We start from the raw sequence: 144179 nt of genomic DNA on the forward strand, positions 1-144179 counted from the left end.
TCAGTATTTACCCACAACACCTTTCTGAGGTCGACGTGGAGGTTTTTCACGTTTACAGCTCCAGACCCTCATCCCCTTCTGGCTGCTGGGGAACTTGGCCCTCCAAAGCCTCCTTCGGCAGCTTTCCTGCTTTGGGCTTACGGTTCCTCTTGAAGATGTTCTCCCACTTTTTCTATCACTTTTTCTTGTCTGCAGAAGAAAGATCATCCCCGGGTTCATTCAGGCTGACGTCCCTGGGCTTATCCAGGCTGATGTTTGTCAGAGAATCGGACTCAGTCAACCTGGTTCTGTTCTTCTGATTTTGCGGCCGCAATGTTGAGTGCCTTGTGTGATCTTCTTCTCTTGCATTGTGTCCTCTGGGTCACCTCGACCTATCAGCTGCTTTCTTTCCTCATCCAGAGGTTGGTCGTGTTTCAGCACAACAGCGGTTGAGTCCTTCTCATCAGGGTGGACATTCTTCATCTCAACGACCTCAGCTTTTGCTTCCACGTGCACCTCGTTTATCATTTCAGATCCTAAAATAAAAGAATGATATAGATCAGATCCCACAGTGGCTTCAGTATGTGGACGCATGTTGATCTTTTTAACTTTTATTTACCGTTATCATACTTCTTTTTGTAATTTATCTTCCGGCCGCGTCCCCAGGTTCCTCTCCTGGTCTTTTTTCTCCTGCTGTGTTCTCTGGTGATACCACCATCATCACCTTTTGCTAAATAAATCAGCTTCAGTGTCTCTTCCACTCTCCTCAGACTCAATCAGGCTGGTCTTCTCCAGGTTCTTTAGGGCTTCAGCCTCAGCCTCAGCTTCGAGCTCTCTGACAGGCAGAAGCATCTCAGCAACGTCCCCAGTTTTATCCAGGCTGGTGTTAACCAGGGCTTCAGGCTCAGCTTCGAGCTCTTTGACAGGCAGAAGCATCTCAGCATCACCCCTGGTCTTATCCAGGCTGGTGTTAACCAGGGCTTCAGGCTCAGCTTCGAGCTCTCTGACAGGCAGAAGCATCTCAGCAACATCCCCGATTTCATCCAGGCTGACATCCATGGTCTCATCCAGGCTGAACAGAGAATCGGCCTCAGAGTCAAGCTATTCCTCAGGCAGGAGCATGTCAGTATCACTCCTGGTCTCATCCAGGATGAACAGAGAATCGGCCTCAGAGTCGAGCTCTTCCTCAGGCAGGAGCATGTCAGTATTACTCCTGGTCTCATCCAGGATGACGTCTCTGGTCTCATCCAGGCTGATATTTGTCAGAGATTTGGCCTCAGCTTTAAGCTCTTTCTCAGCCAAGAGCATCTCAGTATTGCCCCTGGTCTCATCCAGGCTGGAGTGTAGCTCCAGACCCTCATCCCCTTCTGGCTGCTGGGGCACTTGGCCCTCCATTTTTCATGCTTTGGGCATACGGTTCCTCTTGAAGATATTCTTCCACTTTTTCTTTCCCTTTTTCTTGTCTGCAGAAGAAAGATCATCATCCCAGGGTTTATCCAGGCTGATATCACTGGGCTTATCCAGGGGGATGTATATCAGAGAATTGGCCCTTCTGGCTGCTGAGGCCCTCCTTCGGGCTTACGGTTCCTCTTGAAGATATTCTTCCACCTTTTCTTCCCCCTTTTCTTCTCTTTTGCCTCGTTTATGTTGGGCATCTCCGGCTCGGCCCCGGTAAAATATCGGAAACCAAGTCAACAGATGATCCATAATCGCAACTGTTCTCTTCGCTGTCTAAACACAGAATGATGAGAATGCAGCAGTGCGCTGCCTTATATACACTTCTACAGGTATGACATCAAAGTGGAATAAATAAAATAATCATTTAAAACTAATTTCTGGTTACATGTAACATTTTTCAATCAGATGAGATGCTCGCAGATTAAAAAGTTAAAGCGTGGTTTATTAAAGAAGATGATCTGTCAAGCGAGGGCTGACTGGTTGACATCATCAAATAATCGGCAATTGTATTTTGGGAAATGTCGTCCAGAAAGTAGGCAGACCCATGCTTAAAGACTGACTAGGGGAAGCAGACTAATTCTCTCAGACTAATTGTACTGTGTTTTATTTATCAGTCCAGTCTCAGTACAGAGATCAGATTCTCCAGTACTCAGCTGTATCTCCATGAGAGTGATGGATGTATGGATCCTCCCCTCTGTGGTTTAGACATGAAGATCCTTTATCTGGACCCATGTAAGAGCTCCTCACAGTTCAGTAAATATTGTGTATAGTGTGTGTGTGTGTGTGTATATATATATATATATATATATATATATATATATATATATATATATATATATATATATATATATATTGTTTATATAATTTAATATATACGGTGAGAAAAAAAGTATTTGATACACTGCCGATTTGCAAGTTTTCCCACCTACAAAGAATGGAGAGGCCTGTAATTTTTATCGTAGATACAATTCAACTGTGAGAGACAGAATCTAAAAAAACAATCCAGATAATCACATTGTATGATTTTTAAATAATTAATTTGCATTTTATTGCATTACAGAAACCTTTACAGAGGTCAGACGTTTCCTGTAGTTCTTGACCAAGTTTGCACACACTGCAGCAGGGATTTTGGCCCACTCCTCCATACAGATCTTCTCCAGATCTTTCAGGTTTCGGGGCTGTCACTGGGCAACACTGAGTTTCAGCTTCCTGCAAAGATTTTCTATTGGGTTCAGTTCTGGAGACTGGCTAGTCCACTCCAGGACCTTGAAATGCTTCTTACGGAGCCACTCCTTAGTTGCCCTGGCTGTGTGTTTCGGGTCATTGTCATGCTGGAAGACTCAGCCACGACCCATCTTTAATGCTCTTATTAAGGGAAGGAGGTTGTTGGCCAAAATCTCGCTATACATGACCCCATCCATCCTCCCTTCAATACGGTGCAGTCGTCCTGTCCCTTTTGCAGAAAAGCCCCCCCAAAGTATGATGTTTCCACCCCCATGCTTCACAGTTGGGACGGTTGTATTTATCCATCTTCTTCCTCCAAACACGGCGAGTGGAGTTGATACCAAAAAGCTCTATTTTGTTCTCATCTGATCACATGACCTTCTCCCATGCCTCCTCTGGATCATCCAGATGGTCATTGGTGATCTTCAAATGGGCCTGGACATGTGCTGGCATGAGCAGGGGGAACTTACGTGTCCTGCAGGATTTTAATCCATGGCGGCGTAGTGTGTTACTAACGGTAATCTTTGAGACTGTGGTCCCAGCTCTCTTCAGGTCATTGACCAGGTCCTCCCGTGTGGTTCTGGGCTGATTCCTGACCTTTCTTAGGATCATCCAACTGCCCCTCTTAAATCTTACCCAGCCAGAACTAGACTATCAATTATACGTAAATCAACAACAAAACAGAAATGTTCACTTTTGTTCCCTTTAGAGGACACGTTTGTTCATTTGAACGTACAAAATCTGTACATGTTTATTTTCTGCTAATATTTACTGCTTTACATCTTCTACAATAAAATATCAAGTTTCAAAACATTTGCATGTCAGATTTAATTTCTTTATTTGAGGTTTGGTAATTAAAGTGTGAATATTTGTCATGCCAATAAAGCATCAGAGATACAGAGATGTTCCTCACTTCTTTAACGTTTGGATGTTTGAGGTGTAGCATCTGGTTCTGAGACCGAGAATCTTCTCAGTTAAGGTTAAAAAACAAAATGTTGAGGCGTCCACGTCAATAATGCTGGAGTATCAGACTAATGTACTTTTTATAATGACTTTCGTCTGATCTAAATATTGCTGACAGAAAATGTTTAACTGATTGCAGAAATGTTCATCTTGCAGTACTTGTATATTAAAGCAGTATCGTGGTTTGGGTTTCACCTCATCTAACAGCTCAGCAGCTGATGCTCAGAAAAACACTCAAGTTAAAACAAATGTTTAAAATCTTCTTCCTGTCTGTTTTACTGATATAAAAATGTTCCAGTTGTGTTATTTTATCCTTGTGTACTGATTAACACCAGGGTTCTGTTCCCTTCATGGATCTACGAGCCCCTGAGCTTTGACCTGCATATTTAAAACCTGAGATGAGTAATAATGGGGTTCCTGCTGAATGTGATCTCTAGTAAAAATCTCCTCCATCACCACTACATACAACCCCAAATCAGAAAAAGTTGGGACAGTGTGGAAAAAGTCAAATAAAATAAAAACACAGAGTTTCTTACATTTACTTTGACTGTGATTTGGAAGAGATTAGCATGTTCTCCCTCTACAGTGTAGAATATCATTAAACCATTCAAGGAATCAGGAGGAATTTCAGTGAGTAAAGGTCAAGGACACAAGCTTAATCTGAACACTCGTGATCTTCCATCCCTCAGACGGCATCAAGAACCTCCACTCAACACTAGCTGATATAACCACATGGGTGAGGGATTAGTTTATCAAACCTTTATCAGCTCTACAATACAGAGTTACTGCACTAATCATACTTAAAACTTTACTGTGCAAAAAAGAAGCCTTATGTTAACCATGTCCAGAAATGGCTTCAACTTCTCTGGGCTCGGAGGCAACTAGGATGGACCATCACACAGTGGAAATGTCTTTTAAGTGGTGAAAAGGAACAGCAATATTACAAAGTGGTAAATGCTTTACTGTCCCAACTTTTTTTTGGAATGTGTTGCAGGCCTAAAATGCAGGAATGGATTTTAATGTTTATTAATAAATGAAATAAAGTTGAACAGATAAAACATGAAATATCTCAGGTTCACCCTGTCTGTCATCAAATAAAAGTCAAAGTAAATCTCTTTCTGATTTGGGGTTGTATAGAATTCAGGACATGTGGACTCTTTGTGGATTCACTAAAATGATTCACCGAGTTTCTTATTAACATTCCATTTGAATGATTATGGTTTAAAATACATTGTCCTGCATGATCATGATCAGGTGTTCACATACTTTTGGTCAAGTAGTATGTTTTTAGTTTTTCTTCATGTAAATCTTCCAAGTGTTTAGCTGACAGTTCAATGACCACAAGGTAGTATTGCACCTATGAGTGACACATTCAGAGATTTCATCATTCTAATAAAACCACAGACAAAAATGATTAAAGATCGAAGATGTTTTATAGAAGTAATTTTAAAGGATCTTCTATTGCTCTTGACTACTCAGACAGAAGTGTAATAATGAATGAAGGAGCATAAATATGTGGACGTGGAATCACCTCTGAACTTTAACTTCTGGTTTGGAGAAAATATCTAGTGTTGGTGCTACTGATGTTCTCTTTATTCACATGTATTTACTCTGAGGTCTGATCTTTCCTCCTGAAGGTGAATAAAAGAACGTGTGTATGTGTGATGACCTTCAATGCTTCATTTCTTCATGATTCCTCAGTGTTACAGCAAGAAGTGTTTATTCACATTTTTAAAGGGGTGCAACATTAATTTAAGAAGTGAAACCAGCCCCCCAACAACCAACCAAAATCAGCTAATTATAATGAGTAGAAGCTAAAGTGAGAGAACATGGGGGGTGAAAGTGAGATTTGCATGAAGACGGCTGAGTGATCTGCTTTCTCCCAGAATAGAGCAGCACTTTCACCAGATGTTCAACTTCCTTCATCCAAACTCACTGAAGCACAACACACAGCACTGAATCTCCAGCTAAAGATCTTCTCTCCTAACACTCATCATGATGATGAACTAGAAGAAAAGACCAGACAATGTCCAAAATCAAGCTTTATTTCAGCACAGCAAAACTACAGGAAGAGCAACAGGACACTGAACAGAGGAAAGACAGAAATGCAGCATTGTGTAGAACTGAAACTCCATTGTAGAAGCATGTGGAAGTGTCTCCATGTTCAGTTCTATCTGGGAGCTGCTAGCCTTCACACTGGTTCTTTCTGAATACGACGGGATGATCGACGCCACCGTGAGAGACCTTACAGCCAAACTCCTCCCCCTTTTCCCACTGTGCTTTGCTGAGGGTCAGGGTGCTGCCACGCCTCCAACTGCCCCCTTTCAGTTCTTCTGCTCCGGTCACCACCCCGTCCTCCAGCACTCTGCCGTCCACCGTCCAGCTCACCAGCGCCCCCTGTGGAGAGTAACCAGACAGCAGGCAGAGCAGCGAGGCCGATCCCTCAGACAGCTGCAGAGAGGAGGGAGGGAGCAGAGACACGGACGGCTTCACCGTGGGACCGGCTGTACAGGAGAAACAGAACAAAAAGTCCCATTTAGAAACGTTTCCACATCATTTCCTCCTTACTGCTTATTAAGCCTCCAGACTGGAAAACTTCATCTGTGTTCAATCATCAATGCAGTGCTGCTGCACACTGTTCTCACATCACTGCAGTTCAGTAGAAACATCTGCAAGCTTCTGTTAGCACAGATTCAATATCAACTCTTATTACTTTAGCATTCAACACAACTGACTGCAGCACATCCAGATGTAGCTGATTACAGAAATATTCATTGTTTAACACAAACACACAGCAGCATTCGTCTGGATTTTACATCAGCACCAGTCACTCGTACCAGTTTACACCAAACTTCATCAACCAGAGACCAGCTTTATATTTACCATCAAAAACACCTGCACATTTATTCAGTTTTTAATATTCAGAAACTGTAAGTATTTAGTAAAGGTTGAATATTTAGTAATTGTATATACAGTGGTACCTTAACTTAATGTCGTTTGGTTCTGGGCGTGGCACTGAGTTTCAAGGTATTTTTCCCATAAGGATGTTTGTGAAACCTGTTAATGTGTTTCATGGTTCTGTGGAACTGCATATATTTCATTATGTGAATATTTTATTATATATATTAAAAATAATATTATATTCCATTACCAACAAGTTATTCCTGTAGCAAATGTTGTTTACAATCACCATATTACATTTTTAGCTTCTAACTAATTCTGATCTGGAGTTATAGAAGTAAAAAGAGTCCATGTTGGTCTCCAAAAGTCTCCAAGAAGAAAAACAAGTGGATTAAATTCCTGATGTAACGACACACTGATGTAGATTTGGTCTCAATGTGAAGAAGAGAAGCTCAGGTAAGCAGCGGTTATGATTTTATGATGCTCTGTGGTTGATCTGGGTCGCGGTGCTGCTGTTTATTGTGCACTTTCCTTTTGTAATGATAGCAAAGCATTATCTTTTACATTTTCAGCATTTAGCAGACGCTTTTATCCAAAGCGAATTACACAATGAGCAATTGAGGGTTAAGGGCCTTGCTCAGGGACCCAACAGTGGCAACTTGGTGGTGGCGGGGCTTGAACCGGCAACCTTCTGTTTACTAGTCCAGTACCTTAACCACTGAGCTATCACTTATCATGATCACGGAAAGCATTAATGTGAACAAAGCGAGAGTCCCACACAGTTCGAGTTTAAAGGTACAAATTTCTCCACGAAGGGCGTCAAGTTTCAAAGATTTCAAGTTTAGGGGACGTCGAGTTACAAGGTACCACAGTATTTATTGAAGGTTAAATATTCAGTTACTGTTTATATATTGTTATTAATACTTAATTTTTCTTTTTGTTTATATGAAGATTAATAAATGATATTAAAAATAAAAATGTTTTTAATGTAGAAGAAATAAAACTACTTACTGATGCTGAGTTTGGTTCCTCCACCAAAAGTGTAGCACAGTGATACATTCCAATGAAGCCGTCGTACAAAAACCTCTGTTCCACTCCAGTGATTCCACACACACACACACACACACACACACACACACACACACACACACACACACACTACACGCTTCAGTGCTCTGTCAGTGTTTAAAGCTCTGTGAGTTCAACACTTCATGACTGAGAGCTGCTGACCAGCATCTTCACCCACATCAACCATGATCTTCATCTCCATCTTCATCTGCACACTGGCTCTCTGCACTCAAGGTAACACAATGCTTTATGTTCTACTGGTGAAGAGGCTCTGCCATGTGGAGAAGATCCACTAGATGAACTTCAAACTTCACATGGTTCTTCATGTAGTGAACGTCTTTATTCTTTTATTGTTTTCAGGATCCAGAGGTCAGGTGACTGTGACTCAGAGTCCTGCAGTAAAACATGTTGATCCAGGAGCTTCAGTCACCATCAACTGTAAAACCAGTCCTGATGTTCATCGCTGGAGTGGTGGAGAAGAAGGTATATTCTGGTATCAGCAGAAACCTGGAGAAGCTCCTAAACTCCTGATCTACTACGCTAACAGAAGAGCATCAGGTATTCCAGATCGTTTCAGTGGCAGTGGATCTGGATCTGACTTCACTCTGACCATCAGTAGAATTGAGACTGGAGATGCAGGAGATTATTACTGTCAGAGTTACCATAGTGGTTACGTCTTCACACAGTGTTATATGGTGGTACAAAAACCTGGGTGAGTGGAAGTGTACAGTAACTGCACTGCTGCAGCTGGGACCGACTGCAGGTGCTGAGGGGGAGGATGTGATACAGTACAATCATTCACTCTGTACAGGAAACACCTCACTCACTCACTACTTCTCCTAAATACAACCTTTATTATTATTAACATAATAACAACCACTTCATCCTGATCAGGGTCACAGTGGTGTAAAGCTGGTGTAGATCACAGACACATTTGTTTGCTCATTTAGTCCCAGGAGAATTTATAGCAGCCTATCCATCTTTTGCATTACAGAAGGGTGGGGAGAATGTCTAAGTACACAGAGAAAGCCAAACATAAAGAGAACATGCCAAACTGATCAAAGTACCACCATCAAGAGGTGAGAATTGAACTCAGGTTTCCACAATACCAGCTGCACCACCATACAGCTTCTATAATGAAATACTAAACATTATGTTGAAACAGGCACGAGGAAGGAAAAACCTTTTATTATTTATTCAGCTCATGTTAATTAAAGATGTTCCAACACTGAGAGGACTTGAGTTTAGAAGAACTCTTAAAAGAGAATTGAACTGACAGTAAGTTCCAAGATGAAGCAGTAAACCAGAAGATGGTTCAGTTTAATCATACTGCATACTATAGTACACACTACTATAGGATTAGTATGCAGTATGTACTGGGGCAGTAGGACATTTTGAACAGAGCTGCTGGCTTTGGTTGTGATTGGGGGTGGGTCTGGAGGTGGCAACTCTTGCATTGATTGGTGCACACCTTCATATCCAACCAATAGGATTGAACGTCACCTTATTACAGCTAACAATCAGCAGCTGGAGCTCATCTAGAAACTACTTTATCTCGATGTGCTGTTTGATTCTGTTGGTTTGTGATTCGCTGCTGAATTGAGGATCTACAAGTTACAACCACATTAAAACTAAATAAAAATAAGTCACATTCTTTTACTTTTTTAATATTTTATTTTGTTTAATAATTTTATGATGTTAGTTTTGGTCTCTACAGAGTTAGTAGTTTGGAGGTTTTACTCAGATGTGAATAACATGAATCTTTATAGATTTAGTGCTGATTATTCTGAGCCTAAAATCTAATGAGAGTAAATAAGGAGGTTTAGTTTGTTCTCCACCATTTGCTTCATTATTGTGTGTACTGGTTTTACTGGTTGTGTTGGAGCTGAAGCACAACTGCTAAAAACTAAATCTTACATTATCAGCTCTATTCTTTCATATTTGTGAAGTGCTGCATAATCACACAATCTTCTTCTTCCTAACACATTACACCTGCTAACAGCAATGCTAGTAATGCTAGCTACGTTCATTTAAAAACAGAACAATTCAGTGTTTTTATGACTGGTGTTTGAATGAAAAGTATAGAGTGCTTTCAACTCGTCCCTTTTTTTGGACATTATGGTTTCAACACTAAAACTTAGGATGGTGGTTATCACCTGTGTACCGCTGAGTTGTGAGTGTTAAAGAAATTAGGGAAATATCACATGGCTTTAGAATTTAAACTAAGCTTAATTGGTAAGAATGAGAAACTATCTATGAAAGTTTGATTGAACTCATCATGAAAAGATCAAATTTTGCCCTCTTGAGGAACGATGCTCGGCGTCCTTCTTTATCAAGATGATTTAACAGAAGTAGGAATCGTATTCTCCAGCATTATACGCTATAAATCTGTAACCAGCATATTTCCAGCAGTAAACCATCACCAGCAGAAGTTCATTTGTTGTTTTGAAATCGATGCAACATATACAATTTGCTGTGTACTCACCACCTTCCTGTCTCACTTCAAAAGCAAAAACCACACATTTGTTCTCTGATTTTTCTTTTTTAATGGTTGGATTACAGATTCTCGTTACAGAAATGACGTCTAGCTGTGTAACAGACATGATTATTTGGGGCGACCGGATCGTGATGTAGCACTAGAATGCATTTAGGACAGTAAAATTATGTGTTGCACAGGGTATATGGGGGTGTCAGATGATGGATCAACATAAGCTTTGTGACGATCGTAACAATATTGAGACCTGCAGAATCTTTGACAATCTGGACACGTCACTATTTTTGGTGGATTTTTGTGATGATCAGCATCCAAACACTGTCAGATGCTGAAATGGATCCAAATCATCACTTTCATCACAGGGTTATGTAAAAATCTGTCCGATTCAGCACCTGACAATGAGAGTGTTCGTCGTTAACATACGATTAATTAAACGATTAATTGCGTCTAGAAGAAATATGTTTCTGATGATTCATGCAGATGTAAATTATGTTGTAAATTTACCAGACATTGATTTAATAAATCCCACTGATCCTTCTCAGACGTGTGTGTGTATAACGTTTGAGGGCTGTAAGGGGCTTTAATTAGAGCTACAGTCTGGTTGGATTTTAATTAAACTCTCATTTAAACAATTCACAAGATCTAAAAGTGACGGATTCACACATCGTACAATCCAGTCACTGATGAATTTTTTGCTGCATAGGGTAACTTACTATTCCACTTATTATATAGGGTAACTTACTGTTCCACTTATTATACTTAAGAGCTAAAAATCTAATAAACACATCATAATTATACATACACAAAAAATTAAATACTGTTGCAACAGTATTTTCTTGCCTCGTACCTTGTAGAAGCGCGTTATTTATCCACCACCAACCTCAGTTCATCTAGATGTCGACGTTCTTTGTTTAAATCTTCATTTTTAACAAGATGTCCTTGATTAAAAATAATTTGTCCTTCACGTTGCTGCTCTTGTTGATGAGGTTGAGGATTTAAAAAGGGTTGAAGAACTTTGTAGCGGTCCTCCGGATTTAAAAAGTGATGATCATCGGGTTGATGCTCCTGATGAAACACTAGATCTAAACGGTTCTGATCTTCTGGAAAAAGTTCAATCCCTTTTTTTTGGTAACAGTCCTGCTGATCTGAGTGGGCTATACACAGAGAGGTGCAATATAATTCACATTCTTTACAAAAGTAAACTTAGTAAATACGTATAAAAACACTCACATGAAGGTGAAGATTGACCTTCGGTGTACGTTTCCTCATCAAAGTTAAAAGCAGTGACAAATTTATTTACACCAAGTACAATAAATGTTCTTAAAAATATTTTAGATAAATACTTACAGGATGTTGATGGATCTAAATAATCTGGTTCAGTATAAGTGTTGGATTGGTTGTGTAAAGCTTTAAACAGATAAGCTGTAAGTATGTTTTATTTAATAAGGGTAAAATAATAATATTAAAACTGTAAAATCTTACATGCTACAATATTTACTTTGCTGCTGCACAATTCTAGTTTGTGGTTTAACATCCCCACAAACTCCTCGTCATCTGATAAAATTATAACACCATCTAAAAATAATAAATACATAAATAATTGTAATACAACTACATTTATACAATGGAACGGGCAGCACAGAGTGACTGGCACTGTCGCCTCACAGTAAGAAGATCTTGGGTTCGATCCCCAAATGTGGCAGTCCGGGTTATTTCTGTGTGAAGTTTGCATGTTCTCCCCGTGTCTGTGTGGGTTTCCTCCGGGTGGATAACTGGAGCTTGAAGTTTTCTGCAGGTGGCTGATGTAAGTAAAGATCTGGTGATTACTGAAGGTTTTTTATACTGAGTTTAACTCTGAACCAGTTACTCAGTAGGTTAATAACTTGTTGACACTGATTAATGACAGAACAGATCTTGTCCTTGTTCATGTTTGTGGGAGAGGTGTAAGAAGTTTGGGGGTGAAAGGGTGAAGACACAGCTGGGTAGAAAGCCTACAGAGAAGTGTGTGAGGGAGGAATCACTTCATTTATTTGTTTTATTTGCTTTTGTAATGTATTTTACAATGTTATTGATCATTTGTTAAAATGGTTTTTATTAATAAGTCTTTTCAGTAAATGTGGACACAGGCAGTTTTTAAAACATCGGTGTCAACTCATGATCAAGTCAAGTCAAGTTTATTTTTAAAGCACATTTAAAGACTACAAGAGCCAACCAAAGTGCTGTACAATATAAAAATAAGACAATAAAATCATAAAAGTAACAGTAAAGAATAACAAAGAACAGTAAAATTTAAGATAATAAATAAAAATACAAAAACAATAGGACAAAGTTTGAAATATGTACCCTGGACAGAAGAGATTCTTTAAAACGTATTAAGGGCGATGAAATGCCTGAGAGTATAAGTGTGTTTTTAAATGAGACTTAAAAACATCAATTGTGGATGACATCCTAATAAAAACAGGCAGACTATTCCACAGTTTTGGGGCAACAACGAAAAACGCTGTCACCTTTTGACTTAAGTCTAGATTTGGGAGTGTATAGCAGCAACTGATTGGAGGATCTTAAAACTCGTGAGGTTGAGTATGGGCGCAGGAGCTCAGTAATGTATTTTGGAGAATTTCCGTTTAGGACTTTAAAAACCATCAATAAAACCTTAAACTCAATCCTGTATTTAACAGGCAGCCCATGTAAGGAGGCCAGCACAGGTGAGATGGACTCCCTTTTTCTTGGTACCAGTTAAAAGCCTAGCCGCTGCATTTTGAACCAGCTGCAAGAGCTGATTGGTTGATACCCAAGTAAAGAGAGTTGCAATAGTTTAGGCGTGATGTTATAAAAGCATGGATAACTGTTTCCAGATCCTTAACAGTTAAAATTGATTTTAGCTTAGCAACTTTTCTGAGCTGATATAAACTAGCACTAACAACAGAATGTATCTGTTTATCAAACTTAAGTGCAGAATCGAAAATAACTCCAAGATTCCTGGCATGGCTGTGTACATTAACAGATAATGGGCTGAGGCGGTCCTCTATTATTTTAGTGCAGTCTGGATGTCCAAAGATAATGGCTTCTGTTTTATCATCATTCAGTTTTAACAAATTGTTAGATAGCCAAACTTTAGTATCCTGGAGACAATCACGTAAGGCATGATGACTGTGATCTCTGACCTATTGATGATCTCAGGATTGCTGACTTTAGCTTCTAAATATTTGATGACTGATATAAAGTTTACACATTTTGTTGGTCATCACTTCTTACATTTTATATTTAATTCATAACTTGTGTCTGATGATGCTGTGTTAAATACTTACAGCGGTGAGCAAGTGAGGAGGCAGGTGATTCAGAGAGATGCTTAATAGAGAAGCTGGTGAAGTCATGTTGATGGCAGAAGCAGAAGGAATGAACCTGTTCATGTGCAGATGGAAGGACTCCAGTGAAGTAGATCCTCTCACACACCTGAGCTGGTGGAGGGCTGGGTGGCAGCTTGAGTGCTGGTGGAGGGCTGGGTGGCGGGCTGGGTGGCGGGCTGGGTGGCGGGCTGGGTGGCAGCTTGAGTGCTGGTGGAGGGCTGGGTGGCAGCTTGAGTGCTGGTGGAGAAACAGAGAAAATGTACTTGGCTTTAGATTAAGAGTTGAAGTTGCTGTTTAAGTTGGATTCACCGGTGTTTCTGCTGGCAGTCACAGGAAACGGCTTTAATTCCAGGCCAAAAAAAATGTGTTAATGCGCTGGAGTACAAAAACAAACAAACAAAACGCACTTCGTTCAGACGTCTGTAGCTCGAGTTTCCCGGTAACAGACTTCATAAATAAGCAAGGATTTATGTCGGAGAACACAAACGCTACTTTATGATAAACTAAATAAAATACTTTTAAATCTAGACACTCAATACTACTTACAAGTGCAAGATGAACTTTTAAATTTTCAAATTAAAAGGTTACTTGGATATCGAGCAGCAACATGCAATGCAGTGTGCACACTGTACACTGGTTGTTTGTAGCCATTAGCTATAAGTTTCTCACATGTTCTCTGGACATTTATATATTAGCTGTTTTGTGCTTTTTACATTTAATGATGAGTTTAAAACAGCTAAGGGAAAATGTAGAACTCATCATCCATATAATTCAATAACAAAATGCCTTAACAAACACAACATACAGAACAAGGGGATCAAACGGAACGGGTAATTTCAATACCCACAAAAGGTGTGAGGGGACAGGATGAGGGGTATGGAGGGGAGATAATAAGGAAAGCAAATCACATGTAGTAAGTATTTTATCTCAGGATCTTTAAATGTTCTTGATACCTCAGACAGAGCTGTGGATTAATAATAAATAAAGAAGCATACATATGTGGACATAGTTGGTTTGAAGAGGAGAATTAACAGCAGATTTTGTGGAGGAGTTGACTGTATAAGTGGAATCACTGTAGACTTTTAGCTTCTGCTTTAATGAAAGTAGTAAGTAGTGTTCCAAGTACTTTAGATCTCAGGTAGAGAATACCATTCTCTATTCTTTCCTATGGAAGGTAAACTTGGCTGTCAGTAAGTATGAATGGGTGTATGTGTGATGGACTGCAATGAAGGGAAGCCCCACCTGAGTCCTGACCAGAAATAGTTAGATACTGAGTATATTATTTTTAAAGAACATTTGTACTTTTATCTGTAAACTGAACCACTCATGTGTGTTGATTCTGGTTGTGTTGAAAAACATGTCACTAAAGGCAGGGTTCATACTTAAGTCCCCAGAGCCATCATCATTATTCATGTAGCCATCATACAATATTGCAGAAACAAGTGTTTATTCACATTCCTAAAGGGGTGCAGCACTAAATTTAAGTAAGTAAAACTGCCCGTCAACAACCAATAATATCTAATATTATATAGCTAATATTAATAAAATAATAACTAATATTAGCTAATATTAATGAGTAGAAGCTAAAGTGAGAGAACATGGGGGTGAAAGTGAGATTTGCATGAAGACGGCTGAGTGATCTGCTTTCTCCCAGAATAGAGCAGCACTTTCACCAGATGTTCAACTTCCTTCATCCAAACTCACTGAAGCACAACACACAGCACTGAATCTCCAGCTAAAGATCTTCTCTCCTAACACTCATCATGATGATGAACTAGAAGAAAAGACCAGACAATGTCCAAAATCAAGCTTTATTTCAGCACAGCAAAACTACAGGAAGAGCAACAGGACACTGAACAGAGGAAAGACAGAAATGCAGCATTGTGTAGAACTGAAACTCCATTGTAGAAGCATGTGGAAGTGTCTCCATGTTCAGTTCTATCTGGGAGCTGCTAGCCTTCACACTGGTTCTTTCTGAATACGACGGGATGATCGACGCCACCGTGAGAGACCTTACAGCCAAACTCCTCCCCCTTTTCCCACTGTGCTTTGCTGAGGGTCAGGGTGCTGCCACGCCTCCAACTGCCCCCTTTCAGTTCTTCTGCTCCGGTCACCACCCCGTCCCCCAGCACTGTGCCGTCCACCGTCCAGCTCACCAGCGCCCCCTGTGGAGAGTAACCAGACAGCAGGCAGAGCAGCGAGGCCGATCCCTCAGACAGCTGCAGAGAGGAGGGAGGGAGCAGAGACACGGACGGCTTCACCGTGGGACCGGCTGTACAGGAGAAACAGAACAAAAAGTCCCATTTAGAAACGTTTCCACATCATTTCCTCCTTACTGCTTATTAAGCATCCAGACTGGAAACCTTCATCTGTGTTCAATCATCAATGCAGTGCTGCTGCACACTGTTCTCACATCACTGCAGTTCAGTAGAAACATCTGCAAGCCTCTGTTAGCACATATTCAATATCAACTCTTATTACTTTAGCATTCAACACAACTGACTGCAGCACATCCAGATGTAGCTGATTACAGAAATATTCATTGTTTAGCACAAACACACAGCAGCATTCGTCTGGATTTTACATCAGCACCAGTCACTCGTACCAGTTTACACCAAACTTCATCAACCAGAGACCAGCTTTATATTTACCATCAAAAACACCTGCACATTTATTCAATCTTTAATATTCAGCTGTCAATAGACATAAACAATTACAAAATATTACAGTTACTGTATATTTTAATATTGTTATTAATAATTTAAAAATCTATTTTACTTTAGAAGAAATAAAACTACTTACTTTTTACAATGAGTTTGGTTCCTCCACCAAAAGTGAAGCACAGTGATACATTCCAATGAAGCCGTCGTACAAAAACCTCTGTTCCACTCCAGTGATTCCACACACACACACACACACACACACACACACACACACACACACACACACACTACATGCTTCAGTGCTCTGTCAGTGTTTAAAGCTCTGTGAGTTTAACACTTCATGACTGAGAGCTGCTGACCAGCATCTTCACCCACATCAACCATGACCTTCATCTCCATCTTCATCTGCACACTGGCTCTCTGCACTCAAGGTAACACAATGCTTTATGTTCTACTGGCGAGGAGACTCTGCAATGTGGAGAAGATCCACTAGATGAACTTCAAACTCCACATGGTTCTTCATGTAGTGAACGTCTTTATTCTTCTTATTGTTTTCAGGATCCAGAGGTCAGGTGACTGTGACTCAGAGTCCTGCAGTAAAACATGTTGATCCAGGAGCTTCAGTCACCATCAACTGTAAAAGCAGTTCTGGTGGTGATCGTTTTGCCTTGTATCAGCAGAAACCTGGAGAAGCTCCAAAACTCCTGATCCACTACACCAACAGAGCATCAGGTATTCCAGATCGTTTCAGTGGCAGTGGATCTGGATCTGACTTCACTCTGACCATCAGTAGAATTGAGACTGGAGATGCAGGAGATTATTACTGTCAGAGTTACTATTATATCAGTGGTAGTGGTGTCTTCACACAGTGTTATATGGTGGTACAAAAACCTGGGTGAGTGGAAGTGTACAGTAACTGCACTGCTGCAGCTGGGACCGACTGCAGGTGCTGAGGGGGAGGATGTGATACAGTACAATCATTCACTCTGTACAGGAAACACCTCACTCACTCACTACTTCTCCTAAATACAACCTTTATTATTATTAACATAATAACAAACACTTCATCCTGATCAGAGTCACAGTGAGTCCAGTGTGTACCTATCAACACAGTGTAATTTCTAAGAATTTTTAAGGTCTAGTGCTCCCTTCATTCTGTCTTTCTTTTAAAGTAAAATTTAAATGTGGGTAAAACACCTTCTGCATTTCATACAAAGTGTGAGAGACAGTACCCAGAAGAAACCCGCACATGAAAAGAACATGCCAAACTGCAGAATGACTCAGAGACTTACTGTGAGAAATGTATGAATAGACTCTATAGAATCAAAACTGGGTGGGCCGAATCAAGAAAAAAATTTGATTAATCAGAAAGTAGGTCGTAATTTGGCTGTTCCATTCTTTTATATTTTATATATTTTGTGAACGTGCAGGGCTCGGTGAGGAGGTATTTGTTACCTCTGGTTGACTTGCAAGTCAGACTATAGGACAGCCACTCCCCTTTTTGTAGTGGGTTGGATTTGCGGGTTGGAATTTGAGCCTTTGATCTAATCTGTCATGTTTTTTCTTATGTGGGGCCAGTATATCACCTGTGTGAGTGCTTGGTAGGTTGCTGTGACACCTCTATAACCTACGCATGGGGAGTCATGGGCATATTATTGCATCATCCCCCTGTGGCACAGAGGCAGCATGAACATTAGAGATGTGTGTGCATCAGGGCCATGATCAAGTAGGCCTCTGATGACTGGGACGCATGCAGTTTGAACAAAGGATGTAGCCCCAGAACGGAGTCATCTCATCATTGGAGATATAGTGCTTCACTTGATCTGTGGTGTAGAGCCGCAGTCTGTGAATGGCCTTTAGTAGCCCCCACTTTGGAATGCCCTTTGACTTTCTTTCAGTATACTTGTCACACTTTGAGCCTCTGTGTGTGCTCCTGAGCTGCCACACCCCATTCCTGATTGGCTCTTCTGGGCTAATTAGCTCCAGCTGCTCCTAATAAAAGGAGGCAGCTTCTCTACAGACTCTGAGAACTATTGAACTGTACTGAACTGGATTTATGGTGTGGAACTCTGTTTTGGACTCTGTTTTGGACTCTGTTTGACGGTTTGTTTTTAGCTTGTGTTACTAGCCGTGTGCTTATCTTATGTTACTAGCCGTGTGCTTATCTTATGTTACTAGCCGTGTGCTTAGTTTATGTTACTAGCCGTGTGCTTAGTTTGTGTTACTAGCCGTGTGCTTAGCTTATGTTACTAGCCGTGTGCTTAGTGTGTGTTACTAGCCGTGTGCTTATCTTATGTTACTAGTCCAAGCGGCTGATTTCGGACGCCTCTCCGGTGTTTTCACAGCTGAGTCCAGTTTCTCCAGGGTCCAAACAGCTGGCTTCTGACGCATATCCAAGGTCCAAGCAGCTGATTTCGGATGCCTCTCCAGTGTTTTCACAGCCGAGTCCAGTTTCTCCAGGGTCCAAACAGCTGGCTTCTGACGCATATCCAGGGTCCAAGCAGCTGATTTCGGATGCCTCTCCAGTGTTTTCACAGCTGAGTCCAGTTTCTCCAGGGTCCAAACAGCTGGCTTCTGACGCATACCCAGGGTCCAAGCAGCTGATTCCGGACGCCTCTCCAGTGTTTTCGCAGATGAGTCCAGTTTCTCCAGGGTCCAAACAGCTGACTTTTGACGCATATCCAGGGTCCAAGCAGCTGATTTCGGATGCCTCTCCAGTGTTTTCGCAGATGAGTCCAGTTTCTCCAGGGTCCTCACAGCTGAGTGATGTTTCTCCAGTGTTTTCGCAGCTGAATCAAGAAGATTCTCAAGGATTTGTGCAGCTGGTTAATTATGTTTCTCAAGGATTTTTGCAGTTGACTTCGGACGCCTCTCCAGGGTCCTCGCAGCTGACTCAAGGAGTTTCTCAAGGGTTTTTGCAGCTGATTCCGGACGCCTCTCCAGGGTCCTCACAGCTGAATTAAGGAGATTCTCAAGGATTTGTGCAGCTGATTAATGACGTTTCTCCAGTGTTTTCGCAGCTGACTTCGGATGCCTCTCTAGGGTCCTCGCAGCTGGTTAATGATGTTTCTCAAGGATTTTCGCAGCTGACTTCGGACGCCTCTCCAGGGTCCTTGCAGCTGACTCAAGGAGTTTCTCAAGGGTTTTTGCAGCTGATTCCGGACGCCTCTCCAGGGTCCTCACAGCTGAATCAAGGAGATTCTCAAGGATTTGTGCAGCTGATTAATGACGTTTCTCCAGTGTTTTCGCAGCTGACTTCAGACGCCTCTCTAGGGTCCTCGCAGCTGGTTAATGATGTTTCTCAAGGATTTTCACAATTGACTCCGGACGCCTCTTCTCAAGGGTCCTCGCAGCTGACTCCGGACGCCTCTTCGCTAGGGTCCTCGCAGCTGGTTAATGATGTTTCTCAAGGATTTTCACAATTGACTCCGGACGCCTCTTCTCAAGGGTCCTCGCAGCTGACTCCGGAAGCCTCTTCGCCAGGCTCCACGCAGCTGACTCCGGAAGCCTCTTCGCCAGGCTCCACGCAGCTGACTCCCGAAGCCTCTTCGCCAGGCTCCACGCAGCTGAATCCCGAAGCCTCTTCGCCAGGCTCCACGCAGCTGAATCCCGAAGCCTCTTCGCCAGGCTCCACGCAGCTGACTCCCGAAGCCTCTTCGCCAGGCTCAACGCAGCTGACTCCCGAAGCCTCTTCGCCAGGCTCAACGCAGCTGACTCCCGAAGCCTCTTTGCCAGGCTCAACGCAGCTGACTCCCGAAGCCTCTTCGCCAGGCTCCACGCAGCTGACTCCCGAAGCCTCTTCGCCAGGCTCCACGCAGCTGAATCCCGAAGCCTCTTCGCCAGGCTCCACGCAGCTGAATCCCGAAGCCTCTTCGCCAGGCTCTACGCAGCTGAATCCCGAAGCCTCTTCGCCAGGCTCAACGCAGCTGACTCCCGAAGCCTCTTCGCCAGGCTCAACGCAGCTGATTCCCGAAGCCTCTTCGCCAGGCTCCACGCAGCTGGCTTCTGTTCCTGAGTTGGTGTCCTCCGACGGCACTTCTGTTCCTGAGTTGGTGCTCCCTGAGGGCGCTTCTGTTCCTGAGTTGGTGTCCTCCGACGGCACTTCTGTTCCTGAGATGGTGTCCTCCGACGGCACTTCTGTTCCTGAGTTGGTGCTCCCTGAGGGCGCTTCTGTTTCCTCGTTGGCGCTTCCTGACAGCGCTTCTGTTTTCAAGTCAGCACCCCCTGATGGTGCTTCTGTCCTCAAGTCGGCGCCCTCTGATGGCGCTACTGTTCCAGAGTTGGTGTCCTTCGACGACGCTTCTGTTTCCGAGTTGGCGCCCCCCGATAGCGCTTCTGTTCCCGAGTTGGCGCCCTCCGAAGGCGCTCCTGTCTCCAATGGCGCTCCTGTCAAATCAGCACCCCCAGAGGGTGCTTCTGGTTCCTCATCAGCGCCCACTGACGGCACTTCTGAACTTTTGTCACGCTCGCCTCAAGATCTTCTTAATGACTTTAAATTTGCCCCTCAGGGACCGGGACCTCCTTTTGTTTTCCTTTTTGGGCACTCCAGGAGGCGTGCCATTGGGGAGGGGCTACTGTCACACTTTGAGCCTCTGTGTGTGCTCCTGAGCTGCCACACCCCATTCCTGATTGGCTCTTCTGGGCTAATTAGCTCCAGCTGCTCCTAATAAAAGGAGGCAGCTTCTCTACAGACTCTGAGAACTATTGAACTGTACTGAACTGGATTTATGGTGTGGAACTCTGTTTTGGGCTCTGTTTGACGGTTTGTTTTTAGCTTGTGTTTCTAGCCGTGTGCTTATCTTATGTTACTAGCCGTGTGCTTAGTGTGTGTTACTAGCCGTGTGCTTATCTTATGTTACTAGCCGTGTGCTTAGCTTGTGTTACTAGCCGTGTGCTTAGCTTGTGTTACTAGCCGTGTGCTTAGCTTGTGTTACTAGCCGTGTGCTTAGCTTGTGTTACTAGCCGTGTGCTTAGCTTGTGTTACTAGCCGTGTGCTTAGCTTGTGTTACTAGCCGTGTGCTTAGCTTGTGTTACTAGCCGTGTGCTGAGCTTGTGTTACTAGCCGTGTGCTTAGCTTGTGTTACTAGCCGTGTGCTTAGCTTGTGTTACTAGCCGTGTGCTTAGCTTGTGTTACTAGCCGTGTGCTGAGCTTGTGTTACTAGCCATGCGCTGAGGTTATGTTACTATGTAAATAGCACTTGTCTTCATTAATAAACATATCCTTGATTTAGTTCCCATCTCTGCGTGTGTGTCCGCCCCTTGTGTCTGGTCCTAGCCCCCCGCGTGACAATACTAGCATATTGTACTTGTCTACTATGTGTTCACAAGCCTTGAAAAGTTATCTATGGTTGACAGGCTTTCATACAGCTAAGTGGCAAGTAGTTGGAGTCTGTGCAGATCAGTAATGTTTTGATCCCTTTTTCTAAAGCTAACTGAAGTGTGATGAGTATCAGAATCAGAATCACTTTATTTGGCCAGGTATGTTACACATACGTTGAATTTGTTTTGGTGATACACTATCACCAAGAAGTGTTACAGCTCTAGCAAAAAAAGCTGTTAGCATGTCTGGTTGTGTTCGTTTTGATTGCCCCGATGGAAGAATTTTAAAAAGGTGATGTCCAGGATGAGAGGAGTCTGCTGTAATTTTGCCAGCACGCTTCAGCACTCTGCTGTTGTAGATGTCCTGGAGTGTTGGAAGACTACATCCAATGATCCTCTCCGCTGTCCTGATTATATGCTGGAGTTTGGCTCGTTCTTGTGATGTGGAGGAATCAAACCAGATGGTTATGGAAGCTGTAAGGATGGACTTGATGATTGCTTGCTGTGTAGAACTGGATGCAAGTGAGGCCTGCAAATCTTTAGATGTTTGGTTAGACCAGACACTCTTGGGAGGGTTAAACACTGTTCCAAAATTTCTCCATTTGTGGATAATAGCTCTCACTGTGGTGAACTGGAGTCCCAGCACATTAGCAATGGCTTTGTAACCTATTCCAGACTGGTAGTTTTTAGTGACTTTATTTCAGATCTGTATTTAAAGCCCTTTAGAACGTTACATCATGTGCTGCTTTTTAAGGCCTTCTAGCCTGCTTCACATTATTAGACAGGTTCTAGTTGTCATGTTTAGATTAAACAGGTCTGGCAGTAATTGTGTCTGAGCGTGGCTAGTGAAATTCAACCCAGTTGTCAACTGAATTTAGTTAACTGGTTGATTTAGTAGCAAAGGGGACAATTATTTGTCCACACAGTGATTATAGGTTTTGAATAAATCTTTATCTTTGGTAAATGAAATGATCATTTAGATTCTGCATTTTTTTTTTACTATTGTTGTATCTTAATACATATACTGGCAAAATAGATGAAATTGGGAAGAGGGCAAATACCTTGTTCTTAGCCGTGTATGTTGCTGAAACACCTGAACTAGGAAATAACTAGGAGGGGTGTTCACATATTTTTGGTAATATAGTGTTGTGTTGCTACAACAGAACATGTATCAAGTAAAATCTAAACTTAACTGAAACTAAAAACAATCAGGTCAGGGTGACCCAGACTGTTCAAGTGAACAGAAAAATCAGCAAGCAGGTTAAGATGAGGTGACAGACAATAAACTCCTCATATTCCAATACAAGTGTTAATAAAACCAGGACGGATTTTGGACTCAGCAGAAGATGTGTGGACTTTAAGAGAAACAGCCTTTAAGAAGTCGTTTCTTTTTTCCACACTAACACAGACATAAAATGATGGCAGTTCTGAAGCAAACTTTGCTGAAATAGAGATGAAGTAAAATATATATGAATATGAAAGTTCTGCTGTGTTAAAATTTATCAAATTCAAATTCACTTAAACATAAGTTTCATCATCAGAACTTTAGCCAGAATCACCTACTAGTGCTTGTAAGCATTCCAGCACAGGAGCTGCACCCACCATCTCCTCATTGTTCAGCTCCAGATGTTCAGTCCTTAAAACTGGAATATTTCTTACAGATCCATCATATTTATTTTAACACGTCTGATGGATCTGAAACAATGTCAATTTCATTTCATCATTCTAATAAAAGCACAGACTAAAATGAATAAAGATCAAAGACTTTTGATAGATGTAATTTTAAAGGATCTTCAAATGTTCTTCACACCTCAGACAGAAGTGTAATAATGAATGAAGGAGCATAAATATGTGGACGTGGTTGGTGTTGAGAGGAACAATCTGAGATAACTCCTTCACGAAACCTTCATATTGCTGTTTGAGAGTGGAATCACCTCTGAACGTTAACTTCTGGTTTAGAAAAAATATCTAGTGTTGGTACTACTGATGTTCTCCTTATTCACATGTATTTACTCTGAGGTCTGATCTTTCCTCCTGAAGGTGAATAAAAGAACGTGTGTATGTGTGATGACCTTCAATTCTTCATTTCTTCATGATTTCTCAGTGTTACAGCAAGACGTGTTTATTCACATTTCTAAAGGGGTGCAGCAATAATTTAAGAAGTGAAACCAGCCCCCCAACAACCAACCAGAAGCAGCTAATTATAATGAGTAGAAGCTAAAGTGAGAGAACATGGGGGTGAAAGTGAGATTTGCATGAAGACGGCTGAGTGATCTGCTTTCTCCCAGAATAGAGCAGCACTTTCACCAGATGTTCAACTTCCTTCATCCAAACTCACTGAAGCACAACACACAGCACTGAATCTCCAGCTAAAGATCTTCTCTCCTAACACTCATCATGATGATGAACTAGAAGAAAAGACCAGACAATGTCCAAAATCAAGCTTTATTTCAGCACAGCAAAACTACAGGAAGAGCAACAGGACACTGAACAGAGGAAAGATAGAAATGCAGCATTGTGTAGAACTGAAACTCCATTGTAGAAGCATGTGGAAGTGTCTCCATGTTCAGTTCTATCTGGGAGCTGCTAGCCTTCACACTGGTTCTTTCTGAATACGACGGGATGATCGACACCACCGTGAGAGACCTTACAGCCAAACTCCTCCCCCTTTTCCCACTGTGCTTTGCTGAGGGTCAGGGTGCTGCCACGCCTCCAACTGCCCCCTTTCAGTTCTTCTGCTCCGGTCACCACCCCGTCCTCCACCACTTTGCCGTCCACCGTCCAGCTCACCAGCGCCCCCTGTGGAGAGTAACCAGACAGCAGGCAGAGCAGCGAGGCCGATCCCTCAGACAGCTGCAGAGAGGAGGGAGGGAGCAGAGACACGGACGGCTTCACCGTGGGACCGGCTGTACAGGAGAAACAGAACAAAAAGTCCCATTTAGAAACGTTTCCACATCATTTCCTCCTTACTGCTTATTAAGCATCCAGACTGGAAACCTTCATCTGTGTTCAATCATCAATGCAGTGCTGCTGCACACTGTTCTCACATCACTGCAGTTCAGTAGAAACATCTGCAAGCTTCTGTTAGCACATATTCAATATCAACTCTTATTACTTTAGGATTCAACACAACTGACTGCAGCACATCCAGATGTAGCTGATTACAGAAATATTCATTGTTTAGCACAAACACACAGCAGCATTCGTCTGGATTTTACATCAGCACCAGTCACTCGTACCAGTTTACACCAAACTTCATCAACCAGAGACCAGCTTTATATTTACCATCAAAAACACCAGCGCATTTATTCAGTCTTTAAAATTCAAAAACTGTAAGTATTTAGTAAAGGTTGAATATTTAGTAATTGTATATACAGTGGTACCTTTACTTAATTTCAATTGGTTCTGGGCGTGGCACTGAGTTTCAAGGTATTTTTCCCATAAGGATGTTTGTGAAACCTGTTAATGTGTTTCATGGTTCTGTGGAACTGCATATATTTCATTATGTGAATATTTTATTATATATATTAAAAATAATATTATAATATTATATTCCATTACAAATGTTTTTAGCTTCTAACTAATTCTGATCTGGAGTTATAGAAGTAAAAAGAGTCCATGTTGGTCTCCAAAAGTCTCCAAGAAGAAAAACAAGTGGATTAAATCCCTGATGTAACAACACACTGATGTAGATTTGGTCTCAATGTGAAGAAGAGAAGCTCAGGTAAGCAGCGGTTATGATTTTATGATGCTCTGTGGGTGATCTGGGTCGCGGTGCTGCTGTTTATTGTGCACTTTCCTTTTGCAATGATAGCAAAGCATTATCATGATCACGGACAGCATTAATGTGAACAAAGCGACAGTCCCACACAGTTCCAGTTTAAGCTAAAAGTCGAGTTTAAAGGTACAAATTTCTCCACGAAGTTTCAAAGATTTTAAGTTTAGGGGACGTTCAAGTTACAAGGTACCACAGTGTTTACTGAAGGTTAAATATTCAGTTACTGTTTATTTATTGTTATTAATACTTTTTTTTTCTCTTGTTTATATGTAGATTAATAAATGATATTTAATATAAAAATGTTTTTAATGTAGAAAAAAATTAAACTACTTACTTTTTACAATGAGTTTGGTTCCTCCACCAAAAGTGTAGCACAGTGATACATTCCAATGAAGCCGTCGTACAAAAACCTCTGTTCCACTCCAGTGATTCCACACACACACACACACACACACACACACACACTATAAGAGCTGTAGTTCTGATCAGACTGGGTTCAGGACTTTCAGAGTCACTGAGACGCAGCACAATGATGAAGGTTCTGATTCTACTGCTGAATACACTCGGCCTCCTCACTCAACGTGAGATTCACTGTTTATTTACTATCTTCATATCAGTCCTCCAACATCAGCGCTCACCATCACCGTCTCTTTATCACCTTCAACTTTTCTCTCTTCTTCTCTTTAGAGTCGTTTGGAGAAATCATCATGACTCAGACTCCAGGATCTCACTCGGTTTCTCCAGGACAAACTGTCACCATCAACTGCAGAGCCAGTCAGAGCATTAGCACCGAACTCGGCTGGTACCAGCATAAACCTGGAGAAGCTACTAAATTCCTGATTGATGATGCAACTAAGCGTCAGTCTGGGATTCCTGAACGTTTTAGTGGAAGTGGATCTGGTACAGCATTTGCTCTAAAAATCACTGGAGTCCAGGCTGAAGATGCAGCAGAATATTACTGTATGCAGGAGGATAGATATCCATTCACACAGTGTTATTTACTGGTACAAAAACCTCCCTCAGCTGTAGAGGAAGTTCTCTGAAACACACACTGATCTGAGAACATCTGCAGAGCTGCTAAAGCTGCACTCCACTGAACATCATCATCTACAAAGCACTACAGTACTGAGCATGTTCCTCTCTTTGTGGTGTTCTCCTCACTGTGGAACAGGGATTCTCATCAGCACATGGAACATCTCACTAGTAGAATGAAGGTTTGAGATGAAGCAGCAGTGCTAGAAGAGATGATATGAATGAAACCATCATGACATGTTCTGTACATTCAGATAGATGTGATTAAAGTGAATGTAAAATACACTATAGGGCCAAAAGTATGTGGACACCCCAGTCTAAATCCATGTTTCCAAAAAACCTTTCCCCTACTTTGCAGTTCTAACAGCCTTTACTTATCTCGAAAGTTTTCCACAAGACGTCAGGTTCTGATGCTGGACATGAAAACCTGCCTCACAATTGATGTTTCAATTCAGTCCAAATGTGTTCAATAGGGTTTAGATCAGGTCACTAGAGTTCCTCGTCATATCACGTATTTATGGACCTTGCTTTGTGCACAGGGACATAGTCATGCTCAAACAGGTCGGGTCCTTCCCTAAACTGTTGCCACAAAGCTATAAGCATATAATTTATATAACTGGTTTTATACACCTGTTTGCAATGAGTGTGGCTGAAACACATAAACCTAATAATTAGGAGGGGTGTCCACATACTTTTGGTCATATAGTGTTCGGTCTGATCAATTCAAGTATCAGTTCATACAAACAATAAAATGTGCTGAGAATGATTCATCACTTAGATCAAATCTCCTGATTGGTCGTTTCATGATTGAATCGATTCCTTTCTACCCCATAAATCACTGAACACGTAACACTGTGCAGAATTACAGATGAGCTACAGTCAGTAACAGTATACCTACAATGTGAACATATGGTAGATTCACCTAATAGTGGATATGAGGAGGAGGAGGAGGATCTTCATCTACACTCTCTGTACTCTGAAAATAAAAGCTGATCATCATTTGATGTGGTTTTAAACATAACCAGTTCTCACCAATATAAAATGAGAGCTGATGATCAGATGATCATGAGGATTCTACAGAATATTTAAGATGAAATACTGACTGGTTCCAGTTTCTGCTGTTGATGGTTAAAATGGTCTGTTTGTTCCACAGACCAGCATCTCAGTTCCAGCTCAGTTCAGCTAAACCTTGTAACTCTTTCTGATCATTTATTACAACTTTTATATAGAACTATCATCTGTCTTTATTTAGATCATATGGAGTATTTTAAATTATGTGGACACCCCTCCTAAATACTGAGTACATGAGTGCAGGCCACAATTACTATAGTAAATAAAGGGAGAATAAGAGACAGTACAGGAGATACTTCCATATGTAGCAGCTGATTGTTCTTTCACCATAAGGTGGCAGTATTGCATCTCTGAGTGACACATTCACACTGTTCCACTCCAGTGATTCCACACACACACACACACACACACACACACACACACACACACACACACACACACACACACACACACACACACACACACACACACACACACACACACACACACACACACACACACACACACACACACACACACACACACACACACACACACTACATGCTTCAGTGCTCTGTCAGTGTTTAAAGCTCTGTGAGTTTAACACTTCATGACTGAGAGCTGCTGACCAGCATCTTCACCCACATCAACCATGACCTTCATCTCCATCTTCATCTGCACACTGGCTCTCTGCACTCAAGGTAACACGATGCTTTATGTTCTACTGGTGAGGAGGCTCTGCCATGTGGAGAAGATCCACCAGATTAACTTCAAACTCCACATGGTTCTTCATGTAGTGAACGTCTTTAATCTCCTTATTGTTTTCAGGATCCAGAGGTCAGGTGACTGTGACTCAGAGTCCTGCAGTAAAACATGTTGATCCAGGAGCTTCAGTCACCATCAACTGTAAAACCAGTCCTTCTAATTATGGTAGTTATTTTTCCTGGTATCAGCAGAAACCTGGAGAAGCTCCTAAACTCCTGATCTACTACACTAACAGCAGAGCATCAGGTATTCCAGATCGTTTCAGTGGCAGTGGATCTGGATCTGACTTCACTCTGACCATCAGTAGAATTGAGACTGGAGATGCAGGAGATTATTACTGTCAGAGTTTACACTGGCCTGGTGATACCCGCATCTTCACACAGTGTTATATGGTGGTACAAAAACCTGGGTGAGTGGAAGTGTACAGTAACTGCACTGCTGCAGCTGGGACCGACTGCAGGTGCTGAGGGGGAGGATGTGATACAGTACAATCATTCACTCTGTACAGGAAACACCTCACTCACTCACTACTTCTCCTAAATACAAGCTTTATTATTATTAACATAATAACAACCACTTCATCCTGATCAGGGTCACAGTGGTGTAAAGATGATACAGACCACAGATACATTTATTTGTTCAGCCAATCCACCTTTTGCATTACAGATGGTGGGGAAAATGTCCAAGTACACAGAGAAAGCCACACAAAGAGAACATGCCAAACTGATCAAAGTACCACCACCATCAAGAGGTGAGAATTGAACCCAGGTCTCCACAATACTAGCTGCACCACCATACAGCTTCTATAATGAAATATTAAACATTATGATGAAACAGGCACAAGGAAGGAAAAACCCTTTTATTATTTATTTAGCTCATGTTAATTAAAGATGTTCCAACACTGAGAGGACTTGAATTTAGAAGAGCTCTTAAAAGAGAATTGAACTGACAGCAAGTTCCAAGATGAAGCAGTAAACCAGCATGAACTTCTTCAGCAGTTTGAGCTACAGGAGCTCGTCTGTTGGATCGGATCACACGGGCCATCAATGAGCCCTGGCCGCTCATGACCCTGACGCCGGTTTACCACTGTTCCCTCCTTGGAGCACTTTTGATAGATACTGACCACTGCAGACTTGGACACACCCCACAAGAGCTGCAGTTTTGGAGATGCTGTGACCCGGTCGTCTAGCCATCACAATTTGGCCCTCGTCAAACTCGATCAGATCCTCACACTCACTAACTGCTTCTAACATCAACTCTGAGGATAAAATGTTCACTTGCTGCCTAATATACCCCCCCCCCCCCACTAACAGGTGCTGTGATGAAGAGATAATCAGTGTTATTCACTTCAGCTGTCAGTGGTCATAATGTTATGCCTTGTGTGTGTGTGTGTGTGTGTGTGTGTGTGTGTGTGTGTGTGTGTGTGTGTGTGTGTAAATACGTATATGGTAATAGAATAGATTGCCTTTATTTGTCATGTATACATGTACAGGTGTGCAGTATTCCAGCTGTTACGCCCCTGAAGCAAACAGGGTTAAAGGTCTTGCTAAAAGGCAGAACTGGGATTCGAACCCTCAACCTTTGGGTTATAGCCCGAAGCTCCTCCCACTAGGCCACCACTGTCCCACTCTACACTAGAGGTTAATGATGCTGAGAGCAGCAGTGATGATGATCAGCATCACTCTCAGCTACATGCACACATTGTGACATCATCATGATGACATCACCACACTCCACACCTCTGGTATAAGTTGCTGCGTTTCATGTGTTTGTGCTCATTTGATCTGAGACGCCGAGACAGTAAGCAGCATGAACATGTTCTCCTGTTGGACTCTTCCATCTGACGAAGACGAGCCGCACAGGCGGGTAAACCAACCGGAGAAGAAGGTAAAGAAGAGAAAATGGTGGCAGAGACGCCAGAAGGTGGAGATGCAGGACGTGGAGGGTGAGAAGGGAAATGAGGTAAAGGGTGAAGAGATGGGGCAAGGAGTGGAGCAGAAGGTTTTAGAGGACCAGGCAGACCAAATACCAATGATGGAGAAGCAGGGGGTTCTGGGAAAAAACAAACCTGAGAAGAAAGTAAAGAAGAGAAAATGGTGGCAGAGACGCCAGAAGGTAGAGATGCAGGACGTGGAGGGTGAGAAGGGAAATGAGGTAAAGGGTGAAGAGATGGGGCAAGGAGTGGGGCAGAAGGTTTTAGAGGACCAGGCAGACCAAACACCAAAGATGGAGAAGCAGGTGGTTCTGGGAAAAAACAAACCTGAGAAGGTAGAGATGCAGGTGGCCCCACGGGACCTGGTGAAAGAACCAGAACAGGTCGTCGTAAAGGACCAGAGGAGGAAACCAGTAAACAAGGTGGTTCTGGTTTGTGAGATTGAGATGAAGAAGTTAGAGCAGGTGGACCCAGTGGAGCAGGTGGACCCAGTGGAGCAGGTGGACCCAGTGGAAAAACCTGACCAGGTCGTGAAAAAGATAGAGAAACAGGTGGCCCCGCTGAACCTGGTTGAAGAACCAGAGCAGGTCATCCTTAAGAACCAGTGGATGGGACATGTAAGAAATAAGATTCATTGCATAGAGAATGAGATAAAGAAGGCAGAGGGGCAGATGGTCCAGCTGAACCTGGTGGAAGAACCAGAGCTGGTCATCCTAAAGGACCAGGGGAAGGGACAGGTAAAAAATAGGGTGTGTTTTATAGAGAATGAGATAAAGAAGGAGGAGAGGCAGGTGGACCCGCTAAACCTGGTGGAAGAACCAGAGCTGGTCATCCTAAAGGAGCAGGGGAAGGGACAGGTAAAAAATAGGGTTAGTTTTATAGAGAATAAGCTAAAGAAGGAGGAGAGGCAGGTGGACCCAGTGAATAAAACAGACCAGTTCGTGAAGAAGGAGGAGAGGCAGGTGGCCCCACTGAACCTGGTGGAAGAACCAGACCAGGACATGAAGAAGGATCCAGCAGCTTTGGAGGACAAAATATGGAAACTGAAAGAGCAGAACCTGGATAGAGGATGCACTGAAGGTACCTTTGAAGGATTGTATAGATAGATGGTGGTGAACTAATAAAGGTGAAAATTAAAAATGGAATTAGGTTTCATTTCTCCATCAGATCCACTGAAGAACATCTCCGAGGTGTCTTCAAACAAACCAGACCCCCAGCAGCTGCAGGACGACGTTCTTGTTCCCATCGTCGAAGCCCAACCTGAAGAGTCCGGGGCTCTGATGGAGAGCGCGTGTGAATATGAAGGTGGGGTTTAGATTCAGAAATACACGTTATACACGCTAGGTGGAGTAACGTTGGAGTTTCCTCTAACACGTGTGCATGACGGCTCTGTGTTGCTGTGTAGGTGTCCCGATGCCGAAGTCGAGGAGAACCAGCCTGAGAACCAAACGGTTCCAGTTCTTCAACGTCTGAAACTGAGGTGGTGACGATCCGGAGATCATCCAATCACACGCCGACTTTTCCAACATCAAAATAACAATAAAGTGCCTTCATGAACATGTTGGTTGGTCTGATTTTGTGTACGTTGGGTATTGAGGGTGGACCGATGAATCAAATCAAATCAAGGTTTATTTGTCACATACATGGTACACAGTACAACTGGCAGTGAAATGCTTTAGTGACTGCTCCGCCACAGTCATTACAAAAACTACAAAATAGTTAAAAAATAAATTATACAAAAAATATAGAATGTTTTTAAAAGTAAGAATTTAGAAACATTAGAAAAATTAACAATATAAAATTACCAATATAAAAACAATATAAAATTAAAAAATAACAATATAATTTAAAAAAGCAATTTAAAGTAAACATTATAAAAATTATCAATATAATTAAAAAGAGCAATTTAAAGTAAAGTGAACATTAGAAAAATTATCAATATAATTAAAAAGGTCAATTTAAAGTAAAGTAAACATTATAAAAATTATCAATATAATTAAAAAGAGCAATTTAAAGTAAAGTGAACATTAGAAAAATTATCAATATAATTAAAAAGGGCAATTTAAAGTGACAAGTAGTGCAGAAACTGTGCAACATAATGCTACCTAATGCTATACAGATGTGCTAAATAATAAATACTCAAATACTAATCTATACATATACAGTGTATCACAAAAGTGAGTACACCCCTCACATTTCTGCAAATATTTCATTATATCTTTTCATGGGACAACACTATAGACATGAAACTTGGATATAACTTAGTAAATCTACAAGCTGTACACTGACTACTCTGTCTTCTGAAAATAACTCAACACACAGCCATTAATGTCTAAATAGCTGGCAACATAAGTGAGTACACCCCACAGTGAACATGTCCAAATTGTGCCCAAATGTGTCGTTGTCCCTCCCTGGTGTCATGTGTCAAGGTCCCAGGTGTAAATGGGGAGCAGGGCTGTTAAATTTGGTGTTTTGGGTACAATTCTCTCATACTGGCCACTGGATATTCAACATGGCACCTCATGGCAAAGAACTCTCTGAGGATGTGAGAAATAGAATTGTTGCTCTCCACAAAGATGGCCTGGGCTATAAGAAGATTGCTAACACCCTGAAACTGAGCTACAGCATGGTGGCCAAGGTCATACAGCGGTTTTCCAGGACAGGTTCCACTCGGAACAGGCTTCGCCAGGGTCGACCAAAGAAGTTGAGTCCACGTGTTCGGCGTCATATCCAGAGGTTGGCTTTAAAAAATAGACACATGAGTGCTGCCAGCATTGCTGCAGAGGTTGAAGACGTGGGAGGTCAGCCTGTCAGTGCTCAGACCATACGCCGCACACTGCATCAACTCGGTCTGCATGGTCGTCATCCCAGAAGGAAGCTGACGCACAAGAAAGCCCGCAAACAGTTTGCTGAAGACAAGCAGTCCAAGAACATGGATTACTGGAATGCCCTGTGGTCTGACGAGACCAAGATAAACTTGTTTGGCTCAGATGGTGTCCAGCATGTGTGGCGGCGCCCTGGTGAAAAGTACCAAGACAACTGTATCTTGCCTACAGTCAAGCATGGTGGTGGTAGCATCATGGTCTTGGGCTGCATGAGTGTTGCTGGCACTGGGGAGCTGCAGTTCATTGAGGGAAACATGAATTCCAACATGTACTGTGACATTCTGAAACAGAGCATGATCCCCTCCCTTCGAAAACTGGGCCTCATGGCAGTTTTCCAACAGGATAACGACCCCAAACACAACCTCCAAGATGACAACTGCCTTGCTGAGGAAGCTGAAGGTAAAGGTGATGGACTAAACCCAATTGAGCACCTGTGGCGCATCCTCAAGTGGAAGGTGGAGGAGTTCAAGGTGTCTAACATCCACCAGCTCCGTGATGTCATCATGGAGGAGTGGAAGAGGATTCCAGTAGCAACCTGTGCAGCTCTGGTGAATTCCATGCCCAGGAGGGTTAAGGCAGTGCTGGATAATAATGGTGGTCACACAAAATATTGACACTTTGGGCACAATTTGGACATGTTCACTGTGGGGTGTACTCACTTATGTTGCCAGCTGTTTAGACATTAATGGCTGTGTGTTGAGTTATTTTCAGAAGACAGTAAATCTACACTGCTATACAAGTTGTACACTGACTACTCTAAGTTATATCCAAGTTTTATTTCTATAGTGTTGTCCCATGAAAAGATATAATAAAATATTTGCAGAAATGTGAGGGGTGTACTCACTTTTGTGATACACTGTACATATACTTATATACAAATACATATGTCCAAATATATACACATACATACAACCCCTGGCAAAAATTATGGAATCACCACTCTTGGAAGATGTTCTTTCAATTGTTTAATTTTGTAGAAAAAAAATAAATCACAGACATGCCACAAAACTATCATTTCTCAAACTGTCAACCCTCTGGCATTAAGAAACAATAAAAAAAGAAACAAATATAATAGTTGTGGTCAGTCACAATTGCTTTTTTTTTAGATCAAGTAGAGGAAAAAAATATGGAATCACTCAAATCAGAGGAAAAAATTATGGAATCATTAGAAAACACTGCACCATTATTACTTTGTTGCACCACCTCTGGCTTTTATAATGGTTTAAACTCTCTGAGGCATGGAGTTAACTAATGACAAACAGTATTCTTCATCAATCTGCCTTCAACTGTCTCTTATTGCTGTTGCCAGATCAGCTTTGCAGGTTGGAACCTTGTCATTGACCATTTTCTTCAATTTCCACCAGAGATTTTCAAATGGATTGAGATCCGGACTATTTGCAGGCCATGCCATTGACATTATATGTTTTCTTGAAGGAAAGTTTTCACGTCCTTTGCCCTATGGCAAGATGCATTATCATCTTGAAAAATGAAGTCATCATCACCAAACATCCTTTCAACTGATGGAATAAGAAAAGCGTCCAAAATTTCAATGTGGACTTTGGCATTTATTGAAGACCATCTCCCCTGTGCCTTTACCCGACATGCAGGCCCATATCATCAACAACTGTGGAAATTAACATGTTTTCTTTAGGCAGTTATCTTCATAAATTTCATTGGACAGACACCAAACAAAAGTTCCAGCATCATCACCTTGCCCAATGCAGATTCGCGATTCATCACTGAAGATCACTTTTATCCAGTCACCCACAGTCCACGATTGCTTTTCTTTAGCCTACTTTAACCTTGTTCTTTTCTTTTTAGGTGTTAATGATGGCTTTTGTTTGGCTTTTCTGTATGTAAATACCATTTCTTTTAGGTGATTTCTTACAGTTCAGTCACAGACATTGACTCCACTTTCCGGCCACTTGTTTCTCATTTGTTTTGTTGTGCATTTTCTGTTTTCAAGACATATTGCTTTAAGTTTTCTATCTTGATGCTTTGATGTCTTACTTGGTCTACCAGTATGCTTCCCTTTTACAACCTTCCCATTTTGTTTGTACTTGGTCCAGATTTTAAACACAGCTTACTGGGAACAACCAACATCTTTTGCGACATTCCACAATGATTTATCTTCTTGAAGGAGTTTTATAATCCTCTCATTTGTTTCAACTGACATATCTTGTGTTGGAACCATGATTCATGACAATCTGCTTTGTGCACAGCTCTCCGAGGTGTAAGCACTCTTTTTAAACTGAAGAATAATTAGCAAATCTAATCTGCTGCAGATGTTTTGTTTTTAAACTGCAAATTACAGAGTGATTCCATAATTTCTTCCTCAGATTTGAGTGATTCCATATTTTTTTCCTCTACTTGATCTAAAAAAAGCAATTGTGACTGACCACAACTATTATATTTGTTTCTTTTTTTTATTGTTTCTTAATGCCAGAAGGTTGACATTTTGAAAAATGATAGTTTTGTGGCATGTCTGTGATTGATTTTTTTTCTACAAAATTAAACAATTGACAGAACATCTTCCAAGAGCACTTCATCACGACTGATGTCAGGGCCACTGGGCGAAAGTCCTTGAGGCAGGCTGGCTGGTTCTTCTTCGGGACTGGAACGATGACGGACTGTTTGAAGCACGCTGGGATAGGTTGAAGATCACCGTGAACACCGGTGCTAGCTGATCCACGCAGGCTTTGATGACTCGGCCGGCGATCCCGTCCGGTCCTGCTGCTTTCCTGGTGTTCACTCTCCTGAAAGCTCTCCGTACATCACTCTCCCTGATGATGAGGGGTCTGACGAGCTCCGTCTGCATGCTGGTCACACCGGTAGCGCTGTTAGCATCGTTAGCGCTGTTGGCGTTGCCAGCTGCAGCCTCGAAGCGAGCGTAGAAAGTGTTCAGCTCCGTTGCCAGAGACGCGTCCGCACTCACCAGTCTGGAGGGTGGGCTTCTGTAGTCCGTGATGGTCCGTAGTCCCTGCCACAGGGTTCTAGAGTCACTCTGCTGGAACTGTGTCTCTATTTTCTCCCCGTAGCGCCGCTTCGCCTCTTTCACCGCTCGGCGTACTCGGTAAGACGCAGCTTTATACTCCTCCATGTTACCGCTGATGAGCCCCGCGTTGTAGGCAGCGGTGCGAGAGTTCAGAGCATCGCGGACGGTTTTATCCACCCACAGCTTCTGGTTGGGAAAAGTTTTCACTACGGTTTTCTCCACCGTATCGTCCACCAGTTTCCCAACAAATCCCACAACCGCTTCCGTAAACACGCTGACGTCATCAGCGGAGCTCTCTCGGAACATATCCCAGTCTGCGTCATCCAGAGCGTCCTGTAAGGCAGCCACCGATTGGTCCGTGCAGCGCGTGACCTCCCTCTGAACCGGAACCTCCTGTTTCAGCCTTTGTTTATATTTAGGCATGAGGAAGATGGCGGCGTGGTCTGGCTTTCCAAATGGTGGATGAGATTGTGCCTCTGTCACTGTCTTCGAACGGAGTGTAGCAATAATCCAGTGTCCGTTTCCCTCTGGTGGGACAGATGATGTGCTGGTAAAAGTTTGGCACTGCACGTTAGCGCTGTTAAAATCACCAACAATAAGCGCAGCGTCCCGGTGATGAGTCTGAAACTGTGTGAGTGTGTCATGAAGTTCACACGGTGCCGTGTCCGTGTTCGCCCGAGGTGGGATATATAAACGGTGCTGACAATGACCGAAGTAAATTCCCGAGGAAGGTAGAAAGGACGAAACTTGAGTGCCAGAAGTTCCAGCTTAGGTGTGCAGGAGCGCGCAAGAGTAACGAAATCGGTATTATCACACCAGCTGCTGTTCACCATCATGCACACACCACCTCCTCTTGTCTTTCCCGACTCCATTGTTCTGTCCATGCGGTATACCGAGAAGCACTCGGCCGGCTGGATAACGTGGTCCGGTACCGCTGGTTTCAGCCATGTCTCGGTTACAAGCCGTGGTGAAAAGAAAAGGAGGTTAAAACCGATAAAAAGCTGCAAAATAAATATAAAAAGGAAAAAAGTTGTCGGAGCAGTTGTGACGGCAGCCGACCTCACCGGCGCTATCTTGAAAATCAAATAGTGAAAGTAATGCCTATACTATTGTCATATTCCTATTAAAGGGACAGTTCAAGGCTATTATATCCTCCTAAAATAAGTCTCACTTGTTGTGGTGGTGTGCTCAGCAGTGTCGCTCCCTCTCATACAACCCTACTTCAAAACAACTGAACTATTCATTCATTCATCATCTATTCCGCTTATCCGAGTCGTTGCGATGTGGGAGGAAACCGGAGTACCCGGAGGAAACTCATATGAACACGAATAGAACATGCAAACTCAAATAGGGATATGACTTCATACACTGTAAATTATAATAGCTGTCTTGACTTAAATTAACTTAGTAAACTTTACTCAATTAGCAATAAAATGCTATTCTTACTCGTTGTTATTAAGTTTTAATTACTCATAGGGGGAAAAAACACTTTAATTACTGTTTTTGAGTGAATATAACTTAACACTGTTAAGTAGTATCAAAGGATGCGTTGTGAGCATGTGCAGTAGCTGTATTCAGTCACCCGCTCTCAAGACAGGACTGGCGGCCACAGCAACGGAGTGGAAGAAGAGAAAAGGCACAGAAACCGTGTGGTTCATTTCAAGTCTTGGCTCGTTTTTAAGGATAATAAGGTAAGTTATTAAGCAAACAATATGTGTATGACTTTGTGTATCTGAGTCCTGCCATATCTTTAAGTCGTACATGTGTGAGCATGAATGGTTACGTCGCATATTGAAGAGTATAACGCGAGATATAAAGCCAGAAAAAACTATTTAGCCAAATATAAAGAAAAACTTGTGGCTCTGAAAAGTTGGTCCATGCTTGAAACCTTCCACACTCGCATCCGTGGCTCACACGTAATGAGCTTAATGTTACCCCAGCTAGCAGAGAACATTCTAACATTATTCTACAGAATCATTTTTTTGATGGCTTGGACCACTACACACCACGCTTTGTCACAATCTTCAAGTCTAAGAAAGGAACTGTTGGAGAGACATTGGCTGAGTTTGTGCAGCAGACTGATTTAAGGGTGAGTCTACTACTGGTTTCTTATATGATTATTTATGGTGGTAAGTTTACCATGAATAACAGTGGTTAGGGGATAGAGCAGGGGTGGGCAATCTTATCCACAAAGGACCAGTGTGGCTGCTGGTTTTTGTTTCAACCAAACAGGAGGTCACATGATCAGTTGTTTAACTGAGACCAACTATGCAGCTGATGAGCTATAATCTCTGTCTTTACATCTACAAGGTGGACCAACAAATTTGGTGTGTCAGAGTAATAGAGTGGACAGTGAGTGGACACAGTGTTTAAAAACTGACCAGACACAGCATTGATTTGAACTTCAGGATTAAAGCAGCTTCTTGTTTTGCTGACAGAGCTTGATGGCGTTGCATTGTTTGCAGGGGCTTGCATTTTCTCTGTAGGCTCTCTTGTTACTTGTTTTGTAACTTTTGATTCATGCATAATCTTATAACTTTCTTGTTCACTATTGACTTCTAGAAACTCGATGTGACAGCAATGCGCACGCTTGTTCTTCAAGGTCTACCTGTTCTACTTGGTGATGACCCCAGTAACTTCTACAACACCTGCTTTGTAAGTTCTCATACTTGCATCTTAAAGGAAAACAAAGTTGTGGGGAAATTTGCTTTGTATTTGGAATTATCTTACTGAGAGTCAGATTAATGCCAAATATATCCGTGAGTTCAGTACAAAAATGGGCTGCATGGTAACGGTATCAGTCGAGTGACGCTTGAAACCTAGCTACAGTGAAGTGAAAGACATACACCTTTTATCTCCAAAACTGATTTATTTAAATAGTACACCTTGCAAAAATGTTTTAGGGCTCATAATGTTTACAAAACTGCTAAATGCATGCATTTCCACATGAAAATGCCGTTTTAGGTCACTGAAAATGGTGGGACTCGAAAATGCATTCCAAGGTGGAGATTTGTGAAAACTCTGTTTTCAGCGTTCTTGTATTTATGGGCAAAGTGAGGCTTTTTAAAAATGCTGACATCACACAGCACATGTGTTTCTGGCTGAATCTCAAACAACTAAATGTTCCCTATATAGTGAACTACATAAGTGATAAAACAATGTTTGCACACAGCATTTCAGATCTCCACATATGAATCCCCAAATATGAACAAATGGAAATGGAAATATATAATGTACTACTGCAGAATCCATCATTTCATGACTCCATGACCTTCTGACAAGGTGGTATGGTAATGTATTTGTTTTCGTCTTTGTCTGGACAGAGATATTTAAAACAAAAACAAACAAACAAACAAACAAAAAAAGTTTTCACAAAAATATTTTCACAAATATCCGGATACGTGAAGACGGGGTATGATTGGCAAGGCTGAAAGGCAGTGTAGGCAGAAGATGGCATTGTGACAATGATCAATATTTCCTTGTAATGTTGTTTTTGTTTGGTTTCATACAGGATTCTGACAGCAATGAGGCCTGGGCACAAGTGTCTGTTGGGGTGCTGACAGTCATCAGTGAGGATGTGCCTCTCTCTCCAAATCGTCTCCACCTTGACCCGGTGTCTACTGTCATCATTGTTGAAGGAGGTGTTGTAATGGACAATCTACAGAACCTACCCCAAGCAATGTGCCTCTTGTTTGGGTTGTCAAATGCTTTACACTTGGACTACCCTAAAGCAATGAAAAACACTTTTAACTTCATTCAGAGTGATGCTAGGCTTGGGCGAGAACAAACTCTCACCAAAACTACAAAGTCTTAAAAATCTCCTGTTGAGTAAAAATTAACTGATCAAAAGTCATCTTTGGCATTAGATCTCACATTTTGAGATGGTCGATTATACATTTTAATTTAGTTAACTAAAGGCATTCCTTTCAAATTAACAGCTGGTGGGTTCATCGGCAAGTTATGTTTAAAGGCTGCCAGTTTATGTTCATTTCTATGAGATCTGCCACTCATTGATCTGTCAAATAGTTGCACTTTGTGAAACCTTTTAGAACTGACCACTTTTCAGACTGTCAGTTCTTTACCAAGTTTACTATGCAAACTGTGTTATTACAGAAGTAAAGCTGTTGTGTATATTTTTTATATTTATTTTAAAAAATCCTATTTTTTTCTATTGATTTATTATTTTTAATTTTACTTTAATTACTTTTTGTTTTATTGTAATACTCGTATATATTAACACCGATATATAAACCAAAGCCAACCCTGGTCTGAGCCCTTTGTGTTTTTCTGAAAAACAAATAAATCATAATAGAACTTTAAACCATGTCATTACCTTTTTATTATGTGAAAATGTAAATGGGATTATTTTAAGAAGATGGAATCTGTTTTTCATTATTGTGTACTGGATGTTTGAAGCACTTAAGTTACATGAGTAACACTTACTTGGTCTTTTTAAGGCAATCGGTTTGCATGTTTTTTTTTAAGTAAGGTTAACTAATTAGAATTTACAGTGTATACATTCAAAAAGGTGGTGATTTTATTGGGACGTTATTTTCCAACAGAAGTTAACAGATGAATGATACAGCAGACTCTACACACAGCTCACCAGCCATGCAGCATATTAGCGGTTCATGTGTGGATTTAACCTCTACACACCTAACAGACTGCAACTGCTGTTATCAATTCAAAACAGCATTATTTCTGTTTATTCTCAATAAATCGCTGTATAACTTTAGCATTATTTTATAGCTTGTTGGACGCTAACTAACTTAGTTCAGGTCAATAGTGCCAACTAACATTAGCAATGTCTTAGCAATGGCAGGCATTGATGTCTAATGGCTAATTTGAGCAACTATACTACGAATACTACCAATTTCAACCACGACTGCAACGGTACAAATATTATTGAACTTACCTCTACATGTTTGCGCAGGTTTGATGTGGAGTTTTTAGAAGCTGCCAGTTCAGTCTCCCTGGGCAAACACAGCTTACACTGCATAATACAGCTGTTCCCTTTATTACACTTCAACCTAAAGTAGTCCCTCAAACATGGCCAGGGGTTCGCTTCACTTCGGGGTTCAACTTCGGATTCAGAAGGGCTCGCACAGGTGTCTGACAAGTCTGTTGCCATCTTGAGATTTCAGCGCCAGTTTAGTTTCCGTCCCAGAATTCGTAACGGATGTTATTTAAAATGTAGCGAATTACAATTCTTAATACAAAACATACTTAAGTAAAAGTCAAATTACAGGCTGTAAAATCTACTTTAAAAAGTACAAGTACACAAAAAAATTACTCAGTTACAAACAGGGATAAGAGGGCTAACAAACACAGGCTAAACAGGCTAACTAGACAGAACAGAGCTAAACAGGCTAAATATGGTAAACAGACTAAACAGTAAACAGTACTAAACAAAGGCCAAACAGGGATAAGAGGGCTAACAAACACAGGCTAACTAGACAGAACAGAGCTAAACAGGCTAAACAAGACTAAAAACTAACAGGCAAATGCTAAACAGGAAATAACAGAGTTAAACAAGACTAAACAGGACTAAAAGACAAAGGCAAGACAGATAAAAGACAAAGGCAAAAGACAAGCAGAGTGTACGGCAAAAACCAAACAGACAGAGTCACCAGAAATCAAACAGAGTTACCAGAATTGTCTCCAACCAGCCTTTCCCAGAGCCTCTCTTTAATACCCAGCTGATGGGGCTAATTAGCCCAGGGAACCAATCACGAGAGGGGAGCTGGCTGAAGACTGAGGAGAGAAGGGCGTGGCACACTGGAGCACACAGACATAAACAATGCATTTTACAAACTCGGTAGGCTACTTCAAAGACATGCCAGCAATTCGTCCTTTATAATGTACTGTAATTACTGATCTGTACAGTTTAGGATATTCATTTGTACGTCATGATGGTTTAACTGGTTTATTATTTGTGAAATGCTAAACATCATCTGCTTCTCCTGTGTTTTGGGCGTTTTTCATGCATTGTGGCTGAAAATTACTGTCGCAATCTGGCAACCCTTCCCATAGTAGCTCAGTGTTGTCTTAAAAAACAAAAACAAAACACGCTTGAACAGAAGAACGTTCATTTGTAGTTCTAAACATATTTACAGTGGTGTATAAAGTACTGGAAGGCCAGACTTGAGTAAAAGTACAAGTATCTTACCAGAAATTTACTTTGATAGAAATAAAAGTCACCTTTTAGAATATTACTTGAGTGAAAGTCTAAAAGTATCTGATGTTTAATGTACTTAAGTATCAAAAGTAATTTGATATTAAATGTACTTAAGTATTAAAAGTAGAAGTAAAAGGAAATGCTGTTAGTATAAACTGAAGCGGTCATTTTAAATATAAAGATTGTTCTTTTAAGCCTGTAAACCACCTTAACAATGAACCTGTTTTCTTCCTTTCATCTGAACATGATTTGTGTCAATTCATGATCATAATCAACTGTTGACATCACCTGTTTAAAATCATGACATTATTTAGTTGTTTTTTTTAACTTATTACTCGCCCTAAATGTTCCTGTTCCAACGTTTTTAGAATGTGAGTCGATGTAAATGTAAGAAACACTGCAGCTCTTTTATTTGCATTTTCTATACTGTCCCATTTTTTTATTTGGGTAGTATATTTCAATAACAAAATAATAATTTTGGCATAATTAATCTAGAGTTTAACAAAATGTGTGGCACTTTTATCCCTTTAATGATCTGTTCAACCATTATTTTAAATCAGAATATTTGAGTAAAATAAGCTGTATTTAAATCATCTTTTTTGGGCTGTATCTACTCACTGAATGGCATGTGTTCAACTAAAAGAATATTGGTGTTCTTACTTTAAGAAAACATCATTTCTAACTTGAAGCCAACAGCTAAAAAATCATGAATAATTAGTTGGATAAGTTGAGTTCTTGTTGAGAGCATTAAAGGGTTAAAGATGTGCTGCATGTTCCTCAGCACCATGAATCTCTCCTCTACTGCTCTAATACAGAAGTGATCTGAGGAAACATCTGTCTGTAGGTGAGTTTTTGAAAATAATGGACGTGTCTTCATGAGTTTTGCAGTCAATGAATTCCAAACAAATGTAATGATTTATGAAACGTTTTATTAGTGGTTGGAATGTGATCAGTAAAAATGGTAGGTAGATATCTGAACAATGTTAATGCTAATAATATGAAAAAACGCTGATGCTGCAGCTTTACTTTGTTACTCAATGTTAACTTACATCAGTGTGTTGGACGGGGAGCTTCTGAAATCTCCATATTTGCGGGTCTTTGGGTGAACAACGCACTTTTAGAAAACTCCGATAGCGTTTAGAGAACGTTTGCACATGCGCAGTAATGTGTTTCACCACCATCTAACTTACCAAACCAGCGTGCAGTCCGTCACACATCTCACAACATTTAGCTTTATTCTGTAGTAACCAGTAACCAATTTACATACAGCCAATGTAATGGAGTAAAAGTACACCATTTCTTTAGAAAATGTAGTGGAGTAAAAGTGAAAGTTGCCGAAAATTTTTATACTCCAGTAAAGTACAAATACTTAAAAAAACAACTTAAGTACCGTAACGAAGTATTATTACTTCATTACTATACACCACTGCATATTTAGTAGTTCTAACATATTTTTCTTTCTCCCACGATGTTATTTCTCTCTTCTACAGCGTCAATTACATGCAAATGAACCTTATGCAAATTAGGCGATTAGCCGGCAACCTTCTGTTTACTAGTCCAGTACCTTAACCACTGAGCTATCACTGCCCCAGTACAGAGCGTTTATAACCAGTACAGAGCTCTTGTAACCAGTACAGAGCTCTTATAACCAGTACATAGCTTTTATAACCAATACAGAGCGTTTATAACCAGTACAGAGCTCTTATAACCAGTACAGAGCGTTTATAACCAGTACAGAGCTCTTATAACCAGTACAGAGCTCTTATAACCAGTACAGAGCGTTTATACCCAGTACAGAGCTCTTATAACCAGTACAGAGCTCTTATAAGCAGTACAGAGCGTTTATAATCATTACAGAGCGTTTATAACCAGTACAGAGCCATTATAACAGTACAGAGTGTTTATAATCAATACAGAGCGTTTATAACCAGTACAGAGCTCTTATAACAAGTACAGAGCTCTTATTACCAGTACAGAGCGTTTATAACCAGTACAGAACTCTTATAACCAGTACAGAGCATTTATAACCAGTACAGAGCTCTTATAACCAGTACAGAGCTCTTATAACCAGTACTCCGATAGCGTTTAGAGAACGTTTGCACATGCGCAGTAATGTGTTTCACCACCATCTAACTTACCAAACCAGCGTGCAGTCCGTCACACATCTCACAACATTTAGCTTTATTCTGTAGTAACCAGTAACCAATTTACATACAGCCAATGTAATGGAGTAAAAGTACACCATTTCTTTAGAAAATGTAGTGGAGTAAAAGTGAAAGTTGCCGAAAATTTTTATACTCCAGTAAAGTACAAATACTTAAAAAAACAACTTAAGTACCGTAACGAAGTATTATTACTTCATTACTATACACCACTGCATATTTAGTAGTTCTAACATATTTTTCTTTCTCCCACGATGTTATTTCTCTCTTCTACAGCGTCAATTACATGCAAATGAACCTTATGCAAATTAGGCGATGGCGTCATTTAGCGACTTCTAGCGACTTTTAGGACAGCCAATAGCTACTTTCCTTACTGAGGAGTTAGCAACACTGCTCGTATGGAGCTTGATGCTGCTTTTTTATCTTCTAAAGTTCACCTGGTTACATTTTGAGCCAGTTTGCCTCAGCGCCTTAAAAATGGTGAAGTGTGTGATATGACGTGATAAAAGTGACCCGGACAGAATGAAAAACACTTAACGTGAAAAATAAAGCGTAACGCTTGTACTAAAACAACGACCAATGAATTTGGGCAGTACAGAGTGTTTATAACTAGTACAGAGCACTTATAACTGGTACAGAGCTCTTATAACCAGTACAGAGCACTTATAACCAGTACAGAGCACTGATAATCAGTACAGAGCTCTTATAACCAGTACAGAGCACTTATAACCAGTACAGAGCACTTATAATCAGTACAGAGCTCTTATAACCAGTACAGAGCTCTTATAATCAGTACACAGCACTTATAACCAGTACAGAGTAGAGAGCTCTTATAATCAGTACAGAGCTCTTATAACCAGTACAGAGCTCTTACAATTAGTACAGAGCACTTATAACCAGTACAGAGCTCTTATAATTAGTACAGAGCACTTATAACCAGTACATTTACATTTTCAGCATTTAGCAGACGCTTTTATCCAAAGCGACTTACACAATGAGCTGAACACGATGAGCAATTGAGGGTTAAGGGCCTTGCTCAGGGACCCAACAGTGGCAACTTGGTGGTGGCGGGTGTGGAGCCGGCAACCTTCTGTTTACTAGTCCAGTACCTTAACCACTGAGCTATCACTGCCCCAGTACAGAGCGTTTATAACCAGTACAGAGCTCTTGTAACCAGTACAGAGCTCTTATAACCAGTACATAGCTTTTATAACCAATACAGAGCGTTTATAACCAGTACAGAGCTCTTATAACCAGTACAGAGCGTTTATAACCAGTACAGAGCTCTTATAACCAGTACAGAGCTCTTATAACCAGTACAGAGCGTTTATACCCAGTACAGAGCTCTTATAACCAGTACAGAGCTCTTATAAGCAGTACAGAGCGTTTATAATCATTACAGAGCGTTTATAACCAGTACAGAGCCATTATAACAGTACAGAGTGTTTATAATCAATACAGAGCGTTTATAACCAGTACAGAGCTCTTATAACAAGTACAGAGCTCTTATTACCAGTACAGAGCGTTTATAACCAGTACAGAGCTCTTATAACCAGTACAGAGCATTTATAACCAGTACAGAGCTCTTATAACCAGTACAGAGCTCTTATAACCAGTACAGAGCGTTTATAACCAGTACAGAGCTCTTATAACCAGTACAGAGCGTTTATGACAAGTACAGAGCTCTTATAACCAGTACAGGGCATTTATAACCAGTACAGAGCGTTTATACCCAGTATAGAGTGTTTATAACCAGTACAGAGCTCTTATAACCAGTACAGAGCATTTATAACCAGTACAGAGCTCTAATAACCAGTACAGAGCTCTAATAACCAGTACAGAGCTTTTATAACCAGTGCAGAGCGTTTATAACCAGTACAGAGCTCTTATAACTAGTACAGAGCTCTTATAACCAGTACATAGCGTTTATAACCAGTACAGAGCGTTTATAACCAGTACAGAGTCAGGGCGCATCATCCTGCTATAAGAGGCCACAGATATCAGGGAAGCGTCTCCATTAGAGGAGCTCCGTATCAGAGTAACATCCACATGGACGGCAGGACCCGAGGTTTCCCAGCAGAACGTCCACAGGAGCTCGTCTGTTGGATGGGACCACACGGGCCAGCCTTTGCCCCCCACGTGCATCAGTGAGCCTTGGCGCTCATGAACCTGTCGCCGGTTTTCCGCTGTCCCTTCCTTGGAGCACTTTTGATAGATACTGACCCCTGCAGACCAGGATCCAAACGTGCATCCATTTTTCTGCTTCTAGCATCAACTTTGAGGATAAAATGTTCACTTACTGCCTGATCTACCCCCCCCCCCCAACTAACAGGTGCTGTGATGAAGAGATGATCAGTGTTTACTTCAGCTGTCAGTGGTCATAATGTTATGCCTTGTGTGTGTGTGTGTAAATACGTATATGGTAATAGAATAGATTGCCTTTATTTGTCATGTATACATGTACAGGTGTGCAGTATTCCAGCTGTTACGCCCCTGGAGCAAACAGGGTTAAAGGTCTTGCTAAAAGGCAGAACTGGGATTCGAACCCTCAACCTTTGGGTTCTAGCCCGAAGCTCCTCCCACTGGGCCACCACTGTCCCACTCTACACTAGAGGTTAATGATGCTGAGAGCAGCAGTGATGATGATCAGCACCACTCTCAGCTACATGCACACATTGTGACATCATCATGATGACATCACCACACTCCACACCTCTGGTATAAGTTGCTGCGTTTCATGTGTTTGTGCTCATTTGATCTGAGACGCCGAGACAGTAAGCAGCATGAACATGTTCTCCTGTTGGACTCTTCCATCTGACCAAGACGAGCCGCACAGGCGGGTAAACCAACCGGAGAAGAAGGTAAAGAAGAGAAAATGGTGGCAGAGATGCCAGAAGGTAGAGATGCAGGACAGGGAGGGTGAGAAGGGAAACAGGGTAAAGGGTGAAGAGATGGAGCAAGGAGTGGAGCAGAAGGTTTTAGAGGACCAGGCAGACCAAACACCAATGATGGAGAAGCAGGGGGTTCTGGGAAAAAACAAACCTGAGAAGAAAGTAAAGAAGAGAAAATGGTGGCAGAGACGCCAGAAGGTAGAGATGCAGGACGTGGAGGGTGAGAAGGGAAATGAGGTAAAGGGTGAAGAGATGGGGCAAGGAGTGGGGCAGAAGGTTTTAGAGGACCAGGCAGACCAAACACAAAAGATGGAGAAGCAGCAGGTGGTTCTGGGAAAAAACAAACCTGAGAAGGTAGAGATGCAGGTGGCCCCACAGGACCTGGTGGAAGAACCAGAACAGGTCGTTCTAAAGGACCAGAGGAGTAAACCAGTAGACAAGGTGGTTCTGGTTTTTGAGATTGAGATGAAGAAATTAGAGCAGGTGGACCCAGTGGAGCAGGTGGACCCAGTGGAGCAGTTGGACCCAGTGGAGCAGGTGGACCCAGTGGAAAAACCTGACCAGGTCGTGAAAAAGGTAGAGAGGCAGGTGGCCCCGCTGAACCTGGTTGAAGAACCAGAGCAGGTCATCCTGAAGAACCAGTGGATGGGACATGTAAAAAATAAGATTCATTGCATAGAGAATGAGATGAAGAAGGAGGAGAGGCAGGTGGACCCGCTAAACCTGGTGGAAGAACCAGAGCTGGTCATCCTAAAGGACCAGGGGAAGGGACAGGTAAAAAATAGGGTTAGTTTTATAGAGTATAAGCTAAAGAAGGAGGAGAGGCAGGTGGACCCAGTGAATAAAACAGACAAGTTCGTGAAGAAGGAGGAGAGGCAGGTGGACCCAGTGAATAAAACAGACCAGTTCGTGAAGAAGGAGGAGAGGCAGGTGGCCCCGCTGAACCTGGTGGAAGAACCAGACCAGGACATGAAGAAGGATCCAGCAGCTTTGGAGGACAAAATATGGAAACTGAAAGAGCAGAACCTGGATAGAGGAAGCACTGAAGGTACGTTTGAAGGATTGTATAGATAGATGGTGGTGATCTAATAAAGGTGAACATAAAAAATTGAATTAGGTTTCATTTCTCCATCAGATCCACTGAAGAACGTCTCCAAGGTGTCTTCAAACAAACCGGACCACGAGCAGCTGCAGGACGACGTTCTTGTTCCCCCCATCGTTGAAGCCCAACCTGAAGAGTCCGGGGCTCTGATGGAGAGCGCGTGTGAAGATGAAGGTGGGGTTTAAATTCAGAAATACACGTTATACACGCTAGGTGGAGTAACGCTGGAGTTTCCTCTAACACGTGTGCATGTCGGCTCTGTGTTGCTGTGTAGGTGTCCCGATGCCGAAGTCGAGGAGAACCAGCCTGAGAACCAAACGGTTCCAGTTCTTCAATGTCTGAAGCTGAGGTGGTGACGATCCGGAGATCATCCAATCACACGCCGACTTTTCCAACATCAAAATAACAATAAAGTGCCTTCATGAACATGTTGGTTGGTTTGATTTTGTGTACGTTGGGTATTGAGGGTTAAACCAACTAAACAGCAGAGGTGGAAAGAGTAAAGTAAAATAGTAAAAGTACTATTACTTGGATGAATTCTTACTTAAGTACGAGTAAAGTTACTAGACTAAAAATCGACTAAAGTAAAAAGTAACTCATTTAAAATGTACTCAGAGTAAACGTTAGTTACTTTTTTTTAACAGCGCGGGGGGGGGGGTGTCTCATGTGTAATGCAAACAAGACAAGTGGATATACATCTCACAATAAATGTTTTTAATTAAAATATAATAATAAAAAATAAAAACATATTGACAACTACTGTAGATTACTGCTCCTTTATTTGTGTCCATCTTTAGAGCACTACTCTCTGAAATTCTTGTTCAATTTGAGCAGTAGTCGATTTTCCAAGTTAGTGGAGTTTATCCTTGTTGGCTTTTCAGTGAACAGCGGTCCAGCACAGTTGAAGAGACGCTCACAGGCGGCTGAGGCAGGCAGACCAGTGTTGAGTTTTAGAGAAAGCTTTTTGATGTGTGGAAATGAATTTAGCAGATCTATCTTATTTGAGGTACAGGCAAGGTACCCATCCAGTTCTCCTGTACCTTGTGACTTTTTGGACTTTAATGAGAAGAAGAAAAAATCATCTTCATCTGATGAATTTTGCCTGACTTGCTCCAACACAGCCTCTGCCATCTGGTCAAGGTGTGGTCTCACATAGACCAGAGCTATTGAGTGACAAACACACAACACCACACACTGAAGAGTTCTGACAATTAAGTTGATTAATGTGGCAACAAGAGTTTGTCATAATACAGAAACTATAATAACTACAACTTGTGCAGAAAGACTAGATGCATTTATTACAAAAGAAACAAAGTGGACAGGACTAGGATTAATAAAAAAAAATAATACCTGCTTCTCTGATATCAGCCCTCTCAGTCCAGGTCTCAGACTGAAGGATGTTTAAAGCCTGCACCACAGGCTTCATCACAGGACAGTACTCAGTCAGGAAAGCGACTTCAACCGGACTCGACCTGTATGACATAAAGTAAATGTAGACAACTTGTAGTAAATTTCCTGCAGGAATAGATGTGGAATGTCTAGTCAAATAGCATCCTCCCCCTTCTCTTCTATGATACGTATGATTCTCTCCACAGCCATGTATGGTGAGTTCCACCGAGTTGGACATGGCCGAATGAGATGGAGCTTGCAATTATCTTCCACAAATTCTGCTGCCATGTATGACCGACCCGATTTGTTCCAGATTGCTTGGCATTTCGCAAAGGCTGCACGTGATAGCCGTTTGTATGTATCATTCTTCTCTTCTGCCATGGCAGCATCTGTATTCGCAACTAAGTTTAACAGGTGGCAGGCACATCTTTGATGTGGAGGAAGCTGGTACTCAAGACCGTTGTCTTGTTCCAGGATGCTGAATGCGTCCATGTATTCAGCTTTGGGCTCCTCAGAAGAAGAGTCTTGGTCTGACTCTGCTTCCTCAGGTTGGCTTTGCTCACCAAACACACTGAATGCTTTAATGAAGTTTGAGCCACTGTCTGTTGTGGTTCTTACCACTTTCCCCCTTATTTCGTATTGGCAATGAATGTCATCAAGGGCACTCGCTAAGACATCAAATGTGTGGGACCCTTTCAAACTCTTGCAAGCAAGTGCAGCAGATTTCCTCTCCAAGGTTTCCTCATCTATCCAGCGAGTTGTGACCCATATGGAACTTTGCTGGTGTGCTGTCCAACAATCTGTAGTGGTGGCGACATAGCTGACTTTACTGAGGTGTGACATCAAAGTCTTCCTCATCTAATGGGCAGCTTCCTCTGCTCTGGTCCGGACAGTGGGTCTGGAAATGACCTTGCATTGCAGGTTCAGTGTCAATATAAGTACTTTAAGAGCAGGTTGTTCAACCACAGAAAATGGATGAAGACCCTCACAAATAAAGTAAATAATGAGCCTGTCAACCTTTGCCTGTGGCACGTGTCTGTTTGCACCCACTGCCATCACATCATTTATTTTTGCTTGCTTGCATGGGGTGTCTGGTGGTTCCTGGGTTCGCTTCCGTGTTGTCACAAGGTCACTAAAGGCCTTCAGCTTTGATGGATGTTTCCTCTGTGAACAAAATAGTTTACAGTGGGGCCAAAAAGTATTTAGTCAGTCACTGATTGTGCAAGTTCTCCTACTTAGAAAGATGAGAGAGGTCTGTAATTTTCATCATAGGTACACTTCAACTATGAGAGACAAAATGAGAAAAAAAAATCCAGGAAATCACATTGTAGGATTTTTAAAGAATTTATTTGTAAATTATGGTGGAAAATAAGTATTTGGTCACCCACAAACAAGCAAGATTTCTGGCTCTCACAGACCTGTAACTTCTTCTTTAAGAAGCTCTTCTGTCCTCCACTCGTTACCTGTATTAATGGCACCTGTTTGACCTCGTTATCTGTATAAAAGACACCTGTCCACAGCCTCAAACAGTCAGACTCCAAACTCAACCATGGCCAAGACCAACGAGCTTTCGCAGGACACCAGGAAGAAATTTGTAGACCTGCACCAGGCTGGGAAGAGTGACTACAATAGGCAAGCAGGTTGGTGTGAATAAATCAACTGTGGTAGCAATTGTAAGAAAAAATCCCAGAACTACACAGAGGGACCTGATGAATGACCTGCAGAGAGCTGGGACCAAAGTAACAAAGGCTACCATCAGTAACACACTACGCCGAGAGGGACTCAAATCCTGCAGTGCCAGGCGTGTCCCCCTGCTTAAGCCAGTACATGTCCAGGCCTGTCTGAAGTTTGCCAGAGAGCATATGGATGATCCAGAAGAGGATTGGGAGAATATCATGTGGTCAGATGAAACCAAAATGGAACTTTCGTGTTTGAAGGAAGAAGAATGCTGAGTTGCATCCCAAGAACACCATACCTACTGTGAAGCATGGGGGTGGAAACATCATGCTTTGGGGCTGTATTTCTGCAAAGGGGACAGGACGACTGATCCATGTTAAGGGAAGAATGAACGGGGCCATGTATCGTGAGATTTTAAGCCAAAACCTTAAATAACCATCAGTGAGAGCATTGAAGATGGAACGTGGCTGGGTCTTCCAGCATGACAATGATCCCAAACACACCGCTCGGGCAACGAAGGAGTGGCTCCATAAAAAGCATTTCAAGGTCCTGGAGTGGCCTAGCAAGTCTCCAGCCCTCAACCCCAGAGAAAATTTGTGGAGGGAGTTGAAAGTCTGTGTTGCCCAGCGACAGCCCCAAAACACCACTGCTCTAGAGGAGATCTGCATGGAGGAATGGGCCAAAATACCAGCTACAGTGTGTGCAAACCTAGGGAAGACTTACAGGAAACGTTTGACCTCTGTCATTGCCAACAAAGGTTATGTTACAAAGTATTGAGTTGAACTTTTGTTATTGACCAAATACTTATTTTCCACCATAATTTACAAATAAATTCTTTAAAAAATCCTACAATGTGATTTCCTGGATTTTTTTTTTCTCATTTTGTCTCTCATAGTTGAAGTGTATCTATGATGAAAATTACAGACCTCTCTCATCTTTCTAAGTAGGAGAACTTGCACAATCAGTGGCTGACTAAATACTTTTTGGCCCCACTGTATATGTTCACATTAAAACACACATTTACTATATATGCTTTGTCTGTTATACTGACTTGTGACTTGACTGTATTTTGTAACTTGTGAACATCTCTGCTGTGATGGGTGTGTGAGAGACATTTCCAGTTAATGCCTGAATCTTCAGATTTGATGTCCAACAAATGTATGTGGAGGTGTCTACATACTTCTGACAATGTTTAACCACACTAAACCCTGTTGAAATAAATCAGTTCTTGTTGAACATCAGGGCCTGACAAATGTCTTTTAGCTAAATTGGCAGAAATGTTAAAAATCAAACTCCATTTGTTTTGTGGAAAACCTTCCCAGAAGAGTGGAGACTGTTATTCCCTCTCTATATTGATGACTGATTTTAAAATACATTGTCCTGCATGGTCATGGTCAGGTGTTCACATACTTTTAGTCATGTTTTTAGTTTTTCAAGTACATCATTCATGTGTTTTAGCTGTCAGTTCTATGACCACAAGGTGGCAGTATTACATCTATGAGTGTTACATTCAGACATTTCATCATTTTAATACAACCACAGACGAAAATGACTAAAGATCAAAGACTTTTGATAGATGCAATTTTAGAATATATTTAAATGTTCTTCACACCTCAGACATAATAATAAAGTGTAATAATGAATGAAGGAGCATAAATATGTGGACGTGGTTGGTGTTGAGAGGAACAATCTGAGATAACTCCTTCACAAAACCTTCATATTGCTGTTTGAGAGTGGAATCACCTCTGAACTTTAACTTCTGGTTTAGAGAAAATATCTAGTGTTGGTATTACTGATGTTCTCCTTATTCACATGTATTTACTCTGAGGTCTGATCTTTCCTCCTGAAAGTGAATAAAAGAACGTGTGTATGTGTGATGACCTTCAATGCTTCATTTCTTCATGATTTCTCAGTGTTACAGCAAGTAGTGTTTATTCACATTTCTAAAGGGGTGCAGCTTTAATTTTAGGAAGTAAAACCAGCCCCCCAACAACCAACCAAAATCAGCTAATTATAATGAGTAGAAGCTAAAGTGAGAGAACATGGGGGTGAAAGTAAGATTTGCATGAAGACGGCTGAGTGATCTGCTTTCTCCCAGAATAGAGCAGCACTTTCACCAGATGTTCAACTTCCTTCATCCAAACTCACTGAAGCACAACACACAGCACTGAATCTCCAGCTAAAGATCTTCTCTCCTAACACTCATCATGATGATGAACTAGAAGAAAAGACCAGACAATGTCCAAAATCAAGCTTTATTTCAGCACAGCAAAACTACAGGAAGAGCAACAGGACACTGAACAGAGGAAAGACAGAAATGCAGCATTGTGTAGAACTGAAACTCCATTGTAGAAGCATGTGGAAGTGTCTCCATGTTCAGTTCTATCTGGGAGCTGCTAGCCTTCACACTGGTTCTTTCTGAATACGACGGGATGATCGACACCACCGTGAGAGACCTTACAGCCAAACTCCTCCCCCTTTTCCCACTGTGCTTTGCTGAGGGTCAGGGTGCTGCCACGCCTCCAACTGCCCTCTTTCAGCTCTTCTGCTCCGGTCACCACTCCATCCTGCACCACTGTGCCGTCCACCGTCCAGCTCACCAGCGCCCCCTGTGGAGAGTAACCAGACAGCAGGCAGAGCAGCGAGGCCGATCCCTCAGACAGCTGCAGAGAGGAGGGAGGGAGCAGAGACACGGACGGCTTCACCGTGGGACCGGCTGTACAGGAGAAACAGAACAAAAAGTCCCATTTAGAAACGTTTCCACATCATTTCCTCCTTACTGCTTATTAAGCATCCAGACTGGAAACCTTCATCTGTGTTCAATCATCAATGCAGTGCTGCTGCACACTGTTCTCACATCACTGCAGTTCAGTAGAAACATCTGCAAGCTTCTGTTAGCACAGATTCAATATCAACTCTTATTACTTTAGCATTCAACACAACTGACTGCAGCACATCCAGATGTAGCTGATTACAGAAATATTCATTGTTTAGCACAAACACACAGCAGCATTCGTCTGGATTTTACATCAGCACCAGTCACTCGTACCAGTTTACACCAAACTTCATCAACCAGAGACCAGCTTTATATTTACCATCAAAAACACCTGCGCATTTATATGCACAAGTATTTAGTAAAGGTTGAATATTTAGTAATTGTATATACAGTGGTACCTTAACTTAATGTCATTTGGTTCTGGGCATGGCACTGAGTTTCAAGGTATTTTTCCCATAAGGATGTTTGTAAAACCTGTTAATGTGTTTCATGGTTCTGTGGAACTGCATATATTTCATTATGTGAATATTTTATTATATATATTACAAATAATATTATAATATTATATTCCATTACCAACAATTTATTCCTGTAGCAAATGTTGTTTACAATCACCATATTACATTTTTAGCTTCTAACTAATTCTGATCTGGAGTTATAGAAGTAAAAAGAGTCCATGTTGGTCTCCAAAAGTCTCCAAGAAGAAAAACAAGTGGATTAAATCCCTGATGTAACAACACACTGATGTAGATTTGGTCTCAATTTGAAGAAGAGAAGCTCAGGTAAGCAGCGGGTATGATTTTATGATGCTCTGTGGTTGATCTGGGTCGCGGTGCTGCTGTTTATTGTGCACTTTCCTTTTGCAATGATAGCAAAGCATTATCATGATCACGGACAGCATTAATGTGAACAAAGCGACAGTCCCACACAGTTCCAGTTTAAGCTAAAAGTCGAGTTTAAAGGTACAAATTTCTCCACGAAGGGCGTCAAGTTTCAAAGATTTCAAGTTTAGGGGACGTCGAGTTACAAGGTACCACAGTATTTATTGAAGGTTAAATATTCAGTTACTGTTTATTTATTGTTATTAATACTTATTTTTTCTCTTGTTTATCTGAAGATTAATAAATGATATTAAAAATAAAAATAAATAAAACTACTTACTGATGCTGAGTTTGGTTCCTCCACCAAAAGTGTAGCACAGTGATACATTCCAATGAAGCCGTCGTACAAAAACCTCTGTTCCACTCCAGTGATTCCACACACACACACACACACACACACACACACACACACACACACACACTATAAGAGCTGTAGTTCTGATCAGACTGGGTTCAGGACTTTCAGAGTCACTGAGACGCAGCACAATGATGAAGGTTCTGATTCTACTGCTGAATACACTCGGCCTCCTCACTCAACGTGAGATTCACTGTTTATTTACTATCTTCATATCAGTCCTCCAACATCAGCGCTCACCATCACCGTCTCTTTATCACCTTCAACTTTTCTCTCTTCTTCTCTTTAGAGTCGTTTGGAGAAATCATCATGACTCAAACTCCAGGATCTCACTCGGTTTCTCCAGGACAAACTGTTACCATCAACTGCAGAGCCAGTCAGGGCATTAGCAGCTACCTTAACTGGTACCAGCAGAAACCTGGAAAAGCTCCTAAACTCCTGATTTATTATGCATCTACTCGTCAGTCTGGGATTTCTGAACGTTTTAGTGGAAGTGGATCTGGTGCAGAATATTCTCTAAAAATCACTGGAGTCCAGGCTGAAGATGCAGGAGATTATTATTGTCAGAACTATTACAGCACCTTCACACAGTGTTATTTACTGGTACAAAAACCTCCCTCAGCTGTAGAGGAAGTTCTCTGAAACACACACTGATCTGAGAACATCTGCAGAGCTGCTAAAGCTGCACTCCACTGAACATCATCATCTACAAAGCACTACAGTACTGAGCATGTTCCTCTATTTGTGGTGTTCTCCTCACTGTGGAACAGGGATTCTCATCAGCACATGGAACATCTCACTAGTAGAATGAAGGTTTGAGATGAAGCAGCAGTGCTAGAAGAGATGATATGAATGAAACCATCATGACATGTTATGTGGATTAAGAATGGGAGTCACTCAAGTTCATATGCGTGCGAAGGCAGACGAGCAAATACTTTTGGCAATATAGTGTATAGTGCAATGTGAGTTTTTCCAATATTGTGCAGCCCTAGTATGGAAGCAGCATATCAGTGTCCTTTAGATTACTACCTATGTGTTTTGAATTTTGACCCTGGTACTGACACACCCCCATACCATGACAGACCCTGGCACTGACACACCCCCATACCATGACAGACCCTGGTACTGACACACCCCCATACCATGACACACCCTGGTACTGACACACCCCCATACCATGACAGACCCTGGCACTGACACACCCCCATACCATGACAGACCCTGGTACTGACACACCCCCATACCATGACACACCCTGGTACTGACACACCCCCATACCATGATACACCCTGGTACTGACACACCCCCATACCATGACAGACCCTGGTCCTGACACACCCCATACCATGACACACCCTGGCTTTTGGACTTGTTGCTAATAACAGTCTGGATCTTTTCCGTCTTTGGTCCGGAGCACACGGCGTCCATTTGTTCCAAAAAAGACCTGGATTGCTGATATATCTGACCACAAGACACGTTTCCACTGTGTGATGGTCCATCCTAGATGCCCCCGAGCCCAGAGAAGTCGACACCGCTTCAGGACATGGTTAACATAAGGCTTCTTTATTGCACTGATTTCGGGTTGTAAATTCAGGCTCGTCAGGGACAGTTTAACTGTTTTCGGTACATGGAGGGAGACGTTGCCAGCGTGCTAGCGGGTTGTGCAGCCTCAGCCCATCGGTTTGAACATCCTGATGCTAACTGTGTTAGCTTAGTGAGCTAAAACTGTGTCTAAATAATCTGCCTCATGAGTTTCATGTCTTATTAGAATCCTCTCTACTGAGGCAGCTGATCAGGTAGGTAGTGGCAGCAGGGCAGCTCACATTATTTTCATTATATAATTTTGTAAGTGTTAAATGAAACGTACACCTGCGCTCACATCAATCTCTGGAGGTCGGCAGTGATCCTTTACAATTTTGCCTCCTGATTTTTTGCCCCCCATCCACAAGCTCTGTCATAAATGCCCCTCAAGGGCACGAGAGAAGGACGTGCCGCATTTTTCATGTCAGGGTGCACGTTTTCTTTTCGGCTCTTTAGCTTTTATCATCAGCCGTAAAACGCGTTGGGCTATCAGGCGCCGCCGTCTCACCCATGACTGATATAATTGATGCTAACTTGCTGATTTAAAGCCACACGCACTGAGCTTGAATTGATCCTGGACCGGAGAGATCAGGGTCATTAATACTGTCAAATCTGGGACTGTACAGGGTGTGGACGAGCATCAGCTTGATGGACATCCCATTCCGATACCAATGCCATAAATATACAAATATACAAATACCTCCACCCATGTTTCCATAAGATTTTGCAGTGTGTCTGTTGGAATTTGTGCTAATTGTGACAAAATAGAAATAAAAAAGCTTGGCTTGTACTCGATTGAGGCTAATATCATCCTTACTGTGAAACATGGTGGTGGCAGCATCAGTCTATAAAGGTGCTTTCTCAGTGGCAGGGACTGGGGCTAATACAAATATAGTAATAATAATCCACTGATCAGGTATAACATTATGACCACCTTCCTAATATAGTGTTGGTCCCTCGCTTTTGCTGCCAAAACAGCCCTGACCCGTCAAGGCATGGACTCCACACCACCTGGCAACACGATGTCAGCAGCAGCTCCTGTAACTCCTGTAAGTTGTGAGGTGGAGCCTCCATGGATCGGACTTGTTTGTCCAGCACGTCCCACAGATGCTCGATCGGATCGAGATCTGGGGAATTTGGAGGCCAGGTCGACACCTCAAACTGGTTGTTTTGCTCCTCAAACCGTTCCTGAAGCATTTTAGTTTTGTGCTGAAAGAGGCCACAGATATCAGGGAAGCGTCTCCATGAGAGGGTGAACATGGTCTACAACAATGCTTAGGTAGGAGCTACGTGTCAAAGTAACATCCACATGGATGGCAGGACCCGAGGTTTCCCAGCAGAACGTCGCCCAAAGCATCACACTGCCTCCGCCGGCTTGCCTTCTTCCCACAATGCATCCTGGTGCCGTGTGTTCCCCGGGTAAGCGACACACACACACCCGGATGTCCACGTGATGTAAAAAAAAACCTGATTCATCAGACCAGACCACCTTCTTCCATTGCTCCGTGGTCCAGTTCTGATGTGCACATGCCCATTGTTGGTGCTTTCAGTGGTGGACAGGGGTCAGCATGGGCACCCTGACTGATCTGCAGCAACAAACTGTGATGCTCTGTGTATTCTGACACCTTTCTATCAGAACCAGCATGAACTTCTTCAGCAGTTTGAGCTACAGGAGCTCGTCTGTTGGATCGGATCACACGGGCCATCAATGAGCCTTGGCCGCTCATGACCCTGACACTGGTTTACCACTGTTCCCTCTTTGGAGCACTTTTGATAGATACTGACCACTGCAGACCGGGACACACTCCACAAGAGCTGCAGTTTTGGAGATGCTCTGACCCAGTCGTCTAGCCATCACAATTTGGCCCTCGTCAAACTCGCTCAGATCCTCACGCTCACTAACTGCTTCTAACATCAACTTTGAGGATAAAATGTTCACTTGCTGTCTAATATATACCCCCCCCCCAACTAACAGGTGCTGTGATGAAGAGATAATCAGTGTTATTCACTTCAGCTGTCAGTGGTCATAATGTTATGCCTTGTGTGTGTGTGTGTGTGTGTGTGTGTGTGTACATACGTATATGGTAATAGAATAGATTGCCTTTATTTGTCATGTATACATGTACAGGTGTGCAGTATTCCAGCTGTTACGCCCCTGGAGCAAACAGGGTTAAAGGTCTTGCTAAAAGGCAGAACTGGGATTCGAACCCTCAACCTTTGGGTTCTAGCCCGAAGCTCCTCCCACTAGGCCACCACTGTCCCACTCTACACTAGAGGTTAATGATGCTGAGAGCAGCAGTGATGATGATCAGCACCACTCTCAGCTACATGCACACATTGTGACATCATCATGATGACATCACCACACTCCACACCTCTGGTATAAGTTGCTGCGTTTCATGTGTTTGTGCTCATTTGATCTGAGACGCCGAGACAGTAAGCAGCATGAACATGTTCTCCTGTTGGACTCTTCCATCTGACCAAGACGAGCCGCACAGGCGGGTAAACGAACCGGAGAAGAAGGTAAAGAAGAGAAAATGGTGGCAGAGACGCCAGAAGGTAGAGATGCAGGACGTGGAGGGTGAGAAGGGAAACGGGGTAAAGGGTGAAGAGATGGGGCAAGGAGTGGAGCAGAAGGTTTTAGAGGACCAGGTAGACCAAACACCAAAGATGGAGAAGCAGGTGGTTCTGGGAAAAAACAAACCTGAGAAGAAAGTAAAGAAGAGAAAATGGTGGCAGAGACGCCAGAAGGTGGAGATGCAGGACGTGGAAGGTGAGAAGGGAAATGGGGTAAAGGGTGAAGAGATGGGGCAAGGAGTGGGGCAGAAGGTTTTAGAGGACCAGGCAGACCAAACACCAAAGATGGAGAAGCAGGTGGTTCTGGGAAAAAACAAACCTGAGAAGGTAGAGATGCAGGTGGCCCCACTGGAGCTGGTGAAAGAACCAGAACAGGTCGTTCTAAAGGACCAGAGGAGGAAACCAGTAGACAAGGTGGTTCTGGTTTTTGAGATTGAGATGAAGAAGTTAGAGCAGGTGGACCCAGTGGAGCAGGTGGACCCAGTGGAGCAGGTGGACCCAGTAGAGCAGGTGGACTCAGTGGAGCAGGTGGACCCAGTGGAGCAGGTGGACCCAGTAGAGCAGGTGGACTCAGTGGAGCAGGTGGACCCAGTGGAAAAACCTGACCAGGTCGTGAAAAGTGTAGAGAAACAGATGGCCCCGCTGAACCTGGTTGAAGAACCAGAGCAGGTCATCCTGAAGAACCAGTGGATGGGACATGTAAAAAATAAGATTCATTGCATAGAGAATGAGATAAAGAAGGCAGAGGGGCAGATGGTCCAGCTGAACCTGGTGGAAGAACCAGAGCTGGTCATCCTAAAGGACCAGGGGAAGGGACAGGTAAAAAATAGGGTGTGTTTTATACAGAATGAGATAAAGAAGGAGGAGAGGCAGGTGGACCCGCTAAACCTGGTGGAAGAACCAGAGCTGGTCATCCTAAAGGACCAGGGGAAGGGACAGGTAAAAAATAGGGTTAGTTTTATAGAGTATAAGCTAAAGAAGGAGGAGAGGCAGGTGGACCCAGTGAATAAAATAGACCAGTTCGTGAAGAAGGAGGAGAGGCAGGTGGCCCCGCTGAACCTGGTGGAAGAACCAGACCAGGACATGAAGAAGGATCCAGCAGCTTTGGAGGACAAAATATGGAAACTGAAAGAGCAGAACCTGGATAGAAGATGCACTGAAGGTACGTTTGAAGGATTTTATAGATAGATGGTGGTGATCTAATAAAGGTGAACATTAAAAATGGAATTAGGTTTCATTTCTCCATCAGATCCACTGAAGAACGTCTCAGAGGTGTCTTCAAACAAACCAGACCCCCAGCAGCTGCAGGACGACGTTCTTGTTCTCATCGTCGAAGCCCAACCTGAAGAGTCCGGGGCTCTGATGGAGAGCGCGTGTGAAGATAAAGGTCTGGTTTAGATTCAGAAATACACGTTATACACGCTAGGTGGAGTAACGTTGGAGTTTCCTGTAACACGTGTGCATGTCGGCTCTGTGTTGCTGTGTAGGTGTCCCGATGCCGAAGTCGAGGAGAACCAGCCTGAGAACCAAACGGTTCCAGTTCTTCAACGTCTGAAGCTGAGGTGGTGACGGTCCGGAGATCATCCAATCACACGCCGACTTTTCCAACATCAAAATAACAATAAAGTGCCTTCATGAACATGTTGGTTGGTTTGATTTTGTGTACGTTGGGTATTGAGGGTCGACCGATGAATCAAATCAAATCAAAGTTTATTTGTCACATACATGGTACACAGTACAACTGGCAGTGAAATGCTTTAGTGACTGCTCCGCCACAGTCATTACAAAAACTACAAAATAGTTAAAAAATATATTATACAAAAAATATAGAATGTTTTTAAAAGTAAGAATTTAGAAACATTAGAAAAATTAACAATATAAAATTACCAATATAAAAACAATATAAAATTAAAAATTAACAATATAATTTAAAAAAGCAATTTAAAGTAAACATTAGAAAAATTACCAATATAAAATTACCAATAAAAAAAAAAAATAAAATTAAAAATTAACTATATAATTAAAAAAAAGCAATTTAAAGTAAACATTAGAAAAATGATCAATATAATTAAAAAGGGCAATTTAAAGTGACAAGTAGTGCAGAAACTGTGCAACATAATGCTACATAATGCTATACAGATGTGCTAAATAATAAATACTCAAATACTAATCTATACATATACATACACTTATATACTCATATACATATACTTATAAACACATACATATGTCCACATATATACACATACATATACGTATAAATTAGATTGTGCAAGTTGTGTAAATTGGTCCTAAATGCTATTTTGGTTGAGGACTCGAATAGCTTGTGGGAAAAAGCTTCTTCTCATCCTCTCCGTTTTGGCTTTAAGAGCACAAAAACGCTTCCCAGATTGTAACAAAGAAAACAGTCCATTACTGGGATGACTGGGGTCCTTTACTATCTTCCTGGCCCTTGTCCAGCACGTTTCCTGTATATGGACTGCAGGTCAGGAAGCTCAGTCCGTAGAGCCGCCCGTTCTGCTTGGTGCTGTTTCCGAACCAGGTTGTGATGTTTCCCGTTATGATGGATTCAATAATGCAGGTGTAGAAGTTACAAAGCTCCTTGGATGGTAGTTTGAAGTCCCTTAAGCGTCTGAGGTGATAAAGACGCTGACGGGCCTTCTTTGCCAGCGCAGTGGTGTGGCAGGACCATGACAGGTCCTCAGAGATGTGAACTCCAAGGTACTTGAAATTGTCTACTCTTTCCACTGCGGTACCACTGATCATAACGAGGTGATAGTTCCTCTCCTGCTTTATGCTGCAGTCCACTATCAGCTCCTTTGTCTTGCTGACGTTAAGGAGTAGATTGTTGTCCTGGCACCAGTCCTCCAGGTGTTTAATCTCCTCTAGGTAGGCCCTCTCATCGTTGTTAGAGATCAGGCCCACCACAACAGTGTCGTCAGCAAACTTGACAATGGTGGTAGAGCTGGAAGTGGCCACACAGTCATATGTGTACAGTGAGTACAGCAGGGGGCTCAGGACACAGCCCTGGGGGGTGCCAATGCTAAGGGTGAGTGTGGGTGAGATGTGTTTTCCTACCCGCACAGCTTGTGTTCTGTCCGTCAAAAAGTTAGAGATCCAGTGACACAAGGATGGATGAAGTTCCAGGTTCTCCAACTTGATGGTTAGTTTAGAGGGGATGATCGTGTTAAATGCTGAGCTGTAGTCGATTGTGGTATTATGGTATTACATTACTTTTCTTCTCCCACCCGTTTTGCCACCCGTCCAATCAGAATCTGATTGGTATGTTTAGTGGCTATAAATAGAGGGGATCTAGTACGCTATGGCGTCCGTTACCTGGGTGATCACTTCCGCCGAGGGGGTTCCATTCGAGGTTTGGTTCCTGTTTTTCCGGGTCGTGAAGTTGTGGCTGATTGTTTGTGCCGGTGGCTGGATTGTGAGCTAATAAACTGTCTTCAGGTATGTTACGGGTTGTTTGGTCATGTATAGATAAATCGCTTTGTTAAAGAAAGCCTAGACTAAGATAATTTAACTTTTGTAACCATTATGGTTTAGGACTGGCGTCTGCACTTTCTGCGACTGACTGCTTTTAGGTGGGTTTTGCCATTATTCACGCTACGACACGAGGTCGGATGTTTGTCAGGTATGGTTGACTTTTAAATAGTATTAAAAGTTCGTGATTTTTAACAAATTAAGTGATTCGGGTTTTCTCTCCTTTTTTTAGCGTTAGCTGAATTATCTTCGTGTTTTCTGCTGTTTTCCGTTTGGATAAACGGAGTAACAATAATCGACTGGCTCCTGCTGTTTTGTTTCCTTTATTGTTTGGTATTGTTTTGTTTTTCTTATTGTTTTGTGTCTCTGTTTCGTATTGTTTTGTTTTTATCGTTTTGCTTCGCTGTCGTAATTGTTTTGTTTTGCTTTAATTGTTGTTTGTCTGCTTTGCTGAGTGTTAGTAGTAGTAGTAGATTTAAGTTATAATTGGTATTGTATTGTTTGTGGTTTGGTTATTCTATAATAATTGGTTATTGGATTATTCTATTATTTGTAATCGGTATTGTGAATTAGATAGAGGGCCTACTGGGGCGGGTTAGACCACCATCTAGCTGGAGATGCATAGGTGTGTAGTGTGGGGTTTCTCACGGTGTGTGTGTTAGTTACTTGTGTGTCGTTGTCTTTTGTGTGTGTGTGTGTATGTGGAGCACGTGTATGTGTGGTTTGTGCTATGCTTTGTTTTTTTTTTGATTAGCGTCTCCTTATAGGTGAGTGAGTCGGCCTCCTGACTGGTAAGTCCTTGAGTGTCACATCCGATTTTATTTTTTGTACTACTACTATTTTATTTTTCTCTGATTCTTGATTTTGGTTAAGTGATTCTGTGTGAATTATTTCTTTGCCTTTTTCGTTTTTTTGTTTGTATTGGTGGTTTATTTATTAATTAGTAATTTGTTTTATAATGAGTAATGGAATAAATTAAAACCCATTGTTTTAATTGGAGACAAGTCTCTGTCCTTCTTTTCTTGTATAACGAATCTGTGTGCCCTATTTGGGTTAAGTAATGGTGTTTGTTCCCTGGGTATAAATACCTGGGGTGGCGTTGTCGACCTTCCCTCTTACCGTCTCGCCACATCAACAAACAGCATTTTAACATAATTACCCCTCCCAGCGTCCAGGTGTGTTAGTGATGATGGTGATGATGATGGTGTGTTGGTGATGGCATCATCTGTGGAGCGGTTGTGGCGGTATGCAAATTGTAGAGGGTCCATAGAGTCCGGAAGTGATGAGGTGATGAAGTCTCTGATGATCCTCTCGAAGCACTTCATCATGACTGATGTCAGGGCCACTGGGCGAAAGTCGTTGAGGCAGGCTGGCTGGTTCTTCTTCGGGACTGGAATGATGACAGACTGTTTGAAGCACGCTGGTACGATGCACTGGGTCAGGAATAGGTTGAAAATATCTGTGAACACCGGTGCTAGCTGATCCGCGCAGGCTTTGATGACTTGGCCGGCGATCCCGTCCGGTCCTGCTGCTTTCCTGGTGTTCACTCTCCTGAAAGCTCTCCGTACATCACTCTCCCTGATGATGAGGGGTCTCTGCGTTCTGACGAGCTCCGTCTGCATGCTGGTCACGCCGGTAGTGCTGATAGCATCGCTAGCGCAGTTAGCATTGCCGGCTGCAGCCTCAAAGCGAGAAGGTGTTCAGCTCGGTTGCCAGAGACGCGTCCGCACTCACCAGTCTGGAGGGTGGGCTTCTGTAGTCCGTGATGGTCCGTAGTCCCTGCCACAGGGTTCTAGAGTCACTCTGCTGGAACTGTGTCTCTATCTTCTCCCCGTAGCGCCACTTTGCCTCCTTCACCACTCAGCGTACTCCGTAAGACGCAGCTTTATATTCCTCCATGTTACCGCTGATGAGCCCCGCATTGTAGGCAGCGGTGCGAGAGTTCAGATCATCGCGGACGGTTTCATCCACCCACGGCTTCTGGTTGGGAAAAGTTTTCACTACGGTTTTCTCCACCGTATCGTCCACCAGTTTCCCAACAAATCCCACAACCGCTTCCGTAAACACGCTGACGTAATCAGCGGAGCTTTCTCGGAACATATCCCAGTCTGCGTCATCCAGAGAGTCCTGCAGGGTAGCCACCGATGCCAGAAGTTCCAGGTTAGGTGTGCAGGAGCGTGCAAGAGTAATGACATTGGTGTTATCACACCAGCTGCTGTTTACCATCATGCACACACCACCTCCTCTTGACTTTCCCGACTCCATTGTTTTACATATTACTATACTTGTTTTACTCAACAAAGCAATGTTATCCATTAAATAATGTAATAGTTCAGTAAAATTAAGTGATTGTAGAAAACATTTAATCTTTTTAAATGCAAAATACTTTATGTACCTGGACAAGTTACTTGCTCTCACATTCAATCTCACTCACTCATACTCATTCACTTAACTTACTGTCACTTACTCTTACTCACTCTCCCTCACACCTGCTCTCACGTACTCACTCTCACTCACGCTCACTCTCACTCACTCTCCCTTACACTCAATCTCACATTCACTCACTCACACACTAACACTCACTAACTTACACTCACTCACACTTATTTACACTTATTCACACTCGCTCACAAACTCTCATTTACACTCACTCTCCCTCACACCTGCTCTCACTTACTCTCACTCACGCTCATTCTCACTCACTCTCCCTTACTCAACTCAAACTCAAAAGAAGCTTTATTGGCATGACAAATAAGGACATTCGTATTGCCAAAGCAAGTTACAGGGAAATATAAACAATAAAAATAAGAAAGAACAAAAATATACAGAACAGTTACATGTGCAAAAAATATAGAATAGAATAAAATATTAATAAAAACAGTGCAAAATAATAACAATAAAAAGTATAATATTTACAATAATGAGGTAGTAAAACAATCAGTTTGTGCGTGTGTGTGTGTGTGTATGTGTGTATGAGACATGGTCACCCACTGTCCCTCACCTGGTGGCGTGTGTGTGTGTGTGTGTGTGTGTGTGTGTATGAGACATGGTCACCCACTGTCCCTCACCTGGTGGCAGGTGTGAGTATAGAGTGCTGCTAGTGTGCAGCTCTCTCTGTGCTCCCCCAGTAGGTGGGGCAGTTTGTCGGGGTCTGGGAGGGAGGTAAAGTTGGGGATGATGTTGTTAAATTTAGGGAAGAATTGGGAGCGGACGTGGTGGTACTTGGTACACCGGGTGAGGAAGTGCAGCTCCGTCTCTACTGTACTGAGAGTGCAGTGCTGACACGACCTCTCCTCCCGGGGCAGCCAGGACCGGGTGTGTCGCCCCGTCTCCACGGCCAGGTCGTGTGCGCTCAGTCTGTACCTCGTCAGGGTGTTTCTTAATTTAGGGTCGGATACTGTGCTCAGATAATCTGCTGCACTGTAGTGTCTGTTTAGGGCCAAATAACACTGCATTTTACTTTGAGTTTTAGTTTCAGTTTCCCAATAATTCAGATATTTAGTTCTGAGTTTTTGTGTAATTTGGTTTATTCTAATTGGGTTTACAGATTTCTCTTGTTCCTGAGTCTTTATTGTGTTAGTGTGTGTTATTAGTGTGTCAGTGTGTGTTAGCAATGTGTTTGTGTGTGTTATTTGAGTGTCTGTGTGTGTTAGTGGTGTATCTGTGTGTGTTACTGGTGTATCTGTGTGTGTTAGTGGTGTATTGGTGTGTGTTAGTGGTGTATGGGTGTAGTGACTCAGGACCAGTTGGATGAGGGGACTGGTATGTTTGCTCAGCTCTTGGTGTTTCAGGGCTTTATAATGATAAGTTTGGGGGTCGCTCTCATTTAGATGGTTCCAGAAGTTGATTGCTCTTCTCTGTATGTTTATAATTAGTGGAAATCGGCCTAATTCTGCCCTGCACGCATTGTTCGTGGTGTGTCTGTGCACCTTTAGGATGCTTTTACAGAACTCTGTGTGCAGGGTCTCTAATGGATGTTTGTCCCAATTATGGAATTGATGGTGTGTAAGCGAACCCCAAACTTCACTGCCATATAGAGCAATCGGTTCAATTATTGATTCAAAAATTTTAAGCCAGATTCGAATCGGAATTTCCACGAATGTTTGACGTTTTATGGCGTCGACGCCCTGCGAGCTTTTTCTCTCAGTTCATTTACTGCCGGGTTAAAGTTTTCTGTGGAACTGATGTTTAGTCCGAGGTAAGTATAATCTTTAGTGTGCTCAATTTCATGGTGTCCTAATTTATATGTGTGTTTGGTTCCCTGAGATCTGGCTCTTTTCTGGAAGGTCATAATTTTGGTCTTTTTGAGGTTGACGGTCAGGGCCCAGGTCTGACAGTACTGCTGCAGCAGGTCCAGTTTGTGCTGGAGACCCTGAGCGCTGGGGGACAGCAGGACCAGATCATCTGCATACAGCAGGAGTTTAATCTCGGAGTCGTGTAGAGTGAGACCGGGCGTGGCTGAGTGCTCTAACATGGAGGCCAATTCATTAATATAGATGTTAAATAGAGTTGGACTTAAACAGCAGCCCTGTCTCACTCCACGCTCCTGAGAGACGGGATGTGTTCTCTTACTGCCGATTCTTATTCCACACTGGTTTTCTGTGTACATGGATTTAATAAGATTGTATGTTTTACCCCTGTTAGGTTTTTAACATAACATCATTACTAAACATAAATTACATCCAGACCACATGGTCTATTGTTCAACATGTCGCCGGCTAGGCTCTCTCCCTGACTCCTACAGAAAGGGGGGGGAGGCAGAGCCCGGGGCTTGTTAGCACACTTCATTGGCTCCACCAGCAGTAAAGGAGGAGGAGCCTAGCTGAGTTTAAAAACTGGCGGGGAGAAAGGTTCGGCCTCTTTCTTACGTGGTGTGTCTAGACTGCAGGAGTAAGGAGCGCCGGCCGGCTTAGCTCTGATATATATTCACAGATTATTTTTACACTTAATAAAGTGTTTTAAAGAGTACTTTCTGGACTTCACGACTGCTTTCTTCAGGACCTTTTTGAACCAAAAGATTCATCCTAACAAATGGTAGCCAGAGGATGGTTCAAGAGGTCTGAGGATTGCATCAGAATTAATTCAGCTGACTGAGGTAAGACCAGGAATTCTGAAAAAATCTTTTGTACTCAGTACAAGGCGCGCGCCTGCTTAAGGTAAACAGACGTTCTCTGTATATATATTAGATGCATTTATTATTTAGTGTACTGAGTGTGAAAGTGAATCACAGAATCCGTAAGTGTCTGATTAAATTACTAAAGTATCATTAGATAGTTTAAAACTGTGAATATATGTTGGAGCTAAAAATGTGTGTTTCCTGATATCTGAATTTGAACCAAACCGGTTAAAATAAATGTTAAGGGCGCCATTGTGTATGGAACACTATTGGAGGGAAAGGGGAGTCTGTCTGCTATGGGAGCGAGACTCGTCTAATTCGAATTGTTCTACATTTTAATTAGCCTGTCTGTTATGGGAGCGGGGTTTAATTAATTTGATAGTTCTAAATTATAACGAATTTGTCTGTTATGGGAGCGGAATTCGTAAATCGTGTGGGAAATCTTGAAAGAATCTGCCGGTGCTGGAAACGGGATTCGATCTATAAGATTGTCCTATATACGGGCTTGTCTGTTACGGCAACGGAGCGCCGTTTAATCTTGAAAGAATCTTTTGGTGCTGGGAACTAGATTTGATCAATAAGATTATTCTAAATTCGGACCTGACTGTTATGGGAGCGGGGTTCGGTTAATTAGACTACTTTAAATTCTAAATCAGGTTCGAAAAACAGTACATCAGGAGTTTTGTTTGTCAGTAAGTCTCTGTGTATGTTTGTCTGTGAAACCGTGTGCTGGATGTGCAACGTGGTTTCTTTTGTTGTCGGCGCCATTTTGTTTCTTGAGAACGCAGCGTGGCTTTCTGTCTGTACGCCATTTTGTCTTGGGAATGCAACGTGGTCTCCCGTCTATCCGCCATTTTGTTTCTTGAGAACGCAGCGTGGCTTTCTGTCTGTCCGCCATTTTGGCTCTGTCTGTCCGCCATTTTGGCACTGGGTTGCGCAGCGTGGTTTCTTTTGTTCGGCGGCCATTTTGGACCAGAGAGCTGAGCGTGGTTTTCTGTCTGTCCACCATTTTGGCTCTGGGAGAGCTGAGCGTGGTTTTCTGTCTGTCCACCATTTTGGCTCTGGGAGAGCTGAGCGTGGTTTTCTGTGTATCCGCCATTTTTGGCTCTATGTGAGCAGCTTGCCGTATCTTTGTCCATCGGCTATCTTTGTCTTTGTACGCCTGGATTGGGTAAGTGCTGCAGTTAATTTTATAATCAACTTTATTTTTATAATCTTAAGATAACTGAGTTAAGATGAAGTATTTATGGTACCTTATTAAGTGTGTTTTAAGGTAGATAGCGCTCTTGAACTTTAAGGTTCTTAAACCAGGAAAGGGGGTACTTAGAGTGGAATTCATCCATGTGTGACATAGGACATTTTCACACATAATTAGGGAAAATCTCCTTAATCAGAGTTGTTATAGTGAATAAGATTAAAATTATGTAACACAGCGCTTGTTAGTCGTGATAGGAGATTTGCTGGGTGTATTGGTGCATGTATTATTGAGAGATTGCTATATTGTTTCTTTGTTTAATGTATGGGGTAGTGCTGGACAATAATTCGACATCAATATGTCGCAAGTGGGGAATGTTTCAATAGCGGGGATATGATTTTAAACAAATTCGATCAATACACATACATACACGAATCCAGTGCTTAGTGTTACCGCTCTGATCGCACTGGTTACTGTAACACAGTAGTTTTTAAAGCACATTTCACAGACTGTAATTTTGCTTTTGCTTAAGTATGTTTTGTATTAGTAATTGTTACATTTTGAATAGCATCTGTTACCGAGCAAAATAAAAATAAAAATAAAAAACGCTAAAGAAATCCCGAATTCAGTGAGTTGCGACAGGGAGTCGAGTCTTTTGTCTCGGTTCCTTTTGAAGAGCCACGTATTTACATGGCGACTGCCGGAAGAGTCGGTTCCTTTGTTTCGGTTAGAAGAGCCGATTCATGGATTCGAATCATTTTACGACACATCGCTAGTGATTATACAAGTTGAAAAAGTTTTATGTCATTTGAAATGACGCATTACACATCCCTAACTGTTTTAATTGTTGTATCAACATGTTTCTTCTATTGCATTTGAGTTAAGGACAACGTTTCTACTGTTGCATTTGAATTAAAAACTACTGTTGAGGTTTGTATCCACTCCTGTTTACATTACACAGAGGAGACCCCCTGCTGTTTACTCGGTGAGTACATTTTAAATGAGTTACTTTCTACTTTTTGCTTGAGTGGATTTTCAAAGTAGTAACTTTACTCGTAATTGAGTAAAGATTCATTAAGGTAATAGTACTTTTACTTGAATACAGTTTTTTTGGTACTCTTTCCACCTCTGATTAAAACATATGGTAATATATTAGATCATATATTGTCAAAGCTTATGTTTATTTGAGAGTGAGGTCGTGTTTTTCTCTGTGTACAAATGCTGAATACAAGTTAAAAGGTAAAAGCTAATATGTTACTGTTTCTAAAATATTGTGTAGTTGTAAAGAGTGAGATTTCATAGCCCTATAAATCTTATGAGGTGTGATCATTTGTTTGCCTCTTGAATTAAATTGGAAATAATGCCAGAAGGTACCACTATTTCTGTACAAGACAGGGACTCTGATCCCTTCTGGATTTGTGCAGAATTTTCTTTCTGTCTTTGTCTGATACAGAAATATCCGTAGTTATAATAGGTGATCTTGAGGGTTATACTTATCTAACTCGGTTAGTGCCAAATTATGTTCTATAACTGAAAGGAAAACATCTCACGTATCAAGTTAATGATTGTATAAATACTACAGTGTACTTCTAAAATTGAACATTATTATCAAATGCTGTAATGTACTTAATCCTACCACTTTTTACTAATTGCAGGAGATGGTGAACATCATGACTGTATTACTCTATCTATTTTTTCTGGGCCTGATAGGAATCCTGAATTGGAAATGTTTGTGAAAGGATTTGCATCCAGAGATGCTGCAACAGACAGGAAACAAGTGGGCTTAGTTAAAATTTTAGCAAATGATACTTTGTGTCATTGTCCCTCCTATTCAATTTAAGTGGAACTATTTAAGTAAAGTTTTGTTCCAATTTTACAGGACAATGCCAGAGGTGACACTGCCGACAAAGCTGTTGCACACCTTCCACTGCTCACTAACGACATTATTTGTTTACAGGTCCAGCTAACACCAGACTTTGATTGAACTAACTTTAGAATTCTGTGCTTTCCAACAGGATAAACACATTTAGTAGGTTTATTTAATGTTTTATTTTCAAGATTTGATTGTAAAATTTGAAAAAAGGGGGGAGTATTATGGCAGGAATAAGAATTTATGTTTAAAATGCCGCTTTGTGTATTAAATCCTGTGATACATTGTGCTGGGGCAGCTGGACTGGCAGACCTACGGATATGCATGCAGATCCAGGTACGTATATGCATGCAGATTCAGGGACGCCTGGTGAAGGTAATCTTCAGCCTTACCTCCTGTTTAGAGAAAAGGGAGTTGTAGCAATCTGTAGTATCTCTCAGCGCTGCTGCTTGCACGGACTCAGGTGAGATTAACCTTTTGCGACCCTGCGGTCACATATGAGGACATTACATTTTGGTTTTGTTATGCCTTATTCCTTGACCTGCTAAAACTTCGATCGATTGTCCCCATTAGTGGACACTTTTGTCTGCCAGCTAGTGGTAGCAAAAGTACTAGAACACTAATAAAGTTTGTTTGCTTCTTTATTGAGATTTTGACGTTATGTTTTGCACTTTGGTTACATTTATGACAGGAGCGGTGGTTGCTCATTGCACGGGATTCAGGTTATATCGGGCACAGACATGGACAGTTCAGTGTCTCTGGTTCGCCTCGCTGGCATGTCTTTGGACTGTGGGAGGAAACCGGAGCACCCGGGGAAAGCCCACACGACAACATGCGGGCTCCGCGGAGGGGGAACCTTCTTGCTGTGACAGTGTGCGACGGTACTACCCACTGAGCCACCGTGTCGCCCAACTAAGGTTAAAAACATAAGGAATAGGAAAAATGCATTGAAAAAATCAAAGCTCGGGTCTCAGGAGATTAAATATAATTGCTTACACGGACTCCGGTAAGATTCAATTTAATTGGTAATATTTTTTGGAAATTGTTAATTGGCAATTGTTAATATTTGATGCTTGTGTTGTATCCGATGAATCTTTTCTAGCTAATTGATCAGGTCAACTCAGTTTATATTATATAGTTCAGGATTGTTTAAGAAGTTAGATTGGTTCAATGTGGTGCAGTAAACCTTGTGGCAATACTATGCATGATCATAGATGAGTGGCAGACGAGTGCAATTTAAAGATTGAGGGAATAGTGAGAAGAAAATAACTTGTTAGGAGAGAAGTACATGAAGGGGGGTGACTGGAGACCCAGGTCATAGGTTTCACAGACACACAGCAACCCAGCGGGGGGTTGAGGCCATAAACTGCAGGCCCTGCATGAGTAAAGAGAAGTCTGATATTTAATCTACTGTGTACTGGCTGAGGATGGTGGACACTTATGCAGTACCAAAGATGATGTAAAAATTATGAATACCAGATCTTGCAGATGTGTGTCATGGCTGTTGTTGCATTCTGATGTTTGAGTAAAGCAGTGTTCAAGAGGCATATGGGGTGCTGAGGTACAGAATGCCAAAGTAATGACATCATCAGACAAGAGGAAGGGAAAGCTGATGTGAGACTGGATGGAGACGTTATGCAGTGAAATCTCAAGACCGTGTGGGACAGTAGTGTGTTTTAATAGACATCCACCTGAAGATCTGGGTTCCATAATAAAAAGTGAGGGGTTCGGTAACATCTTATAGAGGTTTTGGATGTATTTTACAGTAAGGTATTAGAATAACAATAATTCGTGTAGAAAAAGTTTTGGTTACAAGAGTAAATTAGAAAGAGCTACAAGTGCTTGTGTTTTAGTGAGAGTAGGGATGCAGGTACCATAGTGATGTGGGGTTAATGACATTTGTAGGGAGATGTAACAATAATACAATAGAGATAGTATAGGTTGGTAGTACTTTGCAGTGAGTTAACTAAATGGAACTGTTTAAGTAGAGTTCAATGTGATTTCAGATGGCCAAAGTGGATCAAAGCGCTGGTGATGATGAGCATGAAGGATTGGCTGACTAGGAGCAGGAGATGGTCATGTGAGAGTCTGTTGGATTGTGGGAAATGTAGTCTGTATTGTTAGAAGCAGGAGGTGTGTAAGTACCAGTGACCAAAAGTTGGGGTAAAAAATCTGAATGAATAAATAATATAAGTCAGGGGTTTGTAGGACTGATGGAAGTTGATATAGCAGAGCTGTTGTTATTTTAAGTATGGCAGAGTAAATAATAAATAGTGGATTGGTGATTTTGTATTGGAAAAAATGTGATTTAGAAAATTTGAAGGCTCTCTAGCATGCGACGATGATGAAGTAGAATAAGCGTAGAAAATGTTAGATGTAATGTGTATGCACCTTCTGCTCTGATCAGTTTGAACTGTTTGAAGGGGAATTTTATATAGCAGGAAGGGTTAATGCAGTATGAGAGACAAGTAATGAAGTATATGTTTGTTTCCATAGGGCCATTGTCGGTCGCTGTGAAGTAATTGTTTGTTTCCAGGGGATCACTGTCGATTGCCTTGAAGTATATGTTTGTTTCCATAGGGCCATTGTCGGTCGCGGTGAAGTGATTGTTTGTTTCCATAGGGCCATTGTCGGTCGCGGTGAAGTATATGTTTGTTTCCATAGGGCCATTGTCGGTCGCGGTGAAGTAATTGTTTGTTTCCAGGGGATCACTGTCGATTGCCCTGAAGTATATGTTTGTTTCCATAGGGCCATTGTCGGTCGCGGTGAAGTGATTGTTTGTTTCCATAGGGCCATTGTCGGTCGCGGTGAAGTATATGTTTGTTTCCATAGGGCCATTGTCGGTCGCGGTGAAGTATATGTTTGTTTCCAGGGGATCACTGTCGATTGCCCTGAACTATATGTTTGTTTCCATAGGGCCATTGTCGGTCGCGGTGAAGTGATTGTTTGTTTCCATAGGGCCATTGTCGGTCGCGGTGAAGTATATGTTTGTTTCCATAGGACCATTGTCGGTCGCGGTGAAGTAATTGTTTGTTTCCAGGGGATCACTGTCGATTGCCCTGAACTATATGTTTGTTTCCATAGGGCCATTGTCGGTCGCGGTGAAGTGATTGTTTGTTTCCATAGGGCCATTGTCGGTCGCGGTGAAGTAATTGTTTGTTTCCAGTAGACACTGTTGTTGTACTGAGGTTTACGTTCTTTTGTCTGAGTTGTGTTTGGACAACCGAGTGAGTTGTGCCAGTGAATGTTAAAAGAATACTCGTATTCTTCGACTAGGCAGGAATCTTCTGTTCTAGGGTGTGTCTCGTTAAAACCTATCAGTTTATCTTTGTCTTAATACGTGTTACAGATTTTGCTCGAAAGGTTGTTTAAAGCGGTCTAAAATGTCTAATTTAACACATAGAGAATTTATCCATGTCTCACCCACTAACTCAGGAACCAACTCCAACCAACATCAAAGCTTATAAAGACAATTACACCTGTTTCAGGAGCAACAAACCAGAACCGATAAACAGGGGACATTTTTCAGAAGGGATGTGTGTATGAATGGGTGTCTGTCCCTAAACCACTGAATGAACTGCCAAAGGCAGCTCACTTGCGGCCCTGACGCTAACCTTCCTTACTCGCCGGCGCCACATTGGTGTCAGAAGGGGGATCGTGGTGTTTGGGTGGCTCTGATGGTTTGGTGAGCCAATATGCCCGGTCTGTCCGAGTGCGCTAGCCCAGGTGGCTGCAGGGGCAGGGTGCCCGGTCCAGCAGTGGGTGGAAGAGCGACTCGGCAGTGTAATGGGGTGCGGTCCAGACATGGAGCCACCCAGTGGACGCTGGTGAGTGGGTCACCGGGACGGTTGACCATTAGGGAGGGGACAGTGTAGCGTCGCCACTGGGTCCGGCACGGGCTTTACCCAGAAAGCCTTGCGGCAGTGGTGTCTAAGCTCACCGTGGCCGTGTATCCCGATGTTGGGAGTGGGGTGGCTGCGGTGAGGGCTGGGTAAGTAGCTTATATGTTTGTCTGTTGTATGATTGTATGTGTGTATGAATGGGTTAAGTAGCTAGAAGGGATGTTTGGGCCATGGAAGGAAGTTATTACGAGTTTGGTGATGTCAGTATGTGTAGGATTGGTAATTTTAGTGATATGTTGTTGTTGTGGTATCCCGTGCATCAGGATATTAATAGAAAGATTTGTAATAGATATAGTGAGTAGAGGAAGCAGAGGGGGGCAGGATCCACCAGTTATCCAGATGGTGTTGGCTGATTTGTCGAGATATCAGGTAGATGATGATGAGGAGGATACCCTTGAAGGTGGGCCGGAAGACCCACTTCGAGCAGTATAAGTGCTACTAACTCTGCTTAATTAAAGGTAAAACCGACCAGACAAGATGAGGAGAGAGGACCAGCACTACTAATCACACACCGTAATGAAGGAAGGAGACTTGGAAGGACTGGCAGAGGCAGACACTGAGGGGACTGGAAGACCCACTCCAAGGGACAGAAGTGCCACTAACTGGACCTGCCTACAGGGAACAACCCACAGCAGAAAAGCCCGACAAAACCGACTATGTGGAAGAAGAGTCCAGCGGAATCAACGGAGCGGAACAAGACGAGGGGGGAGAATTTAGTTAGACTAGGAGAAAAAAAAACATAAACATATAGTTCGCAGACACATAGACCATCTTTGAAAACACTAGTTAAGTGCAACACACATAGTTTAGCTACAAAACGCAAGGGGTTAGTTCAGGATTGTTTACAATGTATATATGTTTGGTACTTTTAGGAAGGATATTCTCTGTTACATCGTTTAAATGTTTGTGCTGCTGTGGAAACAGGTAAGACCGACAGGGGAGAATCCATAAGACATTAGGAGTCTTGCAGAGACACAGGAGCTATGGGCCCCTTCTGAATATCTGCAGCTCCGTCTGGTGGAGGACAACCTGAACGGACTTCCTGTAGAAGCCACGCACCCATTGTGTTTATTTTATTTTTCTTCTCTTTTTGATTTCCTATTTTTTAAATTACTTTATTTTTGATTTCCTGTTTTTATTATTTTTTGTTTGTTTGTTTCAGGGTTAGGAGCTGTTGCGATAGGTACGGTTCCTTTAGTTTAATTGGTAGCCTTTTTATTTTTAGAAACGTTTTATTGTATAAAATTCAGCCCAGTGGCCATGTAGTCAGAAGGGGTTAAATTGGGGGGTTGCTGACGGCTATCCTTATTTCCTGGGATCTAGAAACACCTAACCTATAGTTAAAAGTTATTGTGAAAGCATTAAGATGCTTCCAAGGGGGATTGTTAGGTTTTTAACATAACATCATTATTAAACATAAATTACATCCAGACCACATGGTCTATTGTTCAACATGTCGCCGGCTAGGCTCTCTCCCTGACTCCTACAGAAAGGGGGGGGAGGCAGAGCCTGGGGCTTGTTAGCACACTTCATTGGCTCCACCAGCAGTAAAGGAGGAGGAGCCTAGCTGAGTTTAAAAACTGGCGGGGAGAAAGGTTCGGCCTCTTTCTTACGTGGTGTGTCTAGACTGCAGGAGTAAGGAGCGCCGGCCGGCTTAGCTCTGATATATATTCACAGATTATTTTTACACTTAATAAAGTGTTTTAAAGAGTACTTTCGGGACTTCACGACTGCTTTCTTCAGGACCTTTTTGAACCAAAAGATTCATCCTAACACCCCCTACACCACTCTCTAACATTTTATAAAACAATCCTTCATGCCAAATGGAATCAAAAGCTTTTTTAAAATCAATAAAACATGCAAATATTTTAGAGTTATTTTGAACTACATATTTTTCGATCAGGGTGTGTAGGGTGTAAATATGATCGGTAGTGCGGTAATTTGGTAGAAAACCAATCTGACTTTTACTCAGGACGTTGTGTTGGGTAAGGAAGTGTAATAATCGTGAGTTAATTATACTACAGAATAACTTCCCCAGGTTACTGCTCACACAGATGCCCCGGTAATTATTAGGGTGGAATTTATCTCCACTTTTGTAGATGGGTGTTATGAGACCTTGATTCCAGATTTCAGGGAAGGAACCGACACTCAGAACCAGGTTAAAGACTTTTAACATTGCCAGGTGAAATTTGGAGCTGCTGTGTTTGATCATTTCATTCAGGATCCCGTCAGGTCCTGATGATTTCTTTGTTTTTAGTTTTTTAATGTTGTCTTTAAGTTCCTGCTCAGTAATGAGAGAGTCTAGAGGATTCTGGTGGTTTTTAACAGCCCGTTCCAGTTCCTCTAACTTACTAATAATTTGATTTTGTTCAGGATTTGAATCTAATTCTACATTTTTAAAGAGTGATTGGAAATGGGTTGTCCAGATATCCCCATCCTGAATGGCCAATTCTTCCTGTTCTCTATGTTTTAATTTGTTCCAATTGTCCCAGAATTGATGTGTGTTGATTGATTGTTCAATAATTGTTAGTTGTTTTTGGGTGTACTGAGCTTTTTTGGTTCTGAGTGTACGTTTATATTGTTTGAGGGTTTCACAGTAAAGAAGTCGTGTGTTACTGTTGTTTGGGTCTCTGTGTTTTTGGTTTGATATTTTACGGAGTTCTGTTCTTAACATTTGACAGTCTTTGTCGAACCAGACAAACCCTTACACTCAATCTCACATTCTCACTCACACTTATTCACACTCACTCTCACTCACTTACACTCGCTCACAAACTCTCATTTACACTCACTCACTCTCACTCACACTCATTCACACTCACTCACAAACTCTCATTTACACTCACTCTCCCTCACACCTGCTCTCACTTACTCTCACTCACGCTCATTCTCACTCACTCTCCCTTACACTCAACTCAACTCAAAACTCAAAACTCAAAAGAAGCTTTATTGGCATGACAAATAATGACATTCGTATTGCCAAAGCAAGTTACAGAGAAATATTAACAATAAAAATAAGAAAGAACAAAAATATACAGTTACATGTGCAAAAAATATAGAATATAATAAAATATTAATAAAAACAGTGCAAAATAATAATAATAAAAAGTATAATATTTACAATAATATTATAATAATATTAATAATAATAATATTCACTCACTCACACTTATTCACACTCACTCTCACTCACTTACACTCGCTCACAAACTCTCATTTACACTCACTCTCACTCACTTACACTCATTCACACTCGCTCACAAACTCTCATTTACACTCACTCACTCGCTGTTACCCTCACTCACATGCACTCACTCACTTTCACTTACTCATTCACACTCACTCGCTCACATTTTTTTAAGTCGACAGTTACGTATGTGATGAAAGTCGAGTAGATGTTGACTAATTGCTGATGTCATGAACAAAACCACAGGAGAAGGGAATGCTTTGCAACAAGCAACTTAAATGTTTAAAATATCCAACTTTAAAAATCCATGCGCTTTGTATCTGACTTAGGTGCACCCTAGGTGGCCTTGCTGGGATGCTCGCCTGCGGCGGAGGTCTGGAGAGCCCACTCCAATGACACATGACTTTTTATTGTAGTCTTTGGGAAACTGGAGATAAGGATGTTCAGTATCTGATTTTTGAAGCACTGTAGGTTGCCGGAGAAACGTCAGAACGAAGCCAAACTCCACAAGTCAGTAGAGGGTGATGTGCCCTTTCCAACGAGCCTGGGATTATATTAGCCTTCAGGAAACCGGAGGCATAGATTCCAAAATCACCAGGCTCCTTACCTGTTGTCTTAATCACGTGATCAGCGACTAGTCAACATCAAACTTAAAGCATCATCACCAAGCAGTAAAGTCGACTAGTCTGTGCAACCCCTAACTCACACTAACACTCATGCACATGAACTCATTCTCTCACACTCACTCGCAGACACTCACTCAATGTTTAGCAGACTAAATCCAAAAGGAGTGTGAATGCTTTGCGTTAATGACAAAATTACGGATGGTGTGTCCTTGTTCCTTAAACAATGTTTTTTATACAAGGAACGGAGCTGGTCATTCAAGGCTGGATGAATAGTCTTAAGGGTCATGTCATTTGTGAGGGCATCCTACCTACATTCCTGACTGGGCTTGCAACTTTGTTTGCAATGTACTACGTGTTCAACTTGCAGTACCAGGAGGAGGCCTCTTGTACATTTGAGTTCATTCAGAGGTAAGACACTGTCTTAAATCTGTTTTTTTGTTCTTGTGCATTGCCTGATTTCCTAAATCACTCTAAAAGTCACCAACTGATTGCTATTGTGTACTGTTGTGTCTCCAGGTGCTTCATTGGGATAAACCCAGAAAGACTAGTCGGGGCAAGGTGGTTTCAAAGAAGACAGGTAGAATAGTCAACAAAAAATTCCACACTCCTAAAGAATCTCTTGGACTTTCAGTGGGACTTCATTTAGGCAAGCAAGTTTTCACACACTCACACTAATGCACTTATTGGTAGTATGTGTGCACATACTTGGTTGTTTAAAAGGCTTTTGTATTTTTGTTTTTAAATGAAACAATAACTACTGTTGTGATTTTGTTTTCTCTTTATTTAATAAATAATGTACTTGAACATTTGTTAATCCTGTTTTTGTGTTTATTCAATTAAGCCTAATTTTTTAAAATCTAATTTGTATGTCAGTGAAGTAGTTTCATCAATTTCATACTTCCAGTGGGCAGCTGTCATGAAGAAACTGTAATTCAGAATACAGTATAGAAACTGTAAAAATGACGGTAAATAGCTGGAAACCCTGCTGCCAGTATTTTACTGTATTTTTTAAAATTCACTGTATTTTAATGTTTTTAATACAACGGTAAGAAACTGTAATTCAGAATACAGTATAGAAACTGTAAAAATTACAGTAAACATCTGGAAACCCTGCTGCCAGTATTGTACTGTAATTTTACAGGGAATTTTTTTACAATGTAGGAACTGTAAAGTAATATTTACATTTACATTTTTACATTTCCGCTCTTATCCAGAGTGGCTTACAAGAAGTGCTTCCATAGTAAACATTTCATTTCTCAAGTTTTAGTAAACAACAGTCAAAGAACACAAATCTGCTGAAACCTGTTAGAAGTGTTTTTTTTTGGAAATATAAAAAAATGTTAGTAAATAAGTACAAGTCAGCTTAAGTGCTTATTAAAAAGGTGATGAAGGTTTTTAATCGTTTTTTTAAAGACAGCAAGAGACTCAGATGTTCGGACAGACAGAGGAAGTTCATTCCACCACTTGGGTGCTAGAACAGAGAAGAGTCTTGATGCTTGTCTGCCTCGAGTCCTGGGTGGAGGCTCAAGTCGCGTGATGATATGGCTAAACAGAACACCGGAGGAAGCCAAAGTAATTATGATAAAAGAACTGAAAGATTTGAACCCATACAAATGAAGAATTATATAAAGCACACTGCTTGTCCTTATTTTTTATTTGGACAGCTGTGCAATATTGTGATTTGGATTGTGTGACTGTATATTACTGTATATTAATTAGACCTTACAAAATGGCAGACTTTAATGAGGATTATTTATTTCCTTTCAGTGATGTTAATGATGAAGAGTTTATAGATAATAAGGATAGTGTGGGGGATCTTCCACACAAACTATGGAGTGAGTATGATTATTTGAGTTTTAAAACATTTGATAATACTGAACAGAAGATGTATGAGTTTGGAAATGACATTGATCCAGAAATCAATTTCTACAATAATATCAACTACAATTGTGAGTATTACACTGAGGAACAGTTTAACAATAATGTGAATATGGAAGGTGCTCTATCAGTAATACACTTTAACAGCAGAAGTCTCTATAGAAACTTTACTAAAATAAAGGACTATCTACAAAAATTTAAAAAGGTTAATGTTATTGCGGTGTCTGAAACCTGGCTTGATAATGAGAAAGTAAATGACGTGGGACTGGATGGATATGAGTTTTTTTTTACAGTTAATCGGAACAATAAAATCGGAGGAGGAGTTGCCCTGTATGTTGATACAGATTTAAAATGTAGTATGATTAAAAGTATGTCAACTACAATAGAAAATATATTAGAATGTATAACTATAAAATACGATATAAAACAATCAAAAAATATATTAATCGGTTGTATATATAGAACACCAGGGACTTGACCTCATTTAATGATAAATTAGCTGGTTTGATTGAGAAATTGAGAGATAATAAGGTACAAATTGTATGTGGTGATTTTAATATCGATTTGTTAAATCCAAATAGACATAGAAGTACAATAGATTTTATCAGTACAATGTACAGGAACAACCTGTTTCCAGTGATTACTAAACCAACAAGAATAACAACGGACACTGCAACATTGATCGACAATATATTTACGAATAGAATTGAAGGAACAATAGTAGGTGGATTGCTTATAAATGATGTAAGTGACCATCTTCCAGTTTTTGCAATCTTTCAAAAATGTTTAAAGGTAGAAAATAAACACAGATTAAACAATTTCAAAGTGATCAGACATAGAACTCCAGAAACAATCACTGCCCTAAAGGTGGATTTAATGAAACAAAACTGGACAGATGTTTATGCAAATGACGATCCAAACAAGGTTAATGATGCTTTTATGTTCACATTTGTTCAGTTATATGAAAAAAAACTGTCCGTTAAAAAAAGTTACAAGAAGGTATAAATATGCTGATAAACCATGGATTACTAAGGGAATAGCAAATGCATGTAAAAAGAAAAATTTATTATATAAGAGATTTATAAAGTATAGAACAAAAGAAACAGAAAATAAATATAAAATATATAAAAATAAACTAATAAGGGTTATGAGATTTAGGAAGAAGGAATACTATCAGAAATTATTGGAACAGCACAGGAATAACACCCAACGAACATGGAGTGTACTAAATAACATTATCAAAAAGAGTACAAAAAGAGCAGATAGTCCAGATTATTTCATAAAAGAAGATAATACAAAGACAAATAATACGAAGGAAAGTGTGAATGAATTGAATAAATACTTTGCAAAAGTTGGGTATAATTTAGCAAAATAAATTGTGGAGCCAAAAAATAGGAAGGGTGTAGATAAAGATATTGCTTATAAAAAACCCCACCAAATTTTTATACGGGGAACTGATGAAAATGAAATATTGGATATTGTAAAAAAATTTAATAATAAAAAGTCCACTGATTGGAATGAACTTGATATGACATTAGTAAAAACTATTATAGAATCTATTGTGAAACCTTTTACATATATCTGCAATCAGTCTTTCCAAACAGGTGTATTTCCTAATGAAATTAAAACAGCAAAAATTATTCTGATCTATAAAAATGGTGACCGACATCAGTTCTCCAATTATAGACCAGTTTCCCTGATCTCCCAGTTCTCAAAGATTCTAGAAAAACTATTTGTAGATAGGCTTGATAAATTTATAGAAAAACATAATTTATTGAGTGAACATCAGTATGGTTTTAGAACAAATAGGTCCACCTCGATGGCAGTGATGCAACTGGTAGAAGAGATCACAACTGCAATAGATAACAAAGAATATACCGTTGGGGTTTTTATAGACTTAAAAAAAGCATTTGACACTTGACCATGACTTATTAATGAATAAAATGGAGAGATATGGTTTTAGAGGAGTAGCATATGCATGGCTCAAGAGTTACTTAGATGAACGATATCAATATGTACAAATAAATAACATTAAATCAAAACTAATGAAAGTCACTTGTGGTGTTCCACAAGGCTCAGTGCTTGGACCTAAGTTGTTTATTTTGTATATAAATGATATCTGTACAGTATCTAAATTGTTAAAATTTGTTTTATTTGCTGATGACACTAGTTTATACTGTTCTGGGAAAAGTTTGGAACAGCTTCTGAATACAGTGGAAAGCGAATTGAATGTGTTAAAGAAATGGTTTGATATTAATAAGCTATCATTGAATTTAAATAAAACAAAATTTATACTTTTTGGAAATTGAAAAATTAAGAATGAAGTTAAAATTATGATCAGTGATGTTGAAATAGAAAGGGTGTATGAAAATAAATTTTTGGGCATAATAATTGATCATAAATTATGTTGGAAACAACACATAAGTAATGTGAAAACAAAAATGTCTAAAACTATTGCAATATTGTATAAAACCAAAGATATTTTGAATAAAAAAATCACTATATATATTGTATTGTTCTTTCATAGTTCCATATATGACTTACTGTGTGGAGGTATGGGGAAACACATACAAAACCAATATTAAACCAATATTCATGTTACAGAAAAAAGCTTTAAGAATTATAAATCGATTGGATTATTATGCACCAACCAAGCAATTATTTACCAAATTGCATGTTTTAAAATTCAGTGATCTAGTCGATTTTAATATTGCACAGATAATGTACAAAGCACAAAATAATTTACTTCCAAACTGTATTCAGGGGTTGTTTGAAATAAAAGAGAGCAAATACGGACTTAGGAGAACAGGTATATTTAAAAAAATTAGAGTAAGGACAAATCTAAAAAATAGGTGTATATCAACCAAAGGGGTGCAGTTGTGGAACAGCTTTGATAAAGATTTAAGAATGTGTCGTTCACTCTGCAAATTTAAAAAACTGTTTAAAAATAAGGTGGTTAGTACTTATAAAACTGGGGATTGATTATTATTATGTACGAAATGTTTTTGAAATGTTGACTTGTTATTATTATTTAATTGTCTATTTTTATTTATATGTGTATGTGTGTATATATACTGTATATATATATATATATATATATATATATATATATATATATATATATATACAGTGTATCACAAAAGTGAGTACACCCCTCACATTTCTGCAGATATTTAAGTATATCTTTTCATGGGACAACACTGACAAAATGACACTTTGACACAATGAAAAGTAGTCTGTGTGCAGCTTATATAACAGTGTAAATTTATTCTTCCCTCAAAATAACTCAATATACAGCCATTAATGTCTAAACCACTGGCAACAAAAGTGAGTACACCCCTAAGAGACTACACCCCTAAATGTCCAAATTGAGCACTGCTTGTCATTTTCCCTCCAAAATGTCATGTGACTCGTTAGTGTTACTAGGTCTCAGGTGTGCATAGGGAGCAGGTGTGTTCAATTTAGTAGTACAGCTCTCACACTCTCTCATACTGGTCACTGAAAGTTCCAACATGGCACCTCATGGCAAAGAACTCTCTGAGGATCTTAAAAGACGAATTGTTGCGCTACATGAAGATGGCCAAGGCTACAAGAAGATTGCCAACACCCTGAAACTGAGCTGCAGCACAGTGGCCAAGATCATCCAGCGTTTTAAAAGAGCAGGGTCCACTCAGAACAGACCTCGCGTTGGTCGTCCAAAGAAGCTGAGTGCACGTGCTCAGCGTCACATCCAACTGCTGTCTTTGAAAGATAGGCGCAGGAGTGCTGTCAGCATTGCTGCAGAGATTGAAAAGGTGGGGGGTCAGCCTGTCAGTGCTCAGACCATACGCCGCACACTACATCAAATTGGTCTGCATGGCTGTCACCCCAGAAGGAAGCCTCTTCTGAAGTGTCTACACAAGAAAGCCCGCAAACAGTTTGCTGAAGACATGTCAACAAAGGACATGGATTACTGGAACCATGTCCTATGGTCTGATGAGACCAAGATTAATTTGTTTGGTTCAGATGGTCTCAAGCATGTGTGGCGGCAATCAGGTGAGGAGTACAAAGATAAGTGTGTCATGCCTACAGTCAAGCATGGTGGTGGGAATGCCATGGTCTGGGGCTGCATGAGTGCAGCAGGTGTTGGGGAGTTACATTTCATTGAGGGACACATGAACTCCAATATGTACTGTGAAATACTGAAGCAGAGCATGATCCCCTCCCTCCGGAAACTGGGTCGCAGGGCAGTGTTCCAGCATGATAATGACCCCAAACACACCTCTAAGACGACCACAGCTTTATTGAAGAGGCTGAGGGTAAAGGTGATGGACTGGCCAAGCATGTCTCCAGACCTAAACCCAATAGAACATCTTTGGGGCATCCTCAAGCGGAAGGTGGAGGAGCGCAAAGTCTCGAATATCCGCCAGCTCCGTGATGTCGTCATGGAGGAGTGGAAAAGCATTCCAGTGGCAACCTGTGAAGCTCTGGTAAACTCCATGCCCAGGAGAGTTAAGGCAGTTCTGGTAAATAATGGTGGCCACACAAAATATTGACACTTCAGGAACTTTCACTAAGGGGTGTACTCACTTTTGTTGCCGGTGGTTTAGACATTAATGGCTGTATATTGAGTTATTTTGAGGGAAGAATAAATTTACACTGTTATATAAGCTGCACACAGACTACTTTTCATTGTGTCAAAGTGTCATTTTGTCAGTGTTGTCCCATGAAAAGATATACTTAAATATCTGCAGAAATGTGAGGGGTGTACTCACTTTTGTGATACACTGTATATATATATGTATATGTATATATTTTTTTTAATTATTTGTATTGTTTATAAACCGAAATGAAATAATTGTATAAGTATTAAAAAGGGTAGTCAAAATAAGCTAAAGCTTCAGACTACACCTTTTCGTTTAGTACAAATATGGATGTATAAACAATATGGATGTATAAATGTTGAAATAGAAAAAAACGAAATAAAATGAGAATATATATATATATATATATATATATATATATATATATATTGTGAATGGAACCAACATCTGGGCTGAACACACATACCAGACACAGGCTTAGTCAGATAGCATAAGGTTTATTACAGGCTCAGAAAACACAAATTTGGCAATCATAGGTACTGAGTCCGAAAACGGATGCAAAGAAAAAATGAACCAAAAACTACACCCCAAATGAGGCGGCAAAGAAACACTATGCATCGTAGCCCTGGCAATAATTGACAGAGAGAGTCAGCGGCAGCCCCGGAGACGGCTCAGCATGCAGGGAGCTAGAGCAGAGTCAAACGGGACTTGTTTAAGGGTCCGAGTCCGTTGTGTGGCCTGTTGCAAAAGGGAGAGAGAGAGACCAAAAGGGTTAGTGCGTGGCTTTCTCCTGGAGAGTCCTCCCCTTCTGCTCACTACATGGGCCTTTTTATCCTTTTCCCTCTGCGTTGCAGCTGGGCTGTTTATCTGCTGCCAGCCGTGTATGATTAGCTGGCCCCGCCCTCTGCCTCCAAGTTTTGTGGTCCACAATACTGCTGCTGAGAGTTGTTTTGCTTGGGGTTTCAGCTCCTTGGCGAACGCTTTGGGGCACTGGCGTGGCTCAGCTGACCTTTGGTGTCGGCAGGCGCGGAGCCTGCCGTCACAATATGCCCTCCCTAGAGCCAAGTCAGGGTCCCGGCGAGAGCTGATCCAGAAGACCGGAAGGCGGGAGAGACCATCCGCGTTACCATGCAGCGAGCCTGGTCTATGGGAAAGAGAAAAGTCAAAGTCCTGGAGAGAGAGAAACCACCGGGTAATTTTTGCATTTGTGTCTTTAGCGTTTGCCATCCACTGCAGAGGGGCATGGTCCGTGACCAAGGTAAAAGGCCGGCCTATCAGATAAAACCTCAATTCATGTAGGGCCCATTTTATGGCCAGAGCTTCCCGCTCTATGGCAGCATACCTTCTCTCAGCCGCATTTAGTTTCCTGCTTAAGTAGAGCACAGGATGCTCTTCTCCCTCCAACTCTTGAGACAGAACAGCCCCCAAACCAACCTCTGATGCATCAGTGTGGACAATGAAGGGCTGGGAGAAGTCAGGATTCAGGAGAACGGGTGCTGTGGTGAGAGCTTCCTTGAGCTGTTGGAAGGCCACTTCGGCTGCCGTGGACCACAGCACCTCGTCAGGTTGCCTTTTCTTGGTCATGTCAGAAAGGGGCACAGCTATAGTCGAAAAGTTAGGAACGAAGCGTCTATAATATCCTGCCAACCCTAGGAAAGCACGTACCTTGCTCTTTGTAGTGGGCCTGGGACACTCGGATGGCGGCCACTTTTTTTTCCTGAGGTTTCAACAAACCCCGCCCGATGGAATAACCCAGGTACTGAGCTTCGGACCAACCTAGGTGACATTTGGTAGGGTTGGCGGTAAGTACAGCCCCTTTCAAAGCCTCTAATACCTTGGATAGATGTACCAGGTGCTCTGCCCACGATGTTGAATGGACAACCACGTCATCAAGGTAGGCAGCTGCAAAGGCTGTGCAGGGTCTCAGGACCACGTCCATAAGTCTTTGGAAGGTGGCCGGAGCCCCATGGAGGCCAAAGGGTAGAAATCGGTAGTGCCAGTGACCCGTTGGAGTGGAAAAAGCCGTCTTGGGTTTTGCCTGGGGAGACAGAGGCACTTGCCAGTAGCCTTTGGTGAGGTCAAAAGTGCTAATAAACCTGGCATTGCCTATTCGCTCTATGAGATCATCTATGCTAGGCAGAGGGTAAGAATCAAAGACGGATACCTTATTAAGACGACGGAAGTCATTGCAGAACCTCCAGCTCCCATCTTGTTTGAACACAAGCACTATGGGGCTCGACCAGGGGCTGTCGGAGGGCTCAATAACCCCCAACTCCAACATTTTCTGGATTTCCTCCTCCACAGCCCTTCTCCTGGCTTCAGGTAAGCGGTAGGGTCTTTGTCTCGCTACTAACCCTGGAGGGGTTTTGATGTCGTACTGGATAAGATGGGTTTGGCCAGGAACCGGGGAGAACACTTCACCGTAGCGATCCAGAAGTTCTTTCAACTCTTGTTTTTGGTTAGGAGAGAGTTCCTCACTCATCTGTAGGACATCACGAGGGGGCGGCACCTGTACTTGAGCAACAGCTGAAAGCAGTGGTAAGGGTTCAATCCATTTCTTAATAAGATTGATGTGGTACAACTGATTGCTGGTTCGCTTACCTGGCTGATGTACTTTATAGTTTACCGGACCTACTCTTTCCGTGATGGTGTAGGGCCCCTGCCACCGGGCCAAAAACGTACAGTTGGCGCTTGGTACCAGGATTAGGACTTTGTCCCCTGGTTGAAATTCTCTGGGCTGGGCGGTCCGGTTATAGGCCCTCTGTTGTGTGCGTTGGGCCTGCTCCATATGTTCCTTGACCAGTGGGGCAACTTTTTCGATGCGGGCCTGCATGTCTTCCACATATTCAATCACTGTCTTGAAAGGAGAGGGTTGACTTTCCCAGGCTGTCTTCGGGGATTCACTTTTTCCTTTCTCCTTCTGGGCCGAGGCTCCGGTTTGATGGTAAACCCCGGAAAATTCCTCCCAACTAGGAGAGGCACGGGGAGGTCTTCCACCAGCCCCACGGTGATGGGCCGGTCTTGGTTTCTTCTCCCTAATTTCACCCGGGCTGTGGGCACATGCCGAACGTCTCCATGGATACAGGAGATGGGTAAGGAGTCCTCCTGTGTTATGGATGGCCCCAGGAGAGTGGGGCGGACCAGTGTGATCGTACTCCCGGTGTCAAAGAAGGCCGGGACCTTTTTCCCATTAAGCCGCAGAGTGTGGGTTGCCTTCAGATGAGTTTGGTGAACTGCGCAGCCTGCCATCCAAGCCTTTGGTGGGGTCGCTGGTTCAGGTTCAGTAGGCATGGGCTCATCCCTGGGGCTAGGGAGGGCATTTGGTCGGGGCGGCCTCCTTTGGGGTGCTCGAAACCGTGGTTCAGGTTTGGGCCCCCTTCACGTCGGAAGAAGCGAGAGATAGCGGGATCGTTGCCCGTATTCTCCACCAGTGTGAACAGAAACGACATCTGGGCTGAACACACATACCAGACACAGGCTTAGTCAGATAGCATAAGGTTTATTACAGGCTCAGAAAACACAAATTTGGCAATCATAGGTACTGAGTCCGAAAACGGATGCAAAGAAAAAATGAACTAAAAACTACACCCCAAATGAGGCGGCAAAGAAACACTATGCATCGTAGCCCTGGCAATAATTGACAGAGAGAGTCAGCGGCAGCCCCGGAGACGGCTCAGCATGCAAGGAGCTAGAGCAGAGTCAAACGGGACTTGTTTAAGGGTCCGAGTCCGTTGTGTGACCTGTTGCAAAAGGGAGAGAGAGAGACCAAAAGGGTTAGTGCGTGGCTTTCTCCTGGAGAGTCCTCCCCTTCTGCTCACTACATGGGCCTTTTTATCCTTTTCCCTCTGCGTTGCAGCTGGGCTGTTTATCTGCTGCCAGCCATGTATGATTAGCTGGCCCCGCCCTCTGCCTCCAAGTTTTGTGGTCCACAATACTGCTGCTGAGAGTTGTTTTGCTTGGGGTTTCAGCTCCTTGGCGAACGCTTTGGGGCACTGGCGTGGCTCAGCTGACCTTTGGTGTCGGCAGGCGCGGAGCCTGCCGTCACAATATATATTTATATATATATATATATAGAATTGAACTGACAGCAAGTTCCAAGATGAAGCAGTAAACCAGAAGATGGTTCAGTTTAATATAGGTTCAGTTTTATATATATATGGTTCAGTTTATATATATTAAACTGAACCATCTTCTGGTTTACTGCTTCATCTTGGAACTTGCTGTCAGTTCAATTCTCTTTTAAGAGTTCTTCTAAACTCAAGTCCTCTCAGTTTTAGAGCTTCTGTTGTTAATATGATCTGAATATTCTGTATTTTCTACACTTTGGTTAAAAGCAGCAACAAAGCTGAAGTATCATGAAGTGATTTAAAAACATGATCTTGGATGATCTGAAATCCATGACTGATGCTCTGCACGACCCACTCCACCCATTATTGAGTACCATTAATTTGGTCCTGAACTACATTTGACAGCGTCTGGAGCTCTCACATGTTCACCTGTATTCTGTATGTGGACTTCAGCTTTGCTCTCTACACCATCATCCCTGAACGACTCTCAGATAAACTAATGAAGCTCAACGTGTCTCCATCTGTCCACCAATAGATTATTAACATCATAAGGGACTAAATGAGCAAGTAAATCTGTCTGTGATCTACACCAGCTTTACACCACTGTGACCCTGATCAGGATGAAGTGGTTGTTATTATGTTAATAATAATAAAGCTTGTATTTAGGAGCAGTAGTGAGTGAGTGAGGTGTTTCCTGTACAGAGTGAATGATTGTACTGTATCACATCCTCCCCCTCAGCACCTGCAGTCGGTCCCAGCTGCAGCAGTGCAGTTACTGTACACTTCCACTCACCCAGGTTTTTGTTCCACCATATAACACTGTGTGAGGATCCAGCTGCTACTGATATAATGTAAACTCTGACAGTAATAATCTCCTGCATCTCCAGTATTAATTCTACTGATGGTCAGAGTGAAGACAGATCCAGATCCACTGCCACTGAAACGATCTGGAATACCTGATGCTCTGCTGTTAGCGTAGTAGATCAGGAGTTTAGGAGCTTCTCCAGGTTTCTGCTGATACCAGGCTAAACGCTGACCATAGCTAGTATAGTAAACATCAGAACTGGTTTTACAGTTGATGGTGACTGAAGCTCCTGGATCAACATGTTTTACTGCAGGACTCTGAGTCACAGTCACCTGACCTCTGGATCCTGAAAACAATAAGAAGAATAAAGACGTTCACTACATGAATAACCATGTGGAGTTTGAAGTTCATCTAGTGGATCTTCTCCACATGGCAGAGCCTCCTCACCAGTAGAACATAAAGCATCGTGTTACCTTGCGTGCAGAGAGCCAGTGTGCAGATGAAGATGGAGATGAAGGTCATGGTTGATGTGGGTGAAGATGCTGGTCAGCAGCTCTCAGTCATGAAGTGTTAAACTCACAGAGCTTTAAACACTGACAGAGCACTGAAGCATGTAGTGTGTGTGTGTGTGTGTGTGTGTGTGTGTGTGTGTGTGTGTGTGTGTGTGTGTGTGTGTGTGGAATCACTGGAGTGGAACAGAGGTTTTTATACGACGGCTTCATTGGAATGTATCACTGTGCTACACTTTTGGTGGAGGAACCAAACTCAGCATCAGTAAGTAGTTTTATTTCTTCTAAATAAAAAACATGTTTATTTTTAATATCATTTATTAATCTTCATATAAACAAGAGAAAAAATAAGTATTAATAACAATAAATAAACAGTAACTGAATAGTTAAACTTCAATAAATACTGTGGTACCTTGTAACTCGATGTCCCCTAAACTTGAAATCTTTGAAACTTGATGCCCTTTGTGGAGAAATTTGTACCTTTAAACTCGACTTTTAGCTTAAACTCGAACTGTGTGGGACTGTCGCTTTGTTCACATTAATGCTGTCCATGATCATGATAATGCTTTGCTATCATTGCAAAAGGAAAGTGCACAATAAACAGCAGCACCACGACCCAGATCAACCACAGAGCATCATAAAATCATAACCACTGCTTACCTGAGCTTCTCTTCTTCAAATTGAGACCAAATCTACATCAGTGTGTTGTTACATCAGGGATTTAATCCACTTGTTTTTCTTCTTGGAGACTTTTGGAGACCAACATGGACTCTTTTTACTTCTATAACTCCAGATCAGAATTAGTTAGAAGCTAAAAATGTAATATGGTGATTGTAAACAACATTTGCTACAGGAATACATTGTTGGTAATGAAATATAATATTATAATATTATTTTTTATATATATAATAAAATATTCACATAATGAAATATATGCAGTTCCACAGAACCATGAAACACATTAACAGGTTTCACAAACATCCTTATGGGAAAAATACCTTGAGACTTAGTGCCACGCCCAGAACCAATTGACATTAAGTTAAGGTACCACAGTATATACAATTACTAAATATTCAACCTTTACTAAATACTTACAGTTTCTGAATATTAAAGACTGAATAAATGTGCAGGTGTTTTTGATGGTAAATATAAAGCTGGTCTCTGGTTGATGAAGTTTGGTGTAAACTGGTACGAGTGACTGGTGCTGATGTAAAATCCAGACGAATGCTGCTGTGTGTTTGTGCTAAACAATGAATATTTCTGTAATCAGCTACATCTGGATGTGCTGCAGTCAGTTGTGTTGAATGCTAAAGTAATAAGAGTTGATATTGAATATGTGCTAACAGAAGCTTGCAGATGTAGCTTTCTTTTAGCTCTCGTGGAGACAGGACGCACTTTTCCCTCCTCCTCCCTTATCTACCCTGCTTGGCTTCTCCTGTATTGTCTTGTCTCGTCACTCTGCTCTACAGAGATTTTTCTCAGCACTGCTCTTCAAAGAACAAATTATGGAATTGGTTAAATGGTCTCTGAATGCTATTGACACCATCTTCTCATCGAGAAGTTCGGGTTCGGGGGAACCCACATGCCCCGACGGAATGCTGATGGCAGGATACGCGATGGACTCGTGGGGGAAGTGGGGAGTCGTGTGCTTGGCACCTCTTTCGTTGGAGGACATCGAGGATGTTTATCTATTCGGAACTTTGATCGTGGGGTTTGTGCTGATTGGATTAGGCGGTACCCTGCTGTATCGGGAAATTAAAAGAGTTGGGTCAGTTGTCAAAGGTCCCCATAAACTGCCCAACCTGATTGAGATGGTGGGTAGAGCCGTGGGAACTCAGACTGTGAATTTGAATCGGAGTATGGATTCCATCTTGGAAAGGATAGCGGCTCTGCGAAATGAGATGAACCAGAGATGCATAAATTCTGACAGTCTGTGTTAAATTTTTTCTCAAACAAAACAAGAAGTCATTTCTGCTTTTGGCTCCCCTGTTATCAGCAACGGCCTTGTGATAAGTAAATACCTCCAGAAGATCTGCTGCTACATACCTACCCCCTTCCCCCCCCCCCCCCCCCCTCCCTCACTGACTGTTTTTCATTCTGGCCAGTAAGAGCTGTAAAACAGCCATTTCATCGCAAACTTTGTACAGACTTTTCCTTCTTGCTGCAGAATGGGAACTGACAGAACTCTTTCCTTACCCAAACCAACGTCTCCACTCTTAGCTTCATCCCACCACTATGGTTGGACGGGTCTGTAGCGCGCACTGTTTTAGCTGCGAATCGCCAGATGGCTGCCGCCCATAGTGGTTACTTTTCATCATCCCCACATCCCTACCCGTGGCTTGTTGTGTGATTATGTTATGTTATGTTCATATGTGCTTGTGTGCTGTAAGGGGCTTTTTTTTTCATGTTACCATAATGTGCTCCTTGGGGAACACAATCTGGTTGCTGGTTTTTTTTTATCTCCTACTTTCCCAATGTGTTCATTATTTCTTGCTTCTTATCCTGTCTTCCTGTCCTGTCCCCCCCTTGTCATATTGAATGTTCTGGACGGGTTGATGGCCAATTTCGCTGTAATTGTACTCGTGCAATTTATAGTGACAATAAAGTTAAAGTTGAGTTGAGTTGAGTTGAGATGTTTCTACTGAACTGCAGTGATGTGAGAACAGTGTGCAGCAGCACTGCATTGATGATTGAACACAGATGAAGGTTTCCAGTCTGGATGCTTAATAAGCAGTAAGGAGGAAATGATGTGGAAACGTTTCTAAATGGGACTTTTTGTTCTGTTTCTCCTGTACAGCCGGTCCCACGGTGAAGCCGTCCGTGTCTCTGCTCCCTCCCTCCTCTCTGCAGCTGTCTGAGGGATCGGCCTCGCTGCTCTGCCTGCTGTCTGGTTACTCTCCACAGGGGGCAGAAGAACTGAAAGGGGGCAGTTGGAGGCGTGGCAGCACCCTGACCCTCAGCAAAGCACAGTGGGAAAAGGGGGAGGAGTTTGGCTGTAAGGTCTCTCACGGCGGCGTCGATCATCATCCCGTCGTATTCAGAAAGAACCAGTGTGAAGGCTAGCAGCTCCCAGATAGAACTGAACATGGAGACACTTCCACATGCTTCTACAATGGAGTTTCAGTTCTACACAATGCTGCATTTATGTCTTTCCTCTGTTCAGTGTCCTGTTGCTCTTCCTGTAGTTCTGCTGTGCTGAAATAAAGCTTGATTTTGGACATTGTCTGGTCTTTTCTTCTAGTTCATCATCATGATGAGTGTTAGGAGAGAAGATCTTTAGCTGAACATCTGGTGAAAGTGCTGCTCTATTCTGGGAGAAAGCAGATCACTCAGCCGTCTTCATGCAAATCTCACTTTCACCCCCATGTTCTCTCACTTTAGCTTCTACTCATTATAATTAGCTGATTTTGGTTGGTTGTTGGATGCCTGGTTTTACTTACTTAAATTAATGCTGCACCCCTTTAGAAATGTGAATAAACACTTGTTGTTGTAACATTCTGCCACCTATAAATAAATCATGAAGAACCATCACACACACACACACACACACACACACATTCATGTACTTACTAATGAGTCACGTACTGATGTAATACTGTCACCTTGTGGATGTGTTACATCAAAGTAAATCTAAAAATATGTGGACACCTGACCTGAACAATTTAACCATAGCCATTAATATAGAGTGATAATAACAGAAGAGGGTTTTGACATTTTTAGCTGTTTTGGCCAAAGAGCTTTTGTAAAATCAGGCACTGATGTTCAGAACCAAGGTTAAAGGTTAGGGGTGTTGGGGTGGTTAACATTTGGAGGGGGAACAGAACCTGCTAAAGTCAAAGGAGAAAGACAAGTTACCAAAAGTTTATGGACACCTTGATATTTTACCTAACACACATTTACTCTCAAATTAGTGCACTACTTATGGTGGTTAGTACTGTACTCACTATGTAGTATACAGTATCCAATCAGACATGATCTTTTAGCTTTAGCCTTTAGAAACTTAGCATATAGGCTACAATACAGGTCACATGTGCAGTTTTAAGATCAGTCTCGGTGTTATTAAGCTCTTACTGATTTATTTAAAGAGAACTCAAACTGAGGTTTCATGTAGAGACCATTAGCACACAGTTAAAAGCTAGCAGTTAGCTTATATTAGCATAGCAGTTAGCAGGTATAAACCTTGTGCTGGTGATAGTGAGATGATTGACTTTTTAATTTAATGTTAATTAAATTCTAACATGACAAGAAATAATAACTACATTTTATTGAAGAACATTTATTTATTATTTCTCATCATGTGTGTTGTAGACTAACAGTGATATATATGATTGATATGTAACCATAGTAACCAGTGAGGTAACTTATGGAGAGGACGAGGATCTACCTCATCATCAGTGTTCTAGTAGAAGCTGTACACATGGTTCAAGTCCATCAAAACATTAACATCATCACCTCTGGAATTTGGTTTCTAGTACACTGTAAAACATTTCAAGTCTCTCCAACTTAAAAATTCTTAGTGACTTGTTGCATCTAATTTTTTTAGTTGGCATAATTTAAGTTCTGCTGACAACCATAGAATGTAGGACCAACTAAAAAAAAATAAGTTGTCAATGAAATTCATCAAATACATCTTGTTGGTCCAACAATAAATTTTCAATTCTGTCAGCTACATTTGTTTAGTCCAGTTAATTATTAATTAGTATCAAAGTAAATGTAAAACATACTGAATAAGTGAACACTGCATAGCAAATGTAAATTCTTAACAAATACATTTTATTTGCATGTATCATATAAACAATACATTTTTTTTAAACATTCAGCATTCACAAGCATCAAACAAATGACAAGTTATACATGTTATAGTGTGTAATTGAAACAATTTACATTAGAAAATGTAAGTAGAGCCTAAATGTAGTTTTTAAGGTGCAAGGGCAACTACAAATTACAAGTCAACTTAGCACCTAAATGTAATTGCTCATTTTTAAGGTGGAATAAAAACCAGTTTGGATGGTTTGGTGTCTTGAAGGCATTAGTGTAGTGGGGCAGGTTGTCCATTACTACTTCTTCTTCAATTACAACTGCAACATGGACTGCACTGGACAGTGATCTTGATAAAACAGCTCTCACTCTCCTTCACCACTTCAAGAATCCACGTTTTCATGTTCTTTGTGGTCCTGTAATGCTTCTGTAGCCTCTGGAACACAATAATAATATCAGAGCCTCATTTATGTGTAAGAAATTGCATATTACCACAAGCACTGGCATACTAATAAAATGGTACTTGTAGTACATCAGTCAGCACGTAAAAATCAAACTGAAGTAAGAAAGGTTTACTTAGATTCCCCAGAGATTAACATATTATAGATAAAAATATCTATACACCAGGGTTTGTTAAGCACGTTTATAAAAGTGAAGTCACTGTTTCACACACGCATGTGGATGCAGAAGCATCTGACAGCAGCATCCAGCTGCTTTAACGTTATTTACAATGCAGTAACTCAACAGACTTCCAAAATATTTTAGTAAAATGCAGAGTAACGGTCCAAGAGTCGGTTCGCTAACAGTGTAAGAGTCGGTTCCTTAATAGACACGGCTAGTGGTGAAAAGTTCGTTTTACGGAACCGATTCTTTAATTTGTCTCAGTTGTTACAAGGCTGTACAGAGTTAACTATAATAATAACAAAAACTATTTTATTTGAGGTATATTTTAAAAACCCCTGGATGTAACTGCTACCTGATTTAAGGTGGAACGGTGAAGTTCAGCAACATACTGCAGGTGCTCGATTTGAACAGCCCCAATGAATCATTTGAATCAGATGAAAAGAAATAAACAGTCAGACGAATCGATTCAGTAACTCTATCACTAGTTTGATACGGTGTTTTATCACAGTTTAACAGACTCTGTCTATAGTTATTTAATATTCAGCCCAAAGTAAAAGAAGTAGTGGTGGCATGTGGAGTTACGTTTAAAAACATATTAAAATGATGGAAACGTCCTCTGTGCAGCTTTCAGTTCATCAATTCAAAATCAAACAAACCACAGAGTTGTTCAGATTCGTTAAACCCTCCACATTAACGTGAATAAGATGTAATTATGTTAAGATACTGTTTGTTTGAAATCTTCCCGTTAATATAAAACGGTTGTTTGAAAGTTCTCTTCTCTCCATAAAAACTGGTGTGAAGACGTCCCTCTGGAGCGCATGAAGCAGAAGTTTCCTCATTCTCACTGTTGCTCACCCAAATCAGTTTTTTTATTGGACTTGAAATGTTGAGTGAAAACAGTTGTACTCGTTTACTAAACCTAACATTTTAAGTTGAAGAGTAAAACTACTACAGCTGACGGCACAATACATTTTTTGATTTTGGACCAACTATTTCCATAATTCATGTTGTGCCAACATCTATTTTTACATTCTCAGAACATAACCAAACAAGGATTTTTTTACAGTGTAGGAGTTTTGAGTCGAGTTAAGGTTTCATCATCACTGGAATCATCTGATGAGGATGAAACATCTTTTATTCTTTTTCTTCTTCACTTCACAGGTCTCTCTACAGATGGGTCATCTAGTGTACGCATCTGTGTAAATGAGTAAGTGAAACATAGTTTTGCCCCCGATTCCATTTTTGTTATTACCTTTTGTGATTCTGGAACAATTTTTGGTAAGGGTGAGTACAGCAGTAAGCAGTACAGCAGTAAGCTCATCTTCACTTTCATGAGGCCAAACATCTGACTCTTCTGCCCCAGAACCCTCATGTGACTCTTCCATGAGCCCTTCTCCTGCAGATCCTTCGTTTGCCAGAATCTGCTGGGTGTGGGTCTGCTTCTCACTCATTATGCTCGGATGACCACCTTTTACCCGCTGACCGCCGTTCTCCATTTGACCCTCCAGGTTTTGAACTTGCTCGTGCCCAAGGTGCTCCGTGCCTTCAGTGTCTCCATGGCCTGGGTCTTCTACTTCCAGAGAGTTCAGAACCTTTTCATTTTTTTCCTGTTGATGAACGGCTATTTGTTTGCTCAGGGACTTCAGCTCCATGGACAATGTGGAAAGGACCAACTTCATGACGGATTGGCTGATGCGAATGTGTCTGTCCGAGTCGTACTCTCGTACGTAGGTGAGAAATTTCTGAACGCTGAATATGTATTGCCTCTGTGTCGTTACTGATTTAGTCGCCTGGGTCTGATACCACAGTTTCCATCTTTCCTGATTTCCAATGAAGGACAAATCTCTACTGATGTGTTTCTTTCGATTCCACATAAAGTTTAAAAATTTGGTGACATGACTCCTTGACTGAGCGACATTATCTCTTTTCTTAGTGTCTGGTCTGCTTCCCTCATTAAATCTCTGGAACTTTGTCAGTACCACTTCAATTGCTGGCTCTTTCTTTGAAATGCCGTCCGAGTCGTTTGAGTCGCAGGCTGCACCCAATTGTTCTTGGAGTTGTGTCAAATTCTTGTGTGCAGGGGCAAGATTCAATGGTGACATGAGCTCCTCTGTTCTTTTGCTTCCAGGTTGCTGTGCAGAAGTTTTGAGTCGAGTTAAATGTTATATCTATTTTAAATTAAAATGATGTAAGGAATTAACAGCCCATGTCCTGTACCAGAACGTTGTCACTTTATTTTTCCAATATTGCAGATAACAAAGCACATATTTCAATTTCCAGCTGGATCATCAAAAAAATGATGCACTTTCTTTAAAAAAAAAATCTCTTCATCCATCTCTCTTTGTATGATCTTTAGAAGGGACACAAAGTTGTAAATTGTCATTCCCTTTTCTTTGCACTGTTTCAGAAGCCCTGGATCTGCACAGAGGACTTTGTTGATCGTGGCATGAGAGATGTGCCCATTCCACATGCCCATGAAGTCAGTCCTGATTTTAGCCTTAAAGTGTTCATCATATTCAAATCGCCGCCGTTTGCACGAGGTCTTTTGCAAGGGTTAGGTCAGGGTCACGCAGCAGGGTTTTTCTGAGATTGTCATTACTGATACCACACACGAGTCTATCTCTGATGAGCTCCTCTTGTAAAACACCAAAATTGCAGCTTTTAGCTTTGATTTTGAGATCACTGACATATGATTCAATGGACTCACCTGGTCTTTGAGACCTTGTGTTGAATTTGTGACGTTCCATTGTGACATTCGTTTGTGGGGCGCATATTTCACGGAATTTTCTCTTCAGACAGACAGGGTCTTCTCTGTTCTCTGCTGGAGTTATAACATTGCCGTTATCACCTTGTTCTCTCACCTCTGGTGCGTAAACAAACGAGCATTCGCGTTCTATTGCTTCTGGGCCAGCGAGGTTGAGCAGGATGTACGCTTGTGTTCGTAGCGGTTTGTCTGCGTGTGCAGCTGCGATAAATATGTCATATTCCTGCTCGAAAATGCGCCAGTTTTCAGCGATATTCTCGTTAAATACGAGGGAGTCCGGTCTGCGAAACTCTCCTGCCATGCTGCGGTGTAAACTGTCAGTTTATTAGCACTTGTTACTCACGGCAAACTTTTTTTTTCTTTTCTTTTGGTCTTTATGACGCATTCGCTCTTCCTTTCGTTTTGTCCACTAACTTCTGACACCATGTCGAGTGCTATGAATTAAGAAATGACTCTTGTCTAACTGAAACAAAACTGATTTATTATGTGCAACATCAGCTTGCAGATATGCAGAACATGCGAGTGAGCCGGGTGCGTTCCAATCACATACACAGAGGCGGGAATAAGGGTACACACTTTAAAGTGCACTTAACTAGCAATATACTGTATATATAAATAGACAGTTGCTCTACAGATATGATGACATAACTAAAAATGGTTTTTATTTAGCTACAATAACAGAATTTAGACTTAGCATGTATGCTAATATAATTCAGTGTGGTCAGTCATATTGAGAACATTAACATTTAGCTCAGATATGATGACAGATAACTAATAATGGTTTTTATTGAGCTACAATAACATAATTTATACTTAGCATGTATGCTAATACAATTCAGTGTGGTCAGTCATATTAAGAACATTAACATTTACCTCAGATCCCAGGAAAAAATGTACTGTGAAGTTTTACAGTAAAACTGTTAAGTTTACAGTTGAACCATAAAAGTTCACAGTTCTACTGTCATTTTTACAGTTTGACCATGAGTACAACTGTGAACTCTCATGTCACTATGAAGTTCATTCTAACCTTTTCAGTGTTTAATAATATTGACTGTGAAGTTTACAGTAAAACTGTTAAGTTTACAGTTGAACCATAATAGTTCATAGTTCTACTGTCACTTTTACAGTTTGACCATAAGTACAACTGTGAACTCTCATGTTACCATGAAGTTCATGGCCACCTCCTCTGGTGTTTAATAATATTGACTGAAGTTTACAGTTCAACTGTAAACATGATATTGTTGAATTGTGAAATTCAGTCAACTTACAGTCTTCTAATGTTTGATGTTTACAGTAATTTACAGTTTAACTATGGTCATATAGGTAAATGACAATATATAAATATCAAGACAATAATAATGTATATAATATTTATGTATTATTTAAAGTAGGTATGTGAATGAAGGGTGTAAGTGTATGTGTGTGGGAGTAAGTTAATTACATGACATGAAAAACATGTCAAAAAGACATTATTTACATAAAAAATATTCCAATATTCCAATAAAAAAAGAATACAGCACAGATTTACATATTTACAAAAATACAAATAACCTCATGCAGACAGGACAAATATTACATTACATCAATATTACATCAGACAGATGACTTTATAACCTTTTATTCTGCCTGTTCTGAGCAAACCTCTCTTCTACACACATCATGTCAGACATCATGTCAGTCTGGACATCTGGGCATGCGCACATGCGCACTTGATTTGAGACCGTTATTTCAACCAAGCGTCTCGAGCTTCGCGTCAGGTGAACCGCGCGAAATACAAATGTAGAGTCAGTTTCAGTGATTTAATTCTCAAAAACGAGTCTGTTAAAGTCCGCGCTGTGTATCTGCTTAAAGATAAAGTTCCTGCCACATGTGTTACTGAGTCAGAACTTAGTAAAGGACAAGAATCTGACGACGGTAATCTCGTCAACGGCTAAACTGTTATCTGGAAAGTGAGAAATGGATAAAAAGACGTTGGTGAAGCGGCGCGCGCTAAACCCTGAAGTTCGATGTTAAGTCATTAACTTAAACAGTTTATAATAATAAACAATGATAACTTTACTATGCCTAAAATGTTATTAAAAATAAGTGGCCATTTTAGAAAGCCGAAGATAACACAGGTCTCAGGATTCTATGTCTTCAAATTAGTTACTTGGGACGTTAGCTAAACCATTAGCATTAACAGTCTGTTATCTGACGGTAATTGATTGTGCTCTTTTTAAATGTGTAGTAATACTTGCAACGCGTTAAGACTGGTACAATTACTTAGTTTATAGTGTTGTTACAGTGCTAAACTGCACTATAATAAACCTATCACTTTTTATAATTCTAAGTGTACACATAATATAAATGCTTTTAATATTTCCTACAAGACAATTCACCTTTTATGTCTTATTTATACACGTCTTAATTAAATGTGAACGTTAACCTGCAAGTTGCTCCTAAAATAGTGGAGGTCCAGCATTTTCTTTGGAATGATGGGTGATATGTGTGCTTTAAATTATTGCTGTGAAACTGAGGCAGTTGATCAAAGTTTATATGATTTATTCAGGAAATGTCTATTAACACACATTTCAGGTTTTCCTACTCTTTCCCTACTCCCTATAAAACTTGGGCACCACCTAAGCTCAAGCCCAGTGACCACACCACGTAAGCCCACCAACAACCCAGGGAAAACCCTGCATTTGTGCCACTGTGTTTAAGCTATTGTAGCATTCTGTTAACTACAGATTTTAAATATGAAATTAAAAACAGTATTTTTATTCCAGGAAAATGACCACATGTCAAGGAGGGCTGCTGAGGTTGAGAGAGTCTCAGTGTCCGACAGAGAAGACCCGGGTATTGTAGATAACAGTATCTGCCTACATTTACATCAGCACATCAGGATGGGTTTTTCATATTCTTGTTCATGATAGTAGCAGCACGTTTCAGTACATTGCTTTACAACCACATCCACAGAATGTTACTGTTTTTGTAGATAACTCAGATAACTACATATTCTAAATCATTTCATTCTAGGACTATGCTGTAAAAGAGAAAATTACAAGGAGGCCTGGATCTCGGAAACTTAAAGTAGGTGCTAATTGATTTTTTAAAAACAGATTGTGTTTAAAATAAATTTGTGTTAAAATATGTAAAACAACTCACTTCTTTACAGTTTTGGTGCTGACAATGTCTTTTCATCCATCCATTCATCCACCTTTGTGCCCGCCTGCATATCTATATATGCTTAAAGCCCTGACTGTTTTCAGCTTCTGTTGGGTGTGTTACTAAATGCTAAACTGTGTACTGATTGCATAGCTGCTGATATTAATTGTTTGATTCTTTTTCTAGTAACTAGTGAATCAGACGGGCCATGCCGATCCATCTTAAGGCAGTCTGAGCTACTAAAATAATGAAAGTAAAAAGAGAGAAGATCTGTCTGCGTCAGTGCTTTAGTGCAGATGAAGGTAAGTCATGTTTTTCAGCAATAAATATTTTTTGCACCATAACAATTAATGGTAATTAATGATACATCAATGTACATCATACGCCTTATGATACATCAAATGTAAGACATTGCTGATGAAATATATTAGGGCCCCTGTAGCTTAGAGGTGATGGCGGCAAATGTTTGATTATTTTTATTTATTGATTTATTTGATTTTTTTTGCATTTTTAAAGGTGGCCGAACAGATTTTCCCCATGAAGGAGGTCCAGAAAGTGTTCTTCACCAGCAAATCCAACAATGTGGACAAGCTAGGAAAACAAGAGGTGTAATTCATGTCACAATTCACACCCCCACACACACTCAGACATAGGACACATCCAAGCACCCAATACTGCCATAATTAAATACATAAGGAATGATTATGAATTAGATTTTTCATTATGTATGTATAGAGTTTATATATACTGTAGATTTATACCACAATACATTATTCAGTTATATAATTGTATATATTACTGTATAATAAAATTATATTATTGTATAATTACCATCGTAAAATAAATTAAGTGTAATATAATTCTGTTATTATATAACAAATACAATCTATTACTATTATTTTTTATATTACTATTATTTTAATGCATTTAACATTACATTATAGAATGCCAAGTTGGTACATGTGTTATCAGTTTACCATTTAGAAGGAATCCTTACCAGTTGTTTTTGTGCCTGTGTTTGAAATTATACCGTTGCTGAATAAATGGAGTTGTGAGATCTATACATTGTATTGTATTGTATTGTATAATTAATATCAAAGTACAGTAATTACAAAGTAAACTGTGAAGTCCAGGGTAAAACTGTTTACCAAGTTTACAGTGGAACTGTTAAACATCATAGTAAAATAATTAATCAGGTTTACAGTTTTACTTTGAAATTGTTTATAGTAGAACTGTGAAATAATTCAGTGTTTTACTGTAAAAGTTCACAGTAGAACCATGAAGTGGCCAAATTACCATCAAAAATTCAAAGTAGAAACACAGTTTTACTATGAAATTTCACAGTACATTTTTTCCTGGGACTGGACAAAATAACATTGAGGGCTACGTTGTAATGCAACGTTCCCACAACCAGAATGGAACGTTAGGGGAACGTTCTCAGAACGTAATTTTGTTAGCTGGGAATAATAAAATTTAGACCTAGCATGTATGCTAACATAATTCAGTGTGGTCAGTCATATTGAGAACATTAACATTTACCTCAGATATGATGACATTGTAGCTAAATAAAAAAACCATTATTAGTTATCTGTCATCATATCTGAGGTAAATGTTAATGTTCTCAATATGACTGAATTGTGTTAGCATACATGCTAAGTCTAAATTCTGTTATTGTAGCTAAATAAAAAAACCATTATTAGTTATCTAACAGAATTTAGACTTAGCATGTATGCTAACACAATTCAGTGTGGTCAGTCATATTGAGAACATTAACATTTTGATGACAGATAACTAATAATGAGTCTGCCATGAGTTAGAAGCTGCTGAAACATGGCTGACACTGTCCACAATCGAGCAAGCTTCACATCATCATGGACTCAGATGCTATTAGGTAAGAAAGTAGCTGCAGATTTAAACTGGAGAGAGTTTAGAGGATATCGAGTCTCTTCAGCTGTGATGAATATCAGGATCATTTCTGTGATGCACGTCGGGATCTCGTCCTGTCCTGAACCTCCTCCATCACACCAACCTCCTGCATTCCTCCTTCACCACATCCTAAACCTCCTCTCTGGTGTTCCTCTACTACTCCTGCGTTCCTCCTTCACCACATCCTAAAACCTCCTCTCTGGTGTTCCTCTACTACTCCTGCATTCCTCCTTCACCACATCCTAAACCTCCTCTCTGGTGTTCCTCTACTACTCCTGCATTCCTCCTTCACCACATCCTAAAACCTCCTCTCTGGTGTTCCTCTACTACTCCTGCGTTCCTCCTTCACCACATCCTAAACCTCCTCTCTGGTGTTCCTCTACTACTCCTGCATTCCTCCTTCACCACATCCTAAACCTCCTCTCTGGTGTTCCTCTACTACTCCTGCATTCCTCCTTCACCACATCCTAAAACCTCCTCTCTGGTGTTCCTCTACTACTCCTGCATTCCTCCTTCACCACATCCTAAACCTCCTCTCTGGTGTTCCTCTACTACTCCTGCGTTCCTCCTTCACCACATCCTAAAACCTCCTCTCTGGTGTTCCTCTACTACTCCTGCATTCCTCCTTCACCACATCCTAAACCTCCTCTCTGGTGTTCCTCTACTACTCCTGCATTCCTCCTTCACCACATCCTAAAACCTCCTCTCTGGTGTTCCTCTACTACTCCTGCATTCCTCCTTCACCACATCCTAAACCTCCTCTCTGGTGTTCCTCTACTACTCCTGCGTTCCTCCTTCACCACATCCTAAACCTCCTCTCTGGTGTTCCTCTACTACTCCTGCATTCCTCCTTCACCACATCCTAAACCTCCTCTCTGGTGTTCCTCTACTACTCCTGCGTTCCTCCTTCACCACATCCTAAACCTCCTCTCTGGTGTTCCTCTACTACTCCTGCGTTCCTCCTTCACCACATCCTAAAACCTCCTCTCTGGTGTTCCTCTACTACTCCTGCGTTCCTCCTTCACCACATCCTAAACCTCCTCTCTGGTGTTCCTCTACTACTCCTGCATTCCTCCTTCACCACATCCTAAACCTCCTCTCTGGTGTTCCTCTACTACTCCTGCGTTCCTCCTTCACCACATCCTAAACCTCCTCTCTGGTGTTCCTCTACTACTCCTGCGTTCCTCCTTCACCACATCCTAAAACCTCCTCTCTGGTGTTCCTCTACTACTCCTGCGTTCCTCCTTCACCACATCCTAAACCTCCTCTCTGGTGTTCCTCTACTACTCCTGCGTTCCTCCTTCACCACATCCTAAACCTCCTCTCTGGTGTTCCTCTACTACTCCTGCGTTCCTCCTTCACCACATCCTAAACCTCCTCTCTGGTGCTCCTCTACTACTCCTGCGTTCCTCCTTCACCACATCCTAAACCTCCTCTCTGGTGCTCCTCTACTACTCCTGCATTCCTCCTTCACCACATCCTAAACCTCCTCTCTGGTGTTCCTCTACTACTCCTGCGTTCCTCCTTCACCACATCCTAAACCTCCTCTCTGGTGTTCCTCTACTACTCCTGCGTTCCTCCTTCACCACATCCTAAACCTCCTCTCTGGTGCTCCTCTACTACTCCTGCGTTCCTCCTTCACCACATCCTAAACCTCCTCTCTGGTGTTCCTCTACTACTCCTGCGTTCCTCCTTCACCACATCCTAAAACCTCCTCTCTGGTGTTCCTCTACTACTCCTGCGTTCCTCCTTCACCACATCCTAAACCTCCTCTCTGGTGCTCCTCTACTACTCCTGCGTTCCTCCTTCACCACATCCTAAACCTCCTCTCTGGTGTTCCTCTACTACTCCTGCGTTCCTCCTTCACCACATCCTAAAACCTCCTCTCTGGTGTTCCTCTACTACTCCTGCGTTCCTCCTTCACCACATCCTAAACCTCCTCTCTGGTGTTCCTCTACTACTCCTGCGTTCCTCCTTCACCACATCCTAAACCTCCTCTCTGGTGTTCCTCTACTACTCCTGCGTTCCTCCTTCACCACATCCTAAAACCTCCTCTCTGGTGTTCCTCTACTACTCCTGCGTTCCTCCTTCACCACATCCTAAACCTCCTCTCTGGTGTTCCTCTACTACTCCTGCATTCCTCCTTCACCACATCCTAAACCTCCTCTCTGGTGTTCCTCTACTACTCCTGCATTCCTCCTTCACCACATCCTAAACCTCCTCTCTGGTGCTCCTCTACTACTCCTGCATTCCTCCTGCACCACATCCTAAACCTCCTCTCTGGTGTTCCTCTACTACTCCTGCGTTCCTCCTTCACCACATCCTAAACCTCCTCTCTGGTGCTCCTCTACTACTCCTGCATTCCTCCTTCACCACATCCTAAACCCTCCTCTCTGGTGTTCCTCTACTACTCCTGCATTCCTCCTTCACCACATCCTAAACCTCCTCTCTGGTGTTCCTCTACTACTCCTGCCTGGTGGCTCCATGCTCAGAACTCTTCTCCTCATGTAACTTTTATTTCTCCTCTGAACATCTCAAACATCTCAAACTCACCTCACTAACTTTGTCTCTGAGATATCCTTCCTGCGCTGCACCTCTAATGAACTTGTTCTTCATCTCTGCAGCATCTTCATCTCTGCCACCTCCAACTCCCTCTCCTGTATTTTAGTCAGTGCCAGCGCCTTCAGGCCTCACCAGTCATGTAGTCCGACCTTCCTCATTCCTGCCCTTAACATCGTATAATTTGAAGACCAGCAGTGAGGTTCAAAGTGGAGGGGGAACTGCATCATGGACCAGCTCTGAGTCCGGCCTTCCACTACTTCTCCATCAACACACCATAATGCTGCTCACAAATCCTCACCTACATCTTCTCAACCTAGCTTTTCTTCTCTTCTCCAGATCTTCATGCTGAGGCTGATGAACTTTATTCCTCTGTAGATGCTGCAGCTCTGCACATCACCATGATTCTTCAAAACTGGAACAATTACGTTTCCTCTTCCTCCTCAGGCATCCTTGTACATTCCATCATTTTGTTCATCTGCTTAAAAACTCCACCACCATCTCTCCTAAAAATCTTCATGTCTTCACCGTGTGATCTGAGCCAACTGCCTTTCCACTCTTCATTTTCTTTTTAGCCGCCCTCACTTCCTCCTTGCTAATCCAAGACACTCTCTGGCTCACTATCTGTACGTTCTCCAACCTTCTCTCTCCAATTTTGTTCATTCATCATCATCTCAATAAACTCTTTCCATCTTCTCAGAACACTGTCCTCATTTATCAGCACATTCTCGTCTGCATCCTTTATTATTCTAACTCTCTGTTCTACTGTCTGGTAAATCCCTCCAATCACCTTCCTTAGTCTCCAACTTCTTATTCAGCTCACCGTACATCCTTTACTCAGCCTTCACCACTCCTCTCTCTGCCTTACTCCACATCTCCTCGTACTTCTGTCCACTCTCTTCGCCTTTCTGGAGATACCAGGTATTTTTTGGCAAGTTAATTTTTTTTGCACTTCCACCTCCAAGTCTCTTTTACTTTGTTCCTCTGTCTACACCAAGTATTTTACTAGCTGATTCCTCTGCCACTTCATTGGTCATATCCCAGTTGTACGGCACCCTCTTACCATTACGATCTTCTTTTAACCATCTAATCCTTGGTTCTAGAAGCTGATGCCAGTGAGGTAGGCTGCCACCACAACTGCTCTGGCCATTTTTGGCTATTTATTTTTTATTTTGTGCTCTTTAATTGGCTCTTACCTCATTTTCTTTTTACTAGTTTCTTTTTTAGCTAGAGATGCCAAAAGTCTGTCCTCTTTCAGAGCAACAAAAATACCAAGAACAACTCAGTTTAGTGTTCGTCGTCCCAAGTCTAAGTTCTCTGTAAGTTGCTGTTTCAGGCTGGTCACTACAGTTAGAAGTCCTCTCAGGTTTCCTTCAGTAGAGTTTTACTCCAGTTTGATTTCAGCAATCTGAAAGAGCCTGACGCCTTCACCAGCCAGAAACATATGCTTAGCCTAAGTCTGTGTGCTAGCACCGCTGCAGTTAGGCTAAAGCATTTTTATTTTATAGCCACATTTATAGAGAAGTGACACTAATAACAGCAACATATCAAATATCTCTTTATTAAAATTAAACTGGTATTATTACCATTACAATCATATTAATTCATTATAAACCTGCAACATTACTAATGTTTATTTCAATAGAAAAACTAAATACAATAAAAACATAAAAAATCAGTGACCACAAAATATTCTACATTTATAAAAGAAAAAAACTTATTCTTGGGAATTTAAAGATTATTTGAAGTAAAAAATAAAATGAACTTTTACATGTAGAATTTTAAAGGAAAACATTCACTCCATCACAAGAAGGATTTATATCAATCAGTCCACATACTGGTATGTTTTTGAGAGGTGTGAGGAAACCCTCTTAAGCCACTGTACCACCCGACTGCAGAGACTGTGGGTTCATTTATTAAAATAAAAAGAAACAGCTGCACATACTAAACATTACAGTTGCTGCTACATTAACAGGAACACTTGGTTTGATTCTTAATACCACATTCCCAAAGAAATCACTGTTTATTTATTCAGTACAATTGAAAGTGTCACACTTGTGTTTCTTAAAATGTGTTAAACTAGCAAAACTCTTTCCACACTGTGAACACTGATATGGTTTCTCTCCAGTGTGAATGCGCTGGTGGGTTTTGAGACCACTCGGAGTATTAAAACTCTTCCCACACTGTGAGCACTAATATGGTTTCTCACCAGTGTGAATGCGCTGATGTTTTTTGAGACTACTCTGTTGATTAAAATTCTTCCCACACTGTGAGCACTGATACGCTTTCTCTCCAGTGTGAATGCGCTGGTGTGTTTTGAGACCACTCGGAGTATTAAAACTCTTCCCACACTGTGAGCACTGATATGGTTTCTCTCCAGTGTGAATTCGCTGGTGGGTTGTGAGAATATTTTGTGCAATAAAACTCTTCCCACACTGTGAGCACTGATACGGTTTCACTTTACTGTGAATGCGCTGGTGTTGTTTCAAATGATTCTGTCTATTAAAACTCTTCCCACACTGTGAGCAATGATACGGTCTCTCTCCAGTGTGAATGCGCTGGTGTGTTTTGACATGACTCAGATTATTAAAACTCTTCCCACAATGTGAGCACTTATACGGTTTCTCTCCAGTGTGAATGCGCTGGTGTATTTTGACATGACTCCGACTTCTAAAACTCTTCCCACAATGAGAGCACTGATACGGTTTCTCTCCAGTGTGAATGCGCTGGTGTGTTTTCACATGATTTCGACTATTAAAACTCTTTCCACACTGTGAGCACTGATACGGTTTCTCTCCAGTGTGAATGCGCTGGTGTTGTTTGAGATCACTCTGGAACCTGAAGCTCTTCCCACACAGTGAGCAGACGTTTCCTTTTTGCTGTTTCCCCTGGTGAGACGTGTTAATGCTGACAGGATCAGAGGACGTTTGCTGATTACTGGAGCTTCTGGTGGGCGTCAGGTTCTCACGTTCAGTCTTAATCTTCACCAGCGTCTCATATTTAACATCACTGCAGCTCTTCATGTGATCGTGGAAATGGTTGTTCATTTCTGAAACAGAAAACAATACTGAATCATTATTTGTAACATTATAAATAATAAACCTTGTTAGTAAAAGTCAAAAAGGGAATAAAAAATAATATAAAAGTCAAAAAAGGACAAATTGTACCGGATCCAGGCAGGGAAACGTGTTACAGGAACAATAAAATCAGAGGCTTATCAGAGCAGTTTAGAGTGAAATGTGCTCACAAGTGTAAGAAAAAAATGAACCTTATAGCAGGATAATATGGCAAGTCGCATACAGACGTGTTAATAATGTATGGAATGATGTATATGAAAGGTGTAAAATGTAACATCACTTCATTACTGCATCCCAACTCTCTCACATCTACACTTCACAAAGTACAACTACACTAATGAACAACTTTCTAATGGAGTTTCTCTGGTCCAACTTAAAATGTGCAACAGTCCAGTAAACGGCACTTGGAAACCAGAGACTGAACGGTCTACTAAATAAATACACATTTATTTGATTCCTTTATTAATGATGATTATTTAAGAAAAAAAAAAACTGATCTTAGATTTTTTAAATTAAAGTCAATTATTGATAATTACATTTGATTTCCAATCACTTGCAATGCCTGTTTAAGTCGAAGCTCCTGATTCTCAGTGTTTTACATGACAGTGATTTATATACAGTGTAAGAGATGAACATCACTGTCAGATGTGTGTAATGCAGGTCTATGGTCAGTGTGATGGGAGCATGGTTGCCAGACACCTATGGAGGTCATCTTACAGATGGCAACAACAAAAGCGCTTCAATAACCAATAATAATGTATTCAATTTAATATAATCCATTGTCATTTTATTATATATTCATTTATCAAACTCACATTTTATTGCAGACTTGGCAACCCTGAATATTTGGAGACACTCCCACATGCAGTCACAATAAGCGACTATTGAATAAATTTTGACTCATTTGAATACAATTTTAACTAGTAAAAATGTATTTTCTGATATAAAAAACATTATTTTTAACTAGTAAGAATTCAATATTGATATATAAAATTTAATTATAACTTTTTAATATCAAGAATTAAATTCTTACTAGTACAAACTTAATTCTTGATATCAGAAAATACATTTTTACTAGTAAAAATTTTATTCAAATGAGTCTGTTTAAATTTATTCAATAGTCGCTTATTGGGAGTGTCTCCAAATATTCAGGGTTGCCAAGTCTGCAATAAAATCTGAGTTTGATAAATGACAGTGATAAATAAAATGACAATGGATTATATTAAATTGAATAAATTTTCTTAATGTTTGCTTTAAGTGTTTATAGGTGTCTGGCAACCATGCTCCCATTACACTGACCATAGACCTGCATTACACACATCTGACAGTGATTTTCGTCTCTTACACTGTATATAAATCACTGTCATGTGAAACAATGAGAATCAGGAGCTTTGACTTAAACAGGCATTGCAAGTGATTGGAAATCAAATGTAATTATCAATAATTTACTTTAATTTTAAAAAATCTAAGATCAGTTTTTTTTTTCTTAAATAATCATCATTAATAGAAGAATCAAATAAATGTGTATTTATTTAGTAGACCGTTCAGTCTCTGGTTTCCAAGTGCCGTTTACTGGACTGTTGCACATTTTCAGTTGGACCAGAGAAACTCCATTAGAAAGCTGTTCATTAGTGTAGTTGTACTTTGTGAAGTGTAGATGTGAGAGAGTTGGGATGCAGTAATGAACTGATGTTACATTTTACAGCTTTCTTACACGTCATTCCATACATTATTAACACGTCTGCGTTAGAAAAGAAATGTGGTTTAATACTGATATGTAGATTACGTGATAGAGCACAGATTTAAGGGTTAGATGTATTTTTACTCTGCAGTTTATTTTTTAATGTAAATGCTCGAGTATGCTGCAAAATCTGTAATGTACAACTTTTACTGTTTTGTTTACAATGGTTTGCAGTACATGTGGTTCATGATGTTCTCTTTAAGAAAAGCACAACCCAAGTTAGCCCCGCCTTTAAATCCACATGCAAATCAACTCATTATCATTAGAACATGTAATAATTCAATTCTTACTAGTACTAATTTAATTCCTGATATGAAGAAAAAGGATAATATAGGATAATAGGATAATGACCAAAAGCTCACGTCAAAAAGTATAAAAGCCGATTCAGATGGAAATAAACGGACTGTTCTAAACTAGCCAGCGATGAATCCTCTACAATGTTTCTTTCTGAACTTTTTTTTTTTTAATGTATTTGGTCATGTTGGCATGAAACCATAATGCTGCTCACAAATCCTCTTTTCTTAACCTAGTGTTTCTTCTCTTTCCCAGATCTTCATGCTGTGACTGATCAGCTGATGCTTCTGTAGTTGTTTCAGCTCTGTGCATCACCTTTACCCTTAAAATTATACTTTATATTCTTCAAATATTTGAACCATTATGCTTCGTGTCTTCTCCTCAAACATCCTTTCACATTTATTTATTTATTTATTAGGGTTTTAACATCATGGTTACATTCATGACAGGAACGGTAGTTACTCGCTACACAATATTCATCAGTTCACAAGTTTAATATCTAACACAGTCATGGACAATTTAGTATCTTTAATTCAACTCACTTACGCGACTTTGGACTGTGGGATGAAACCCACGTGGACACGGGGAGAACATACAAACTCCACACAGAAAGGACCCGGACCGCCCCACCTGGGGATGGAACCCAGGACCTTCTTGCTGTGAGGTGACAGTGCTACCCACTGAGCCACTGTGCCGCCTCCTCTCACATGTAAAGATTCCATTAAACAATCTAGTTCATGCCTCCACTGGTACGTCATCTAGGACGACTTCCACTCTTCATTCTCTTTATTGCTGCCCTCACTTAATTCATGCTAATAAGTCTGTGTGCTAGCACCGCTGCAGTTAGGCTAAAGCATTTTTATTTCATAGCCACATTTATAGAGAAGTGACACTAATAACACTAACACTAATAATAATAATGACACTAATGCTGCCCTCACTTAATTCATGCAATCAACTAAAATTCCAAGTAAATGTAAGAAATCCTGCATTTTTATTTGCATTTTTCGTACTGTCCCAACTGTTTATGATTTGGGGTTGTTGTAGTAGCAGCGGCAGCAGGACTACAATTTAAACTCCTAGTGCAAAAATGCACCAAGAAATTCAAACATTAATGAATCTGTATTAAAATGTGATTTTGCTGAAGATAAAAAAGTCTTACTGAGTTCATCTGTATCTTCAGGTTCTTTCTTCTTCACAGGCTTCATCTGGAAACCTCCACACTGTTGGTCCACTGAGGAGAAGAGTTCCATGACTTGTTCCACAGGGATTAAAGTGACTTCACCTGAAATTACATCAATATGTGAAGAAGAAACTCAACAACTGGAGGAAATGTAAGATCGTGGGTTTGGTTTTCCAATCACAAATAAATCCCAGTTAGATTTAAACCTTAAATCCAGACTGGAGTGGAGCAGCACAGTACAGTACAGGTTCTAATCCCACTATCCACATTCTCTTATTATTTCTACTGATTATTTCTACTGTACTGTACCACACTGTACTGTACCACACTGTACTGTACCATACTGTACCATACTGTACTGTACCTCACTGTACTGTACCATACTGTACTGTACCACACTGTACTGTACCACACTGTACTGTACCATACTGTACCATACTGTACTGTACCACACTGTACTGTACCTCACTGTACTGTACCACACTGTACTGTACCACACTGTACTGTACCACACTGTACTGTACCTCACTTTACTGTACCACACTGTACTGTACCTCACTTTACTGTACCACACTGTACTGTACCTCACTGTACTGTACCTCACTTTACTGTACCACACTGTACTGTACCATACTGTACTGTACCTCACTGTACTGTACCACACTGGACTGTACCACACTGTACTGTACCACACTGTACTATACCACACTGTACTGTACCATACTGTACTGTACCATACTGTACCACACTGTACTGTACCTCACTGTACTGTACCATACTGTACTGTACCATACTGTACTGTACCACACTACTGTACCACACTGTACTGTACCACACTGTACTATACCATACTGTACTGTACCATACTGTACCACACTGTACTGTACCACACTGTACTGTACCTCACTGTACTGTACCATACTGTACTGTACCATACTGTACTGTACCACACTACTGTACCACACTGTACTGTACCACACTGTACTATACCACACTGTACTGTACCACACTGTACTGTACCATACTGTACTGTACCTCACTGTACTGTACCATACTGTACTGTACCTCACTGTACTGTACCATACTGTACTGTACCATACTGTACCATACTGTACTGTACCACACTACTGTACCACACTGTACTGTACCACACTGTACTATACCACACTGTACTGTACCATACTGTACTGTACCATACTGTACCACACTGTACTGTACCACACTGTACTGTACCACACTACCACACTGTACTGTACCACACTGTCACACTGTACTGTACCACACTGTACTGTACCACACTGTACCTCACTGTACTGTACCACACTGTACTGTACCACACTGTACTGTACCATACTGTACCTCACTGTACTGTACCATACTGGACTGTACCACACTGTACTGTACCTCACTGTACTGTACCATACTGTACCTCACTGTACTGTACCTCACTGTACTGTACCATACTGTACCTCACTGTACTATACCACACTGTACTGTACCACACTGTACTGTACCACACTGTACTGTACCACACTACTGTACAACACTGTACTGTACCACACTGTACCACACTGTACTGTACCTCACTGTACTATAGCACACTGTACTGTACCATACTGTACTGTACCTCACTGTACCATACTGTACTGTACCATACTGTACTGTACCACACTGTACTGTACCTCACTGTACCATACTGTACCACACTGTACTGTACCACACTGTACTGTACCTCACTGTACCATACTGTACCACACTGTACTATACCACACTGTACCATACTGTACTGTACCTCACTGTACCATACTGTACAACACTGTACTGTACCACACTGTACCATACTGTACAACACTGTACTGTACCATACTGTACCATACTGTACAACACTGTACTGTACCTCACTGTACCATACTGTACAACACTGTACTGTACCACACTGTACTGTACCACTGTATCTCACTGTACTGTACTGTACTGTACCACACTGGTTGGTGGAGAAATGGCTCATCGCTGCATATTTACTTACAGAAGAAATCATCGTCCTCATCTTCATCTTCTTCCTTTTTTATTGGTTTCTTCTGGAATCCTTCATGTTGTAGATCCTCCGGGGTGTCGTGTCCCTCTTCTGCTGACTGCATTATTAAAGATCTAATACAAAGATAGATAGATGTACTTATTTCTGCTTTAAGGAATATTCTAGACTATTTTAATTGGCTATTTTTTGCTCTGTTAAACACGGCGAGAACGTTACAACTATTGTGGGCAGCATCTGACAGAAAAGACCTCCAACAGAGCTTCTAAGATCTTCAGTTAAATAAAGATTAAAGAGAATGAACACATCACACATCACACCATCTCCTTCTTACTGGGTTTGAGCTTTGTACAATTTGTCTGAATAACTAAATGTAAAAATAATAAATGTTTTTTTTTTATTAAATAATTGATTTATCTAAAACGACTTACAATCACATTTGCAATTAAAACAGAGAACAAATAACTGAACTGGTAGCTCAGTGGTTGAGATACTGGTCTAGTAATTGCTCACTGGTTCTACCCAGCTAACAGGGAACGTTCTCACAACTTTCACTAACGTTATGTAAAAGTTCTCCTAATGTTATGAGCAAACGTTCTCACAATAACATCAGTAGAACGTTCTATAAACGTTACGTGATCTTGATAAAAAATCTGTTCAAAGTGTAACGTTATTTGAACGTTCTTTTAACGTTTTTTAAAGGCGCATGTGTGTGATATTCTTTAGACGCATATTAGGAAATATTAGTCAACTGATTTACATTAATTAAAAGAGGTCATAAGATGCACCACTGTAAGACTGAATTCATTGCTTCCTACTAAACATTTTTGCTTTACATTATATTTTATTTAATAATATATTTAAGATAAACCATCATTTTTCCAAAATGTCCTCATTGGATTTTATAAAAACTGCATTAAAAACTGCTGTTATCAGAACTCATCCATGCAGGACAAATATTACATTACACATCATTCAGTTAAATGACTTAATAGCACCTTTAATTATGACTATTCTGCTCAAACCTCACAGCACGTCAGTCTCCATCTACGGACAGTCGGCCACTTCTTTCTGCACATGCGCACATCAGCACTTGACCGTTATTTCAACCAGCCGTCTCTGCCTCGACACAGAACTTTGTGCGAAATACAAATTTGGTGTTTTCAGTTATTTTATTCTTAGACGTGAGTCTGCCAGAGTACGTGCTTGTGTACTTTGAAGATGAAATTCCTGCCACATATATTATTGAATCAGTACTTATTAAAAGACAAAATAATCTGACAAGATCTCACAGACAATTAAACTGTGGTCATCAGCTTAAAGTGAGAAATGCAAAAAGACGTTCGTCAAGCGGCGCCCTGCTAAGCAACTGAAGTTCGATGGTAAGTCATAAACTTAGTGTTTTTAATAATAAACAGGAAAGACTATATTATCTATTAAATGTTATTAAAAATGAGTGGTCATTGTAGAAAGTCGAAAATAACTCATCATGAAATGTTTTCAAATTAGTAACTTGGGACATTAGCTAAATGTTAACATTAGCATTAACAGTCTGTTAGCTAGTTTATTCTCACTGTGCATTTTAAATACTGTACTTAGTTATACTTGTTAAGACTGGTGCGATTACATCGTTTATAGTGATGTTATTGTGCTGAACTGCACTAGAATAAACTTATGACTGTTAATGATTTTAAGTTTACAGATAATATTACTTAGAAATGAACACAGAGAAGTTTGTAAATGCTTTTAAAATATTTTACAAGACAATTCACCTCCGAGGTCATATCTGTACACATGAATTAAATGTGGACGTTAACCTGCAAGTTACACTTAAAATACTGGAGGTGCAAAATTTTCTTTCAAATAAAAGGGCTAAGTGGGTAGCACTGTCGCCTCACAGCAAGAAGGTCCTGGGTTCATTCCCCAGGTGGGGCGGTCCGGGTCCTTTCTGTGTGGAGTTTGTTCTCTCCGTGTCTGCGTGGGTTTTCTCCGGTTTCCTCCGGTTTCCTCCGGTTTCCTCCCACAGTCCAAAGACATGCAAGTAATGCCAAGTTCACACTACATGACTTTCCGAGTCATCAGGTCTCTGTACAGTTCTCACTACACGACTGAATCTTTTGCACTCAGGAGTCTTTCAGTCGGTGTATATTTCACACTACACGACTGATCGGTGATAGGGGGTTTCACACTACACCATCCATCACCAACTGGAATCGCAGGCGAGCTTCTCTGGTCTCCCTTTTTTTTCTTTTTACAAAAACACACGTCAACAAGTAGCGAGAGATCAAAGTTTGTGTGCTGATGTGCAGCGTAAAATCAAAGAGGAAAAATAAATGAATATGAGTGGATTTGGTTTGGATTGTTCTATAGTAAGTTGGAGGTTAATTAATAATTTTGCAGTCGGTGTATTCTGATATAAACTATATTAATTAAGCCCCTGTCCCACCTATTTACACTTCCCTGCTGTGTTTCCCCTCACGCTGTATCCTGCGTTCTCATTGGCTGTTCGACATGTCACTCATTCCCAGTTGCACATCTGAGATCAGATATCTGACATGCTAGAAAACTCGATCCAGTCGCCGAGCGCACAGCGAGCTTGTCGGATCGAGTTGTTGGATAGTTCACACTTAGCGATCGAGAGCCGAGCGAAAATCAGGGCAAAAATCGTGTAGTGTGAACCAGGCATAAGGTGAACTGGAGATGCTAAATTGTCCATGACTGTGTTTGATGTAACCTTGTGAACTGATTAACCTTGTGTGAAGATAAACTCCCGTTTCCTGTCATGAATGTAACCATTCATGTGTAGAACATGACATTAAAATCCTAATAAACTAATAAACAAATCAAATAAAAGGTTATATGTGTGCTTTAAATTGATCAAAGTTTGTATGATTTATTCAGAAAATCTCTATCAACACACATTCCAGGGTTTTCCTCGCTCTTATAAGATTTGGGCACCACCTAAGCCCACCAACAACACAAGTAAAACCCTGCATTTGTGCCATTGTGTTTTAGCTATTGTAGCTTTCTAATAACTACAGATTTAAAATATGGAATCAAAAACTCAAAAAGTGTTTTTTAATATTCCAGGAAAATGGCCACGTCAAGGAGGGCTGCTGAGGTTGAGAGTCTCAGTGTCCGACAGAGAAGACTCGGGTATTGTAGATACAGTTTTTGCCTTCATTCACATCAGCACAAAAGGACGGGTCGCCCATATTCAAGTTTATGATAGTGGCAACAAGTTTGACATGTAGCACACTGCTCCACAACCAGATTTAGAGAACGTCAATGTTTTTGTAGCCCATATCCTAAATTAATTGAAGTGCTAGCATTAAAAAAGAGCCACAGGCACCTCTTGCACATTGAAGACTTAAATGAAATTAAAGACTGCAACATAACTGTAAGGAAGTTTTGTATTTTAGCTGCCCAGAATGACTTGGTTACAGTGTAAAATGTTTTACATGTACTGATAAATGTGCAGAAATACTGAAAAAACCTCTTTGTTTACTTTGCAGGTGGAGAATGCAGAGACGCCCTGAATTACTACCTAACTTTATTTTTCATTTATTCATTTACATTAGAATTTATATATTTTTTCATTGATTAATTTAAATTAATCGCTTGATGATGATAATAATAATAACAATAATAATAAGATATTATAAACACAATATATTCTAACTGATTTTATCTCAGTTTATAATGGATAGAAACATTGAGGGATTGTTCTTTTTTCATCTTCAGTTCGGGGGGGGGGGGGTTCAAGATTGTTTGTTTGTTTATTAGGATTTTACCATCATGTTTTACACTTTTGGTTACATACATGACAGGAAACGGGAGTTTATCTTCACACAAGGTTCATCAGTTCACAAGGTTACATCCAACACACTCATGGACAATTTAGTATCTCCAGTTTACCTCACTTGCATGTTTTTGGACTGTGGGAGGAAACCGGAGCACCCAGAGGAAACCCACGCAGACACGGGGAGAACATGCAAACTCCACACAGAAAGGACCCGGACCGCCCCACCTGGGGATCGAACCCAGGACCTTCTCGCTGTGAGACGACAGTGTTACCCACTTATCCACCGTGCCGCCGGGGGTTCAGGACTGCAGTATATTAGAATTGTGTTTGTGATTTATAACTGTAAGTTAGTTAACGGTTAGAAGGTGGCAGTAAATACTTAATAACTATATAAGATAATGAGGGTAAAATTAATAAGTAAATGTAATGTAACGGGTAGTGTGTGTGTGTGTGTGTGTGTGTGTGTGTGTGTGTGTGTGTGTGTGTGTGTGTGTGTGTGTGTGTGTGTGTGTGTGTGTGTGTGTGGAGAATAAATGTGCAGAGTTAAACGGATTCTCTCTCCTTCATCAGATCTATCACACAGACAGAGGGATTAACATGGTCCTGGATTAGCATGGTCCTGGATTAACATGGTCCTGGATTAACATGGTCCTGGATTAACATGGTCCTGGATTAGCATGGTCCTGGATTAACATGGTCCTGGATTAACATGGTCCTGGATTAACATGGTCCTGGATTAGCATGGTCCTGGATTAACATGGTCCTGGATTAACATGGTCCTGGATTAACATTATCCTGGATTAACATGGTCCTGGATTAACATGGATTAACATGGTCCTGGATTAACATGGCCCTGGATTAACATGGTCCTGGATTAACATGGTCCTGGATTAGCATGGTCCTCTGGATTAACATGGTCCTGGATTAACATGGTCCTGGATTAACATTATCTGTAGTTATGTTGAAAGTTTGTTAAAGTAACATTTAAAAATCATTGACATGTTTTTGGGTTTGTTTTTTAACTTGTATTAAATGTTTTAAGATTTATAAGGAAAATATAAAACATTGTAAGAAAGACGTGGAAAAGTTTGAGGACGTTTTTTTAGCAACATTTTCAACAACAGTTTTATAATAGAATTAAATAAGTAAATAAATGAAAATAAAATGACACATTCTCATTCCTATAATCTTTGTAAATGAGGTTGTGGGGATGTTCAGGGAACGTTTTCACAACTTTAAAATAACGTTCTGAGAACAATAAGTAATCTTGGCAGAATAACGTTGAAGGAACGTTCTAATAAAACATTCATACAACCAAAATGGAACATTAAGGGAACGTTCAGAAAACTTTATTTACAATGTTCTCAGAACATTCCAACACAACGTTCCCAGAACGTTACATTATGGTTGCAAATTAGGTTCAGGTAACGTTCTATAAACGTTTTTATAACTTTAAAAAAACGTTCTGAGAACATCAAGAGAACTGGACAGAATAACGTTGAGAGAATATTCCAATGCAACGTTCCCACAACCAAAACGGAACGTTTAGGGAACGTTCTCAGAACGTAATGTTGTTAGCTGGGTAGTTACCGCTGTTTACATTGTTTTATTGTATTAAAACTAAAGTCACTTTAGCTAAACATGTCCACTAAATGTCATGAATGTAAATAAAAATTATTTTTTAAAAATGTTACATTTAGTTCTGATAAACTGATTCATTTTGCTGAATCGGTTCAAATGAATCGGTTCATCAGTACTGAATCATGTGAGATGCTAACAGTTAGCGGAGCAGCTAGTAGTTTGTTTAAAAGTGAAATTAAAGCTCCTCGAATCCTCACAGTGATATTTTATTATGAACTCCAGTTTTCATAATGTAGGGTCAAACACCTCACACATGTAGGGTCCCACATCATGTTCAGTAAAATATGATATCAGGTTTCCTCATAAGTGTTTAAATTTATCCTCAGTGTGTTTAAAGAAAGTAATGAAATGTGTGATCGGTAAATGGCAAAATTATTGTACCCCAACAATACCATCACTAACATTATTATCATATTTAACACCATTTTTTGGAGAATTAGAACATAACTATACATGTGTACTAGTTATAAAGTAGCAGGTGCTTGGAGATTCCCGCTTGGAGATGCTGAAATGATAACGGAGCGCAAAACATGACAGCAAGGCGAGAAAAGCGCCGATCTGTAGCCATGGTGACGGCAGATTTCTTCTTCCGCTCGAAAGTAAAGAGGGCGTCCCAGAGTTGACTAAAGCAATAAGCCACGAGAGGCCGTGTGTTACTGCGATTTTATCACTGGGATGATGCCTAAAACTTCTTTCCCCGTGATAAAATCATAGCACTAACGCACGGTCTCGAGTGGCTTATTGCTTTTATAAAACGGCGGTCAACATAAAATATAATAAATACAACAATGTTTAATTCATAAATGTATTTATTGTGTAAAGCATTCTTCCGCTACGCAGGGTAGTTCCTTAATAGTGTTGCTAGGCAACATGAGGGCGAACATAACATTCACTTTTTCTTTTCAGTGGCGTATTAATATGGAATGATATGAGGTGGTCCTAGGTGTGCGTTTATCGGGGATTTTACAACGGCTTCGAACTCGGCTCAGCCAATCAGATTTTAGGACCGGAACTATCCGCTTTATAATCCTGAATTTAGACCCTCCCCTTAATCGGAAGCTCCCTTCACACACAGAGTGTGACTTCATATGGAGTGTGACGCTGTAGTGGAGTGGTAGTGAGGAGGGAACGATTTTGGAAAGGCCGAAACACACCAGCTGCTGCAGCTTCTTCTTCTTCTGTATGAATTGAGCTGGTTGATCTACAACGTTCAGGTTTATTAGCACCTCTACTGGACTGCAGTGTAAGTACTGATACTAATTCATTCATTCAGCTTTATGAAGCCTGATCAAGGTCGTGGTTCTCTTATTATTATATTTTACTTTATTTATGCTAATACAATTCAGTGTGGTCAGTCCTTTTATTGTATATACAGTGTATCACAAAAGTGAGTACACCCCTCACATTTCTGCAGATATTTAAGTATATCTTTTCATGGGACAACACTGACAAAATGACACTTTGACACAATGAAAAGTAGTCTGTGTGCAGCTTATATAACAGTGTAAATTTATTCTTCCCTCAAAATAACTCAATATACAGCCATTAATGTCTAAACCACCGGCAACAAAAGTGAGTACACCCCTAAGAGACTACACCCCTAAATGTCCAAATTGAGCACTGCTTGTCATTTTCCCTCCAAAATGTCATGTGACTCGTTAGTGTTACTAGGTCTCAGGTGTGCATAGGGAGCAGGTGTGTTCAATTTAGTAGTACAGCTCTCACACTCTCTCATACTGGTCACTGAAAGTTCCAACATGGCACCTCATGGCAAAGAACTCTCTGAGGATCTTAAAAGATGAATTGTTGCGCTACATGAAGATGGCCAAGGCTACAAGAAGATTGCCAACACCCTGAAACTGAGCTGCAGCACAGTGGCCAAGATCATCCAGCGTTTTAAAAGAGCAGGGTCCACTCAGAACAGACCTCGCGTTGGTCGTCCAAAGAAGCTGAGTGCACGTGCTCAGCGTCACATCCAACTGCTGTCTTTGAAAGATAGGCGCAGGAGTGCTGTCAGCATTGCTGCAGAGATTGAAAAGGTGGGGGGTCAGCCTGTCAGTGCTCAGACCATACGCCGCACACTACATCAAATTGGTCTGCATGGCTGTCACCCCAGAAGGAAGCCTCTTCTGAAGTCTCTACACAAGAAAGCCCGCAAACAGTTTGCTGAAGACATGTCAACAAAGGACATGGATTACTGGAACCATGTCCTATGGTCTGATGAGACCAAGATTAATTTGTTTGGTTCAGATGGTCTCAAGCATGTGTGGCGGCAATCAGGTGAGGAGTACAAAGATAAGTGTGTCATGCCTACAGTCAAGCATGGTGGTGGGAATGCCATGGTCTGGGGCTGCATGAGTGCAGCAGGTGTTGGGGAGTTACATTTCATTGAGGGACACATGAACTCCAATATGTACTGTGAAATACTGAAGCAGAGCATGATCCCCTCCCTCCGGAAACTGGGTCGCAGGGCAGTGTTCCAGCATGATAATGACCCCAAACACACCTCTAAGACGACCACTGCTTTATTGAAGAGGCTGAGGGTAAAGGTGATGGACTGGCCAAGCATGTCTCCAGACCTAAACCCAATAGAACATCTTTGGGGCATCCTCAAGCGGAAGGTGGAGGAGCGCAAAGTCTCGAATATCCGCCAGCTCCGTGATGTCGTCATGGAGGAGTGGAAAAGCATTCCAGTGGCAACCTGTGAAGCTCTGGTAAACTCCATGCCCAGGAGAGTTAAGGCAGTTCTGGGAAATAATGGTGGCCACACAAAATATTGACACTTCAGGAACTTTCACTAAGGGGTGTACTCACTTTTGTTGCCGGTGGTTTAGACATTAATGGCTGTATATTGAGTTATTTTGAGGGAAGAATAAATTTACACTGTTATATAAGCTGCACACAGACTACTTTTCATTGTGTCAAAGTTTCATTTTGTCAGTGTTGTCCCATGAAAAGATATACTTAAATATCTGCAGAAATGTGAGGGGTGTACTCACTTTTGTGATACACTGTATATTATATGTACAGTGTATCACAAAAGTGAGTACACCCCTCACATTTCTGCAAATATTTTATTATATCTTTTCATGGGACAACACTATAGAAATAAAACTTGGATATAAGTTAGAGTAGTCAGTGTACAGCTTGTATAGCAGTGTAGATTTACTGTCTTCTGAAAATAACTCAACACACAGCCATTAATGTCTAAATGGCTGCAACATAAGTGAGTACACCCCACAGTGAACATGTCCAAATTGTGCCCAAAGTGTCAATATTTTGTGTGACCACCATTATTATCCAGCACTGCCTTAACCCTCCTGGGCATGGAATTCACCAGAGCTGCACAGGTTGCTACTGGAATCCTCTTCCACTCCTCCATGATGACATCACGGAGCTGGTGGATGTTAGACACCTTGAACTCCTCCACCTTCCACTTGAGGATGCGCCACAGGTGCTCAATTGGGTTTAGTCCATCACCTTTACCTTCAGCTTCCTCAGCAAGGCAGTTGTCATCTTGGAGGTTGTGTTTGGGGTCGTTATCCTGTTGGAAAACTGCCATGAGGCCCAGTTTTCGAAGAGAGGGGATCATGCTCTGTTTCAGAATGTCACAGTACATGTTGGAATTCATGTTTCCCTCAATGAACTGCAGCTCCCCAGTGCCAGCAACACTCATGCAGCCCAAGACCATGATGCTACCACCACCATGCTTAACTGTAGGCAAGATACAGTTGTCTTGGTACTTCTCACCAGGGCGCCGCCACACATGCTGGACACCATCTGAGCCAAACAAGTTTATCTTGGTCTCGTCAGACCACAGGGCATTCCAGTAATCCATGTTCTTGGACTGCTTGTCTTCAGCAAACTGTTTGCGGGCTTTCTTGTGCGTCAGCTTCCTTCTGGGATGACGACCATGCAGACCGAGTTGATGCAGTGTGCGGCGTATGGTCTGAGCACTGACAGGCTGACCTCCCACGTCTTCAACCTCTGCAGCAATGCTGGCAGCACTCATGTGTCTATTTTTTAAAGCCAACCTCTGGATATGACGCCGAACACGTGGACTCAACTTCTTTGGTCGACCCTGGCGAAGCCTGTTCCGAGTGGAACCTGTCCTGGAAAACCGCTGTATGACCTTGGCCACCATGCTGTAGCTCAGTTTCAGGGTGTTAGCAATCTTCTTATAGCCCAGGCCATCTTTGTGGAGAGCAACAATTCTATTTCTCACATCCTCAGAGAGTTCTTTGCCATGAGGTGCCATGTTGAATATCCAGTGGCCAGTATGAGAGAATTGTACCCAAAACACCAAATTTAACAGCCCTGCTCCCCATTTACACCTGGGACCTTGACACATGACACCAGGGAGGGACAACGACACATTTGGGCACAATTTGGACATGTTCACTGTGGGGTGTACTCACTTATGTTGCAGCTATTTAGACATTAATGGCTGTGTGTTGAGTTATTTTCAGAAGACAGTAAATCTACACTGCTATACAAGTTGTACACTGACTACTCTAAGTTATATCCAAGTTTCATGTCTATAGTGTTGTCCCATGAAAAGATATAATGAAATATTTGCAGAAATGTGAGGGGTGTACTCACTTTTGTGATACACTGTATGTATATGTATAGATTAGTATTTGTGTATTAATCACATCTGTATAGCATTAGGTAGCATTATGTTGCACAGTTTCTGCACTACTTGTCACTACACACTTGTTCACTTTAAATTGCTCTTTTTAATTATATTGTTAATTAATTTACTTTTAAAAACATTATATATATTTTTTGTATAATATATTTTTAACTATTTTGTAGTTTTTGTAATTACTGTGGCGGAGCAGTCACTAAAGCATTTCACTGCCAGTTGTACTGTGTATGACCATGTATGTGACAAATAAACCTTGATTTGATTTGATTTGAGTAACAAAAATATTAAAACATATAACAAATATTGGTGTTGACTGTCTCAATAGCCATGAGTAAAAATGGTGGTGTTCGTTGTAAGGCGAGTAACCTAGCACACAATCAGGTGATCGAAAGGAACAGACAAACATCTGATATAACCTGTTTTTCCATTTGTATTGCTCTTTTTCTGAACCCACATGCTCCACATAACACATTAGAAACTATAGCTGAACAGATACAGACAAACGCTGGCTACACACACGACCACAGAGTCGGATTTAATGACATTGGATGGTTTGAATACAAGTTTGGTGTTAAAATAGTCGTTTTCCACAAGTAGTTCAGGTGATTTAGAGATTTTGTGTTTCTGTACCTCCATGATGGCCATTACTACTTGGTAAAAAATGTGAAAGCATTCAATGGGTGTCATATGTTTGTGGGTTTTGTTATAAGAGTTACACCGATGCCAGAGATCACAGCTGTAAATACAGATGTGTTGTGTCACAAGTACCCCAGACTTGTCAAATATTGTGATGTTCTGTAAGTCCAACTACTGTTATGAGCAGCAGCATAAGAAACAGAAACAACAGCCTACAGGTGTGATGGCATCCTCATGCAATCTAACCAAGTATTGTAATTAATGTGGTTAGTTTATTAAAGCCAAAACCCCACAGGTGTGTGTTACTGTGGTAAAGATTTAATATCAGACACCACACATGGGTGTTACATTCAGCTAATCAAACTTTTTTTGACTCAGACACGATTTGAAGACGTAAAGCACAAAGCTAATTTTGTCTGCACTATTACATTTGATGGTACAGAATTTACTGCAGGAGGTTCTAACTGTATAGAACAGCTCATCAAAAAGTTTAGACTCCCTAAATATCAGGCGTACACAAGGTTAGAGCACAATAGATGTAGATTGATCTCCATGTATGATGAAACATACAAACAACATAGACTCGTACGCATTCATTCCAATGTGCTCGTCTAAAACATCATCAGCCTTAAATCTAACATGCTCAGATGAAGAGGATTTTCCACACTAATGTAATTTAAAGCAAAATAAGAACTATGTGGGTTTATACCCTGAAAAGAGTTTTACGACTATGACACAATAAATGACAAAGACAGAAAAGAGTTTGAAAGTATAGAATGGTACAACACAGTCAGTGGTGGTGTGTTTGACTTCAAAAAGGAGTTGTTTATGGTAGAAACGATGTCATGTCACACTGATTTTTTGTTTTCAGATGAACGTAGCTAGCATTACTAGCATTGCTGTTAGCAGGTGTAATATGTTAGGAAGAAGAAGATTGTGTGATTATGCAACACTTCACAAATGTGAAAGAATAGAGCTGATAATGTAAGATTTAGTTTTTAGCAGTTGTGGCTCAGCTCCAACACAACCAGTAAAACCAGTACACACAATAATGAAGCAAATGGTGGAGAACAAACTGAACCTCCTTATTTACTCTCATGAGATTTTAGGCTCAGAATAATCAGCACTAAATCTATAAAGATTCATGTTATTAACATCTGAGCAAAACCTCCAAACTACTAACTCTGTAGAGACCAAAACTAACATCATAAACCAGCTTCTGAGAGAGAAACAATCAAATCACATGTTTAAAACTAAACAAAATGAATTATATTCTTTTTCTCTTTATTATTAATTTCTATTTATTTTTAATGTGGTTGTAACTTGTAGCTACTTGATTCAGCAGCAAGTCACAAACCAACTGAAGCAAACAGCACATGGAGATAAAGTAGTTTCTACTAGATGAGCTCCAGCTGCTGATTGTTAGCTGTAATAAGGTGAAGTTCAATCCTATTGGTTGGGTATGAAGGTGTGCACCAATCAATGCAGGAGTTACCACCTCCAGACCCGCCCCCAATCCCAACCAAAGCCAGCAGCTCTGTTCAAAATGTCCTACTGCCCCAGTATATACTGCATACTAATCCTATAGTAGTGTGTACTATAGTATGCAGTATGATTAAACTGAACCATCTTCTGGTTTACTGCTTCATCTTGGAACTTGCTGTCAGTTCAATTCTCTTTTAAGAGTTCTTCTAAACTCAAGTCCTCTCAGTGTTGGAACATCTTTAATTAACATGAGCTAAATAAATAATAAAAGGTCGTTCCTTTCTCTTGCCAGTTTCGGCATAATTTTACTATTTCATTATATGAAATAATTCAACACCTTCTACAATGCAAAATGTGGATTGGCTGCTCTGAAATGCTTCCTCCTGGGACTAAATGTGAGTAAATGTGTCTGTGATCTACACCAGCTTTACACCACTGTGACCCTGATCAGGATGAAGTGGTTGTTATTATGTTAATAATAATAAAGCTTGTATTTAGGAGAAGTAGTGAGTGAGTGAGGTGTTTCCTGTACAGAGTGAATGATTGTACTGTATCACATCCTCCCCCTCAGCACCTGCAGTCGGTCCCAGCTGCAGCAGTGCAGTTACTGTACACTTCCACTCACCCAGGTTTTTGTACCACCATATAACACTGTGTGAAGATCGGGCCACTATGTTCACTCTGACAGTAATAATCTCCTGCATCTCCAGTCTCAATTCTACTGATGGTCAGAGTGAAGTCAGATCCAGATCCACTGCCACTGAAACGATCTGGAATACCTGATGCTCTGTTGTTAGCCAAGTAGATCAGGAGTTTAGCAGCTTCTCCAGGTTTCTGCTGATACCAGTGTAACCAATGTTCATCGTCTAATTCATAAACATTAGAACTGGTTTTACAGTTGATGGTGACTGAAGCTCCTGGATCAACATGTTTTACTGCAGGACTCTGAGTCACAGTCACCTGACCTCTGGATCCTGAAAACAATAAGAAGAATAAAGACGTTCACTACATGAAGAACCATGTGGAGTTTGAAGTTTATCTAGTGGATCTTCTCCACATGGCAGAGCCTCCTCACCAGTAGAACATAAAGCATCGTGTTACCTTGAGTGCAGAGAGCCAGTGTGCAGATGAAGATGGAGATGAAGGTCATGGTTGATGTGGGTGAAGATGCTGGTCAGCAGTTCTCAGTCATGAAGTGTTAAACTCACAGAGCTTTAAACACTGACAGAGCACTGAAGCATGTAGTGTGTGTGTGTGTGTGTGTGTGTGTGTGTGTGTGTGTGTGTGTGTGTAGAATCACTGTAGTGGAACAGTGTGAATGTGTCACTCAGAGATGCAATACTGCCACCTTATGGTAAAAGAACAATCAGCTGCTACATATGGAAGTATCTCCTGTACTGTCTCTTATTCTCCCTTTATTTACTATAGTAATTGTGACCTGCACTCATGTACTCAGTATTTAGGAGGGGTGTCCACATAATTTAAAATACTCCATATGATCTAAATAAAGACAGATGATAGTTTGATATAAAAGTTGTAATAAATGATCAGAAAGAGTTACAAGGTTTAGCTGAACTGAGCTGGAACTGAGATGCTGGTCTGTGGAACAAACAGACCATTTTAACCATCAACAGCAGAAACTGGAACCAGTCAGTATTTCATCTTAAATATTCTGTAGAATCCTCATGATCATCTGATCATCAGCTCTCATTTTATATTGGTGAGAACTGGTTATGTTTAAAACCACATCAAATGATGATCAGCTTTTATTTTCAGAGTACAGAGAGTGTAGATGAAGATCCTCCTCCTCCTCCTCATATCCACTATTAGGTGAATCTACCATATGTTCACATTGTAGGTATACTGTTACTGACTGTAGCTCATCTGTAATTCTGCACAGTGTTACGTGTTCAGTGATTTATGGGGTAGAAAGGAATCGATTCAATCATGAAACGACCAATCAGGAGATTTGATCTAAGTGATGAATCGTTCTCAGCACATTTTATTGTTTGTATGAACTGAAACTTGAACTGATCAGACCGAACACTATATGACCAAAAGTATGTGGACACCCCTCCTAATTATTAGCTTCATGTGTTTCAGCCACACTCATTGCAAACAGGTGTATAAAACCAGTTATATAAATGATATGATTATAGCTTTGTGGCAACAGTTTAGGGAAGGCCTCTTCCTGTTTGAGCATGACTATGTCCCTGTGCACAAAGCAAGATCCATAAAGACATGATATAATGAGGAACTCTAGTGTCCTGATCTAAACCCTATTGAGAACCTGACGTCTTGTGGAAAACTTTCCAGATGAGTGAAGGCTGTTAAAACTGCAAACTAGGGAGAGGGCTTTTTTAGGAACATGGATTTCGACTGGGATGTCCAACAGGCACATGGTCAGGTGTCCACATACTTTTGCCCTATAGTGTATTTTACCTTTACTTTAATCACATCTATCTGAATGTACAAAACTTGTCATGATGGTTTCATTCATATCATCTCTTCTAGCACTGCTGCTTCATCTCAAACCTTCATTCTACTAGTGAGATGTTCCATGTGCTGATGAGAATCCCTGTTCCACAGTGAGGAGAACACCACAAAGAGAGGAACATGCTCAGTACTGTATTGCTTTGTAGATGATGATGTTCAGTGGAGTGCAGCTTTAGCAGCTCTGCAGATGTTCTCAGATCAGTGTGGGTTTCAGAGAACTTCCTCTACAGCTGAGGGAGGTTTTTGTACCAGTAAATAACAGTGTGTACCCGGTATACTCCTGCATACAGTAATAATCTCCTGCATCTTCAGCCTGGACTCCAGTGATTTTCAGAGTATATTCTGTACCAGAGTAAAACGTCCAGGAATCCCAGACTGACGATTAGTTGCATCATCAATCAGAAATTTAGGAGCTTCTCCAGGTTTCAGCTGATACCAGCCAAGGTCATTCCTAATGTCCTTACTGGCTCTGCAGTTGATGGTAACAGTTTGTCCTGGAGAAACCGAGTGAGATCCTGGAGTCTGAGTCAAGATGATTTCTCCAAACGACTCTAAAGAGAAGAAGAGAGAAAAGTTGAAGGTGATAAAGAGACGGTGATGGTGAGCGCTGATGTTGGAGGACTGATATGAAGATAGTAAATAAACAGTGAATCTCACGTTGAGTGAGGAGGCCGAGTGTATTCAGCAGTAGAATCAGAACCTTCATCATTGTGCTGCGTCTCAGTGACTCTGAAAGTCCTGAACCCAGTCTGATCCGAACTACAGCTCTTATAGTGTGTGTGTGTGTGTGTGTGTGTGTGTGTGTGTGTGTGTGTGTGTGTGTGTGTGTAATCACTGGGGTGGAACAGAGGTTTTTGTACGACGGCTTCAGAGGAACAATCGTTCCATCAGTTTCTATGCCACCTAACAGAAAAAGGTGTGGCCTGGAAATTCTACCTATCCACGGTCCTTGAAAATGGCACCACCCACGATGCCCTTATAGACATCGCTGAAGACATAACATTGATGTCCGCCTCCCTTTTTCATCAGGTGAAAGCCGCAGCCCACCGACTTAATCGTGAGCTGCAACCACAGCCATGTTTGCTCAGTATCTAGCCATATTCTCACACTGGCATAACCCTAAAATCTGTGGCCCTAGTCCAACTCACCATTGGACCCATGAGTGTTGTCCACCCAGTACACATGTCCCCACTGGAGACAATTCCTCCCCTCTCACTGGGTTGGTTTATTAGCACAAAGTTTCATGACTATGAGCTCAGAGTCCCAGTCATTGGGCCTATTCCACCTCCACTGCTCCTCAACCAACCCGAATCTAAAGTAACGTACACAGAACCTACCAAGGCCATCATGATCTTCTCGACCCTAATTGAGGATGACTCAGTGTGGCGAGTAGACTTAGCTGACAGCGATCAAATGAAACTGCAAACGGTAAATTTCTTTTTTGTTGCCTCTATGCCCAAAACTGGTCCGCAAAAGTGCTAGCTGAGCCTGAATATGAATCGCATCCTGAGTTCCTGTCCCAAGTTAAGCAAGTGCTCAAGGAGCGCGAGGAGCTTCACAAAATTCTCCTGAAATATCGGACCTCGTTTGCCAGAGACTCGTTAGATTGTGGCTTAACCACGATACATGCTGTACGTATTCCAACAGCCCCTAGTTCACCGCCAACGTACGTGTCAATACAAAATTCCCCTGGTATCATATGAACACGTACAGGAAATGATTAACAACCTGCTAGAGAAGGGCATCATTCGACCATGCAGTAGCACCTACTCTGCCCCTCTTTGGCCCGTTCCGAAGCCAAACGGTAAATTTTACATTTACATTTTCAGCATTTAGCAGACGCTCTTATCCAAAGCGGCTTACAGAAGTGCTTCTATAGTGAACATTTCATTTCTCAAGTTTAGGTAAACAGCAGTCAAAGAACACAAATCTGCTAAAACCTGTTAGAACCAAAGTGTGTGTTTTTTTATTTTATTTTTGTATTTTTTTTGGAAATGGAAAAGAATGGAACAAAATGTTAGTAAATAAGTACAACTCAGCCTAAGTGTTTAGTAAAAAGGTGATGAAGGTTTTTAATAGTTTTTTAAAGACAGCAAGAGACTCAGATGTTCGGACAGACAGAGGAAGTTCATTCCACCATTTGGGCGCTAGAACAGAGAACAGCCTTGATGCTTGTCTTCCTTTAGTCCTGGGTGGAGGCTCAAGTCGAGCGAGACTAGAGGCTCGGAGGTTGCGTGGTACAGAGCGGGGTTTGATTAGGCCACGAAGGTAGCTTGGGGCTGGTCCATTTTTGGCTTTGTAGGCAAGCGTCAGTGTTTTAAACTGAATGCGTGCAGCTACAGGAAGCCAGTGAAGAGAACGCAGCAGTGGGGTGATGTGGCAGTGTTTGGGTTGGTTAAAAACCAGACGGGCAGCTGCATTTTGATTGAGCTGTAAGGGTTTAATCGTGGACATGGGAGCTCCAGCCAGAAGGGAGTTGCAGTAGTCCAACCGTGAGATTACAAGTGATTGCACCAGAATCTGGGTAGCGTCCCTGGAGAGAAATGGACGAATCTTCCTGATGTTGTACAGGAGGAACCGGCATGATCTTGTCATGTTGGCTATATGAGGTGAGAATGTCAGCTGGTTATCAAGGACAACACCAAGACTTCTTACCTTATCAGATGGTCTGATCTGGGAGTCATCCAGATAAATTACTAGGTCCTGGGTTGGAGACTGATCTCCAGGAATGAGCAACATCTCTGTCTTGCTGATCCATTGTGAGATATCTTGCAGACATGCTGAGATGCGAGCTGAGACTTGTGTGCCTGAAGGAGGAAATGACAGAACGAGCTGAGTGTCATCTGCATAGGAGTGGTAGGAGAAGCCATGGGAGGCTATGACCTTGCCCAGAGAGCGGGTGTAGACAGAGAAAAGAAGTGGGCCAAGTACAGAGCCCTGAGGAACACCGGTTGAGAGAGTGCATGGGGGAGATATAGATCCCCTCCATGACACTTGGTAGGAGCGCCCTTCCAGGTAGGAGGCCATCCATTGCCATGCTGAACCTGTTACTCCAAGGTTGGAGAGAGTGGTCAGGAGAATGCCGTGATTCACTGTGTCGAAGGCTGCAGAGAGGTCAAGAAGAATAAGGACAGATGACAGTTTGGCTGCATGAAGCTTCTCAGTAACCACTACAAGAGCTGTTTCCGTAGAATGCGCTGCCTTGAAGCCAGACTGGTACGGATCGTGGAGATCATTCTGAGTAAGAAAGGCAGATAGTTGTTTATAGACAGCACGTTCAAGAATTTTGGATAGAAAAGAGAGGAGTGAGACAGGTCTGTAGTTGTTAATGTCTATAGTGTCTAGTGTAGGTTTCTTAAGAAGGGGAATGACCTGAGCCTTCTTAAAAGTAGTAGGGACAACACCTGATGTCAGGGAGTTGTTGATGGGTGTGATGAAGGGGATTAGGTCCTGTGAGATGTCTTTGAGGATGGTGGATGGTATAGGGTCGAGTGCGCATGTAGTGGGATTGCTGGATGAGAGGAGCTGTGTAACCTCATCCATGGTGAGTGGGGTGAAGCTGGTGTGTTGGTGGGTTGAGGGTCAGTTGAAAGTGGGTCAGTCGGAGAGAAGGATTGATTGATTTTGTCGATCTTGTCCTGGAAGAATGTTGCAAAGTCAGTAGCAGTGAGAGAGGCAGATGGGGGAGGAGGAGGAGGGTTTAGAAGAGAGGAAAAGATAGCATGAAGCTTACGTGGGTCAGCAGCAGATTGTTCAAGCTTGGCTTTGTAAAAATATGTTTTTGCAGCAGTCACGTCAGATGAGAACCTGGACAGCAGATCGTGGTAGGAGTGGAGATCAACACTGAGCTTAGATTTCCTCCACTTTCTCTCAGCTGCCCTTAATTCTCTTCTGTTGCTGCGCAGTGCATCTGAAAGCCAAGGAGCAGGGTGAGAAGGTTTACCTCGTTTGAGGGTAGGAGGACAGAGCTGATCGAGGGATGTTGAAAGAGAAGAGAGTAGAGTTTTAGTTGCAGAGTTGAGTGGAAGGGTAGCAAGAATGTCAGGGTTAGGTAGTGAAGTTAGGATGGTGGAGATTAGCAGGGAGTAAGATAAAGAGTGAAGATTGGGGCGTGTTGTAAGGGTGAAAGTGTGGTTGGAGGTAGGAAGAGTTGGGAGACAGAGAGAGAAGGACACAAAGTGATGGTCAGAGAGGTGGAGTGGGGTGACAGTGAGGTCCAGAACAGTAGCTGGACGGCTGAAGACCAGGTCCAGAAGATTGCCTCCTTTGTGTGTCGGAGGGCTGTGGTTAAAAAGGAGGTCGAAAGATGAAAAAAGAGTAAGAAGACAGGAGGACTGAAGTGTAGGGAGATTAAAGTCACCAAGAAGAGTCAGAGGAGTTCCATCTGAAGGGAAGAAACTCAGAAGAACGTCCAGCTCTTCTATGAAGTCTCCCAGTGCACCAGGTGGTCTGTAAATGACAATGATATGAAGAGTAATCGGAAAAGTAACAGTATTAGCATGAAATTCAAAAGCTGAAATGTTAAGGTGAGAAACATTCACACTAGTGAATTGCCATTTCCTGGTCAGGAGCAAACCTGTACCACCACCCCTACCAGATCCTCTCGGTGTATGAGAGAAGGTGTAGGCAGAGGATAAGGCTGCTGGTGTTGCTGAGTTCTCGGTGGTGATCCATGTCTCAGTCAGTGCCAGGAAGTCAAGGCTGTGAGAAAGTGCAAAAGATGAGATATAGTCAGCTTTCTGGACGGCTGATTGACAGTTCCAGACCCCACCTACCACCACTGTTTGAGACTGTTGCAACAGTTGGGGGTAGATGAGGTTGCTGGCGTTGCTGTTCCTATAATGTGCCCGCTGATGTCTGCAGGGTCTGTGAGATATAAGCACAGGAATAATTGAGTAGCACATGCTGAGAAAAAGTTTGATAGATTAAACAATGTCAGAGACTTATAGTACTTACCCAAGTTAGTTTAGATTAGTAGAAAAAACCTAGTGATAAAGACCAGTAGCGGGGATTTAATTTTATACTAAGCTTAGCCCTGCCCCTCAATTCACACCTAGGCCTCTAACAAAAGGCACCTGAAGCCACTTTAACCAATCAGCAAAACACAGATTAATGCATCAACAGACTATTTAACAATAGTTAAATGCTACTTCAATTCTAGCAATGTTAATAATCAAAGTTACAAAGATAGAGTCTAGAACAGGGGTCACCAACCTTTTCGAGACCGGGAGCTACTTCAAGGCTACTGAATAATGTGAAGGGTTACTTGGTGATACAAACTTCCTGAATAACATAAAGTTGCATGGTTCATCTTTAATGATATTATTATTATTATCAATATTCATATATATGAAGAGACTGTCTGATCATATGTTAATGTTAATGATTCCTCAGAATAATTATTAACAATGATTTACCATGGTAGGAAACATATATTTCAACATGTAACATTATTTATCTCTATTAATCTAAATCTGTCAGAGCTATCACATCTTTGATATTTTTGTAAATATCTGTCTTGACAGTTTTGTATGACACATTTTTTTTTACAAATGATCACACTTATTATGGATTTACTGATCTTTATTATATTTTAATATAAAATAAATATAAAAGGATTTTTTTAAAAACAATGTTTGTAGGAGGTAAGGGACATTAATTTTGTATATAAAAAATAGTTTGACATTAATTAATGAAATTATACAAGATTTTAATAGATTTATTTATTTGCACAATACATTATTATAAAATAAATATAAAAATTAATTTAAAAACAAGGTTTGTAGTAGGTGAGAAAGATTGATTGATTGTTTGTATATAAAAATGCTAAAAAAAAAAATTTGGAGATTTTTATAGATTTATTAATCTCCATTATACATTTTTGACAAATTTGTCCATACTTTATTGGTACTTTAAAATGAATGGAAAATAAATACATACGTTATTTTGAAAAAAAAAAAATGGTTTGTAGTATTTAATGTGTTTGTATAAAAATAGTTTGACATTAATCCATCAAATCATTACAAGACTTTAATGGATTTATTTGTCTGTAATAAGTGCAGAGTCTCCTATGTTTCTCTGTTAGTTTGATGACGCTCCCTAACGCCTTAGCTGAAGTGGGCGCTTGATAAACGGTTTCATTATAACCTTTCTGTAAATAAATACATGTTATATTAAAATGATATATATTATAAAATAGTTTTTGTAGTATGTTGCCTACTTTTATCTGTGTAAGAAATCATAAATAAAGTGAGTGTTAGGGGTTTTTTCAACCATTTATAAAGATCGAAATGATCGAATGTCAAACGAATGTTGAATATTAAACTTTACCGCAGTAAATACTGTCCTGTTTATACTTATCACCTTTACAACATTTGACAACAAATCATGTTTATTATCAGTTATGTAAGATAAAAAAAAATCTGCGATGTACAGGGAAGTTTTTGTAACTCCACATTCCTCCCAATCATTGTGAAAATATTAAGTTTTTTTTCGCTTTTCTACGGAGCCCCTAAGGTGACATCCCCTGAAAAAAAAAATAATAATAACGCCTTATTAACGTGGCCACGACTTACTTAACGCGTTCCCACGCCTTATTAACGCGTGGCCACGACTTACTTAACGCGTTCCCACGCCTTACTAACGCGTGGCCATGACTTAGTAGCGCGTTCCCACGCCTTAGTAACGCGTGGCCACGACTTAGTAACGCGTTCCCACGCCTTACGCGTGGCCATGACTTAGTAACGCGTTCCCACGCCTTAGTAACGCGTGGCCACGACTTAGTAACGCGTTCCCACGCCTTAGTAACGCGTGGCCACGACTTAGTAAGGAGTGGGAATGAGATCGTGGCCACGACTTAAAAAGGTTGAAACAGTTGAATATTGTTTATTATTGTTTACTATCGTGTCAATAAACAGAATGGATGATTAAAGCATTGTACTCGCTTACTTTATATTTATTACATCTACAACAGTAGCGAACATTAACGTGTGTATAAACATTACTATGACAACCCGCATACACGCGTTAATAAGGCGTGGGAACGCGTTACTAAGTCGTGGCCACGCGTTAGTAAGGCGTGGGAACGCGTTAAGTAAGTCGTGGCCACGCGTTATTTTTTTTTCAGGGGATGTCACCTTAGGGGCTCCGTACTTTTCTTGTGTTTTTTTTTTATTATTATTTTTTCAGGGTAAAACCTGCATCTCGCTCCGCATCGCAGCTGCGCTTGTCTCAGCGCTATGCGCATGTTTTAAAACTCCACACCCAGACAAAATCAGAGCTCATATAAACATCAAACAGTTTTGTTTTTTAAATGTTATATTCAGTATTGTCATTTTCAAATTTACACCAATGCATGTGTTATTGATTCAAAAAGAACAGCAACACAAATATAATTTTTAGACGGAGCTCCATAGTCACTAGTGCTATTTTGTACATGTCCTGCGGGCGACTAATGTGGTCCCTGCAGGCGACCAGGTGCCCGCGGGCACCGTGTTGGTGACCCCTGGTCTAGAACAAGTTACAGCAAAAATATACACTTTAACCAGAAGCTTACCTTACCCAGGAATACAAATGAACACTATAAAAGTTACAAGCACTGATCTTCTAGACCTTCATCAGTGGTCACAGGGCGCTGTTGGCTGGATATTTTTGTTTTGTGGACGATTATCAGTTAAGCAGTGACGGTGAGGTGTTTAAAAACTCCAGCAGCGCTGCTGTGTCTGATCCAATCATAGTTTTCATTTTAGTTTTCATTTTAAATGTTATTTTGTTTTGTGGACTTGTTTTTGGGTTGTGGGCAGAATTGAGTGCAACATTAAGCTGTTTTTGGTATATTTTCTTTATTTCATAATTTACTGACATTATAAAAGTTTATAATTGTTGGATGAAGAAAATAAAGAATTTACAGCAAACAATAAATACATGTAAAATTAAATGAAAGTACAATGTTAAATAAAGCATAATTATTTTAAAAAGATATGCAACACCCACATGTTTTATTCAGTATGAAGCTTGCCATAAAAGACAGACAGACAGACAGACATGTTAAAGTTTCTATGGGAATTAAGAAAAAAGGTAAGATAATATATCTTTCTAAATGTTAATTACAAAACAATTTCTAAACACAAATAATTAAGCATTCTCTTTTCTGATTTGACCTCTAAACACACTTATAAACAAGAATATGCAGCGCAGCATAAAGAATAAATAAGTTTACATTCAATATATTATGTGGCAGCACGGTGGGTAGCACTGTCGCCTCACAGCAAGAAGGTCCTGGGTTCGAGCCCCAGGTGGGGCGGTCCGGGTCCTTTTTGTGCAGAGTTTGCATGTTCTCCCCGTGTCTGTGTGGGTTTCCTCTGGGTGCGCCGGTTTCCTCCCACAGTCCAAAAACATGCAACCAGGCTAATTGGAGACACTGAACTGTCCTATAGGTAGCGGGCCACTAGGATGAATAAACCAGTGCATTGTAGTGCCGGATAAATATGGAGGGTTGTGTCAGGAGGGGCATCCGGCGTAAAAACTGTGCCAGATCAATAATGCAGATCATGATCCGCCGGTGACCCTTAACGGGAGCAGCCGAGGAAATAGATAAAGGCATTAAATATATTATGTCTTAGATAAACATCTACTATAGTGACATTAGCAAACAAACTACCTGGAATAAACATGCTACAGTTCTAAGAAAATAAAATCCAAAACACAGATTTCTCCTTGTACTTGACTACAGCGTCTCTTTTCAGTTGATTTTTGTAAACGCTGCTCCATCTGGTTGCTCTCTCCATTTCAGCACGATGTTATCAGACAGTCCATGTTCCTTTAGTTTCTGTCTAATCTGAAATACAGAAAATGACTCGTGTTGCTGATTCCTGGAGGAATAAAACATATTGTGTAAAACTGGTTTAATTGTGGAACATTGTGAGGACCCACCTGCTCTAAGATTGCTGCCTTTACTTCAGGAACGTTCACATCCTGAGTCGACTGAATCTTAAACCTCAACATCTGCTTCTGCCAGTCGAAAACTGGATACAAAAATGGACAAACAAACAAAAATGATCTGATATTGTAAGAGTAACTTCATCAAAATTACATTTAATAGAACTTTGACCCACCTAAGTGACAGAAGAAATATTTTGCTTCCCAGCATGCAGCATTACCGACCTGACCGTCTACATAACCACAATATTCCTGTTCCAGGTTCATGTCCGGTTCTCCAGGGTTCCAACTGATGGTGGACGCACTGGTCTGGTCTGACCAATTCCAGGACCTTCCTCTGTAAAGCCCGATCCAAACGTGTGAGTTAGTCAGTCCTTTAATGATCGAGTATTCAGACGCATTTCTGATGCTGACCAGGTCGGTGTGATAGTTTCTGCAGAAGTTCTGAGCATCATACCAGGTATTAGAGCTGGAGTAGAACTTGTACATGTCAGTGCCAGTGTTCCTAGCTGTGAGGATTCAAACACACAAAGTCAAAACTTATTGGAATTTAGTAAACATTTAAAAATATATATATACCAATCAACCATAACATTAAAACCACCTCCTTGTTTCTACACTCACTGTTCATTTTATCAGCTTTACTTACTATATAGAAGCACTTTGTAGTTCTACAATGACTGACTGTAGTTCTTATCTTTTTCTACATGCTTTTTAACCTGCTTTCACCCTGTTCTTCAATGGTCAGGACCCCCAGAAGACCACCACAGAGCAGGTATTATTTAGGTGGCCAATAATTCCATGTAAATCCTGTATGATTTGTATATTTGAAATAGACATTTATTACAGATTTATTCATCTTTATTTAAATATAATGTAAAATAAATACTATGTTATTTCAAAAACTAAGGTGTGTGTAGTAGGTGAGAAACATTGATGTGTTTGTGTAAAAATAGTTTGACATGAATTCAAGATAATAATTTATCCAATCATACAAGCTTTAAATGGATTTATAAGTCTGGATAAGTGCAGAGTAAATGTTTCCTACGTTTCTCAGTTAGTTTTATGACGGTCCCTAACTCATTAGATGAAGTGGGAGCTTGATAAACGGTTTCATTATAACATTTCTTTAGATAAATAGACATAATCTTAAAATTAACATAAAATAGTTTTTGTAGTATGTTGACTATTTTCATTCATCAAGAAATCATAAAATAAGTGGGTCTTAGCAGTTTTTTCAAGCACTTATTTAGATGGAAGTGCCGAATGTCAGACAGATGTTGAATACAGTAATCCCTCGCTATATCGCGCTTCGACTTTTGCGGCTTCACTCTATCGCAGATTTTCTTTGCAAGCATGTCTAAATATAAATCGCGGATTTCTGCAGACTATGGGTGTGTTGGAAAAGCTAGCTCTCTCTCTACATAGACGCATTTTACGTTATCCTGTGTGCGCTCTCGATTAGGAGGCTGATCCAAATCCTAGATGCCTTAACTTCCTCACTTCTTAACATTTCAACGTTATTTTCACTCAAAAATGAGTGAGCATCCGATGCTGCCTTAGTGATCAAGGCAATTCCAGAATTCATTGCGGGTCAGGTGCTCTTCTGTCACAGAAAAATAAACATGGCTGACGTTGCGGACAAACGAATGGAGTTATTTTCAAACGTAAATAAAATATTACTGAATTTTAACTTGTATAAACTTGTACCGAGTGTTTTTATTTGCAAGTTCGAGCTTGTCAGGAAATGTAATCGTAATCGTTACATGAAGAGAGATGTTATATTGACATGTTCGTGTGCTGTGCTACCTCAATCCATTGGTTTTAATGACAAGATGCTAAATGCTAAAGCCGATGGAATCGGGTTATAAAAATAACCATATAAACACATGGTTTTTACTTCGCAGATTTTAACCTTTCGCGGAGGGTTCTGGAACGCAACCCCCGCGATCGAGGAGGGATTACTGTACTAAACTAAGTTTAGACATTATTGCTCCTAAAGGAGAATCTTGATCGGCATGTCGAGCTGTGAGGTTACACAAGTTACAGCATCCTGCATGTGTGCAAGCTGTCGCTCCATCAGCAGAGACGCTTCTGTCAACTGTTTAATGTTTACCCTATTAACTCCCTATTTGTGTAAATAAATATTAATTTATATAAATACAACAGTACGGATGTGTTAAATGAGTCGATAGCATAACTTAACATCTACCCTTAAACCCATCCTTAGTCTTAACCCTAAACCAACCTTCAGTCCTGTTTAGCAGGGGGGTTGCACCGAGTCTTCCACTTTCTTTGAACATGTTTAGGATAAATTGGAATGTTAATTGGAAGCCAGGACATTCCAAAATCTTGTGAGAAAGAACATGTTAATGCCCAAGGTTTGAACTGCAACAAGGGCATGTTTGTGTCCACATACTTTTGGACATTTGAGCAGATAAATATTCTGATTTTTGTCTTGTTACAGATTTTGATATTAATATAATTAATTATAACAGATTCTGGGGTACCATAAACAATGAACTAGCTGGTGGTTAAAACACTTGGTAGATACAGTGAAACAAAAGCAGCACTGTGGTAAACAGAGCAAACTCAAAACAGGTGAAATCAAAGACCATAATCAAAAGACACAAAACAAAACAATTTTCTGATAAAAAACCAGAGTAAATAATCTGTTTACTTACCATCAAAGCACACAAACGGTAGTAGATGGGTACACACTACATCATACAAAACACCATTGCCCATTTTGGCACACTCTTCAACCCTGCCGTTCGGTTCTGTTGGTGCCCAGTATGCCATGCTTCTCACCGATGCATTGTCAAGGGACCAGTACCAGTTGTCGATGTCCCTGTACAGTCCAATCCAGGCACTGGAACTCAACCCTTGTCTCTGAGCTTCATTTTGAAGTAGAAGCATTTCGGCGGCTGTTTGGACGGTAGCCAGGTCGGTGTAGTTGACTCGGCAGTAAGCCTGGGCGTCGCTCCATGTTGTATAGTTCTGGATCAGATAATACTCACGCCAGAAAGATGAAACGAGTGAAGTAACTCCTGTAGAAGAGATTTTTCATTCATATCGGGTCTGTTTTTATTCATCTCTAGGACCTTCAGGAAGGTGTTTGACCTCTCTTTGGTTTGCCATTGTATGATTTCATGCTTCCATGTTTGTATTTTTCATGTTTTGACTCTTACAACTCTGACTTCACCTTTCTCCATAATCCTCGCCCACCCTTGGTTCTGACTTTCACCCCACCCTCAATCACCATCGTCAGTCCTAAACTTAAAGCCACTTTTTTATAAACCTCACCCCACCCTTAGTACTAAACTTAATCCTACTCTTATCCATAGATGTCAACTCACTCAGTCCTAAACCTGACCCCACCTCTAGTTCTTACCTATCCCAACCCTCAGTCTTTACTTTAGCCCCACCTTTATTCATAATCTCCACCTCACACTTAGTCATAACCTTAACAATACCCACTGTCTTAATATTAACCACACCCTTAGTCCAGATCTTAACCAACCTTTAGGCCTAAACTTAATCCCGACCTTAATCCATAAACCTCACTGCACAGTTCTAAACTTAAACCTACTTTAATCCATAACACACCCCCACTCAGCCCTAACCAAAACCCACCCTTAGCCCTAATCTTAACCCTGCCATTATCCATAGCCATCACTTTAACCTCAGACTAAGCTTATCACCCTTAGTCCCAACCTTTACCCCACTCATATTGGTAATCCCGACCCACTCATGAATCTTAACTTTAACCCTACCTTTATCCATAGACATAATCCCACCATCAGTCCTGAGTTCTTTGTCTTGAACTAAACCCTACCTCTACAAACAAAACGAAAGTTTTCTTCCTCACCTGAGAGTAAAATGAGGATGAACACTTTCTTCATCACTTAGGTGTTACTGACAAACTCAGGACACTAAAAAATAAAAAAGTATGATAAGACAATAAAATAAAACATTACAAATTATATGCATCACACAATGTGACAGTTTGGGGACACTTTTCTGTTTGGACATGAATAAACAAGATCACTAAAGGCATGGTTTGATAAGTCTGCTGCATATGGCTATGACCTCAACCCCAGGTCATGGATTGTGACTTTGCTTGTGAGCAGGTCTTTTCATTTAACATTAGTGTCTTACCTTACTGATAATCCTTAAAGTAAATGAATACAAACTCACACAGGAATACTCCAAAGCCGTATGAAAAACGTTCCCAGTAGAACGTAGGCTGCTATAGCCGCCAGTTTTGAGAAACTTGGGATGTCTAACCAGCTACTTTGGCCATTTATATAGCTGAGAATTTATTGCAGGATTGAGGTTCTTTCTACCGACAGCAGAGGCGACAAAAGACTTTATTTTAACTCTTCAAATTCCAACACAGATTAAACAGGCAGATATGAAGGGTTATATGCTCATATTTAATTATACACCAGGGAGGCATAACATTATGACCACCGACAGGTGAAGTGAATAACACTGATCATCTCTTCATCACGGCACCTGTTAGTAGGGGGGGATATATTACACAGCAAGTGAACATTTTATCCTCAAACTGGATGTTAGAAGCAGGAAAAATGGACGAGCGTGAGGATCTGAGCGAGTTTGACGAGGACCAGATTGTGATGGCTAGACGACTGGTTCGGAGCATCTCCAAAACTGCAGCTCTTGTGGGGTGTGTCCCGGTCTACATACACTAGCATACACAGGCACGTGCACAGATAGACCCCTAGTGGTGCTCAAGCACCTGCCCTTTTGCCCTGGATGAGAAAAGTGCCCTTTCTGCTGGAGCCCATTTTTTTTCTACATTCATCAATATTTAAAAATAAAAATTACCCTCTTTGTCATCAATTCCCCCCAAAAGTGTTTTGATATCTGACGGGCATTTATTTGAGTTCTTGTGAGAATTCTGCCCCGATCAGATCCCCGCCCTGCCCCTCCCTCCTCCGGTTAGCACTCATGCAGTGCTGAGCGCCCGGCCACACCGCTGCTATACACTTCTCCTCTGACCCCCAGCATCAGACAGACAGGTAATGACAGTGTTTGTGCAATCCCTGACGTTGTTTGGTGCAAAATTAACCACAACACTTAACATTATAGCACCGCTGAAAACATTACGTGGCTACTGGCCCGACATTTCCTTTAAAAAAAGGGGGGGGGGGGCATTTAGGGGTCACACCCACTGAAAACGCTTGCCTTTTCAAAGAGCATCCATGCATAATGCATAGCCTACACGTTTTGTACTCATGAGTCATGAAATACGTGATTTCAAAGCCTTGTCCAGGGGAGGGGGACAAACTGCAGCAGACAGACAGACAGAGAGAGAGAATTTAAAGACAGTTTTACAAATTAGACAAGTTCACTAGTTTTGTTTCATTTAAAATCTTACTTATTTTGATGTGAAAGCCTGAAGAACAAAAAGCATGAGCACAAACATTTGGCAGGAGAATGTCAAGTAGCTTTCACAGTAAAGTGTTGAAAATAAATACAAACATACAATATTTTATAATTACAGCATCCTGGCCAAAACGCTGTGCAGGAAAAGTCACCTTTAGTCAAGGAGTTATTTTCATGCAAGCATTTATACTTCAACAGTTGAGGTTTACAAATGAGGAATAATTTTGCTAGGTAATTAACATTACAAACTAATATATGTAGAAGGCTAAACATAATGCTCTATAATACAGAACAGCATACAAAAAAATGATGAATAAATAGGAAAATGTTATTTAGCTGTCTATGTGATTTTATTGGC

General features: G+C 41.0%; 3 protein-coding genes, 1 long non-coding RNA gene and 2 gene segments (V, D, J or C); 5 read left to right on the plus strand and 1 right to left on the minus strand.

The window, feature by feature from the left end:
• The first annotated feature begins 27928 nt into the window (after positions 1–27928).
• LOC134317566 (Ig kappa chain V region 12F2-like) lies at positions 27929–93843 on the plus strand. The segment is given in 5 exon segments: positions 27929–27977; positions 28105–28401; positions 77220–77236; positions 90888–90918; positions 93451–93843. Coding segments are annotated over 5 exon segments (660 nt in total).
• On the plus strand, positions 29988–31531 carry LOC134317181 (probable serine/threonine-protein kinase kinX). Of its 3 annotated transcripts, none has more exons than XM_062997927.1 (3): positions 29988–31054; positions 31124–31279; positions 31380–31531. In XM_062997927.1, the coding sequence occupies exons 1-3, from the start codon at positions 30019–30021 to the stop codon at positions 31445–31447; spliced, it is 1260 nt and encodes a 419-aa protein (XP_062853997.1). In that variant the 5' UTR covers positions 29988–30018; the 3' UTR covers positions 31448–31531. The 3 variants fall into 3 exon arrangements, with proteins under 3 accessions (XP_062853997.1, XP_062854003.1, XP_062854011.1); XM_062997933.1 differs by having other exon boundaries at positions 31142–31279; XM_062997941.1 differs by lacking the exon at positions 31124–31279.
• LOC134318076 (uncharacterized) lies at positions 37858–39455 on the plus strand. The gene is made up of 3 exons (XR_010013335.1): positions 37858–37943; positions 38417–38509; positions 39366–39455. It is a non-coding gene; the product is annotated as an uncharacterized LOC134318076 (long non-coding RNA).
• On the plus strand, positions 46830–48613 carry LOC134317140 (calponin homology domain-containing protein DDB_G0272472-like). 2 transcript variants are annotated; one of them, XM_062997867.1, is made up of 5 exons: positions 46830–47586; positions 47623–47913; positions 47965–48133; positions 48221–48361; positions 48462–48613. In XM_062997867.1, the coding sequence occupies exons 1-5, from the start codon at positions 46978–46980 to the stop codon at positions 48527–48529; spliced, it is 1278 nt and encodes a 425-aa protein (XP_062853937.1). In that variant the 5' UTR covers positions 46830–46977; the 3' UTR covers positions 48530–48613. The 2 variants fall into 2 exon arrangements, with proteins under 2 accessions (XP_062853937.1, XP_062853929.1); XM_062997859.1 differs by having other exon boundaries at positions 46830–47913.
• On the minus strand, positions 53502–90672 carry LOC134317874 (Ig kappa chain V-III region MOPC 63-like). The segment is given in 4 exon segments: positions 53502–53969; positions 55191–55225; positions 90169–90490; positions 90618–90672. Coding segments are annotated over 4 exon segments (726 nt in total).
• Positions 58989–61062, plus strand: LOC134317093 (probable serine/threonine-protein kinase kinX). The gene is made up of 3 exons (XM_062997791.1): positions 58989–60585; positions 60673–60810; positions 60911–61062. Exons 1-3 carry the CDS (start codon positions 59292–59294, stop codon positions 60976–60978), a joined length of 1500 nt encoding a protein of 499 aa, XP_062853861.1. The 5' UTR covers positions 58989–59291; the 3' UTR covers positions 60979–61062.
• Positions 93844–144179: the final 50336 nt, after the last annotated feature.

This window comes from Trichomycterus rosablanca, chromosome 1 (genome assembly GCF_030014385.1).
Source record: "Trichomycterus rosablanca isolate fTriRos1 chromosome 1, fTriRos1.hap1, whole genome shotgun sequence".
Lineage (NCBI taxonomy): Eukaryota > Metazoa > Chordata > Actinopteri > Siluriformes > Trichomycteridae > Trichomycterus > Trichomycterus rosablanca.

Bases quoted from the DNA above. Each gene is read 5' to 3' on its own strand.
- LOC134317093 (XM_062997791.1), top strand. From the start codon at position 59,292: ATGAACATGTTCTCCTGTTGGACTCTTCCATCTGACCAAGACGAGCCG. The intron at 60,586-60,672 runs GTACGTTTGAAG...TTTCTCCATCAG, and splicing joins GGATAGAAGATGCACTGAAG to ATCCACTGAAGAACGTCTCA. The intron at 60,811-60,910 runs GTCTGGTTTAGA...GTTGCTGTGTAG, and splicing joins GAGCGCGTGTGAAGATAAAG to GTGTCCCGATGCCGAAGTCG.
- LOC134317140 (XM_062997859.1), top strand. From the start codon at position 46,978: ATGAACATGTTCTCCTGTTGGACTCTTCCATCTGACCAAGACGAGCCG. The intron at 47,914-47,964 runs GTGGACCCAGTG...GAGGAGAGGCAG, and splicing joins TAAAGAAGGAGGAGAGGCAG to GTGGACCCAGTGAATAAAAC. The intron at 48,134-48,220 runs GTACGTTTGAAG...TTTCTCCATCAG, and splicing joins GGATAGAGGAAGCACTGAAG to ATCCACTGAAGAACGTCTCC.
- LOC134317181 (XM_062997927.1), top strand. From the start codon at position 30,019: ATGGGGCAAGGAGTGGAGCAGAAGGTTTTAGAGGACCAGGCAGACCAA. The intron at 31,055-31,123 runs GTACCTTTGAAG...AAATGGAATTAG, and splicing joins GGATAGAGGATGCACTGAAG to GTTTCATTTCTCCATCAGAT. The intron at 31,280-31,379 runs GTGGGGTTTAGA...GTTGCTGTGTAG, and splicing joins GAGCGCGTGTGAATATGAAG to GTGTCCCGATGCCGAAGTCG.